Source organism: Gasterosteus aculeatus, chromosome Y (assembly GCF_964276395.1).
Source record: "Gasterosteus aculeatus chromosome Y, fGasAcu3.hap1.1, whole genome shotgun sequence".
In the NCBI taxonomy this organism is placed as follows: Eukaryota; Metazoa; Chordata; class Actinopteri; order Perciformes; family Gasterosteidae; genus Gasterosteus; species Gasterosteus aculeatus.
In genome coordinates this window covers 4,637,207-4,781,385 of record NC_135709.1, presented here as the reverse complement: position 1 = coordinate 4,781,385, position 144,179 = coordinate 4,637,207, and the positions used below count along the sequence as shown (strand labels likewise).

Here is a 144,179-nt window from a genome sequence, read left to right as displayed (position 1 = left end):
TTACGGCAAACGCGTGGCCGTGAAGATACTCATTAACATGTCATTTGCATGAGTAGGAGGATGTCTCCACTGAGAAAGGATCCTTCCAACGACCACCAGAAGGACCTACCACGACCACCGGAACCTGCCGTCCGGACAAAGGAACCTTCTATCGACCACTTTTCGCACCCAGCGTGTTACGCACCAGCTCCCTAGAAGGGAGGGGACCGTTGACACGCCGCTGCTCAAGACCCAAGTGTATCACTACAAGGGGCATGTGGGGGTCGTGGTGCAAGGAGGACGCAAGAGTTTTACCGTGTATAGATTACTTTATTTATTCTAATCACACGGATTGCAGGGAGAAGGGCTGGGCAGAACCAAAGCAATGAAACAAACAAAAAATACACAGGCTAGTTCCTATATATATAGTGCCGTAGCTTTGGCACGCTAACCAAAAATACAGGTGGTGGTCTGCCCAGGTCTAGCTAGTGTTCCTAGACAGAGACTCACTGCGGGTGATGTATGCCCATGGGCCTCTAGTCTAGCCACAACTGCTCCCTTCCCCCTGGGACAAAAAAAGGAAAAGAAGAACACGGTAGTTAGAAAAATAAACGGATGTACTAATAATGAAAACAGCTATCAACAACTAAAACACAGACAGAACAGTTAATCCACCCCAAATGCAAAACAAAGGTCTGACCATCCAGTATCACCCATGTGGCCCCCCCCAGGGGCCTGAAGACTGTGGCCTTTTGAGCTCCAACCAGGTGCAGCCACTAACGATCCTGAGGTCCTCAGCCAATCAGGGGGGGGGCGGGGGCTGGTAACTCCTGTCAATTTGAGAGAAGGGAGATGCACACACACACACAAGCAACCTTAACAAACAAAAATGCACATACACACATACAAGGCCCTGCTGTGGAACACAGGGCCGTAACACGCCCCCCCCCCACAACAGCTACAAACACCAGTTTGTACATGTACAGTACACTTTTCATTTCTGCTTTACCCTTACTGGTAAGCCCGGGATAGAGTGTCAGCAACCACGTTTGCAGACCCCTTTACGTGTGATATGGCCAAGTTGTACCCCTGCACAATCAGAGCCGACGCCATGAGGCGGCGGTTCTGGTTGTACATTTGCCTGAGAAAGGTAAGAGGGTTATGGTCAGTGAAGACCATAACAGGGACGTTACTTGAGCCAACGTAGACTTCAAAGAACTGGAGTGCTAAAAGTAAGGCAAGTGTCTCTTGCTCAATTGTCGAATACCGTTTTTGACACTGACTGAATTTTTTGGAAAAGAAGCTAATTGGACGATCCACACCATCGTCACCCTCCTGTAGTAGGACTGCACCTGCCCCCACGATACAGGCATCAATTTCTAGTTTAAACGGTTTGTCGAAGTCGGGGGCAGCTAATACCGGAGCATTGCATAGCAATGCTTTCGCTGACTCAAACGCGGAGGTACACTCTGGTGACCACTTGAATGTTACCTTCGGGCTCAGCAAGGATGTTAGGGAGGATACTACGGTCGAGAAGTTCCTGCAGAATGTTCTGTAGTATCCCACCATTCCCAGAAAACGTCGCAGCTGCCGGCGAGTGTTCGGAGTGGGAAAGTTAGCTATTGCCTCAACTTTGCTGGCAATGGGTCGCACTTGTCCACGTCCCACCTGCTTCCCAAGGTAAGTTACTGTAGCTTTTCCGAATTCGCACTTGGCTAGATTGAGCGTCAATGAAGCGCCCTCTAGCCGCTGGAATACTGACCGCAGCGTGGCAAGGTGTTCAGCCCAGGTGCGTGAATGGATCACCAAGTCGTCAAGGTAAGCTGTGCAATTCGGTATGTCTTTAAACACGATGTTAACTAGGCGTTGGAACGTGGCGGGTGCATTACACATCCCAAATGGCATGACTGTGTATTGCACAAAGTTGTCTGGTGTCACAAAAGCCGATATATTAGACGCTCTTTCGGTTAAAGGCACCTGCCAGTAACCTTTATGCAAGTCCAGTTTACTCACGTATGCTGCGGAGCCAATACGATCGATGCAATCCTCCAAACGGGGTAATGGAAACGAATCCGGCACAGTCACAGAGTTGATTTTTCGGTAGTCTGTGCACAAGCGGGACGTACCGTCTGGCTTGGGGACTAGTATGCACGGAGAACTCCATGGGCTGTAGCTGGGTTTTGCCATTCCATTCTGTAACAAGTAATCCACCTCACTCTTCATTATTTCTCGCTTACGTGCGTTTACCCGATACGGGTGCTGGCGAATAGGTCGAGTGTTTCCAACGTCTACGTCGTGCTCCAAAACAGAGGTGCGGCTTGGTACTTCGCCGAATACTTTGAGAAAGGAATGTATTAGTGCGGTGAGTTCTTCAGTTTGTCTCTGGTCTAAATGTCCCATTAGGGACGGTAGCTTTTGTAGCATTTCCGGGTTGTTGAGTCGTTTACACTGTTGTAATGTATTGCGTGTTACTAATCCATCCTCGTCGTTTTCCTTCCAGTCCACCTCAGGTATGGGCACCACTAGTGCCACGCTGGTGAATGTGGGCAGAACCAGTCCTTGGGGAGAAATGTCAGGAGTGTCACATTTACGGTAAGACTTCAGCATGTTGATATGACACAGATGGGAGGAGCGTCTGCGGTCCGGGGTTTTAATTATATAGTTAGTGTCACTTATTTTTTTTCCGACAATATAAGGCCCAGTAAACCTGGCGGAGAGAGACGAACCAGGTACGGGTAGGAGAACCAGTACCTGCTCCCCTGGCACAAAAGAACGGTCCTTTGTCTTTCTGTCATACTGCACCTTCATGCGTTCCTGAGAGGTAGAGAGGGACTCTCGGGCCAATGAGCACGCCATATGCAGCCTCTCCCGCATCTCATTAACATAGTCCAGCACATTTCGAGGGGTGCTACTGGACACTTCAGTTAACATGTGCTCCTTCAGAACTTTCATCGGACCTCGTGGTGTATGACCGAACACCAAATCAGCAGGACTGAATCCTAATGATTCCTGGATAGTTTCTCTGACAGCGAACAGAACAAAGGGGTCTCCCTCGTCCCAACTAGTATTTGTCTCCACACAGTATTTCTTTAGCATCGTCTTCAAGGTCTGGTGCCAGCGCTCTAGAGCCCCCTGGCTCTCTGGATGGTACGCGCTGGAGACCTGATGTGTGATAGACAGATTCTTCATTGTAGCGGCGAACAATTTGGACATGAAGTTAGTACCTTGGTCAGTTTGGATCACTTTCGGGAGTCCAAAGGTGGAGAAGAACTTCACCAGGGCTTTGATGATGGTTTTTGTCGTTATTGTTCGGAGGGGGACGGCTTCTGGGTACCGTGTAGCACTGCACATGATAGTGAGAAGGTACTGGTTACCTGCTCGTGTTTTTGGTAGTGGGCCCACACAGTCCACTATCACTCGGTCGAATGGCTCTCCAATCACAGGAATTGGATGAAGTGGCACAGGAGGAACAGGTTGGTTCACCTTCCCTATTAGTTGGCACACATGACAGGTTCTGCAGTATTTGACAACATCAGATTTTAAACCTGGCCAGAAAAAGTACCTGAGAATTCGGTTGTATGTTTTTGTTATCCCTAGATGTCCTGCCCATCCAGGGTCATGAGCCAATGACAGTATCTGCGGTCGTAGCGGCGCAGGAACAACTACCTGCTGAACAACATCCCAGTCCTCACCGGTTTTGTGTGGTGTCCAACTGCGCATTAGAACTCCCTCCTCCACTGAATAGGCAGCACCCTGCAGGCCCGTTTCTCCAGGGGCCTCTATTGCATCAAAACACTTCCTCAGACTGGTATCCGCTTTCTGCCACTCAATTAGCTTTTCCGCTGCTAAGGATGGGAGAACGTCGTGTAGCTGAAGGGCGCAGACGTCTTCCCTCATTTTAGGCAGTGTGGCCGGTACCTCAGGCTTTGGTTCCTCACCCCTAACCTGCTCAAAGACAGAATCCGACAAATCCACCAACTCCCCTTCCTTCCTGGACTGTGCTCTTGTTAGGACACAAGCCGGGAAAACATGTGGAAACTGTTGAACAATAAACACATCTGCATCTTTTGTTTCAGGTGTTTCTATTACCTCTAAGACCGGAGATACCCTACCCCCAGCGATGTCGTTACCCAACAACAGAGTTACCCCCTCCACCGGTAACTTGGGCACGACGCCAACCCGGAAACGTCCTGAAATGAGCTCTGACTTTAAATGCAACCAGTGTAACGGTACACAAATGGGGTTAGTTTCAATCCCACACATGAGAACGTTAGATCCACAGTAATTAAGGTCAGACCAGGGCAACGCGTCTTTACAGATTACGGATTGCGCTGCACCGGTGTCTCGTAAGATTCTGACTAAAGTGTGGTCCTCTGGTTCTCCAGTGATTGAAACACTCCCAACTGACACAAATGGAGCATACCTAGGATCCGGCTCAGCTCCAACCATCTCGTCCGCAGCAACAGCGTCTAGGCGAGGAGTAGATTGGATAAGACCGACACTTTTCTTGTTGCGGGGTGGTGACTGAGAGGTCTTTGCTTTCAGAACTGCACAATCTGAAATCAAATGGCCCACTTCATGACAGTAAAAACACTCTCTTTTTTCTGTAAGTCTTCTGGCGGGGTCAGGCGAAGACCGGCGTGCCCGAGACGCCGATGGGACGACAGTATGAGACCCACTAAACACAGTTTTGTGGGTCAGAGCATATTCGTCTGCCATAACAGCGGCCTGGGTCAACGTCTCTACCTTCCGCTCATTCAAGTACACCACTAGGTGCTCAGATAAATGGTTCTTGAATTCTTCTAATAAAACGAGCTCTTTCAGATCCAACAAAGTTGTTACCTTGCTCGCTGCACACCAGCGCTCAAATAGAGACTCCTTGTCCCTACCAAACTCCACGAATGTACGACTCCCCACTTTCTTATGAGACCTGAAGCGTTGCCTGTAGGCCTCAGGTACTAGCTCGTAGGCTCTAAGCACTGTTGCTTTAACCACATCATACTGCAAACTGTCTTCCAGGGAAAGCGCTGCCACCACTTCCTGGCCCTTTCCAGACAGCTTGCACTGCAGGAGAAGAGGCCACACCTCCTTTGGCCACTGCAGAGCGACGGCTACACGCTCAAATGCTACGAAGTAGCGGTCTACTTCGGTCTCCCTAAACGGTGGAACCATAGGAACGTTTTGGCTCACCTTAAATGGAGGCGGCTCACGTGGACCCGAGGGTGAGACGCCTACACCTGCCTCGAGCTCCATCTGCCTAATTTTAATTCTGACCTCCTTATCTGCTTCTATTTTTCGGAGTTCCAACTCAAAATCATATCTTTTTCTCTCCTCTCTGTCTTTCAGTTCTGCCTGAAGATGGGCCATTTGTTTACGCAGCCTGTCTACCTCCCCTACCTCAGATCCACCTGCCACTGGGGAAAACGGAAGAAACTTTGGCAGCGTCCAAGGAGCTGGAGCCTCTTTACGCTCCACACTGTCCACCGGCGATGCGGGAGAGGAGACGCCGGCGGCCCCTTCCTCTGCACACTCTACGAGATCCTCCTCGTCCAGGGACATGACGCCTGCCTGTTCTAGGTCCAATAAATAATGCTTAATTTGTTCAACGATCTCAGCCTTTAAAGCCTGTTCACTGATCCATAGCTTGTAGTGTTCAGCTATCTTTTTTAACTCTGCCTTGCGCATTCTCGTTAAGAGACCTAACGTAGGGTTCTCCAAGAAAGTTGCTAGGGTGAGGGTAGCCATCTGTACTCAAATTTTTATTTTTTTCACCTCAGCAACACGACACAACCTGACTAACCAGTACCCAGTCTAGCTACACGACTCCGCTTACACCACGCCGTACATGCCCCAATCACTGACCACAAGAAGATCCTCTCAGCAGCAGCGGGCCAACAGAGCATCCCGGACGAGCCCCCATTTGTTACGCACCAGCTCCCTAGAAGGGAGGGGACCGTTGACACGTCGCTGCCCAAGACCCAAGTGTATCACTACAAGGGGCATGTGGGGGTCGTGGTGCAAGGAGGACGCAAGAGTTTTACCGTGTATAGATTACTTTATTTATTCTAATCACACGGATTGCAGGGAGAAGGGCTGGGCAGAACCAAAGCAATGAAACAAACAAAAAATACACAGGCTAGTTCCTATATATATAATGCCGTAGCTTTGGCACGCTAACCAAAAATACAGGTGGTGGTCTGCCCAGGTCTAGCTAGTGTTCCTAGACAGAGACTCACTGCGGGTGATGTATGCCCATGGGCCTCTAGTCTAGCCACAACGGCTCCCTTCCCCCTGTAAGAATACGTGTTCAAGATTTGGAGCCTGGTTGGGGTTATCAAAAATTCAGCCGAATGACTTCTCTCGTTCTGGAAAATTTATTTGTCAGATCACAGGTCAAGTATCAGCGCTGCGTTTGCAAAGGCAGGAGCAGTTCAGGCAGCACACAGGCCGGAAGAACAACTAACTAACATCAGCAAGAACATCATGTTTTATAACCCTTGAAAGACAGAGAAGGAAATATTTCTATTGGCCCTAAACTGGCGTAGAGGAGGACCTTCCACCTCCCGCATCTAAGATCCGGTCACATCCAATGTCCAGACTCCTGACTTAACGTAAACATCGTAAACAGAGTGTGTATGTTGAATAGTGTTGGTGTGTCTCTAACCCCCCTTTGGCTGGTAAATCTTCTAGTTGACCCGCAGACCTTACATTCCTCAGCCAGGACAGAAACTGACTCCCCATCCTGTCGGACTCGTGTCTGCCTGCTTGGCAGATCCTGCTTACCCCCTTACTTAACTCTTAAATCAAGACAAGACAGCAAACCCCCAACTAAGCCCATGAAAATAACTTTTGATTATCAATTCCCCCTTTTTACATAATTCATTATGTAAACCAAAAAAAATCAAAAGAAACCACCAATCTAAACGCTAAATATCTATATCAGTGAATACGGGTGAATGCAGCAGTCATGGAAATCCCTAAACAGTACAAAAAATCTAAACCGAGTATAGTAGACACAGAATACATCCTAGCCTAGAAATATCACACCATCTACGTGTATGCATCCACTATATATGATGTGTGCAACAGTTAGCAGATCACGCGGACAGGAATGTTGAACCTAAAAGGATTTCTTCTTCGGGTCCCTCGAAGTCGGTTCTTACCATACCTATCTCCTCTCCAATCTCCTCCGGCCCTAACAATTGGATCCTCTCATGTAACAAAGCCATCTGGTATGGCAGGGGTATTTTAGCATCTATTGCAGAGGTGATGCATCGGAGACATAGTTGTCTGATAAAGGGGATGCAGCAGCATCCACAAAGGGCAAAAACCACTATTGCGATTACTAAGGTCAGAAAAACTGACAGGAAGAAGCCCTTCCATCGTCCAAAGTATTTACCAAACCAATTACCGACGGTGCCGTCTATACCAGAGTGTTCAGCCAATTCAACAGACATGGCTCTTAGTCCGTGTAATGCTCTAGTAAAGGATCCATCTGGGGCGGTGTTATTGGGGATAAAAGTGCAGCACGCTTGGCCAAACATCGCACACACCCCTCCTTTTTCAGCTAATAACATATCCAAAGCCATTCGGTTCTGGTAAGTCATCAATGAGGTGGCCGATAGTTGGCTGTGCACCCCTTCCAGAGCATCTCTTGTCATATTGGTTAGCCGCTGGATATTGAAATGTACATAATTTAGTCGATCCACATTTTTGTTTACAGTTATAAAAAGGGAACAATGATTCCCATCCGGCCGCTATCTGATCCGTTAACTTGTATTGATCAGGTACCCCTCTCGGCACACTATCACACAGAGCGTGGTTACTTCTGCAACTTTGTATGGACCTTCCCAGCGGGGATCAGTCCAACTGAGTCTGGCTACTTTACGTAGTACCCAGTCATCCACCTCCACTGGTGCACACTCTCCTTCTTCTTCAAAAAGGATCTCTGTCACCTGTTGAGAGATACTCATCACAGTATTATTACACATTCTCATATAGTCAGATATTTCCACATGTTGGTACTGCAATGGGCTGACAGTGGTAGGCAAAGTGGTTGTTAACGGACAAGGCATCTTTCTTCCCGTTATTACCTCATGGGGGCTTATCCCTAACTTAGAGTTAGGACATGATCTTATCCCATACAGTACTATTGGCAGGGCTGCCACCCACGTCCGCTTCGTTTTAGCACAGACTTTAGCCAAACCTTCCTTTATGGTTCTGTTAGCTCTCTCAACTAGCCCTTGAGACTGAGGGTGATAAACTGCCCCAAATTTATGCTTGATCCCAAACGTTTTCTCTATTTCTTGTAGTTCAGCGTTCGAGAAGTGTGAACCATTATCCGATCGTATGACTTCTGGAATACCAAATCTGGGTATTAGTTCTCTGGTCAGCCATTTTACTACGTCTGCTGCTCTTTCTGATTTTGTGGGGATCACCTCCACCCACCTAGAAAAAGGATCAACGCATACCAACAAATACCTCTTGCCCTCAACTTGGAAACTTCCAAGTCCAGCCTTCAGTGTTAATGTCCACTTTTATTGCTCTCCAGCCCAAAAGCAAAGCAGAGGGTGGGAGACATGTCTGTAACTTGCAGATACAACTCAGCTCATGCTCAGTTTGATCCAATCTATTCATTCATTACTGATAGATCACCAACCTCTCATGGTTAGCGTGTCCAAATGTAAGGGTGTACTACTTGTTGAACATTACAGGATGACCGTCTGTAACAAGTTTCCATATTTCGTGTACTGGTGCTATAAATGTTCCTTTGATCAGACATTTGCTTCCATCATCAAGATACTGTATCAAGTGTATCGTGCACTATACACTCAATAGCAGCACTCAATAATTTACCGCCCATCTCTGAATTCAGGAGAAAACTCGAAAAACTAAAAACAGTAATCCAAAAAATGGACAATATATACAACAACTCTCCTAATCCCTTATCACCTTCATTCCTCATTTAAATCTTACACAACCTTATCTCTTAATTTTCAATGACTGATTGTCTTGCCGTGGAAAGTGTGAACGCGTTTGACTGTAAGAACGCAACTATTCCATGCGATGTGTGCACAACAGTCTGGTGTTCCATTGTTATATGGGCCGTTTCAATCAACGCTCTTCCAATAGCAGCTACGTTTCTGACACACGAGGGATGCCCTATTTCCACGTTATCCAGCTTGCCACTATAATACATCAAAACCTTACGATCTATGTTACCCTCCCCCTTCGAAACAGAACGGAATTCACAAATCCGTTCTTTTCATCAACATCCAGATGGAAGGGTCTCGAGTAGTCAGGGGGGCGCAACGTGGCTGCGCTGGCCATAGCCTGCTTGGTGGCAATAAATGCAGTCTCCGCCTCCCGGGTCCACACCAAAGGCTTTGAGTAGTTTTCATAGCCTGCACCCAATATTAGCGCCCTCAAGGGAGCCACCTGCACCGAGAAATCAGGTATAATATTCTAGCTCCATGTTACAAGTCCTAAGAATTTCATCATTTCTCTAACCGTCATGGGCCGAGGATGTTGCAAAATGGACGACTTCTGTGTGTCAGTCATAGCTTGCCCTGATGGTGACACAATTCTCCCCAGAAAATTCACCTACTGTCTCCCAATCTGCAATTTCGATTTAGACACTTTGAAGCCGTTTTCCTGTAACCACTGCAGAACCGTTCTGGTAGACATAATCGTTTCTGAACTAGTCCCTGCTAGCAGGATGTCATCCACATATTGTAGTAAAACAACTCCTTCTGGTAGTTCCAACTCGGCCAAAATGGTCTCCAGAACATGGTTAAAAATCGATGGTGAGTCCACATAACCCTGTGGTAACCGCGTATATGTATATTGGCGCCCCTCATACGTAAACGCAAACATTTGTCTCGAGCGCACAGCTAGAGGGACACAGAAAAAAGCATTCGCCAGGTCAATGCAGGTGAACCATCTTTTATCAGGGCCTATTGCATTTAACATTGTATAAGGATTTGGGGTGTCATAGTGAGTTGGTACTACAACTTTGTTGACGAGCCTCAAATCATGCACCATTCTATAATCAGGCTTTCCGGGTTTAGGGACCGGGTTAATCGGGGTATTCCAGGGGGACCCCGTCCTCTCCAATACACCTGCCTGCAGCAACACTTCAATTGTTTTTTCTATCCCTGCGATTTGTTCCTCCCTTAAGGGGTACTGAGGACGGTAAATTGGGACCGTTCCGGTTTTTAATTCAATTACCACTGGGGCCATTGGAATCAATCCCACATCAGCTCCCCCTTTTGTCCAAAATGTATCAGGAAAATTATCTAGCATGAGCTGTGTGTTCTCATGGTCAGTATTTTCCCTACCATGTGTGCGGCTTAGCAGGTGTTTCTCTGGTATAAGTTTTACTTCTGAGGTATGTGCAATACGGTACATGTCATTAGCCTGAGAGTAATGTAAGTTAACATTTTGAGTGGGCACCCAGTCCGTGGCATCAACCCCCGCTTTAACCATCGGCCCCATGTTCTTAGCTTCTCCTCCGCTTTGGATGAGCAAGGTGATGTGAGGAGCAGAGGTCTCTTGAGAACTTGTAACTCAGAGGTTAGTTCCACCGCAGCTGCCACACCTTGTTTCCCCACATAGATCTCTCGGACCTTAACAGCAGGATGTCCATGGACCTCGCTTTCAAACTCAAGTCCACTCCACAGGGTGTCATAGTTCTCATCAGGAGACAGCGAATAGTTCATCGTGCAATGAGGAGGATCCGCAGGTGGTTCAGTCGGGTGTAATACCTTGAACCATGGGCCCCAACGGCGGACAGTCTCATGCAGAACAGTTCCATCATAGTCCTCCACTCTCCCCCACCAGACCTCTGCATTCAGCGTCTGTTGAACTTCAGCTTGCAGCAACTGGTGGCCATAAGAGTGGGGTGTGGCACATCGTTGCTGTGTCCCATCCGGGAATGTTACAGTGATACATCCCTTCGTCATTTGCATAATGATATTTTGGGAACACAAAATGTCTCTTCCGTTGATTGTCAGAGTCACCATGGGTTCTGGGAACAGGTTACCGTCAGCCGTCGGATCTGGGCACCCCTATGGCATTTGCTGATGACCTGGGGCCTGATGCCGCAGGCTATTACCCTGTTGTAGTGTATGTGGTGCTTGTGGTGGATAGATATCATAAGGGTATTGAGCTGGGTTGGACTGAGGCCTCTGACCCTGAGGTGGATGGGGGCATGCGTCGGACCAATGTCCAAGCTGCCCACAGCTGAAACAAGTATTCTGTCGTTGTCTAAACTGCCCTCCATTGTTTGGAACTCGGCCACGATTTCCCCCTCCCCACTGTCTTTTCGGTTGCCTGAAGCCACCGTACAGTGGGGCCCCCATCATGTGTTGTGGTTGCGGGGCATAAGGTTGGGGATAGTAAGCCTGTGGAGGAGTGTACGCGGCCTGTTGTGGCTGCTGGCAGGCTGGCGCACATGGGAAGGGAGGGGGGTCTGGATAAGTGTCATATTGAGGTGGCCCTTCCCCCCTGAGATGGCGCTGTTTGGGTCATCTGTTTGGCTTCACTCTTGCCCTGGTTCACCTTCTCTCTGCTTTCCTTCAGCTGTGTTTTTGCCAATTGTAACAGAATATTGTTTAATTCACCCTTTTCCTTATCATATTTTTCTCTGCTCCGGTCCACATAGTGTTTAATCTGTGAGGACCAAGCATCAAAATTCATGTCAGACAACCCCACTATTCCTCTTAGTTGGGTCTTCATTGTCTCCGAGACAGATGACTCTATGGCGCCGCGAAAAAGAAGCTTGGTTCTGTGATCATCCATGACATCTTCCCCTAACTTGTTGTCCCATAATTCTCCGACTCTCCTTAAATAACTATTTCCACCCTCACTGTCGTGTGGGGGAACATAAGTGAGTTCTGTGGTAGCCACCTTCACAGGATATTGGAGTCTGAGCTTTGGCCAGAGCACTGACACCCAATTTGCCAGAGGCTCCCCGTCAGGGAGGTCAGAGGTCCTGGCTTCCCCCTCTAACTTCTGGAGGTCAGCTAGTGAGGCACAAACCACAAAAATTCTTCTAAGATCCCCCAAACCGGGAACACTACCCGCACACTGAGCAAGGAACCCACGAATCCACACTGCACCACCCTTCTCTATTTTAGGTAATGCGAGCTTCATCATGCTTAGGTCTGACAATGCGAGTGGCGCATATGTTGTTTTTTCACTTCCGTCTCTACAAATAGCCGTTAACAGTGGTAGTTGATGAGAGGCCTGAGCATCCCGTCTGATTTTTGACTTCAAATCATTACATTGATGCACATATGCTCTGGCTGCATTCCCCTGATAATATCTGTTCCTATTACCTCTTAACCCCTGTCTCATGGCGCTCCATCGGAGTAGATGACTGTGGTTTTTGTGACTCGAGCGCTGCTCCATGCTCCTGAAATTCCTCGTCCCAATCATCTGCAGGGCCAGGCTCATCTTCCTCTGACTCAACCTGCCTCCCCCGCTCATCCTATCCACGCCGGGTGATTGATTGCCGCTCTGCCTGGGCTATGACTAACAAAGTTTCTTCTCCTGCAACTCTTCCTCCCCCTACATTAAATGAGGTCATAGGTCTGTGCTCGGGTTGCCGCTTCTTTACGACTGTCGAGTGACCCTGTGTTGTGTTTGGATTACTCCAATCGACAGGCTCCAACTGGGGCCTGTCCTCCAAATATTGTAGCGTCTCTGAGAGAAAAGCAGAAACCTTCTCCACCCCATCATTCTCTTCATGTGGATATGGAGTTACCTGTAACAACCCTTTTTGAACTACCAAAACCTGAGATTCTCCTGGATTAGTAGCTTTCCCTTGCCTCAGTGGCATCTGATGTGGTTCATTTAACAACCGATTAGCCTCCGCATATGGGCCTGTCGAGTAGGGAGGAGGCGCACTAGATTTACAACCGGTCTCATGCACTTTCTCTTCTCCTGCTTTGGTTTGCGGCAACTGCATTGCCGTCTTACTCACGAATACCGCATTTATTTCTCCCAGAAATGTTCTACAGTCCACTAAGAACTCATCTGCCTTTTCTGCACTTTTCTTCTCTTTTCCACAAAATCTCCCCTTAACGGCAAGGAGCGCATGCGCTTGGTCTTTTCCTCTTATCGCCATCCTAAGATGGTCCTGCAGCTGCTCGCCTGTTGGTTGAGAATCTGTCTCCCTTCCAAACATTCCTCTTTCCTGCATCTGTGCAACCCACTTCACATATTTTTGTTACACATTTCCTATCTTTTTCTAGGGTTTTATCCATATGTCTCTTATAAGTCTTAAATAGGGCGAAACCCAGAGTGCCTTCTTTACACCTCTCCCATATCGTTATGGTTTCCTCCATTTTCATCACAGGTTATTTATTTATTCACACGTGGTTTTTGAACACAAGAGAAAGGACTCAATGCCCAATACTGTGAACCCAATCAAGAACCTTCTACTGTATTAGAGGAATACAGCGCTCGATTGTTGAGGCTTATAACACCAGTTCACTCGTATTGTTTTATTTCTCTCGTATTTATACCACCATCATTTAACTATGATTTTCCCTTTTACCCTTTAATACATATCCCCACAGATGTGTAATCCGGTCAAACACTTTTCACTGTCGGATTCTCAGTCCTTTTTCAAGTCCTGATACGCCCAGCTTCCAGGTTCGGTAAAACACCAGGAGTTACACCAACCACCCACACATTTCCCAGTATGAAAAACAACAAATCTTTCCCTGTGTCCTTATTTCTTCATCTAATATTCTAACCTGCCAGTCCAAGAATCACACGAGTAGGACTGCAGGACCAGAGGTATCTACGTACCACACGGATTGCAACTTGGATTTCTACAGACTAAGATTAACATAAATCCCTGCTCTATTCTAAACTGCCAGCCCACTGCATGCAAACGTGGGACCCCAGTCACCAGAGGTATCTACGTACCACACGGATTGTAACTTGGATTTCTACAGACTAAGAGTCGACCTCAGGGAACTCAAGTGAGCCCCGTCATTCCTTTTTAAACTCCTCATATATTTACCTAAGTCCCTAAACCTAAACCTAAACCTAAACCTAAACCCCTACACTGTCTAAACTGCCAGTCCACTGCATGCAAACGTGGGACTGCAGTTACCAGAGGTATCTACGTACCACACGGATTGTAACTTGGATTTCTACAGACTAAGAGTCGACCTCAGGGAACTCAAGTGAGCCCCGTCATTCCTTTTTAAACTCTTCATGTATTTACCTAAGTCCCTAAACCTAAATCCCTACACTATTCTAAACTGCCAGTCCACTGCATGCAAACGTGGGACTGCAGTTACCAGAGGTATCTACGTACCACACGGATTGCAACTTGGATTTCTACCGACTAAGATTATATATATTTTTACCTAAATCCCTAAACCTATGGACACTTATTCACTTTCCCTAACGTTGAATTCAGTGTGAGTATGTGCTTATACTTTACATGTGATCAACAGGAAATTTTCAAATTTAGTTTTAAATTTAATGGTCTTATAACGACCTTATTCAGTCAATGGACAGAGACGAATTCTGCAGTTGACAACAAATCTTTTTAGAAGTATCCAATCACAGACATTTTATTCATTTAGAACAAAAGGTTGTCTGCTCACCTGATTCTGTTTGCGCGCCTGTTGTCAATGCTGAACCACGCCGCCGGTCCTTTCGGCTCGGTCCGGAAAACGGACGTCCCCGTCTTTCTTTGTCCAGGTCAGCAAATCACGTCGGGGTCACCAAATTGTAAGAATACGTGTTCAAGATTTGGAGCCTGGTTGGGGTTATCAAAAATTCAGCCGAATGACTTCTCTCGTTCTGGAAAATTTATTTGTCAGATCACAGGTCAAGTATCAGCGCTGCGTTTGCAAAGGCAGGAGCAGTTCAGGCAGCACACAGGCCGGAAGAACAACTAACTAACATCAGCAAGAACATCATGTTTTATAACCCTTGAAAGACAGAGAAGGAAATATTTCTATTGGCCCTAAACTGGCGTAGAGGAGGACCTTCCACCTCCCGCATCTAAGATCCGGTCACATCCAATGTCCAGACTCCTGACTTAACGTAAACATCGTAAACAGAGTGTGTATGTTGAATAGTGTTGGTGTGTCTCTAACCCCCCTTTGGCTGGTAAATCTTCTAGTTGACCCGCAGACCTTACATTCCTCAGCCAGGACAGAAACTGACTCCCCATCCTGTCGGACTCGTGTCTGCCTGCTTGGCAGATCCTGCTTACCCCCTTACTTAACTCTTAAATCAAGACAAGACAGCAAACCCCCAACTAAGCCCATGAAAATAACTTTTGATTATCACCCCTGGGACAAAAAAAGGAAAAGAAGAACACGGTAGTTAGAAAAATAAACGGATGTACTAATAATGAAAACAGCTATCAACAACTAAAACACAGACAGAACAGTTAATCCACCCCAAATGCAAAACAAAGGTCTGACCATCCAGTATCACCCATGTGGCCCCCCCAGGGGCCTGAAGACTGTGGCCTTTTGAGCTCCAACCAGGTGCAGCCACTAACGATCCTGAGGTCCTCAGCCAATCAGGGGGGGGGGCGGGGGCTGGTAACTCCTGTCAATTTGAGAGAAGGGAGATGCACACACACACACAAGCAACCTTAACAAACAAAAATGCACATACACACATACAAGGCCCTGCTGCGGAACACAGGGCCGTAACACAGCGTCATTCGAAGCCGGAGATATTTGGGAATCGCGACCTTAAATTGCTTGCACAAAACTCTTGATCAGCACTCTGCATTTGTGTATTGTTGTCGTTCATTTAAACCGCTTTGCGCAGAAAGACAGAGAGAGAGTGCGTGTGTGTGAGTGAGAGATCTGCGGTCGTGGCCATTAGTCAATTTACTTATTTTTGTGCAGGTAATATGTTGTTAAATAGGTTTAAAATTAAAAAAACCTATACAAGTAGTTATGTCTCGTTGTATTAATTTGTCCTGTTATTGACGCGTCTAATTGACGCAACTGTCTTTTTTTAAAGCGAATATTTGAACATCGTTTTTGAGCAATTTTGACAGCCCTAGTGTGGAGCATGCGGTAGAGAACACAATCACACGGTGGAATGTGTACATTGACACTGTCATAAAAAGTCATGCAAATATAGCAAGGGAACAGGCATTTGCAGAGGTGGAAATAGGAAAAGCCAAAGACAGGAAAGCTTAGGGTGTGCTTGGATCTCCGCCCCCTAAACAAAGCTATCCAGAGACTTCCACTTCCCACTCTAGATGATGTCACACCAAGACTAGCCCGGAGCGCAGTACTTCAGTGTACCATACACTAGATCTGGATACTGGACGATAAAACTCAGCCAGGAATCATCCATGCTGATCACCTTCAACACCATCTACGGCAGATACCGGTTCAAGAGGCTCTCATTCGGTATTGTTTCTGCACAGGATGAGTTCCAGGGGAGAGTCGATGAGGGCTACAAGGGGCTTCAGGGTGTCGCAGCCATCGTGGATGACATTTTTGTATATGGCCGCACAAAAGATGAGCATGATGCTAACCTGCGCGCCATGCTGGAGAGAACCAGAGAGAGAGGAATAAAGCTCAACAAAGACAAAAGCATCATATGTGTCTCTGAGGTGAGCTATTTTGGACTTAAATTCACAGGAGAAGGCAGACAAGCCTTCTCCTTCAGAGACAATTGCCCCACTCAGACAACTGCTGAAAGAAAACAGTGAATTCATGTGGGACTCAAATCAAGACGTTGCATTCCAACAGATGAAAGACCTGATAACACAAGAGCCTGGCCATTTTGCTTCAGGGAGAGAAACCACTCGCATACGCATCAAAGACACTAAATGAGACAGAGGAAAATTACGCTCAGATTGAAAAGGAGCTCTACGCAGTGCTCTTTGGATGCAGACGTTTTCATCAATATCTGTACGGACAACAGGGGATCGTCGAGTCAGCCCACAAATCGCTGGAGTCAATCATGCTGAAACTCAGGGCAGCCGCACCGCCGCGCTCACAATGCATGATACTGCAACTACAAAGGTACGACATCACCATTAGACACAAGCCTGGAAAGCAAATCCCTGTCACAGACACTCTGTCCAGAAAGCCAAGAGAGTGTCAAACAACTCTGTGAGTGAAGGCATGAGTGAAGGATTTACAAATCCACACAGTGATAAGCAGTGCACCAGTGAGTGATTGGAAAATGGCAGAAATCAAAGCCGCCGCAGGCAGCACAAGATGAGAAACTGTCAATGTTGAGACAAGTTAGCAGCAGGATGGCCTGAGTCAAAAATAAGGTGTCCGCTTTCCGTTTCTGAGTATTGGAACCATTGGGACGAGATATTAGAGACAAACGGAATCCTTCTCAAAGGTGAGAAGATTATTGTGCCACACTCACTCAGAGCTGAAATGTTGTCACGCATACACACAGGACACTTGGGGATGGAAAAGTATAAGCAGCGAGCAAGAGCAACGCTCTTGAGCTCCAACACAAAGGAACCAATGCTCTTGCATCCGGGATCAACCTTGGCAAACAGTAGCCACAGATTTGTTCACCTGGCACAGTACTGACTTTATAGTTTTCGTAGACTATTATAGCAGGTACTTTGAGGTAGAAAAAATCAGCAGCCTCACATCCGCAACTGTCATCAAAAAGCTTAAATCCATGTTCGCCAGATTTGGAATACCCCAGACAGTAATCAGTGACAACGGACCTTGTTACAGTTCACAAGAATTCAGAGGTTTTGTTCACGCTTGGGACTTTGAACATACCACAAGCAGCCCGCTGTACCCACAGAGTAACGGTTTGGCTGAAAAGAGAGTTCAGACCGTCAAAGCTCTCATGGACAAAGCACACGCACAGCGTATAAATCCGTACTCTACTGGTAAAATATGTTATAACATTGTTTTGTGCTAAAGCCGTGTCTCAAGTGTCCTGTATTTGACCCTGATGTGCAAAGAGCAGCATGATACAAAATGTTGCTTTGCAGCTGTGTCCTGAGAAGGGAGGACGGTCAACTCAAGCTCATAGGAGCTTCAAAACAAAGGACTCCTGTTCATGGCCTTGGTTCATATCTTATTCGGTACGAAAGTTCCGGATCCAAGTTTTACTTTCATGTCAATTAATTATGATTTGCACCGGCCACTGAGGAGGATCTTGTGTGTGTGTGTGTGCTACCCTCATCTTCACCTGGGTTCTTTTCTCAACCTGCTTTGCAGCTTCTCTTAACTGGCACGGAGAATGTCCTCCACATGTGTATAAAAACTCAGCGTCTTTAGTGCTCAGAGACGCCATTTCCACAGAGCACCGTGATACGTGCCTGTGTATTTGACCTCCTGCTTGAAGAGTCTGTTTCATCAGACAAATCATTCTCTTCTACCAAGCTTTTATTGAAATATTCCATAACAATTTGGCGTCACAAACAGGATACGCTGACCGTCCGTCAGGCTCCAGGGGACCGTCTGGGGAAAAAGGCCTTTTCCAGGATCACCAGCTTATGATCCTGCCTCATACCTCCTTAGACAAGAGAGAAAGGACCGGCGGCAACCAGAGGAGTCCTGATTGACGTCACGTGTATCCAGCGGAAAATAATTAAATTCTACAAACTCGGGTAAGAAGTTGAAATTCCAATTATAAAGTAACAGTAAGAGTTGAACATAACGGAAACGAATGACTGATCAAGTGGTTGTTATAGTCTGGGGAATACAATTATTTTTTTACATTTTGGGTGTTTTTTTCTTATAATAATTTTTTTAATATTTTTTTGAGTACATGATTCTGGGATATTTCTAATGCATCATTTTACAGCAGGGCCGAGATCCTCCTTGTGGCACTGGCACACAATGGCACTCAGTGGCACTCAGTGGCACTCAGTGGCACTCATTGGCTCTCATTGGCACAACTCGTGTCAAGTAAGGGGCGGGCGTCTCAACGCCAACCCGAGTGGGCGGAGCCAGGCTTTCCCGGAAACGGCCGTTGTTTGTGCGACAGGTTAGCTGCCGTAAAGATGTTTTTTTGTAGTTTTTATTTCATTGCATGTTTTTTGTATTTATTTTATTTTATTTGATACACTACATATTCCCCACCTCTATCTCAAGTCCGACGTATTCCGCTGGGGGGGTTGGGGAGGGGGGCGCAGACGGGGGTGTTCCACGGGGCGGCTCGGCGGTACAGTAGCACATCAGTGGCAAAAGTGGCAGTTCTGTGGCGTCACAACAGGAATAGTTGTTCTGAACTCGAACTACCAACTCAAGTTTCCATTTTAAATAAAACTTTTTTTCTTTACATGCAGCTCGGAGAGAAGAGCAAAAACAGCAGAAAGAAAGTTGACATTCCCCAAAGCACTTTCAGTGAGTTTGGAGAACAGTGAAGGTTAACAGAGCGTCAGATCTTCATGGATTAGAATAAAATGAATACGAAAATAATATTGATCCATTTGAAGATGTTTAAGTGAATTTACAAAAACACTTTTTTGTAATATCACATTAATAGTTCAAAACGCAGATGAAGATTTGAAGTCAGCAGTCCGTGCCTCTGTGGAGGGACAGGTGAAAAAACGAACTAAACTGAATCAATATTCATTTTTTTCTTTTTTGTTTGTATATACACTACATGTGATGTTTGCCTGCCTCCTTTAGTCTTTGTTTTTATATAGTAATCCAACCAATGTCTGTAATGGGTATACATCTGAATACTAACTATAGGATATATACACATTGTGACGCGTGGGTGTTCTAGGGGGGAATCCCGGACAGAGATGGACCACAGCAGAGTTGATAGATTCAGCTGGAGTTGAATTCACACAGAGACAGAGTCCTAGTATTGGCTCAAAAACCTACTTTGAAATAATAATAAAAAAGACACAAATAGGGGCTAATTCTAAATATATTGAAGAAATGAAATATAAATTGATTATCCCCCCAAAAAAGCAAATAATATTAAGAAGTGGATTTTGTACTACTTGTTTTATTTAAGAAGGCTGCTGCAGGCAAAATTATGAGACAGACAATTTGTGGTCTGTTTTTTTTTAAGTGTGAAGTTAATGAAATTAATGACGTAAATGTTTGTTTGTGAATTAATTTCTAAGTACGGTTGTATAAATAGAGGTGCTAGGAAGTCTGTGTTGAATGAAGAAATTATGGATTTCTACAACAACAATTAACAACAGATAAATTAAATGTTTTAATAAATTTAGAAATGTGTGATAATAAAATGATGTTTTTTTGGAATAAACTCTAACATCTAGAGGTATTATTGTGGCAGCTTGGATATCCTCTGACAAGTGGCAATAGGAAAAATAAGTGCAAGTCCTAGAATAACAAAACAACATGCTCAACAAACCCAATAAATTGAAAAACAAAACCCCACTCAAGTCAATAAAAAACAAGAAACAGCTCGGCAGCCTCTCGGATCGAGTGGCGCTTTGAGGACGCCTAACAGGTTGCCAATGAATTGCCAGAGTGGCCACTGATGTGCCACTGTGGCCACAAGTTGTGCCATTGAGTGCCACTGAATTACACACCGCCGATCCCCCCCCGTGGAACACCGCCGATCCCCCCCGTGGAACACCCCCATCTGCGCCCCCCTCCCCAACCCCCCCCCAGCGGAATACGTCGGACTTGAGATAGACGTGGGGAATATGTAGTGTATCAAATAAAATAAAATAAATACAAAAAACATGAAATAAAATAAAAAGAACTACAAAAAACATCTTTACGGCAGCTAACCTGTCGCACAAACAACGGCCGTTTCCGGGAAAGCCTGGCTCCGCCCACTCGGGGTGGCGTTGAGACGCCCGCCCCTTACTTGATACGAGTTGTGCCAATGAGAGCCAATGAGAGCCACTGAGAGCCACCGAGTGCCACTGCGTGCCAGTGCCACAAGGAGGATCTCGCTGTCTCTCTCATTTCATGCGAAGGTAGATAGGATCGTGTACGATAGAGATTTCACTCGGAACAAATTCTCTGAGATCGTAACGCAGATCGCTTGACTACCCGGGTAAAATAAGACCGTTGCTATTGACCAAACGTGAATTCCACCTGTGGAATAAGAGCGTGGAAATAGCCTACGTGAATTTTATGCTGAAGCAGGTAAAACGATATCACTGTTCTTGTTAACCAAACGTGAGTTCTACTGAATTACCTTTAGAACAAGATCGTGGCAAAATCGAAGCGTGAGTTTTGAGTGGGGTTTTTGCAAAGTTTTTCCTTGAGTAAAGAAACTAAGCGTTACGGTGACGACTGTATTGTAATAAGTAAACCGGTAGGGTCCACCAGTAAAAGATGGGTGGCCAGTCCGCAAAACACACGGAACGTCGGGTCCGATTGTGGCAATGATGCAGCAGAAATACGGGAAAACATGTACAGAGTGTCTCCCATACTGGACAAAAGAGTTTGGTTTTCCAGAAAACGGCTCGTTGAGTGCCGCTAAACTTAAAATGTTAAGAGGGGATTTGGAAGCAAGGTTAAAAAAATTGAAAAGTGGTAAAAAAAATCAAAGTTAAAGACTTGGAAATAATAGAGAAAAAGCAGACATGTCTGGCACAATGGGAAATGGAATGTGAATGCAAGGAGAGAAAACGAATGATGAAGAAAATGACGTGTTTAAAAACTGAAAAACCTGACATTGAAACACAGAATAATCCATGTGTGTCTTCTCCACTGTATCCATCCCTGACAGGGGCAGGCGGTCCTCTCATGAACACGTGTTATCAGATTCCTGCAGCACCTCCAGTCCAACAATCACCACCACCGTACAACCCCGATCCGGTTGGCAGACCTGTAACACGCAGTCAAACCCGGCTGGGAGACCAGGGAGGTGCAGACGTCAAATCATGCTCACCCCTCAACCCATTCAGACCTGACCCCACAGCTCAGTCCACCCCGGACTCTGCATGGTCAATCCACGACCCATCCCCCTGGAGGGGCACAGCCGGCAGAATTGTGGATTTTCTTAGTCCTAACACCACCATGGACAGTAAACTGGATGGGTCTTATATTCAAGCCCCCATGTTTCAGGTTCCAGGGCCACAGGATGGACTACCTGCCTCCCATCTGCCCACCATAAAAAATGGCGTGGCTTTTGGAAAAGAGTTCCTGACGTTATGCAAAGACATAACAGCCATCTGTGCTGCTGTGGTTGCGGCCTTCCCAGTCAACATGGCACTCATCAACAGCACGAAACAAGGTAAAGCCGAAGATGTAACATTTTACTATCAGCGTCTTGTGGCTGCCTTTCAGATTCACATCGGCCTCGAGGAGCCCACAGACATAACCAACATGACTGTGTGGGAAACTCATCTCAAGAACGCCTTCATGAACAGGCTTCTGCCAGACGTCAAAACTGCCACTGAACACTCTGTCGTGGGTCTGGAAGATGCCAGGCTCACAGAAGTGGTAAAACATGCACGACACAACTATAAAATGCATGTGGAAAATCAAATGTGTCAAGACAAACGCAGCAAGCAGACTGGGGAGAAAGCCCAGCTTGCAATGCTCCAAGCCGTAAAACAGTTGACACTGGGTGCAGAAGGAGGACGAGACCCCCACCCATCCGGAAATTGTTATGGGAGGGACCAACAGAGAGGACGAGCGTATGGAATAAATCATGGGAGAAGAGGGCGTTTTCAAGGAGGGGCCCCACAAGAAGTGCAACCCGATGAATGCTTCCTCTGTGGCAAAACAGGACATTGGTACAAAGACTGCCCCTACCGTCCAAACCAGGTACGTCAGCCACATGGACGACAGCGCCACGCCGGGAGTGACAGAGGGGGTCAACAATTTGGCACTTCAGACTGATTGTGCGATGGGGAGGGAGAGCGCATGTGTGAAGGAGGACCGACTGCTTCCTCTCCAAAACAGGGAAGTGAAACACACCACACACAAACACAATGCTGCAACGAAGACCTGCTTCCTCGCACGCACACCCACATACACACGCACACACAATGCTGCAACGAAGACCTGCTTCCTCGCACGCACACTGCAGAACAACATGCTGTTTTGCTCAGCATCATTTCTCACTTAGAGCAACAGCAACAGAATACATCCACACCACCACCACTCACGTATGCTATGTTTTCATCAGATGCATACAAAGATATGCCAACTACAAGAGTAATTGTGGACGGGAAAGAATTGACGTTTTTAGTAGACTCCGGAGCTACTCATTCAGTAATTCAAGAAAAACATTTTCCAAATCAAAAAATGAGTGGGCGGTATGTATATTCTCAAGGGGCTTCAGGTTTGACTGTGACTGAAAAATTTACTGCACCTATGACGAGTGTACACTCTGACGAGACTGACCTAAACCCTGACATAAAAGTAAAACATTCTTTTTTACACTCTTCACTCTGTCCCATAAATCTGATGGGCAGAGACTTGATGTGTACATATGGTATTTGTTTGACGTCATCTCCAGGCGGCCTTAAAGTGGTTCGGCGTAGAGCCGCACTCCAAATGGTGCAAAAGGCTCCCTCTAATCCTCTTTTTGTGTATCAGTGGTGGATCCCGATCGATGATGCTCGGAGGCTGAGCCAGGCTGGTGAAGCACGGGTTTCTCCTCATGCAGACGTATGAACCCTGAACACCTGCATTGCACAACATGTGTCTCAGAGGGTCCAGACGGCTCTTTTGAAGAGACATTTTTTGAGGCCCTCAATGATGCAATTGCCTGTTCTACTTTGTACTGGTCAACTTGTAAATCTGCTGTGTCTGTTTCTCTGTCTCCCACACAGAAAGAGCTGTTTCAAGTTCCCGGCTCCTATCCCCATGTCTCACTGTCTATCTCACTGTTTATGAGCACAACGACAAAGTTGAAACATTTTTAACTCCCCACATCGATTTCTCTCGCTCTTGCTTCTGTTCCACAGACACTCTGGGTGGCACACAAATATGACGTAGGCTTGATCAACAACTGCCAACCGCTCGTCATCACTCCACGTTCTGACTTCCGCCCCCACAAACACCAGTGACCCCTGCGACAAGAGGCCATTAAGCCATTGACGGTATCACACCTGTATTCAATTCGCTTGCTTAAGAGCTTAACGCTCTCTCCCGGCTCTGCACTTCTGCAGTTGTTTGATTGCAGCTCCAAATCAGGCACAGTGTCAGACAGACACGCTTAAGCTACTCAAACATTTAGCGAAGGAAGGCCACAAGGCCAGCCTTTCTTAATTACAATTTGTGTCTCAAAATGTGCGTTTCCTGGGTCATGACCTATCTGGAGAAGGAAAAACCCTCTCCCCAAAAAGAATCTCCGCGATCGTATCAATACCGAAACCAAACACCAAAAACTAGATGATGTCCTTTTTGGGCATGTGCTCATACTGTCGATCATTTATTCCAAACTACTCATAAATGGAACAACCGTTATCAAACTTAATCCATAGGAAAAAATCTTACAGCACACAACAAAATAATCTGGACTGAAGAGAGTCTTGCGGTCTTCACACAAATGAAATATGCTTTGCAAACTCCTCCGACTCTTGGACTGCCGAATCCGAATAAGCTATTTACTCAAACAGTAGATGAAAGACAGGGCTGCATGACTTCCGTGCTGCTACAACCCCATGGTGATAAACTCCGCAAAACTCGGCCCTGTCGCTGCAGGACTGCCACAATATTTGCGCGCTGTGGCCGCGGCACTCACAGCCTCACGTGACATAGTGGGTTACGCACCGCTCACTCTGCTCGTGGTTTCTTTAATTCTCCTCGAACAGAAATCATCTCACCTCTCTGTGGCTTGCTATTTGCGTTACCACACGTGTCTCCTGGACATGCCGAATGTCACTATAAAACGTTGTACTAACCTTAACCCTGCATCATTACTTCCTATTCCTGGGGATGGGGAGGCCCACAACTGTTTGGCTGAGCTCCAAGCTCAGTGCACTCCTCGCCCTGACCTAGTGGACACTCCACTAACTAACAGCGACATGGTAATGTATGTGGATGGATCCGCCTCCCGCGATCCTCAGCCTGGTGAAAATCGTGTTGGTTTTGCTGTTGTTTCTGAATCTGGTGTGCTGTGTTCAGGTCCTCTGCCATGTCACCTCTCAGCCCAGGCAGCCGAGCTCATCGCTCTGACCGAGGCCTGTAAACTGGCTACGGGTAAAACAGTCACAGTTCACACTGACAGTTCACCACCAACCCGCCCGTTTGAGCACATTATGATGGATTTTGTGGAGTTGTCTCGCAAGGTAAGAAACACTGTTAAGTGATGGCAGACATGTTTTCCAAGTGGGTTGAGGTTTTTCCATCAAGCAAACAAACCGCTGCAACAGTAGCTAAGGCCCTAATTTCTGAAATCATCCCTCGATGGGGCATTCCTTCTAAAATATCAAGCGACAATGGTTCTCATTTTGTCAACCAGGCCATTACAGAATTAGGCGCATACCTGGGTATTGATTTAAAAACACATACATCCAGCCTGTGGAGGGGCTGTGGAACGAGAAAATGGCCCACTAAAAACCAAATTGGCAAAATGCTGTGCAGACAAAGGTCTGCCCTGGACAAAAGCCCTGCCTCTAGTGTTGATGTACATGTGCATGAGAAAACGAACACGAAGCAACCTGAGTCCCTTCGAGATATTGTTTGGTTTTCCTCCTCATGTAGGAACCGAGGCACCGTTGGCACCACTCCCTTCAACCGCATTATGCGAACATGAAATGTTAAAATATTGTACACAACTCTCTTCTGCTCTGTCTAACATACGACAACAGGTTGCAGCCGCCCTCCCAAAACCAGCTGAAGGACCACTCCACAAGCTGAAACCTGGTGACTTTGTGGTGGTGAAAGACTTCAGAAGAAAAAACTGGAAAGCACGACGCTGGCAGGGACCATTCCAGATCCTCCTTGTCACCCAAACAGCTGTCAAGTAGCTGAGAGGGCAACTTGGGTCCACGCATCCCATTGCAAGAAGGTTCCAGATCTAGTACCAGCAGTGGGCTCAGGCGACCCTACCCCCACAACAAGTGTCAATCAACCGACACCACCGATCCAGTGACCACGGACGGGTTCACAACGGGCAGTTGACCGTCAGACACACAGTGCATTGTGATCTGTGTTGACTGTCTACAACGCGGATGCCTCACAAGAAAGAAGGTTGGCAGACTCCACATCCCAACGTGTACCTGCGGACCAACACAAGAAGAAGAACACGGTCAGGACCCCTCCACATAGACACAGTAGTCGTTTGTGCCACTACGGTTTTATCCATATTATTGCCTGCTCCAGTTTCATTATCTAAGTATCTTTTTGTGATTTTGTAATCAACTACCTAAAGAGTGGTTTACATTTGCTTGCTAAATACGAGACATGGTCTCACAAAAACATATTTTTTTTGCAATATTATGTGTGATTAAAGAATAATCAAAAGAGTGGAATGTAATGGTAAAATATGTTATAACATTGTTTTGTGCTAAAGCCGTGTCTCAAGTGTCCTGTATTTGACCCTGATGTGCAAAGAGCAGCATGATACAAAATGTTAGTTTGCAGCTGTGCTCTGAGAAGGGAGGGCGGTCGACTCGATCTCATAGAAGCTTCAAAACAAAGGACTTCTGTTCATGGCCTTGGTTCATATCTTATTCGGTACGAAAGTTCCAGATCCAAGTTTTACTTTCATGTCTTATGATTTGCACCGGCCACTGAGGAGGATCTTGTGTGTGTGTGTGCTACCCTCAGCTTCACCTGGGTTCTTATCTCAACCTGCTTTGCAGCTTCTCGTAACTGGCACGGAGAATGTTCTTCACATGTGTATAAAAACTCAGCGTCTTTGGTGCTCGGAGACGCCATTTCCACAGATTACTGTGATACGTGCCTGTGTATTTGACCTCCTGCTTGCAAGCAACTTTGATCATTCATCAAGACTCTGTTTCATCAGACAAATCATTCTCTTCTACCGAGCGTTTATTGAAATATTCCATAACAGTACCTCAGTTCACTGGAATACAGGAACACACCAGTTGATGGACTGAAGTGGCCAGCGCAGCTGCTAATGAGCAGGCGTCTGCACTCAATCCTACCAATCACAGGAAAACAACTGCAACCTGAACTTGTCAGTCGCAGCACAGTTCTCAGCAGAAAGCAACTGTGTCAACAGAGACAGAAACAATACTGCGACAGGAATGCTAGGACACTACCGGCACAACCAGAAAGAGCCATGGTCTGTTTCCAGCCATGTTATGCAAATGCGCCTAACTAGATTTTCCACCATTCCGACGTTTTTGGCCATGCTCCTAAACGCTATGTCTGATTGTCACAAAATTTTCTGTGGATCATTGTTGGCTCAATGTCCGCCTGACTTGATCTCGAGGACCTAGGATCTAAAAAATGCATTTTCCCGGAAGAAATTCCAAACTATGTGTGTAGGGATCATTTTTAAAAAACCACCATTCGGCATGGAAATTTAAGTTGTTTTAACTCAACCATACTTTATCTAATCTGCTCCATATTTCTCATATAGGATGAACTTCTCACCCTGTAGACATCCATATGATCATTTATAACCTTAGTCATAGCGCCACATGGGGGAAACAGGAAGGTTAATGTTTTTTTTTATGTTTACGCCCTGCTCCTCACAGGTTATGCTCCTCTAAGGTTAATCTGATCCTTCTCAAAATGTCTCAGCAGAGAGGTAAGACCTTGATAAGTCTTCACTGTGAATATTATAAGAATCCGATTATCGGTGGCGAGAGGGTGCATGGGCAAAGTTGAGCCTTCGCCAATAACAACTAAACCTTTGTAACTACTTCACATCATCGTATTCTTTCCAATTTACACATGTTTGATGACAGTCTGGACCTGAAGAGATGTAAAGTTGAATCAAGTCATAGCGCCACCTACTCGTAACTGGAAGTCACATTTTCTAGTCTCCAGTAAAAAACCGAAGGTGGTATTTCAAGAGGCTTTTATTTTGAAATAGTACATCATAATGTCCTGGTTATGCCTGGGTGACACCTTGGGGATGTGTACTATCCGTCTGAAGTGAAATGATCATGTAACTATTGATAGTTTCCTTTTCCAATGTAATTCCAAACTGACCAGTATTCTTGTAATTGAGATTTTTTCTCATGTATGGTATTTTGAGAGGCTTTAATTTTGAAATAGTACATCATAATGTCCTGCCTATCCCTTGGTGACAGCTTGGGGATGTATACTATTAGTCTGAAGTAAAATAATCATGTAACTATTGATAGTTTCCTTTTAATCCTAACCTGAACTTGAACAAAAGTAGTCTCTTGATGGAGAATTTAAAGGAAATTGGCTCATGTATTGAATTGTGAGAGGTCTTAATTTTAGTAGAATGGAATCTCTTGCTCATCCCTGCGTGACACCATAGGGATGAGTACAGGCTGAAGTGAAATTATCATGTAACTATTGATAGTTTCCTTTTAGTTCTAACCTAAAATTGACCATAAGTAGTCCACGCACGCGGTTAACGACAACTGACTCTTGGACGCTTTGTCCGACAGGGGTTCTTGGCTGCGTTTCTAGCCGTCCGGCCGGTTCCCCGACGTACAGAGTTGCGAGGATCCGTCCAACGCTGCTCGCAGCTTTAATTAGGGTCCTCGCAACGACTAGTCGTAGAGGAACCTATTGTATTTCAAGGAATTACTATGGCCTGAGCCAACTGCAAGTCGGGCGAAAGCCCGATTGTGTTTCAAAGAATTGTTCTCATTATTTTACGATTTAATCGCACTTTTGAGGCCTTTATCATATTCAAAAAATCTTGAAATTTTGCATGTGCATCAGAAGTGCAAACATTTTTGATAATTTCGAGGTCGCGCATTTGGGTTCGATAAAATGGTTATCTAGCGCCCCCTAGGGACGTTTCCTCTGGGAGATTTTTTTCTAGTTTTACCAATTGACTTGAAATTTTTCACACAGGTGCTCTTGGACATGCTCTACAAAAAAGTAAATCATGGTATGCAAATGCGCCTAACTAGATTTTCCGCCATTTTTAATTTTATGTAAAACATGTTTTTGGCCATTTCTCATAAATGCTATGTCCGATTCTCACGAAAATTACTGTGGATGATTATTGGATCAATTTACCGCTGCCCTATCAATATCCTGTTGATATCTTCTTGTTTTAAGAAGATATGAGCTAATAAACTTCGCAAGGGGTGTGTCTTAATCTTGCAAGAGTCATAACTTCCAAATAATTTGGCCTGCCCTCACTAAACTTGTAACACATGTGAACATTGAACCCCTGAACACACCCTGATTTTTTGAAAATATTTGAAGAATAGGGGGCGCTGCAATTAGTCAATGAAAATCTGCCTTTTGGGCCTATTTTTGGCCTATTTTCGTGATTTCCTAGAGCTGTAAAAGACCGAACTCCTCCCAGGAATTAAACCCGATTCTTTTCAAATTCCAAACTATATGTGTACGGAGCACTTTTGAAAATCCCCCATTCAGCATGAAAATTGAAGTTGTTTTAACTCCACCATACTTTATCTAATCTGCTCCATATTTCTCATATAGCATGAACATCCATATGATCATTTTTAACTTAGTCATGGCGCCACCTGGGGAAAACAGGAAGTTGAATGTTTTTTTTATTTTACACCCTGCTCCTCACAGGTTTTGCTCCTCAAAGGTCAATCTGATCCCTCTCAAAATGTCCTAGCAGAGAGGTAAGACCTTAATAATGCTTTAGTGTGAAAATGATAAGAATCCGATAATCGGTGGCGAGAAGGTGCATCGGCAAAACTGATCCTTCGTCAAGAACAACTAAACCGTTGTAACTCTGGGCCTGAAGAGATGAAAAGTAGAATCAAGTCATACCGCCACCTACTGGTAACCAGAAGTCACAGTTTCTAGTATCCAGTAAAAAACCAAGGTGGTATTTAGAGAGGCTTTTATTTTGAAATAGTACATCATAATTTCCTGGTTATTGCTGGGTAACACCTTGAGGATGTGTACTATCCGTCTGAAGTGAAATGACCGTGTAACTATTGATATTTTCCTTTTCCAATGTAATTCGAAACTGACCAGATGTATTCTTGTGAATGACATTTTGGCTCATGTATGGTATTTTGAGAGGCTTTCATTTTGAAATAGTACATCAGAATGTCCTGCTTATCCCTCGGTGACACCTTGGGGATGTATACTGTTAGTCTGAGGTGAAATGACCATGTAACTATTGATAGTGTCCTTTTAATTCCAACCTGAAATGGACCATAAGTAGTCTCGTGATTTGAAGGAAATTTGCCCATGAATGGTGTTTTGAGAGCCTTTCATTTTAGAATAGTACAGTAGAATGTCTTGCTTATCCCTGGGTGACACCTTGGAGATGTGTACTATCAGTCCGAAGTTAAATGATCATGTAACTATTGATAGTTTCCTTTTAATCCTAACCTGAATTTGAACAAAAGTAATCTCTTGATGGAGAATTTAAAGGAAATTGGCTCATGTATTGTATTTTGAGAGGCTATAATTTTGCAATAGTAGATCGGAATGTCTTGCTCACGCCTGCGTGACAATTTGGGGATGTGTCCTATCAGGCTGAAGTGAAATGATCATGTAATTATTGATAGTTTCTTTTAGTTTAGTTACTTTTAACCTGAAATTGACCAAAAGTAGTCATGTGATGGAAATCAGTTTGGAATTGTAAATCAGAATATCGGGTTTATCCCAAGGTGACACCTTGGGGATGTGTATTATCATTCTGAAGTGACAAAATCATTTGACTATTGATAGTTTCCTTTTAATTGTAATCTTATATTGACCAGAAGTAGTCTTGTGAATTAGACTTTGAAGGAAGTTGGCTCATGTATGGTATTTTAAGAGTCTTTCATTTTAGAATAGTACATTAGAATTTCTTGCTTATCGCTGGGTGACACCTTTGGGATGTGTTCTATCAGTCTGAAGCGGAAATACTGTGTAACTTTTGATTTTTTCTAATCTGAAATCGACCATATGTAGTCTTGTGATAGATATTTTGGCTCATGTATGGTAATTTGAGAGGCTATAATTTTGGAATAGTAGATCGGAATGTCTTGCTCACCCCTGCGTGACAATTTGGGGATGTGTACTATCAGGCTGAAGTGAAATTATCATGTAACCATTGATAGTTTCCTTTTAGTTCTAACCTGAAATTGACCTGAAGTAGTCTCGTGAATTAGACTTTGAAGGAAGTTGGCTCATGTATGGTATTTTGAGAGCCTTTCATTTTAGAATACTACATTAGAATGTCCTGCTTATCCCTCGGTGACACCTTGGGGATGTGTACTATCCGTCTGAAGTAAAAAGATTATGTAACTATTGATGGTTTCCTTTTCCAATCTAATCCGAAATTGACCAGATGTTGTCTTGTCATGTAGAATTTGTAGGAAATTGGCTCATGTATGGTATTTTGAGAGGCTTTCTTTTTGAAATGGTAAATGTCCTGGTCATCATCTAGTAACAACTTGGGCATGTTCACTTTTAGTATAAAGTGAAATCATCACGTAACTATTTATAGAATCCTTTTAAATCAAATGGGAAATTCACCTGAAGTAGTCTCGTGAATTAGATTTGATTAGATCAACATCTTCGTACAACACTTTAACATGATGAAACGAGGCTCTGGGCCAGATTCTTTCAAAGGAGTATATATTTACTCTAGTTTCACTTCTTACTGTTGTGTGCATGCCAAAAACAATTGTGGGGAAGGTGTTTGGGTTCATTTGCTCACTGAGTGGAGTGCTGGTGATTGCCTTGCCTGTCCCTGTCATAGTCTCCAACTTCAGCCGTATCTACCACCAAAGCCAGCGGGCAGAGAAACAGCGAGCCCAGCGGGTACAGACTCTCTTACTCCTTTTTTTCTCTCTCTTCCTTTCCCTCTCTTTATCGTTATGTTGCTTCTATCTGCCTAGACAAGGGAATGACAACGGCTAAACAAATGATCTCCAGACAATTTTGTCAGCAGCTTTTCAATATGTGGGTTTCTTCCCCTACTAACTGTTTGCTAAGGCAGAATTCCCTAATCGTATGATTAAGCACGACCTCTCGACTATACTATACTGTGGCTTTTAGGGTGGACAGAGTCAGTTAGTGTGAAAGACAAACTTTCAAAAGCTAAAGGGGGGCTTCTCATGCTCTGACATTGGGGCTGCTGTCATTCCAGTGCTTCAGTATGATCGCCCTCTCTCTCACATCACATCTCTCGGCTGCAGCATTGACGTGCTTCCTCAACTCTATCTCTCTCTCTCTCTCTGTCTCTCTCTCTATCCATACAGCAGGAGGGCCGGGCGGGTGCACTTGCCTTTTGGTGGAGTGCAGCCATTACCGTGTCACACTGACTCATGACCAAGCTCTGCATGTCTGTCCAACAGGGTTTTGAGGGAAAGGAGGAAACCAAAGGCTTACTGTTTGGAGGCTTGTCTGCTTGGCCTGCATCTCGTCTAAACTCTGTTTTTTATCTTCTGTGCGTTCTGCGTGTTCTTTCTAGAGCATTCAGGTGGTAGTACAAACTAACACAAACATACCTTCCATCCCAGAGGCGTTCAGAGCTCCATCACAGTGTATGTTGTTGTTGTGAACCAGAAACCTGTGGTGTGTTTGGGGCAATCTGTTTGATCTGTGTCTAGGTGTGCCACTGCTGTTGAACTGAAATGACCTCTAATTTGACGTTTACGGTCCTTGTCACCAAATCAGCTGGCAAAATTTCATCAGTGAAAAATCATGGGGTCAGCCAGTGTCTCTATGCATCCACATCTACAGCTCACTAGGATCTCAGTAGATTGGCTGCCGCGCTACAGATCAGCATTTCAACCCTCAGCGCTCTGCGTACTCTCCACTACATCCCCAAGACTCGGGCAATAAGTCGATACAGAATCGAGTCAATGCAGAATCTTGACTTTCTCATCAACACTGTTGTTTTTTGTACTGTGTGTGTTCGAAGGCCTCCAAGGAAGCAGGAAAAGCATGAGTGACACAGGGACGAATAAAAAAAGGAGCCAAATTATTTTTTATTCAGTTGAATTTTTTTGTTTTTCGATCTTTGGTTTTCACACATTGCAAGTTCTCCCAAGTTAGGATTTCTTTTTAACTAACCCAAATATCATAAATCAACCCAAATACAGGCTGGAAAAAAACTATATGTTTTACAGAAATTGTTATACATGTTATCCAAAAGAAAGACACACTAACAACTTAATACCATTATATACATACACTATATATTCTCTCGGCACAAAGAACCTATTATATTTATGGATTGTTGCTTTCATACTGTATTAGCAAAATAATAAAGAACTCTCCTTAGGCTTTGTATAAAGGATTCACAAGGTCAAGCCTCTCACCCTCTTTCATCCCGTTTCTTTCTACAGTCGCTCCTGCCTGAATGCCAAACTCGAGGAGACCTTGCTCTTGAAAAGTGACAAACCTTACATCACTCCCTGCATGGTCAGCCTATCTGCACCGGTAGTGACCTCATCGGACGGACACGGCTCCACCACCACCACCGCATACTCTCAAAGCAACATTGTCCGAGTATCTGCCTTGTCGACGTCACGCTTATTCGATCGGCTAACTGGTGCTGAGGAGAGGGACCACTGAGCATGAACCTGCCATACTCTAGAGCAGGGGTGTCAAACTCAATTGCACAGGGGGCCAAAATTCAAAACACACTTCAGGTCGCGGGCTGAACAGAATAAACATTTATTGAACACACTAAAACTAAATGTTTCTTTTAACATAAATATAAATACAAACAGCAACAGACAGGAATGTTATTCTGCAATAAATAAACTTAAACTTCAAATAACTTAAAATATCTTGCTCTCCATAAAAATATATCCAGTCAAAATTATACAAGTTAGAAATATGAACATGCTGCAAAAAAACGCCTGAAAAAATAAATAAAATTTGTGACAGCTTGTGCTTTAAGTAAACATTAATAACAAATCAAAACATTTGACTTTCTTTGCTTTTGTCATTTTATATAAAAAAACCTTTCAAATATCACAAATGATTTTACTCTCTATAAAAATATCTCCTGTCAAAATTATACAAGTTAGAAATATGAACATGCTGCAAAACAAAACAAAACCTGGAAATATAAATAATATTTGCTTTTCATCTCCCTCCATGAATCAGAGGCCATCCGCCGTCCTCATAGTCTGCCAATGACGGCTTGTAGAAGCGGTCATATTTACGCATTTCTTCCCACAAAAGTTCTTCAATCTGATCAGTTATCTCGTAAACATTCTTCGTTTTAATAATGGCGGTGTCGGGCTATGAAAGCGGAAATGTGAGACTCCGTAAAGGACGCAGTTAGAGGACTAATCACAGCCTTGTGCGCTGCGAGGGGCCTACGTAGCTTTTGACGCAAAAAAAAGTGTCGCGTTGCTCAATAAAGTGCGTGAGACAGACTGTGTACTAAAGACATGTTTATTCTTCGCGCTCATCGCGTAACATGAATCCCCCGCACCCCACATTCATTCCCTCATCCTATTGGTCCCCAGCCTACCAACAATAGGGCTTCCTATTGGTTCAACATGAACGACAATCAACTGCCATGCGTAACATTGAACAACACCACAGGAGGTGTGAAAAAAACACGCGTATCTCTGAAAACGCAGAAGCATAAAAACTAGGCTTTACGTGCGTGTCGCATTCTCCTACGCATCACCAGCGTTGTGTCTGTGATGAGGCGGGAAATAGCGTCCGCAGACATGTTTGGTCTGTGACTCGCTACCGAGCGACACACAGCGGGCAGCCACAACCACTGTCGCGGTCGACAGCAGCCCGCCGCGGCTCGTTTCGAGGAGCTTCCGAGATCATCAGTAAGTAATGAACAACGTCAACATGTAAACAATAAGGTATGCCCCCCTCCTCCCACATGATAGCATGGCTGCTGCTAGCTAGCGGCTCACGTAAGGGAGGGAAGGGGGCGTAGTCTAATGGCTGAAAATCATTATGGAGGCTAACGTAGCCTGAGCGTAGCCAACTAACTATCGACTGACGTTTTATTCTACCGTCGAGTTGACAGATAGCCCCCATGTTAAACACAGCTATGTTTACTGGGAAACGTGAGCAGTACCACGAGAACCGAACTGGAAAATGTCATGGTCTTGCTTTTCATGGCACTGGCGTTTTGTTAGCCTTGTGGCTAACTTTTAACTAGCCGTTTCTGTTAGCTAACGTTAGCAACGGAACCCACCGAGCGCATCTGGTTTACGTTAAAATGATGCAGGCGCATTTAGATGACAGTGCCAACTTTGAATCACCTGCGTGTTTTTGACATAGTTGTAACATCATCCTCAAACCAGAGGTGGCTGTACGCTGGTATTGGCATGCTTAATATAAGCAGCTGGCTAACGTTAGCGATATCTCACGTCATGTCTCTGGGTGTTATTACAGTTGCACACAACGACGTTACATAACTAGTCACCGGAACCCTTATGCTGGCAGATGTGATCCCGCATCAGGCTTCTAATAAAGCATCCAAATAATTGAGCAAACGTGCTCTCTTTGAACGTTTCGTTCCGAGAATCCGCTGAATTTGAACGTAATAAAGACCCTGAGGTTCTATTTAGCGTTCGTGTTTATCACGTGACGTCACACCGGCCACTCCACACGCTGGAGAGTGATACAGCATAAAGCCTAGTTTATGCTTCTGCGTTTTCAGAGAGACGCAAGGACACCCTGCGTGCCTTTTCACACCTTGCGTGCTTTCGTGCGTTGACCCATTTTTCTAGGCTTGCGTCAAAAGCGAAAAGCCTCTCGCCGATTGGTCTGCTAACTACATCCAGATTAGATTAAAGGGCTTTTTTCGGAAGAAATGCGTAAATATGACCACTTACACAAGCCGTCATTGGCGGACAAAAGCTCTTCAATCTGATAATAATTACTTTAAGATACAACATATTGGGTAGGGTATTGATGTGTGTTTGTGGCACCAAGAATAACTACAGTAAATTGACCTAAAATATCCAGTCAGATATATAATCTTCTGTACGTATTTGATTTAATGTTGTTTTCATTAGAAACATGTTTTTCAATTTATAATTGTACCCCTCTTTTCAGACTTTTCTATGTGACGTTTGAGCATGATGAAGCTGAGAGTGCGTAAACCTCCTCAGCAGACAAACTTTGTCCGTCGAATCCAGCCGTCCCAAGCCAAGCGGAAACACCGTGACCTGGAGTCGTCTCCGGTGAGAGGTCGAGGCAAAATGCAGAAGAATGAAACAAGCCTTTTCTCCACCATAAAAAAATTAATCCGTGGAAATGCTGTCAAGGTGGGCTTCCATCAGAATTCTGAGCTTCTCTTTTCACAATTTCATTTTCTCTGCTGTGACTTATACACTGAATGAGTACACACACTTACCATATGTACTTACTTTGAATCAGTGACTCCCACATAGTAGCTAGGAGTGTTTAGAGACACAAAGTCTCAACGCAGCCAATGTTGTTTTTTTGCAAAACTTTCTCCCATTAAAGAAATTACTTTTCTTTTTCTTGCGCCCTTTCAGAAAAGTACGTCATTACCTCCGAGAATCCGTAATACGTAATAAAGACTCCAACTAGAAAATGCATTTCTTGCTGAAAATGCGTTGGAATGCTGAAAGCTAAAAGCTGAAATTAATTTTTAAAAATTGCTGAAAATAGAGAAATGGGAAAAGCTGAAAGGAATTTCAATCCATTTGTTGAAAATAAAGAAATGAGAAAAGCTAAAAATGACTATAGAAAAATTGCTAAAGTGAAAAGTATATAAAAATATTTCTGAAAATACAGACATCAGAAAAGCTGAAATGAACTTCAATAGATTTGCTGAAAATACATAGTTGAGAAAAGCTTAAATAAATTACAAGAAATTGGTGAAAATACAGAAATGGCAGAAGCTGAAATGGATTTGAAAACAATACTGGAATAAAAAATACTAAGAAATATTTATAAATATTGCTGAAAATTCAGAAATGAGCTGAGATGAGTTTAAAAAAAAGAATTTGTAGTAACATTTTTGTAGTAATTGTAATTTTGGCTGTTTTAATACAAGCAGTAGTATAAATACTGGTAGTACATTTTGTTATAGTAGTAAGAGTAGTAATATCAGTTGTAGTGTCACTCCTACTGTTAGAAATAGTATTTTTAGTAGTAGTATTAATACCAGTTGAAATACTAGTATTAGTAATGGTAGTAGCAGTAGCAGTTGAAGTAGTGCTACTAGTTGTACTAGTGATATTAGTAGTAGTTGTAGTAGTATTTGAAAGAGCAATAAGTATTTTCACATAACAGATTCATTATGAGCTCCATGGTTAAGGTTCAGATAATCATTGAGGCTTTTGAGGTGTGTTGGGAGACAGAATTTTTGTCCTACAAACTATTAATCGATAGGCCTCATCTCAACAATACAGTAAAATTCCCTCCATGGGGGTTATATTTTGAAATGTTGGCATTGGGGAAGGTAGAAAGAGAGCACACTAGAGAGAGCAAAGGTGAAAGAGAGGTAGGAAGAGAGAGAAAGGGAGAGAAAGTGATGAAGGGAGAGGGGGAGGAATGGAAAGAGAGGAAGAGGAAGGGAGAGAGAGAGGGGAGAATGAGAGGGGGAAAGCATATCTGCATTCTGTGACTCCACTAATCAACTATTATGGATCAGCTGTGTGACACAAACTGACCAACTGACAGACTGCAGCGTGTGTGCTGGTCTCCACGGTAACGGAGCACCTGCTCAAAGGGCAGAGACAGGACAGCAAGTTACACAGAATCCACACCTCAAACAAGTGTCCTCTAGCGCAAAACTATAACAGCTATCTAAAAAATAAGACGTTTCTACGAGACCCAAGACTCTACCGAACGCAGGGATGTTTTTTTTATGTCTAATAAATATGGCTCCTATCGCAGTTGACAAAACGTGGCACTTTTGGATTTTTTGAGAAAAATGACGGCAGATTTGTATTGGAGGCCTATGGGGCTTTTGGCAGAGGTTGTGTCACTCTAACACTCCTTAAGCCAAAACTAAAGAACTCTGGGATTCCATGAACACATTAATCCAATTAGCACAATCATGTCATCACTTTCACCTAAAATGAAGCCTCAAATTTGTATATTTGACTGTCAGGACAGAAGTTCCATATTTTTTTAACCACATTCTGACGCTGCTCTACACTCTAGCCCTTCAACTCACTCTCTAACAAATGCAATACACACTCATGTAAAACTCAGAAACGGACCAAAGAACTAGTGAAACATAATCTTCTGAAAAAAGTAGAATAGATATCAACAATCAGTTTTTTCATAAAATAGTTTAGACTTTTGTCAACATTCGAAAGTGTAAATGGTGTCTGTAGCTGAAAGATTGGCAAAGCTGAAAAATGTGAAAGTTTTAAGAAGTTTGAGAGGATTTGAAAACGAACCCCGTTAGAAAACCATGTTAAAATATTAATGATTATTGATTTATATAAATTCAATTATAAGAACTAGAAAGCTGAAAAGTCGTAGCACCCCTCTCATGAAAGAGCTGAATATTTTAATATTTGAACGGTTTTAATAGCTGAAAGTGTGAAGAAGTTGAATAAGTCGGAATAAATAATCGAAAAACAATACTTAGAATGCTTAATGCATTCTAACAATAAAGATTCAAAGAACAATACTTGGAATGCTCTGTTCTATTAGTGTGAAGGGTGCAGCAGCTCAAAGTAACATGTGCGATGAAATTAAATGCATGTCTGGTTGGCCTTAACATTCTATAAACAAAAGAAAACCATCTAATAATTTCTTTTTCCCCAAAGTTTTTATCTGGTGTAGTTCTGTGTCATTTTTAAATTACGTTCTTTCGTACAATTGTATTTTGTAATTGCTGTTATGACAAAATAATTTTACAACACGAGCAATTGCATTTCATAATAATAAATCACGTCTTTATTATTTTCCTCAGGTGGAGCAGGATATCCCTGCAAAGAGGAGTCGTGTTGATTGTAATCTTGAAAGCAATTTAATAACTTCATTGCCACAGACTGGAGGCCTTTCAAACAAAACCGTTCCCAGTGTTTGCTGGAAAAGTCCAGTTAAAGGTATCCAGAAAGAACTGTTGTAAAATAAATGTCTCAGAGAGTCAAACAAATTATATTCCTATTCCAAAAAAGAGATTGTAATCAAAGTTGCTGACTTTTTTTTTATAGACACAATGACCTGCAGCAGTAAACCCATAAAACCGAACGGTAAACTGGAAGTCCCCCATGAGGCAGCGAGCAGCCCACCATGCACCACGCTGCTCGGCACAATCTTCTCTCCAGTCTTCAACTTTTTCTCACCAGCAACTAAAACTGATAAAACAAAAGAAAACCATAAGTATTCATATTATTAAAAAGATAATAATCATTTTGGGATTTGTGAATTGACTGCGCCTGTCGTTGGTATTCAGCCACTCCTGGTTCAGAGTCCCCCGGGCAAGCGATGGAGGCGGAGGAAATCATCAAACAGCTGGACATCAAGCCGGCAGAAGAAATGCCAAGCAGCAGCCTCACGTCCACAGAGGGAACCGCTCCGTGCCACGCTGCCCTGATTTTACCACAGAGGCTTCAGATCAACTCCGATACAACCATAGAACAAGGAGAAATAGTCACTGAAACTGACATGCCACCATTAACGGGTACAACCATCATCGCCTTTAAACCTCTTTTTTTTTAAACCTTTTTTATGTGCTTATAGGAGAGAAATACTAACATATAAAATAAAAAAATATTAAAATTCTATTCATCTTCTGATGGCCGCACAGATGTTTAACATGACACTGCTCTTGTAAAACATATGTTACGTCAGGTTTTACTGTCTTTTGAAAATTTGTAAATTATAACCCTGAGTAAACTTATAATTTAATATGAAAGAAACTAAACTCAGAATTTAGAAACCCATTCAAGCAGAGCTCCACACTCTCCATGTACTGTACTCACTTTAGAGAATCACTTGTTTGTGTAAAGTATCTGACCTTCTCTCTGTCTTCATCAGCTCCTGGTTGTATGCCGGATGGTGTTTACCCACATGCGCTGCCTTCAGTCCCTCCAGAAACAACGTATGAAGAGGAGTGGGAAGTTTTTGATCCGTAAGTTAAAATTAATTTTGAGGGAGCTTATACCAACAATGGCTATTTTATTAAAACGAAGTATGAAGAGTATTTGTTGAATACAAAATAAAAAAATCTAAATTTAGACTGCACTTTTGAAACAAACCTTCTATATATGTATAGCCTCATTTCCACGGTGACTTTGCATGTGAACAGACATTTGCAACACTAGATGGCAATAAAAATAAGACTTTTGATAGAATTTTATTTGTTTTAATATTTCACTAGTTCAAACATCTAAATACTTCTTTGAATATTTTCAGAACCCCGTAGTATTTAAATTGGAACACACATTTTCCATTTATTAAGTGAAGGAAAGGCAAACCCATTAAAAGATCACTCACATTAATACTTTGCATCCAGCCAGGATCACAGACACCATATTTTGTTCCAAATGTCTTTCCTTTTGTTTTGGTAAAATTAGTTGTTGTGTTTGTTTTCTTTGCTTCAAGGTACTTCTTTATCAAGCACGTGCCTCCACTGACAGAGGAGCAGTTAACACGTAAACCAGCGTTACCTTTGAAAACGCGCAGCACACCAGAGTTTTCTCTCGTCTTGGATCTGGTAAGCAGTGAGACATTTCTTGTACTGTTTTGCATATTAAACGGAAGTGGACTTCAATGGACTTTTCCTACACACTTTTTTCTTTTTTGTTTCTTTTGTCAGGACGAAACTCTGGTCCACTGTAGTTTGAATGAGCTAGAAGACGCATCCCTGACATTCCCTGTGCTCTTTCAGGATGTAATCTACCAGGTACAAACCCTCACTTGGCATTTCTCATCAAAATGTCTGTTTTCTTGCTGCTGTGTTTTTTAAGGTACTTTTTTATTCTCAAGGTCTATGTTCGGTTGAGGCCCTTTTTCCGAGAATTTCTTGAGCGAATGTCTCAAATGTATGAGGTGAGATGCAGCTTATATTTTCATCTGTTTACTCAAACCTCCTCTAAAGTGACGTATTATTGAGTGTGGCCAGCGAAGCTGAGCCAAACTCCTTGTAATCTCCCATACTTATTATTACTTCTGTATTATTCTCCTTCTGTACCAAAGTTGGGCATGCATCTCCTCCCGCACTATTGGTCGGAATTGCCTCAAAATAGAGAAAAAAGAGAAATGACAAAGAAAAAGTCTCCATAGCGCCCTAGAAATTCGAAAAGTACCACACTTGGTCAGTTTTTCCCCCCGATGCCCGATTGACTTGAAATGTGGCACACATGTGCTCTTGGACATGCTCTACAAAAAAGTCAATCATGATATGCAAATGCTCCTAACTCGATTTTCCGCCATTTTGAATTTTGTGAAAAACACGTTTTTGGCCATTTCTCCTAAACGCTATGTCCGATTGTCACGAAATTTTCTGTGGATCATTATTGGGTTAATGCCCCCCTGTTCCCCATTCGTATCGAATCATGTTGATATCTCATTGTTTTGAGAAGTTATGGGCTAATGAACTTCGCAAGGGCTGTGGCTTAATCTTGCAAGAGTCATAACTTCCAGATGGTTTGGCCTGCCATCACCAAACATGTGAACATTGAACCCCTGAACACACCCAATTCTTGTCAGAATATTTGAAGAATAGGAGGCGCTGCAATTAATTGTTGATTAAAATGTAGTCTCGTGCTCCATTAGAATGAATGGAGTGCAATGTGTGTGGGTAAAAGCCCCGTTTACTCTGCAGTTGTAGGGCTGTGTTGTTAGACCAGTGCTTAGGCATTCCACCCTAACTGTGGGGGACCCGGGATCGATTCCAACATGTCACTATGTTCTCTTTTTTTTCCGTTTTTAATGCAAGTCTAGCTGACGTTACAGTGGCGACGACGGCTGGGGAGGAGGGGGAGGGGGGGGGGGGGGGTGCTAGCATGAAGCTAGCTATCATTGCAATAGTAATAGCACGATCTAACTGCTGACGAGTGGCTAAAACAGCCAGAGAGAATCGAGTGGGGGAACAATACAGTCAACGGTGGGGGGGCAAGGCACGGACATTACGTCGGGGGGCGGGGCGACGATACGGCCGACGGCGGGGGGGCGTGACGCCAACATGGCTGTAGCTAGCATTGCATGTAGCTAGTATTGCATGTAGCTAGTATTGCACTAGTAACAGGACCCAACTGCTGACACGTGGCTAAAACAGCCAGAGAAAAATGGGTCATGTGCTTAGTTTGCTAGCTAGCCTTTGTGGCTACCCTTCTTTTGCCTGCTTGGCCGTTTCATGCACAGGCACCTGCGGGCAGAATAGGCCACACTCTTAATTTTCTAGTTGATTTATTGCTGTTGTCTATTACAATTTCAGATTATTCTCTTCACGGCTTCAAAGAAAGTGTATGCCGACAAGTTGCTCAACATCCTGGATCCAAAAAAACAGTTGGTGAGGTCAGTTACCAAAACTCTAAAGCAGCTTTTAAAGTAAATTATATTAATTTGACATCATGTTCAACTACAGCAAAGCAGGGTGAACATTTTGATCCATGATTTAGCAGGATTAAATTTGTTCTCCACTCGGCCGGGGAAAGAACCCATAGATGAACATCAAGTTTGTCAGTGGGACAAAGAAGTTTCTCAGTTTATTCTGTGTCAATCCGCCACATACACTTGTGCTTCTTGATCCTGTTCTCTGGTCGCTGAACCTCAGTCTTCAGCCGTAAATAAATGTGCGCTCTTAAATTTATCTGTGCTGTATTTTTTTTTGCTTGTTGATAAAAATTGATCAAATGAAGATCATTAACACTCTTTTTTTTAAATTACTCAAATCCTGGTTATATTACTAGTTCCTTTTATTGTCCTTAATCTCAAGAACTCGTTGAAGAGATGTCTTACTGCACATAATCTCACTTTTGTTCTGTCTTTCTGCTCTTGTTAGACATCGGCTGTTTCGTGAGCACTGTGTGTGTGTTCAAGGAAATTACATTAAAGACCTCAACATTCTCGGACGAGATCTTTCCAAGACGATAATAATCGACAACTCGCCCCAAGCCTTTGCCTATCAGGTAAGCCTGTCTTGTAACAGTAAAGCATGGTTTATGCTTCTGCGTTTTCAGAGCGACGCAGACACAAGCCCACCTTGCGAGTCCCTTGCGGCGCTTTTCACACCTCCTTGCGTCCTTGCGTGTGTCGAGCCATTTTTCTAGGCTTGCGTCGAAAGCAACGCAAGCCTCCCGCAGCGAACCAGGCTGCAATTGGTCCGTTAACTACGTCCTTTACGGAGTCTCATATTTCCGCCCGATACCGCCATTATTAAAACCAAGAATGTTTACGAGAGAACGGATCAGATTTAAGAACTTTTGTCGGAAGAAATGCGTAAATATGACCGCTTCTACAAGCCGTCATTGGCGGGTTGTAGAAGCGGGTTGGATTCACGGAGGGAGATCTCCGCAAACGCCGGTTTGCCGGTCGAGAGGAACAAAGTTGTGGAGGAAAATACGGGACAAATGTGTCCGCGATGAAAAGCAGCAGTGGCGATGCACGGGGCAATAAAGTCTATGATAAATAAATAAATAAATAGACGTGACTCTCTAGGTCGTCTTCAACAAAAACACGTCACTCCGCCTGTTGTTTTGGCGGTGAACTGCTCTGCAACACACGCAGAACCATGAATTGAAACGAGTGCGTCGACGCAATGACGCAGACGCATGCGCCGGCCTTAAAGACAAATGATCTAATAATGATCCTGTGTGATGCAAGGTCATGGATTTTGTCTGTTTTGTAGCTTTCCAATGGAATTCCTATTGAGAGCTGGTTTGTGGATAGAAATGACAATGAGCTCCTGAAGCTTGTTCCTTTCCTCGAGAAGCTTGTGGAGCTGGTATGTATCTCGACTTCTGTCTATTTAGACCGAATGAAGTGCTGCGACGCTGCTGGTGAAGTGTATATTTGGGGGTCGATAATCTTTGGTGACACACTGCGTTTAAAATGGTAGCGTAGTAATGTACTGTGTGCGTGTGTAATATGGACTACACATTACTTTTACTCATGGCCAAAATCGTTGCCATCAACACTGAACCGAAAAGTCCACTTTCTTGTAGTTTTTTCTTTTCATCTGATGTCACTTATTCACAGAATGAAGATGTCAGGCCGCACATCCGAGAGCAGTTTCGTTTACACAACCTCCTTCCTCCGGACTGACCGTGCGTTCGTCTCTAAGCTCAAGATGTTATCAACATTGAAAGAGGAAAAAAAGATCCTACAACAACGTACGCAGAACAATTGAACAGAATTCAATTTGCAAACATTGCCATGGTTATTTTTGAAATTATGCAAAACATTGAAAGTACACACACTCTCATATAAACACACACATACACACTCAAACCAGATTCGGAAAAATACGATGTGCCCACTGCGGCAGACGTTTCACTTGTTTGTTTCTAGCACGACTCTGAAGGCTGGAAGGTATTTTGTCTTTTGAGAACCATTCTGGATTAGCAAAACTGAATGTTATGCCGTGGATCTAATTTACATGGTCAGCCTGACTGTGACACACTCAAACCTGTATACCGTATATTCCGGACTATAGAGCGCGCCTGAATATATGCTGCACCACCTAAATTTAGAACGGCATGTCAACGCCAGTGACGTGCGGTCACTGGAGGCAGTGCCTCCCCTTGTGTCATCATGAAATGTGAAAAAAGAATGATTAAAAAAAATATATATATTTTTTTCCACTGATCTGTGATAGAAGTGTAACTATTAGATTCCAATCACTCTGATGATTGTTATAGTCAAAATTGCTGAATTTGTATATCTTCAGCAAACGAGCTGTGCCTCCTCTCGGATTGCGCAATCCCTCATAAACCAGATTGAGCTGCTCATGTTTTTGCTCATTTTGAGCACGTGCAATTAATGTCTCTATATGTCACCAATGTAATGTTTGTACACAGTTTTATCACATGTCCTCACATCCCATTGTCTGGGTCCTGCATTTCACATATGTTAGTCTTGCTAATCTGACATAACGGCGCAGTTAAAAAGCAGTGAGGAGGCAGCTGGATTGGAGCCTCCTTCCTGCTTGTCACTGCTGTGGAGGCGGAGTCAGTACCTCTGCCTGCCTGAAGGGGGCGTGGTGAGCACGCAGGCTCGTTCCGCTGTTGTTTTTCTTCACGTAGTACAGACTGATAGCATAGTTAGCATGTGCTAGCTAAAACAGTCAAGTAGCGAACGTCAAGTGCACATTAACAGTCCTTGAAAACTGAAAACATGCAGTCTGAATCGGACCAAAGATGAATTTCAAACCGAGCAATAATGTCTATTGAGACAAAGAGACTGTTGAAACTAAAAAAAGATGAAGAGGACTTTCACACCAAAGTGATAGAGATGTTTTTGCAGAAGGTTAGGCCAATGGACAAGTAAAGGTAAGAGCATGCAGGCACTGCTGTACACGACAACAATAAAAGACCAGCCCTATTTTTAATAATATTTAAAAAATATAAAAGAACATTTAAACAGAACAGTTAAGCAATAAGGTACGCGGGGCTTTACCTTATCGTCAATAATGCACTGTTCAAGGGTGTTGGCCAACCATATTGCTTTAGGTTGTTTGTGACACTATTACTAAGTAAATAGCCTTTCAGTACAAAACAAATTGTAGCCACCAAACGTTGGGTTTCGCATTTCAGTGACCTACAGAAAATCCTCGTACTGCTGTTACTATGCAACAGACAAACAGCATAGTTAGTTGATGATTAGCAAGGAGATCGACATTTATTTGTGTGTCTCATTCATTCCTACACCTGAGTTGTCTTCTTTGGCTAAATCGGTTGCGAAAGCTTGCATTTCCCAAAACTTTGCTCCGATCGCCACCGATCTAAAAACTGAAATGACAACTAACTGTCGCGCAAAATCCAGCTGTTATTTTGATCACTGCACTGATATGAACGCTCAGGTCGATGTAAACAGGTAACATATTATGTCTCAATTCAGTACACCCTGTGACTCACTCCCAAACAATCAGAACGCTTGATTTCATCTGCCCCGTATTATAAAAGAATATACGATACAGATATGAAACATAACCAGTAGTCGAAGTGCAAGCAGCCAGTTGAATGGTGAATTTATATATTTGTGAATGTGACTCCCAGCCACGAACCTCACCGCACGTCACTGGTGCACGTAGCCAAAAAACATCCGTGCCGGAGTTCTTCACGTCTCCAACGTCTCACAATTCATTAGTGGTTTATGTGCAGCCGCTCTGTTTCCTTCTCCGACAGACAGATTGGTTGCCCATAACTTGCAACTGTCTGTCTCGCTCTCGCTCTCTCGTCCGGAATTTTACGGTAATATTAACCCAATATACTTGTACATTTCTGTACATAGTTGTTTGTTTTTTAAGGGTTTTATGTCAGTTTAATTTCCTTTCTGATTTTAGTATGTATTCTTTGATTCGGTTGCTTTTATAAAACCAACAAAGTGTTAGTGTATTTTGTTTGAAGTGGTTCATAAGCAGCTGCTTTTCTGTGGTATGCCTGCATTATTCCTGTGATGCTTTAATCCATTACATGCAGCTGTGTAATAGGGGCTGTTTTAAAGAAAATGGGTTAGGGTTGGTATGTTTCTGAAACAATATTTTAAAACAAGGTAATGTAAGCTAGACTTTGGTCTCAACTGAATACAAAGCCATAATGGCTGAATTTTAAATTTGGAGATTTGTATTTGATAGTACATTGGGAGAGGGGGTTTGGGTTCTGGCATCTTGCACTTTGACATCCAGCCCTTTGTAACTTTATGTAAAATCTTGTCACTTTTCTACACGGGTGTGAATCGCCTCAATTTGTTATGTGGGTGGAAGAGAATGAACTCGTAGCACCAGCAAATTGCCAACATTGTTTACTTTGAATTCTGTTTTCCAAGTCTTGTATGTGGGATTTTTATGATGTGGGAGTCAAAACTTTTAATGACTAATGAATGATCACTTCTGTTGTATTCGGTGTTACTCAATGGTTTCCTTGAAAATAAATGCATTTTTATACAACTCACACAGTGCTGAACCTTATTTATTTAAAGTGTAATGGAAGTCGCTTTGGATAAAAGCGTCTGCTAAATGACCTGTAATGTAATGTAATGTCATTGCCTGATTGTAGGTGTGCACTGAATGGCCCCTCCCAGAGGTCATGTCACTCCAAAAACAAAGGGGGGCTGTCTTCATCACACTTATCCCATAGGTGTTCAAAAGGAAATTATTTCAAAACAAAATCAGACTGTTCATAGTGTGGAAATAACACATGGGGCCAGTTACCTGTGTATTTCGAGTGAAACCCCCCCTCTTCCCTCATCTATTGTCTGCTGGAAGGGAGGGCGATGGGGGGGGTTGTGGCTCATTTATTTATTATTATTGACTTAATTTATTTTGAAAAAGATGGCAAGTTAATAAACCTTTTGAAACAGCTGTTTTTAACAGCAGAATCACAATGTATAAATATTCTCTTCGAAGTAAAGGTCCTGTGTACAATATATCAAAGCACCGTCAGAGGAATGTACTTAAAGTACCCATCATGGATTAGAACTGCTTCTGCAGTATTTCATTTATTAGGTCATCATACTAATATTAAAAAAGGAAGATGCATTTAAATGTATTAGCTGACTGTGTTGTTTACTGTGGGAAATGTGAGGCTACAGCAATGCATTGTGTGTTTTTTAAATGTCTTGTGAATAACAAATAACTAAAAGTCAGTAAAAAATAAAAGACATTCCCTTGCAAAATCGGTATAATAGATTGTCATTGAATGTGGTAAATCCTGTTCATGAGACTAATAGTGTGCTCAGGGCTTCCTTTGATTCATTACACTACATTACATTACATGTCATTTAACTGACGCTTTTATCCAATTGACAATTGACTTACAATAAGTGCATTCAACCATAGAGATACAAACTGAAGAGAACAAGAAACAATTATTTTCCTCAAATAAGCCAATTTCCAATTTGCTATAGATGAGTGGCGCTATAAGTACAATTTAAGTGCTACAATTTGTTTGTCTTTTAGTCGAGGTAGAGTCTGAAGAGGTGTGTCTTTAGTCTGAAGATGTGAAGGCTCTCTGTGGTCCTGGTGTCTTCAGAGAGCTCGTTCCACCATTTAGGAGCAAGACAGAAAAGAGTTGTGATCTAGTCGAGTGTTTTGCTCTCAGTGAGGGAGGGACGAGCAGTTTATCAGATGCAGAGCGGTGTGCGGGTTGGGATGTCGGGTTTGACCATGTCCTGGATGTAAGCTGGACCCGATCCATTCACAGCATGGTACGTCAGCACCAATGTTTTGAACTAGATGCGGGCGGCCACCGGTACCAGTGAAGAGAGCGGAGGAGTGGAGTAGTGTGGGAGAATTTCGGAAGGTTGAAGACCAGTCGAGCTGCTGCATTCTGGATGAGCTGCAAAGGTTGAATGGCGGTAGTGGGGAGACCTGCCAGGAGGGAGTTGCAGTAGTCCAGGCGTGAGATGACAAGAGCCTGAATCAGTACCTGGGCAGCCTTCTGATTGAGAAGAGGACGTATTCTCCTGATGTTGTAGAGAGTATCTACAGGATCGTGATGTTGGGAGTCAGGGAGAGTTGGCTGTCAATTGTGACGCCGAGGTTCCTAGCGGTTAAAGTGGGCGTTAACACGGAGTTGCCAAAGTTGACTGTCAAGTCCTGGGTCGGGGAGAGTCTTTTCCTGGAAAGAGAAGTAGTTCAGTCTTGTCAGGGTTGATTTTTAGATGGTGGGCGGACATCCACTGTGAGATGCCAGTCAGACAGGCAGAAATCCGCGCCGCCACCTGGGTGTCCGAGGGAGGGAAGGAGAGAATTAGTTGTGTGTCATCGGAGAATTTAGGAAGGTTAAAGACCAGTGGAGCTGCTGCATTCTGGATGAGCTGCAAAGTCGAATGACGGTAGCAGGGAGACCAGCAGGAGAGAGTTACAGTAATCCAGGAGGGAGATGACAAGAGCCTGAATCATTACCTGGGCAGCCTTCGAGTGATTAAAACGTTTCTGCTAAAAGTTAAGCCATAATTGTTGGAATGCATTAAGCATTCCAAGTATTGTTCTTCAAATCTTTATTGTTGGAATGCATTAAGCATTCCAAGTATTGTTCTTCGAATCTGCCAGGCATCTTTCTCTCCAACGTGCGCTCACTGTGCAAAAAACTGGACGAAATTCAGCTGCTGATGAGGAGAGACAGAGACTTCTCTACATCCTCCGTCTTGTGCTTCACGGAGACGTGGCTCTGCGGATCGATACCGGACTCTCCGGCAAGACAAAGGGTGGAGGAATCTGCTTCTATTTCAACAACAGCTGGTGCAACGACGTAACGGTGATCCTAAAACACTGTTCTCCTGATCTGGAAACTTTTTTCATCAACTGCAAACCCTTTTATTCTCCCCGTGAGTTCGCTTCATTCATCCTGGTCGGTGTTTACATGCCGCCGGCGGGCAACGTGCACGAGGCACAGCGGACACTTGCCGACCAGATATGGCGTGTGGAGCGGACCAACCCGGACTCTTTAGTTATTGTCCTCGGGGACTTTAACAAAGGAAATCTCACCCATGAACTTCCTAAATACAGACAGTTTATTAAATGCCCCACCAGAGAGGAGAACACGCTGGATCACTGTTACACCACAGTAAGCAGGGCTTATCACGCCGTCCCTCGTGCTGCACTGGGACACTCTGACCACGTCATGGTCCATCTGATTCCTGCATACAGGCAGAAACTAAAGCTCTGCAAACCTGTGGTGAGGGAATTCAAGAAGTGGACCAGTGAGGCGCTGGAGGATCTTCGGGCGTGCTTTGACTGCACAGACTGGGATGTTTTCAGGACTGCTACTGACAGTCTGGATGAGTTCACAGAGGCTGTAACTTCCTACATCGGCTTCTGTGAGGACAGCTGTGTACCATCATGCACCAGGGTGAGTTACAACAACGACAAACCCTGGTTCACAGCGGAACTCAGAACACTACGCCTGCAAAAGGATCAGGCATTTAGGAGTGGGGACAAAGACTTGTACACAGAGGCAAAATACAAGTTTAGCAAGGCGGTGAGAGATGCAAAACGACTGTACTCTGAGAAACTCAAACAACAGTTCTCAGCAAGTGACTCTGCTTCGGTTTGGAGAGGCCTCAAACACCTCACCAACTACAAGCCAAAAACCCCCCACTCCATGAATGACCTCCGCCTGGCAGACGAGCTGAATGAGTTCTACTGCAGATTTGAAAGACAATGCCTGATCCCATCCACCACAGGTCCACCAACCTGCTGCAGTCCCCCTCCCCTCCCTCCACCAGCCCATCAGGTGCTCACGCCTCTTCATCTATATCACCTTCCCCTCCCCCACCAGCAAGGACCCTCTCTATTCTGGAGTGAGACGTTAACCGGCTCTTTAGAAGACTAAAGCCCCGTAAGGCAGCCGGTCCCCTCACTCCCTGAAGCATTGTGCTGACCAGCTGTCTCCGGTGTTCACTGACATCTTCAACACCTCCCTGGAGACATGCCACATACCAGCCTGCTTCAAGGCCTCCACCATCATCCCTGTTCCCAAGAAGCCCAGGATCACAGGACTTAATGACTACAGGCCCGTCGCCCTGACCTCTGTTGTCATGAAGTCTTTTGAACGGCTAGTCCTGACCCACCTGAAGTCCCTCACCGACCCCCTCCTGGACCCCCTGCAGTTCGCCTACAGAGACAACAGGTCTGTGGACGATGCTGTCAACATGGCCCTCCACTACATCCTCCAGCATCTGGACTCCCCAGGAACCTACACCAGGATCCTGTTTGTGGACTTCAGCTCTGCTTTCAACACCATCATCCCGTCTCTGCTGCAGGACAAACTCTCCCAGCTGCACGTGCCCAACTCCACCTGCAAGTGGATCATAGACTTCCTGTCTGACAGGAAGCAGCACGTGAAGCTGGGGAAACATGTCTCAGCCTCTCGGACCATCAGCACCGGTTCCCCCCAAGGCTGCGTTCTTTCCCCTCTGCTCTTCTCCCAGTACACCAACAGCTGCACCTCCAGCCACCAGTCCGTCAAGCTCCTGAAGTTTGCGGATGACACCACCCTCATTGGACTAATCTCTGGTGGGGACGAGTCCACCTACAGGTGGGAGTCTGACCATCTGGTGTCGTCGTGCAGTCAGAACAACCTGGAGCTCAACGCTCTAAAGACAGTGGAGATGGTTGTGGATTTCCGGCAGAACAGAGCCCCACCCTTCCCCATCACCCTGTGTGACTCCCCCGTCACTATTGTGGATTCCTTCCGTTTCCTGGGCTCCATCATCACCCAGGACCTCAGCTCCATCACAAAGAAGGCTCAGCAGAGGTTGTTCTTCCGGAGGCAGCTGAAGAAATTCAACCTGCCAAAGACGATGATGGTCCACTTCTACACGGCCATCATCGAGTCCATCCTCTGCTCCTCCATCACCGTCTGGTACGCTGCAGCCACAGCCAAGGACAAGGGCAGGCTGCAGCGTGTTATCCGCTCTGCAGAGAGGGTGATCGGCTGCAATCTGCCGTCCCTGCAGGACTTGTTCGCTTCCAGGTCTCTGAAGCGTGCTAAAAAGATTGTGGCCGACCCCTCTCACCCCGGACAAAAACTGTTTGTGCCCCTTCCATCTGGCAGGAGGCTGAGGTCCATCAGGACTAAGACCTCCCGCCACACGAACAGTTTCTTCCCGTCGGCAGTCGGGCTCATCAACAGAGCCCGGTCCCCCACTGACTGACTATAACATTCCACCGGTCACTCCCCTTCACACTGCACATGCCACTTTAACTGCAATTCAACACTTTGTCGTCACTCGGCACTTTGTTACTTGTCTGTTGCTTGTTCGTTAGTGCACTTTATGCTTAATATTTTTCTTTTTAACTTTTTAATATTTAAAATTTTTAACTTTATTCCCTTGTTTTATACTAATCCATATCCTTATTCTACTAACCCATTGCATTAGCATTTCATTCTACTTTATTTTATTACTTGTGCACTGTTGTCTTGTCTGTCTACTGTCGCGCACTAACCGCCAAGACAAATTCCTTGTATGTTTGGCATATTTTGGCAAATAAATGATTCCTGATTCCTTTATTCCGCCTTCTTCTTCTATTTCTTCCGTCGCACCTTTCAACTCCTTCACACTTTTAGCTATTAAAACCGTTCCAATATTAAAATATTCAACTCCTTTCCGGCTTTCCAGCTATGACTTTTCAGCTTTCTACCTCTGGTGGTCATCAGCACCAATCCAGACCGCAAAGGCATTGTGAGGGATGTGAATGTGAAGGTCTTTCCAAGCTACAATGTTCTTGTGGTGAGAGCTGGAAGCGCAAAGAAACCAAACCCTGATAAACAAAACTTGGAGGTCCGAGCTACTGTTCTCCACAGGGATGTCCGGCGACTGGTAGTCCTGTTGCCTGTTGAAGAGCAGAGGCCACTGTAGAAGGTGGACAGAAGTTTCCCCATTGAGTTTGACTTTGAAGTGGCGACCTTCCCAGTATGTCACTGTAAAGATCGAGTGGGAGGTGTCAAGTCAAAGATGGATACTTTGGGTTTTAAGGAAAATGCATGAAAAAGAAAGAAAAAGGAAAACAGAAGAAGAGGGGAGGGAACAATTTCACTTCACCATCACTTGTGCACACCCCCAAGAGGAGGACAACAGGTGCCTAATCAAGCTCAGCAGGTAAAAAGAGTTGTTCGAAACACCACTGTAGATGGGAGTGTTGTGCAAAGCTGAATGACCTACGCAAAGTCTGGAGAGGCAGCCGGTAAGAGAAGGAACTTTCCAACCATGTTTAAAATTCTATCTTGATTGAGGTCTGCTGCAGGTCCGGCTTTTTTTGCTAAAAATAGTTTGTTGCATTTTAAAATGCTTAACTTTGACTACAATTTTGAAGTGTATTTTCTGCCTCTGTGATGTTTCTGGGGACTTATGTGTGTTCTATGTTTCTGTATGTGTTTTAAAGTTATTTTTACCTGATTGCCTGGCTGATTGCCTAATTAATTGCTGAATAATCATGAAGTGACCAAATGCTGCTCACCTGAAATAAAAACAAAAGAAGTGGAACGTAGCTACTGCCTGGGACTCTCAGTCATTCAATCGGTCAGCAATTTGAGTTAAGTCCAGTAACCTAAATCTCCACGTAGAACATTGAATCCTTCTTTCAAGCTGGGGAAAAGTGCAACAAAGTAGGAAAACTCCGGCGGCTTGACAGTTGCAGATTCCTCTGGTCAACGTGTGTTAACGTTATGTTATGTTGTTCAGCTTTATAATCTATAAACATGCAACATCCTGTCCCAAAACCCTCAAAATGTAAAAAAAAAACTTCCACTGGGAGAAACCTGAGGCGAAAACAGCAGAGAATTTTGTATGTAGAGTATGAACAACTTGAAGATGTACAGTACATTCAAATCCTGCGACGGAAATTATTCTAATATTGTGGATTATTGAGCCTGGGGTAAGGCAGGACCACTCCAGGGATAACCACCATCAGATGTAAGCACCATCCACAGAAACCTGTGAGGAGGGAAAGCACAAAGACTTGGGGGGGGGGGGGGGGGAAGGAAAAGTTGGTATTTTGACAGTATTGGTAAAGTGACTAGTAATGATAATAATAATTAAAGCTGCAAGCAACGATGAACGAGCCTTCGCCCCCCCTTGCATGTCGGGGGGGGCAGCAGTCAGGCAGTCAAAAAAATCAGTATGGGTGTGGGATTTGAACGGGTCTGTGCCTTCATAAACAGAAGGCCACACTTTTGCATTTTCCTTTTCCAATAGGTGGCGCTATCGGGTTGTAGCATAGTTACTAGGGGTGTAACGATTCATTTTAACAACGATTCAATTCGAATCGTGATTCATGGTTGCCGATTCGATTCATGGACGATCTGGGTTAATTTTAGAACGATTCGATTCGATTCAGTGACTTGAAATCAATTCAGTAACTTTACTGGACAGTGCAGGCAAAGTTTCTGAGATCCCTGTTGTTTCTTGTAAGGAAATCAGGTTTAAATTAATTATGGATATTATAAACAAGCAAACAACAATTGATGGAAAATCTATTAACCTTTTATTTGAATCAAGTGCCATTTTCCATGTAAACATTACACAATAATTACACAATGTTTGGATCAATTTACAGAACCCCGGATTTTCAACCACATTGTAGGGTCGCATGTCTTTACAGATAAACTTGGCAATTGTTACTGTGATGTTGAGTTTGGTGCTGGCGAGGCCTGAGGAGTCTGCAGAGCTGAGTTACCTGCTGCTGCTGCAGCGGTAACGCTGCTAGAGGTGCCTGACTGTCGGCGTTGTTTAATCCCACGCCGCCTTAGTAGATGGCCGGAAAGATTCGTCGTGTTTCCGTGGTTTTTTATTTGTCTTCTACATATTCTACAAACAGCGACCAACTTATTTAGAACACCTCAGTGTTTGCAAAAGCCAAAATGTTTCCACACGCTGGATCGATAAGTTGGTTTGTAAATGTCTCGCTCGCAGTCGTCTCCTCCACGCTGTGTTTTGTTGTTGTTCAGAGTTTTGCGCGGCTGCCGCTGCGTACTGATGACGTCACAGACAGGCAGACTGAATCGAGTAACGTTTAACGTGTCTAAAGTGCTAAAAAACAAATAAACAAACACATCCACACCGTTTTTGTACTTAAATCCAATTTGCAGTTTCCAAGTATCGATACAATCGATTATGTACCATTTCAATCGATTTGTAATCGATATATGTCGTCCGGAATGCCGATTTGCGGAGCACAGATTGATTCAGTTGGATCGCAGGAATATAGATCAATTAATCGATTCAGTGAATGAATTGTTACACCCCTAGTACTTACAGGAGAATCAGACGAATGATGGAAGGTGTGAACCTTATTCTATGAAGCTATACTCACAGCACTGTTTCCCCTCACCATTATACAGCCCGCTGAGCTCAGCACTAAAATAAAGGCAATTCATTTTGTCCAACATTTATATAGTATTCAGAACACTCAGCATTAAGCAGGACAGCATTAAAAGAGAATATCATTGCCATTATTATCAGGGCAATCAATAGATTAAAACAAAATCTCACATTTTCTAATTCATTAATCACGGTTAAAAATATGTTTTTCTTCTCAAGACTAAATCTTATAAATAAACGAGTATTGACTTCAGACAGCGTGTATTTTAGATGCTGTTGTTTTATTATATTGTAGCACCAAACGTTTCCAAACTACTGTCTTGTCAGTGACACAGCGATGGTCCTCTGCAGGGTAGATGTTGACAGAAGTAGCCTAGCTTAGCCTAGCAGCTACCAAATGGGCACTATCAGTGCTAATGTGGTCCGTCGCCAGAGAACAGAGCAGAAAGGTCCGACAGTCTTTAAACGGGTCTTCATGTTTTTGTGAAGCAGCGCGGCTTCAGCCTGCTAACAGTCAGCTAAACAGAGACAGCTGAGCTAAACTAACGAAGCCACATTCAAACTCGCCGAAACGTCCAATCATGTTGGTCACAGTGAGATATTTGACCGACTTGATTAATTATTTTCCAGCCTACTCTGCTCATATGGAGGAGAAATCGGCACAGCTGGATCATAGCTGTAGCCTCCCAATGACTCCACCTGGATCAAAGCAGTTGCTGGGGCTGCTTTATGATTACATTACATGTCATTTAGCTGACGCTTTTATCCAAAGCGACCTACAATAAGCGCATTTTAAGCCGATTTACAACTTGCTATAGCTAAGAGCCATTATAAGTATGATTAAGTGGTACAATTCATTAAGTGTTTTTAGTCAAGGTATAGATTGAAGAGGTGTGTCTTTAGTGTGCAGCAGAAGATGTTAAGATTCTCTGGGATCGTAAAGTTCAAATATTCTGAAAAAATCAGGGTATGCTCAGGGACTCAATGTAAACATATCCTTTTGGTGAGGACAAGCCAAATACTTTTGAAGTTATAGGTCTTTCAGTTTTAGGCACACCCCCTACAACATTCATTGGTCCATAACTTCGAAACCCAATGAGACATCAACAAGCTTCTAATAAGTTCTGATGCCAGTGAGCCAATAATGATTTACTGAAATGTTTGTGAAAATCGGAGCCAGCATCTAGGAGGAGTTAGCATATCAAGCCACACCCCCTCACAAAATTCAAAATGGCAGAAAATCTAGTTAGGTGCATTTGCATACCATGATTTACTTTTTTGTGGAGCATGTCCAAGAGCACATGTGTGCAAAATTTCAAGTCAATTGGTGAAACTGGAAAAAAATCTCCCAGAGGAAATGTCCCTAGGGGGCGTGACCCCTAAAATATCAAAATTCTTCACACTTCTGATGCGCATGCAACATTTCAAGAGTTTTTGAATAGGATAAAGGCCTCAAAAGTGCAATTGAATCGGTAAAATAATAAGAATAATTCTTCAAAACACAAAAGGGCTTTCGCCCGACTTTCAGTCGGCTCAGGCCCTAATAATTACTTGAAATACAATAGGTTCCTCTACAACTAGTCGTAGTGAGGACCCTAATAGTTCTTATTTACAAATATATTTGGTAAAACCCTGATTCAATCCAACAAGATTTAAACCAACCTTTCAACTATTTAAACATCCCTTGAATATCTTAAAATACTTTAAATTAAAAACCTGCTCATTTCTTTCCTTGATCCAAAAACACTTTTCACTACAAAGGTAACGGCTCCAGTTACTCTTCAATGAAGTTATACTTATACCAGTAGCACTATTTCACTCAAAGTACACACAAGTACTTTGTCGGTATGATTCTGAGGCAGTTTCCGCCATTTAAATACTTTATCTCTACACCGTCCCATAACAAGCAGGTTGTTACACTGGAATAAGGCGACAGTAAAGTAACCGTTTAAAAGTCTCACCAAACCGAAACAAATACTTAAAATACTGTGAGAGAATGAAACTGGTCCCCAAGTACACAACTGTAGTACAACTGTGTAACGAGTACAGATACTAAAAGTCAAAGGTCGTCGGGTACATTATGTAGAGGGTGGGTCTGCTCGTTGCTGCACATCTCTGTGGAGGATCCAGATGTCCTTGTGTGATTGGCTGCTTTCATTGATGTCGTTGTTGCTGCTACTCGTTCGTTCTGCTGTTGGTGGTGTTCTTGCTGTGGTTGTAAGGCATCTGGCTGCGGCTGCTGGAGACGGAGGCTCTGTGTCTGCTGCCCCCTGCTGCTTGGGACGGGGAGATGCGACTTCTAGTGACAGCGGCGGTCGGACGTCTGAGGGACGCATAGACACATTCTGATTTTGTCCTTTTTTACAGACGAGATTCAACATCTTTAAAGAAAAACACACGAGAAACACACGAGTCAATGATTTAAATCTACCAACTTGATGACTCGTTCCAGGAATAGTGTGTTTAACGCATTGTTATTATTGTGCAGCTGGAATTTTGTTCATCAAAGTGTGTAGTACAACAAAGATAAGGTCGTTGTTAATCTGTCAAACGTTGTGTAGCGTTGTGTATTTCATAGCGTTGTGTATTTCATAAAATCATGTGGGAAACACTGACCTGGTTACAATTAGTTGGTTATCTTTTATTATAATACGGGTAGATGAAATCCAGTGTTCAGATTGGTTGAGAGTGAGTTACGAGGGGTACATTATTGGGCAATAATGTACAGTTCACATTAACCAAAGCGTTCCATATCACTGCTCACTCAAAGAGGCAGGTTAGATTTTGCCGTTAGTTGACATTTTAGCTTTTAGCTTGTTGGTGATCGCCAAAAACCCCCCCAGAAATGCAGAAGATGAGGAGGATGTGGGAGATGCGGGCAGCGCGGCGTGGGGGTCGGGGGTCACATCGGGGTCGGCCTTCGTTGGGTGGCACAGGAGGAGACGCAGCGTGTCCACATGTCCGGAGCGCACAGCGGCGTGGAGAGTCATGCAGACGTCCTGCGGTGAGGTTGATTTATAACTAGAAAATGCATTTCCTGCTGAAAATGCGTTGGAATGCAAAAAGTTGAAAGCTGAAAAGAGTAGCTGAAACTTTTTAAAAATAGCTGAAAATACAGAAAGTTGAAGGGAATTTGAATACATTTGTTGGGAGAAATGGGAGAAGCTGAAAGGAATTTCAAATTGACTTGCTGAAAAAGCAGAAATGAAAACATCTTAAATGAATTTGAAAAATGTAAAAGAAATACAGAAATGAATATTGAAACATTGCTGTTAATACAGGCATAAGAATAGCTGAAATTATTTTAAAGAACTGCTGAAAATACAGAAATGGGAGAAGCTGAATTTCAATAGATTTTCTAAAAAATACAGAAGTTGCAGGAGCTTAAATGAATTAAAAAAAACAGAAATAACGAAAGCTGAGATGAATAAAAGGAGGTTTTAAATTGTTTGTAGTAATATTAGTAGCATTAGTTATAGTTTTAATTGTGGTATTAGTAGTAGAAGTAGGTTTAGTATCAATAGCAGTAGATAACAGCTGTAATACTAATACTATTAGCCATAGTAGTATTTGTAATGACATTAGTAGTAGTTGTAGTATTAATAGTAGTAGAAATACTAGTATTATGGTCGTAGTATACTACTACTACTAGCATACTACTACGCTAACCCTAAGTATCAGTTGTAGAACTACTAGAAGTACTAGTAATATTCTTTTAGTTCTACAACTGATACTTAGAGTTAGCGTAGTAGTATTTGAAAGAGCAATACGTATTTCAATGAAACCGCTTCATTCTGAGCTTCATGGTGAAGGTACAGATAATCATTGAGGCTTTTATTTCGAAATGATGGAATTTGGTGAGGGGGGGTTGGGAGACTGAATGATTGTTATTCAAACTAAGAAGTTATTAATTGATAGGCCTTATCACAAATATTACAGTAAGAATTCCCTCCATGGGGCTTTTATTTTGAAATTATTGGATGGGGGGGTTGATAGAGGGAGGGAGGGAGGGAGGGTGAGGAAGAGATAGAGAGAGAGAGGGGGAGAAATAGACAGACAGACTGACTGACTGAGTGATTAACAGTGAGTAGAGGTCAGGGTGGAGGGGGGAGGGGGGGCGAGTGTCTTTATCATATTGGTCTGTTGACAGAAAGCATAGCTGCGTCATGTGACTCCACTAATCAGGTAATAGGAGCAGCTGTGAGTCACAGACAGAGATACTGCAGCATGTGAGTCCGAGTAACCACGGCAACGACGCACCTGTGCTCATTAACGAGCTGCTGAACAGGGCAGAGACAGGACAGCGAGTTACACAGAATCCACACCTCAAACAAGTGTCCACCAGCGCAAAACTATAACAGCTATCTAAAAAATAAGAAGTTTGTGAGAGATCCAAGACTCTACTGAACGCAACCATGTGGTTTTTATGTCTATCCGGTAATAAATACGGCTCCTGTGGCAGTTTACAAAACGGGTAGCTTCTGGTTTTCTTAAGAAATATGTCGGCAGATTTGTATTGGAGCCTATGGAGCGTGAGACTGTCATGCCTGGAAAGCTAGAAAGGAGCTGAACATTTTAATATTTGAACGGTTTTAATAGCTGAAAGTGTGAAGGAGTTGAAAGGTGCCATGGGAGAAATAGAATAAGTTGACTTAAAGATTCGAAGAACAATACTTGAGGACAATCAGAGGATCTTTTTAGTCTTAGACTGCAACTTCTTAACGAGAACTCTGCTACTCCCGGGATTAATATTGTGTGTGTGTGTGTTGTCAGGCTGAAATTCAGGAAGACTCCCGTGGGCTCACCTGCTGTGGCCATGGGCGGCGGCGAGGTGTAAAGATGTGAATCTGTTTCCGGGCGATTCCCACGACAGCAGCAGCTTCACGCACTCTGACAGACACACAAAAAAACACGTTCTACACAGTCAACCGTTCTGTTGGCATTACGATACTTTCATCGTCTTTAAAATATGAAAAATGTGCTGCTGCCTTTCACAAGGAAAGAAAGAAACGTTTTGTTGGAGCAGCAGTGATAATAACACAAGTATAGCCTCACAGACATTGTTTATGTATCTGTGGGACTATTAGAAGAACAGTGCAGAATGAATCACACATAGATCACACACACATTCTCACATTAAAACCATTTCCATTTCCAACCATTTGTTTATCAGGCGGAAAAAAGACTAATCTTGATTCATTGAAACCGTTATGGGAGAAAGACTGAGTGTGTGTGTCCTCTGTGTGTAGATTCACCCACAATCCCTCAGCACAGTTGCCCTTCAGCTGCATTAGTCATGTTTTCAGATCAACGCTCCTTCACTGAAAGTGGTACTACAACAGCCCAGCAGGGAAGCAGATCCTGACAGATGCGTTGTGTGTGTAAATGGGTCTACGTGCATTCATTATTCTGTGTTTGTGTGACTGCATGCACGGCTACACCACCGGTGTGCATGTTTCAACCTTGGACCACAGTCTATCTCACTTGCTCAACGCCACACGAAGGGTGTTGATTTGTCTCTGTCCTCTTCCCCGCTATGCAACATGCTACACTCCTTGCTAAGGGACAATATGTAGCCCACTTCACCTGAGCTGGTGCAGAGTTCACGACAGGTTACTTATGAATACTGTGTACATCTGCTGGCATAATAAAAATGTATTTGCACCCTTAAACGCGTCTGGGTGTATTCCAGTAGACGGGACATCAGCGGTTGTGGACTATTCCACTGTGGTCGGTTTGTGCACAACTACAAGTGGACCACTAACAGCCGCCTCGAGGAGCGGCTTCCGTTACACAACATTTGCATGGGACAGTAATGATTGTTTCAGGTGGTAAAAACCCTTATGGTTACCTGGAAAACGGTTTGAATGGCTTGTAAATAAACCGCTTGGTTGCGAAAGGCATGAAATACAATGATTTTTTTTTCTTTGACGTATGACCATTGTATCAGCAGGAAAATGCACTTTGACCGCAGGAACTGATATTTAAAGATGCACAATAAAATTCAACATTTTTTATTCTCATGCACTCCAGGTCAAACCAACAAAACAGACTGAACATCAACATCTCATTTTCTTAGCCAGCGGAAGCAGAACAACGTTTTTAGTAGAGCTGAAAGGACAGTGGCTGTTTGTGGTGACAAAGCAGGTGGCAAGGAGCGTTTCTTCTAAAAAGCTGAAATGTCACAGGTTTGAGAGCTGAATCATTCGAATCGTGGTCCCTCTAAGAGACCTTCTTATGCAAGACATCCGTCCCTGAATTCAGTAAGGACAACAACTAAATGTCTGGACAAGAAACATATCCTTTGTGGAGACATATGAATTCCTTGGTTCTTCAATGTAAACCTTTACATCTATGTTTGTGTATTATTGTACCATTCCACACCTGAGAAAATGACCCACATTAGAGCCTTATTCAAACATCATGCTTTGATAAATGCCGACAGCGGTCAAGCATTATAGCAGTTTATTCAGACTGTGGAGCCTTGAGGCAGTTTGACTGAGTCAGTGAGGTTATTATAGTTTTGAATTTTTCACTAGTTTTTATTTTTATTTATTTTTGACTTTTTGGTTTCAATTTCAGTTTAGTTTTAATTAGTTTTTAAAGCGGGTTTGCTAGTTTAGTTTAGTTTTTATTTTTTGAAAATGCTTTTATTAGTTTCAGTATTAGTTTTAGTCTTCACCGCAGAATGTAACAGACCAAGGGGAGGGGGAGGGGCACAGTCAGGGAAAGCTTCATTTTTGATTATAACAGAATGCTCAAAATGAATTGTAGATACAAGCTATAATAAGTAATAAAAACTCAACAAAACATACCATTTTAAAAAATGTATTTAGGACAGATGAACAGCCATCCCCAAAAGACAATATGAAATATGTGTCAGTCAGTGTGTTTGTGTCATTAACCAGAAAAATTCCACTGGACAAAACAGTATCAACAACAGAACATAAAATGTAGATATGGGTACAAATATGTAAACAGTCTACACACGACGCAATAGCCAATAGACTAAAGACACACGTGAACAGCATGTACTAAACCCATTAATGAGCCACACATGACATTGCTTGGGAGCCGGGAGTCTCAGAGAGCTCAATCTGAAAAAAATCTAAAAAACCCAATAAAAACTCTAGAGCAGCGATTCCCAAAGGGTGGGCCGCGAAGGTACTGCAGGTGGGCCGCGAGAGGTCATTTAGAATAAATACGTTTTTTAATTTTCAATTTTTAAAAGTTTGAAATTAATATAAAAATATTTATGATGGGGCACATTAGGTATGTGAAACATTAGTTGATGAAGCACAAACAATTTAAACGGACAGATTAATAAAACAATAAGGCTCTCGCTCGAAACGGCTGCTCTTGTCCGCCTGTCGTTGTTCAATAAATGCGGCGCCCTCTTGTAGTATTAAAGTAAATATACTGCATTTTCCGCACTCCAAGGCGAACTTAAAAGGCTTTAATTTTCTCAAAAAACGACAGTGCCTTATAATCCGGAGCGCCTTATATATATGGATCAATTGGTTAATCGGTTGATCCATACTGGTTGTACACGGCGCTCAAGGCGCTCTGCCAAACATGCCAAAGCTCGGTCTACGACGGCGAGATGCTGAGCGGCGCTCAAGCGCGTGAGATATGGAGCTGCTTTCAGGGCGCGTCGGAGAAACAAAGCTGTCGTTCTCGCCAAGCATTTAATGAGATTAAAGAGCGAGAGAGAGAGAGGTGCCCTTTTCTCTACAGTAGCTGAACCATCTTAACGGGAAAATAAGTTATTCTAAAAGCAGCCGAAGATTTAAGGCGTGGATGGCGAGGGGGCGGCGGGAGCGGAGGCACCTCGCGACATCGATCGGACCCTGAAAGCACCGTCTCCACGTTACTGTCAAGTCGAAAACTCCTTCGAGCGCGAGCAGAGATTCTCCTCGCGAGCAACGAAGTTCACGTTTCGCAAGCGAGCAAATACCTCGCGGAGACCAACTTTTGCTCGCGGATGTTTGATTTTGGTTAAATTCTTAAGGTAATTTAATCATTATGTTTTGATCAGAGTTGTGATTAAAGGTTTGGGTGGGCCGCGAAAGATTTTCAGATTTCAAATTGCGCCGCGGCATTCTTGAGTTTGGGAACCGCTGCTCTATAGCATTGACAAAGACGAAAACTAAAGACATTTTCTCTATAATTCTATTGTATTTTAGTTAGTTTTGTAAAGACTCAATACAGTTTCAGTTAGTTATCGATTTTTAATAAAGGCTCATTTTTATTTTTATTTCAGTTAACAAAAAAAAACATCACACCTCGTTTTCGTTTTTTCGTTAGTTTTCATTAACGATAATAATCTTGGTGAGGACGACACAAATCAATAACTGCAATGACCACCTTTAGACCACCGAGACGTTCCCTCACACGTCTGATTTGCTGTGCAGATGATGTTTTCATACAGACTTTACGTCTATTTGTTGAAATCGTGTGGAAATGTGGGATTGACGCGCGACAAACAGGCGCAAAATAAGTGCTTGTCTGTAAGTGTCAATGATGTCGTTTTCAAAAAGTATGATTCACTGAAACCGGATGAGGTCCTTCAGCGTGCAGATAATGACTAATAATGACACTTGCAGGCAGACTGTGTGTGTGTGTGTGTGCACGCATAACTATTAATGTATTAACAGATTGACTTCATCGTCATTATCACAAAGGTGTCTGCCACGCTCACAGAACAACAGAATCCTTGTGAAACCTTTGTTTCAATACCGATCAATATGATCCGCCGGCCGATGCTCGACGACCACGCTCTTTAGAGTCGGGCTCCCAAACGCTGACAGGGATTTCACTCCCCCCGGGTTCACCAGTGATTTGGAAATGTACACATTGGTCCTTTGGACAGACATGATAAATGTTAAATATTAAACCAAAAACTAAAAACTGTGAGTAGTTTTTAGTTCTCCGATCAGATGGCGAAGGATTACGAGTCGCACTTGTGTGGAAAACGTTGCAACACGTTAGGAACACGAGTCAGAGGAATAGAAGTCGGGTACCTGCGTGCCGATTCTGAGCAGCAGCCAACAAGGCGGAGATTTGGTCGTGGTAGAGGTGGGGATCTTGGTCAAGGTGAGTGGGGTTGTTGGTGGTGGTGGTTGGGTCTGGTTGGTTAAGCAGCATTAACAATAAAGTGACATTTCCCTGGGAAGCAGCTTGGGGCAGCAGGGAGCGCCCGCCGTCCAGGGCAGCAGGCCCTCCGCCGCTTAGAGAGGAGACTACGGAGGGACACCAGCCTGCAGGGAGGGGGGGAGCAGCATAGGTTAAACAAGGAGGAGGAGGCGTCTAGAAGGGCTGAGCGTGGGAGAGCCAAGGCGTAAGTATTGCTCAAACACAAAAATATTGAATATCTAAATATTGATCTTGTTTTCTGGTGGTGATCAAGTTTAAATAAAGAACAAGTCACACTTCATCCATTTACGTTTCCTGAACATATACGTTTTATGTACATAAATACAGCATATGCTGAGATTGGGGGGTATGTTTATGAATAATAGCCCACTATTTTGTACATATTTTTGCGTAAATATCTCTGACTATGTTTTAATATGCACCAAAGTGAATCCCTTTCATATAAAGCCAAGCCCTAGCGTAGCACTTAAGCTACTGAGGCTAATGGCCAACGTGACCAATGAGACACAAGCTGTGCGTCACGTAACCTTCAGCTTGATTCTGACCAAACTAAACTTATAATTAATGAAGTACTCTGGGAAGAGTAATAAACCACGCGGTTGGTTTCTGAAGTAGCCTGAAGCTGATGTTGTCTAAATCCCGCGTGGTGTTACTCTGAACACAATGGAAGGATCACAGGGGAATTGTGGATAACAGAGGTAGACGGGTGCTCATTCAGAGACAGAAACTCCGTCGTCCGTCAACCACATCTCGCCCTTCAGATCCACTGCCGAACTTAAAAAATAAACAATTTTTACTTTCTTATCAAACTTATTTAAAGTCCAGATTCCCTCCATGACGAATATTCTGTTTTCATTCGAGTGGAAAAGCAACTTTTCTTCACACTGAATAAATGCGTATTCTTTTCCATTGGACAAAAGTTCAATCTACTGTCTGTGAAACACGGGTTGAATATGTGCCGTCTATAAACACTTTGGGATCTCCACGACAGTTATTAAAACACAAATCCGGAGTGAGACAGAGTTATGGACATTTATTCTTAAATAGGCTTTATAAGGATGTCCAAGATCAGTCGCCCACTATTTTCACTACATCGGTCGTCGTGGCGCAGGGGTTAGAGAAGGTGTGCTGGGAAGCACAAGGTTGTTGGTTCGATTCCAGGCTGCCCCATGTTCCATGTCAAAGTGTCCCTGAGCAAGACACCTAACCCCTAATTGCTCCCCGGGCAAAAATGTGAAAAAGCTATGGGTTTAAAGTGTAATGTAAGTCACTTTGGATAAAAGCGTCTGCTAAATGACCTGTAATGTAATGTAATGTAAAAGATGGTGATGATGAAATGAAAATCATGCTGTATTGAAGAAGAATTGAAACTAGAGATTGAGACCATAAACCTTAACCAATACGAATATCAGAAGTAATTGTACATTCACATATATGAGTCGGATAATTAAGACCTTAGAAGAAATAAAATTACTGTAAATTGTAAAAGTAATTTACTGCTACACAGTTAATTGAGTTAGAAAGAGGATAAAACATCCACAAAACATAAGCAAGATGTTCTCCCTCTAATGAAATGTCTGTGATTAAATCAACATGTGACAAAAGATTAACGGCCAGATGACGGTCAGCACTCTATTTATATAGTGGAGTAGGAATAGAAATACAAACGGCGTACTGAATTCTAATTGAGCACCACAGGGGCAAAGCAGAAAAAAGACCCAGTCGCTGTTTCCAGTAAACCAGCTGAAAGCTAGCAATGCTCCTATTATCCACGGATTTAAATATATGCTATACGGTTGAGTACGTCATCGTCGGTCTTTACTTTTCTGCAAAGCACCAAATAAAAAGATCTAATTAAAATAACTAGATCAGGTACAGACCTGCAAGTGTACTTTGTCACATTTCACAGGTACATTTCAGTCCAGTTCATTGCGCTTTGGTTCTTGTATTTTTACTGTAGGTTCATGTTCATGTAATCATGTTTACAACTAGTCTGTCGCTTCGAGATAATTTAAATTAGAATTGTTATCTGAAAACTCAATGATCAAAGTTGTAATAAACTGGAATTATTCTTCACCCAACTATATGTTCAAATTTAGCCAAGCACCAACAGCACGTCACACAATAAATAAACATTTGTCATCTAAATGACAAACAGCTGTGGCTGGAAAGGGAGGTGAGGTGAACGAATTAATGGAAGCTGAAGGACGTGCAGGAGGTGGAGGAGTGCTAGATGCATGCTACTAGAGGATGGAGGAGGGGGAGAGAGCAGTCTCTAGTATCCGCTTCAGAGAGGAAAAGACGAAACCAATCTGACCACTGGACGTAAACGTTTGCTGTGTCCCGCTGAGGGACGGCTCACCTCTAGACCTGTGACAACATGGCAGATGAAAAGTGCCCCCACTTTAAGGGGATTTAAGGGGCGGAGGAGGAAGGAAAGGAGGGAGAAGTTGACAGAGAATGCAGCAAGAAGTCTGAAACGAACTGTGTGCTATTCTGCCTTGTATTCCTGTGGTTGGATCGCCTGCTACCTTACCGCTACGCTATCGTAATGCTAGGCTAATGCTACACTATGCTAGCGCTGGGGATAGACAGTCAAAGAAGAGAGGAAGCGGGTAGATCTGGATGGAGATGGAGGGTGGAGAAGCCTCTTTACCTGATGCTGTTGCCAGGGGGCTGCCCGCTGAGGCTCTGGGGCTACGGGAGGATGGAGCGCTAATGGATGAGGAGGTGGAGGGGGGGTTTATGGAGGAGGGGCTACTGACAATGGTGGCGGGGCGGATGACGGGGGGAGACTCTGCACATGCCGCCTCCAACTGGCGCTGAGGGCCCTGGCCTGAGCGGGAATGGGGGCAGGCACCCACCTGAGAGGCCGTCAGGGCTGGGACCAGGTCCATGGCGGGTTTGGGCGGCAGCTGGGGCGTGGCCGGTCTGAGCCCGCCCCCCACGGAGCGCCCGCTGTTCCCCAATCCCTTCATGGGCGGATGGGAAGGTGATGGGGTCTGGGAGAGCCCCGGCTTTTTGGGAGGGATGGGGGGTGGGTTTCCTCGGCCGATCCTGGCCACCGTGGGCGACTTGATGCTGATGGGATGGCTGAGGCGGCCGGGGAAAGGCCCGCCCTCCGAGGTGGAGTGGGGCAGGCCCAGACGCAGCACTCCACCACCTCCCGCCGGTGGGCAGGTGAAGCGCGAGAGGACCTGCGTGACGGTGTGGCGCGCTTGCTGCTTGGCGGCGAAGTTCTCCCTGTTGGTGGGCGTTGGGGAGAGGTCACGGGCCGGGGGGGTCTGGGACGCCGTGCCGTTTTGGTCCTGTTCCTGGAACTTGTAGCGGGCCGCCTGGACACGGGGGCTGACCCCGGTGGGCAGGCCGTGCGTGGCTTGGCCCTCGGTGCCGCTCTCCGTCTGCACTAGTCCCCCCGAGTTGCTGTGGACGATCCCCCGGCCGCCAGTCTTCGGCAGACTCAGGCCTACATAGTTGGTGGCCGTCGGTTTGACGGGAACGGCGAGGCGGTTCTTCTTGGGACCCTCCACCTCGGCAGGGGGCAGGTCCGTTTGGCTGGACGCTGTTCGAGAACTAATGGGCTCCATGGCAATAGAAAGAGACGTCACAATTTGGGGTTTGGGTGCCGGGCTGGTGGGAGGGGCGGAAGGTTCAGCTGCGGCGGCTGGCTGGGCAGCAGTGAGGGCCCCGTCCTTCCCGTCGGGCCGTTCAGTCATGAGCTGCTCCACCTGCTGCCGCAGACTCTGTCTCTCGGCCTTGTCATGGCCCAGCCTGGCGCGCAGCTGCTCCCGCTCCGTGTCGAACTCCGACAGCTGCTTCTCCATCTTGGCCTCCATCTGCTGGCCGCGCTTTCGCTCGACGCCCAGCTCCTCCTGCAGGCGGCCAGAGGAGCGACCCTCCTCGTTCAGGCGGGCCTGGAGCTCGTCGAAGCGCTGCGACTCCTCCACTACACGCGTGGCGAGCTGCTTGCACTCGCGCACCAGCATCATGACGATGTGCTTGTTCTCCTCGCGCTCGTCCTTCAGCTGCGCCGACAGCTTGCGGTGCTCTTGCTCCAGACTCTGGAGCAGCAGCTTCTCCATCTCCAGCTGCCAGGAGGGGAAGAAGAAAAAGGAGAAGTCAAGGGGAGCAATATTTTACTGAAACGGGACAGCTTTTAATCCACTATTCAATTAAACCAAAGTGGTCATTGTGATGTTTTACACATAATTCTGTCATAGCCCATTTGTAAGATGACAAACACTAAACAGTTGTACATGGCGGTGACCTAAGAACATCTCCATCATTGCCAGCAGCCCGTCCACCGGGTTGGAGCAGAATAGAGGCGATGAATCAGGCCGTTACAGCCGAAGGTGGACGGCTTGATTTCATGATTTAATGATCAGATTCTTTACAAGAGGGAACGCTAAATTGGGAAGTAGTAAGAATGAATAATAGGCCGCATTGCAATTTGGTTACATTTTGATTATTGGTGCAGGACAACCACTGCATGAAAAGTGGGATTTTCGTCAGTATGCGGCACTAGATTGTCGTGGAATTTCAGGTTCACGTCCCAATTGACGTGGGCCTCCCTTGGCAGTTGTCCCCCCATGACCCCCCTCCTCCTAATTCTAGGGGAGGCTTTGACATGTAAATGAAAATGCTGTGAGCTATACAAATGCAAATCAGGGTTGCAGAGGGAGTTTTAGCGCAGGTGACATTTTTTTAAAAGGTAAGAAAATCTCTGGTACAAATAGATCAGGCTCAGTAGCCTAATTATAGACTCTTACATTTTAGCTTGAATTGATTTAATTAATTAAAATATGCTAGATTACTGTGTACGCCATTAGCAATTGCAAATGTTATGCAAAAAAGATACACAGAATAACTTCATATTTGGGGTTAAAAAATGAGTTTTAATCAAGGTAAAATGAGCATTCCATGCAAACAACATTTGAATCAGCATGAGGGGTCTGCAGAGATCACAGTCTCCTAGAGCTCAACTACAGTGCATAGTGGCAGGACTACAGTGACCTTTTCTTTGGTCTTAAATGCACAGAGGATGTATTAACCACATATCTTCTAGCAATGCGCTCAACTGGCAGAAATGATGCTGTATGACGTGTCTGTTCCCTGCAAGCCGCAAACTTCTATTGGCTTTCCATAAAAATGTCTGTCCGGGTGGAGATGAAGCCAGGAAACTTGTGCAAGAACATGTTTAAATGCCGTACCCTTTGACACAACATTAACAACTATAAACTGCTTTATAATGGCTAGTCGTAGTTCTGCTAGAGGGTCAAGGACGGGTTCCTCAAAACTGTTAGTGTTTCCACACCACTTAGCATGAACACATGCTGACCTTTATGCTCTGCATCTATCGATTGAGTAAGTTACATTCATATATGTTACCCGTTTAATGTCATGGCAAAACAGTCAACCTCAGTGACACAAGGGTACATCTGATGATACATTGTCAACGTTGCATGTCTGTCAGACTCTAGAGTGTCTGGTGGAATGGAGAAAGAGGCACCACTGTACAGTTTTCTAGTGAAAGTCGTTCTGCTGACACCAAAACACTGCTTTACATAAAGCATATCAGCTGTTTCAAAGTCCCAACCATTTGTCTTCCTAAAATACAGGTCCTTCCGTATAACAATAACCTTGTATGTGATTGGAGGACCCTTAAACTCCTCGTCCAATCACGTGTGAGGTCATAGGCATGACTGATACAGCAGTACTTGCAAGACGAGCATACAAACAGACACGTGTGTGTTACTATATTCAGAAGAACTGTATCTCCAGTTCCTTTGTTTGGTTTTTGCTGCTTCGTGAATAATGGCTGGACGACGTCTCGCGTTCAACTCGCCTTCAACTCCTCTCCGCGGTCACCAACTTTCGGCCAGTCCGCAGACAGACGAGAAGAAGCTGCTGAAAGCTCTCAGTGGATCGTCTCGTCACTCCAACAACAAACTGCCGATATCAATGAGCGGTTCGCTCCACTGGAGCGTACGGGACTCTCCAGGTTTCTGTCCATAGAGTTGAGAATGGCGGCTCTGGAGGAACTGACTCAAAGAAGAGGAGACGGGCGCACAATCCCAAGATAGCGGTAAGAATGCGTTCCATGACTGCAAGCTAAGCTAAAAGTAGCGTAGTCTCAAACGAAAGCTAAGAGTAGCCTAGTAGCCTTACAAGTGAGCAGAAACAGCTTTATTAAAGTGTATTTTCTTTGCCGTGTCGTTTACAGGAAGCGCTGCGCCGTCTTCACAACTCCGAGACGAATTACAGGCGCTACGAACCGGAGCAAGGGTAAGATTTAAAGAATATGCTTTCATTCTGCGGTATAAGGAAATATATACGTATAGATACCATAGGATGGATACCGATCATAACTGTACATTTTGTTTTCACAGACTAATCTCGCCTCATAATGAGGCGGTGACCTCGTATTTGCTCCGGGAAAAAGTCCAGATTTCGATTTAGATAAAGACATCATTGTGTGTAAGTGACACTGTTTACTGTTTCTCCTTCCTTGTTAAATGTTACTGTGACTTGCGTTTGATTTTTTCTATATTCATACCACACTCATTTAATTGTTTTCCAGCCGCCGAATTCAGTCGAGCGAGAAGAAAGAGGGTCAGAGTTTATTTGCTGACTTTTTTTCAGGTGCATTGATAGATGTGTTGTGTCCGTACGCATCGCATCGCACAGTACTGATTCATTGTTGTTTTTACAGCTGCTGGAATCGAGACAAAGTGTGCTGGCTGATGACGAGGTGGAACTCTGGAAATCCGCCACCGTAGAGCTCACGTCGGACGGAGGGGACGGCGTCGTTGGCGGGGTCTCGGGGTGGATTGTACGGTCGCCACACACACGAGGCGCCTGCACAACAGACCTGCCTCGGAAAACACGCTGCCAGTGACGGTCTACAACCCCGAGGAGGCAAACGGACAGTTTACTGAGCTGTAGTTTTTTAAACCGCCTTTACCCAAGTGTGGGCAGATCCTCACTTTGTATGTAGTTGTTGTTTGTGTGTTGTTAATAAAGCTCTTTCTTTGCATAAACATGTTCCTGGCAAATGTTAATTTCCTCTATAAATTCATTGATGTCCTGGTTGGTATCCTAATAATAGTGTAGTAGCCTACATAGGATAACAATGAAATGAATATACAGCATAATATGAATATATAAATATATAAATGAAATGATCCGGGTGACCAATAGCGACAGATCTGCCAACCAATCACGAGTGATTTTACTTGTTTGAAAGTTGTGGTTTCATCCAATCATGAGCAAGGAAACTCGAGCCTGGTCTGCCCAGGTGTGGTTTTGCTGCCAATCACGAGTGATTTTACTTTTGAAAGTTGTGGTTTCATCCAATAAGGAGTAAGGATATTCAAGCCCACTCGGCTCGGCCACCCACGGTTTTCGCTGCATTCATATTCTAATTCGGGCCATTCGCACCTCCGCCAGCTCTCCACATACGTCATGGTTCGTTTCCGACAATTTGTGGCACAGACAAACGCGACATGCGCGGGTTGCAAATTGTCGGAAACTGTCGGAAATTAGGGAGATTTCCGGGCGTTTACGGGGACGAAAATCTCACTTTTCATGCAGTGAACCAGCTTATAGAAACGGGAGATGAAATAAAGTGTCACTCCCACCACCTGCCTTTCCCCAGGGGTTGTAACCCATATTTTAGAACCCTAGAGATCAATCTAAATAAGAAATATCGTTCACGTAATTTAAAAAGTGTTTCTCTTGTTCCATTGCTCACATTCTGCAATTCAAGGGTTTATTGTTCACACTTTTAAGCGTCATTTAGCTGACGCTTTTATCCAAAGTGCATTCAATCATAGAGATACAAACTCAGAAGAGCAAGAAACAAGAAAGTGCAATTTACTAAAATAAGCCAATTTACAATGTGCTATATATAAGTGACTATACAAGTACAATTTAAGTGCTACAGTTTGTTAGTCTTTTAGTGGAGGTAGAGTCTGAAGAGGTGTATCTTTAGTCTGAAGATACATTCACAGCATGGTACGTGAGCACCAATGTTTTGAACTGGATGCGGGCAACCACTGGTAGCCAGTGAAGAGAGCGGAGGAGTGGAGTAGTGTGGGAGAATTTCGGAAGTCGAGCTGCTGCATACCGGATGAGCTGCAGAGGTTGAATGGCGGTAGCAGGGAGACCTGCCAGGAGGGAGTTGCAGTAGTCCAGGCGTGAGATGACAAGAGTCTGAATCAGTACCTGCGCTGCCTTTTAAGTGAGAAGGGGACGTATTCTCCTGATGTTGTAGAGCGTTTATCTACAGGATTGTGTTGTCGCAGTAGTATTGGGAGTCAGGGAGAGTTGGCTGTCGAGTGTCACACCGAGGTTCCTAGCGGTCAAAGTGGGCGTTAACACGGAGTTGAAAAAAGCCAAAGTTGACCGTTAGGTCCTGGGTCGGAGAGTCTTTTCCCAGAAAGAGAAGTTCAGTCTTGTCGGGGTTGATCTTCAGATGGTGGGCGGACATCCGCTGAGAGATGTCAGTCAGACAGGCAGAGATCTGCGCCGCCACCTGGGTGACCGAGTGAGGGAAGGAGAGAATTAGTAGGTGACATCGCCGTAGCTGTGGTAGGAGAAGCCATGCGAGCGAATGACAGCGCCAAGAGAGTTGGTGTAGAGCGAGAAGAGGAAGGGACCCAGAACGGAACCCTGAGGAACTCCAGTAGTAAGAGGACATGGTTCCGACACAGATCCTCTCCAGGTTACCTGGTAGGTGCGGCCGTTGAGGTAGGACGAGAGAAGTTCCTGAACGGAGGAGATAAGGATCTGGTGTTTGACTGTGTCAAATGCAGCATAAAGGTCCAGAAGAATGAGGAGAGAGGAGAAAGAGTTTTGGATAAAAGGGGAAGAAGAGAGACCGGTCTGTAGTTGTTTTCTTCAGAAGGGTTGAGAGTAGGCTATCGTGTGAGATTGTGTCGAAGTTGGTCCTAATGCCAGAAAAAGGGTGATGGCAAGTAGTAAATTGGCTTATTTGATGAAATGTTTCTTGATCTTCTTGGTTTGTATCCTTATGGTTGAAATGCACTTATTGAAAGTCGCCAAGTTGCCAAGCCGCCCCGTCCATTATGCCCATGAACCAGAGAGTTACGACCTCATGGATAATTCAGCAGCCCCCTTGGAGGGCTGGGGGGGGTAAAAATGTCACGGATGGTCCGGGTGAAGCTCAGTCCACCTAGCAACCAGCACGCAGAGCACGTGTCTTCATGCTGTAATGGTTCCAGCAGAGGGACGTGGGGGGTTCTTTACAGGTCAGGCACAACTGTGCAATCAGAGGGGATTTACCTCAGGAGGTGAGAGGGTAAGCCATCATATCGATTGCTACTCACACGTGAGCCTCATTGGCTGACACAGGTCCTTTCTGTCTCCTCTGGCACTCTGAAGGGGGATAGATATTCTGTTGTCCTTCCAACTCTTCTATTGTGGTTATTTGCATTAAAATACAGCGTTCAAATGAGTGGGAAATAAAGAGTGAAGTAAAGAATCAGCACTGTTGATAAGGTGCATTTCTACCCAAAGTGTCACTTTAAAAGCACTCGTGCTGTGGCATCGGAGGAGGAAACCGAGCTGTTACGTGACATTATTCACCATCACTGCGAAGCAGCGGAAAAGCTTCCGAAAGAAATGTCCTCATTTGTTAGTTGTCAGTGTGAGCTGCGAGCGATCTTGGAGGACAAAAGGAGATCCGTGACTCAGTGCCACTGAGGAAAAAGAGATATTAGCTATTATATATTATAAGAGTTGACATACGGCTCTGGATTCGAGACACAACACATTTTGTTTTCCTACTCCATCGAGTTGTTTAAATGCAGACGCATCGATTCTCTCAGGTGAAGCAATTTGATGCGTTGACGACTCGGTGTGTGGTCTCTGTTGTTATCACAGAGTTCAGGGACAGGACGCACACAGCATTGTCTTTATTACTCATGTCCATCCAATAGACACCACAAAGCAAAATGCAATAAAAACACAAGCACTTCAATCAAAATGTGTTACTGGATTCTTAACGGGGTTACATGCGTCCTGTCTCACATTCTGCTGTAAGCTGCCCACGTTTGTGTCGCTTTGAATCACAGAACACCTTTCTAGTTTTTGTGATGTTTTTAATTTAAAGAAAAACCTTGGACAGGAAACATTTTCCTTGGGGGACAATGATGTTAAGATAAAGAGCGAGATATAAAATAGAAATTACTCACTACATACACACACACACACACACACACACACACACAGACACACTGTTGTTCCCATCCTCAGGTTTTAATTATACGCTGAAAACATCAATGCACACGTTTCTTCCTCCATTTGAGTCGCATATAAAAAAACACAATCGGGGAGAAAGAAGAAGAAATCTCTACTACAACACTAATCAATCATCCTTTCAGCTCTTAACCCGATAACAAGGAATATGAAGCTGGTTCTCAACACCAGACTGTTACTTTCCTCCTCCATCCTTCTCATCCTCCATCCTACTCCATCCTCCTCTATCCTCCTCCATCCTCCCCCTTTATCCTTGATTCCCCTCCTCCACCCTACTCTATCCTCCTACATCTTCCGCCTCCATCATCCTCCTCCATCCTCCTCACTTACCCTCTTCTGGCGGCTCTCGGCCGCGGCCAACTGGGCCGACATGCGCTTTTGCATCTTCCTGCAGTGGCCCATGACGGCCTCCAGGACGGAGATGGGGCTGGAGCCGAGGGGACGGCGCTCATTGTCTCCTCCGGGGGGCCCGCACTCAAAGTCCCTCTGGAGGGCCATGAAGGGGTCGGTGAGGCTGTGGTGACCGTACCGGTCCTGCGGGAACACCTCCTTCCTTTGAGCCTACACACGCAACGAGGAGGGGAGAAAACATCACTCAACTTGTTCCAAAAAAAAATTACTGGAATGCTGCAAATAGTTCAAATGTGGAATCGAGGACAGCCAGACACAAATTTGATTTATTTATATCAGCGGTTCCCAAACTCAAGAATGCCGCGGCCCAATTTGAAATCTGAAAATCTTTTGCAGCCCACCCAAACCTTTAATCACAACTCTGATCAAAACATAAACTAGGGATGATTATATGACCTTGACCTTATAAAAATATATTAACCGACAATGTATGTTTTGTATACCATTTTCTCCGGAGCTCATATATATTTACTACATATTTATTTACAAGAGGGTGCCCCATTTGACATATTTTTATATCAATTTCAAACTTTTCAAACTTGGAAATTAAAAAACTTTTAATTTATTTATTTATTGTAAATGACCTCTTGCGGCCCACCTGCAGTACCTTTGCGGCCCACACTTTGGGAATCGCTGATTTATATCTTATTTCTCTCACCTAGGAGCCCAGAGTCAAATTAACAAGTAGAATATTATGAACATGAAGATTGAATTTCTCTTTTTTATCCCTCGAGTGCACTAAACTCACCTTAAATGAGGTCTTAGATATTTTTTTTCTGTATTTGAATATGCATTTTTATTGTATTAGCAGAAATGGAAGTTCATTTTACAACCTTTTGTATTTAATCACATGAATTTGATATTGTTGTGACCTCCCCTTATATACTCTTATTGTTTTTTTTACAAAGCTGTGTTTATGTATTTTTAAATGTATAGCATAGTATTATGTTGTACTGTGCTAATATTAGGCTACTTATTCCTGACAACAATGAGATTCCACCGTTACAATGAGTTAGAAACTGAGAGCTTCATTAATCTGTTCTGACTATGACTAGAATTACATTTCACTCAAATAGAAATTTATAAGAAACTGGGACGTACTATACACACGAGTGACATGTGAGTAAAAGTTGCCATGTGGTGACAGACAGCAGATGTGACACTACCAAAATAAAAGCATGACAAAGATAAATCCAATGTGCAAGTTGTTTAAACTATTTATTGTATACAACTGCTTTTACCTTTTTGTAAGGACATATTCTATAAAAGTTGTTTATTTAAGCCAAGGCATTAATAGCAATCACGCAAATAAATTACATATTGTATTACATATTTTAATATCAATTAAATAAAAGTATAATAACAAGAATAAATAAAAAATATTATGCAGCGTATTCAAAGAAATCAAAGAAATCAAAACTACACAAAAAAGGATATTGTTGATTGTAGTAAATTTGCCCAAAGATAATCATGACAGAAAATATTTTCGTCTAACTGGCTCTTAATCCTAGCGACTACAGACGGAAGAAGAAAGTAGAGCAGCTGCACAGAGACCAACCCTGTGACCCAGAGAGGACAAGCAAACCCTGCTGACTAAGGATGTGCATCTCCATCACTGAGGACGATGCGATACACATCTCGATACACTACCAACGATCCGATACATTAAAGCAGCTACTAATGCGATTAGATCCGATTCAGCCCTATTGCGATGCAGTGCGATTCGACACGATGCGATTCAACGAGATGTGATGCAAAATAATATAATTCTATGCAATTTAATATGGTACATAATGATTTATTTATTTGTCAGACAAAAATAATAAACAAGGTCTCTGACAAAAGATAACATGTATGTGTATATGTGTGTGTGTGTGTGTGTGTGTGTGTGTGTGTGTGTGTGTGTGTGTGTGTGTATGTGTGTAAGTGTTCTCTTAATGTAACATTTTTTTGTGAATAGCTTTCTACTTTAATGTGGTACCTCGGCTCCAGTATATTGAGGAGGTATTGTAAGCCCTCGTTTTCAACAACACTGTAAGGCTGTATATCTTTACAGATAAGTAAGGCAATGGCTTCGGTTATTTCCTTTGATCTAGTTGAGTTGGTAGCCAGCAGGGCATGAAAAAAAGTGGCAATACTTTTCTCAGTGTGCTTGACAGGTGTATTGGTAGAGCTCGCCACTGTAGCCATACCTGAATCTGATGAGGAGGCAGACGTCTCACCATGTCGCCTCTTCAGGTCCGTCCCTAAATTAGTTGTGCTGACGGTGTACTTTATGGCAGCACGACATATTTTACAGATGGCATGGGATTTATTAAATTTCCCATCTTTCTTTGGAAATCCAAAGTGTTGCCAAACCTTGGATTTATTGTTTTCGGGATGTCTAACACTCCATCCGCCATGGTAACGCTCTCCCACACTCTCTCCTCCAACTCGCGCGAGACTTCACGATAATCGGCCACTGACAGCAGTGGAGATGAGTGCGCTTAGAAACAGTTAGAGGGGAGGCATCTATCTAAATATAAAATTATTTGTCACAAATCGTTGGACACATTTCTAAATATTAAATGGTGTTCGCCTACACACGATTCTATATAAATACATCGGATTATACCGATGCAAAAATGTTGCACCGTGATTCATACCACAAGGTATCCGGTGCATACTTTTTTGATCCGGGCCATCGCATTGTGAGCTTTTATGGCGATGCATCGATGCGAACCGGTGAATGTTCCCATCCCTACTGCAGACGCGCAATGTGAACAACAAGAGGGGGCTGATGTTACCAATATGTAAAAATACCTATATGATGAAAAGGTAAATGAATGACAACTTTCAGCTTTAGAAGACTATATTTCTAAAATTAATCAAAACGATTGACATTACGGGCAGCAGACAGTCGGCGAGGGAGGAATATTTAACTAACGGGCGAGAGACGTTGGAGTGAAAATGTGGTGGCGGGAGAGCAAAAAACAAAAGGCAAAAAGAGATTTAAGAGGCAGACAGAGGAGATAAAGAGGGACAACGCAGCGAGATGTTCGTCAAAGAAGGAGATGGAGTTCAGAGTCTAACACACACACACACACACACACATGTACACCAAGATTGACAGTGAATCCCAAGGAGATAATATAAACACAGGGGAGAGGAGGAAGAGATAAAAACTTAAATAAACTGAAAGATATCCCCATGAAACTAGTTGATTATGAACATCATGAAAAAGAAAAAAATCTAGAATTGAATGTTTAAATTTGCACATGAGGTTAGAGCCTTTGCTTGTTTCTATTTCCAAATAAGAGTGCTCCATCGATCCCATTGACCCACTAGTTGTCATTAGAGGAGGGCTACAGCATACTGGGGAGTTTGACCAGAGGACATTCATTTCACTTCATCTGGTGTCTTTACGTTTTTCGTATTATTGCTGCGATACTTATGAAAATATTAACAAAGTTAAACAAGCCAATATGCTATTTCCTGGTTTATTTATTTAGGCAGACTACTTTCTTATTAAATTAACTTTAATCTATTAGAAAGGTTGCGTTACTTGAACCTTCAGGTAAATTAAAGTAAAAACACAGATGAACCTCGGCACATTTCAAGCAGTGTTAATTTTGGCAGCTATTTTTGATTTAGTCTTCGTCTTAGTCTTTAGACAAAAATGGATATTGGTTTTAGTCACATTTAGTCATTTTAATCGTTCTTAGTTTTAGTCTAGTTTTCGTCGACGAAAACTCAGAACATTTTAGTCTAGTTTTAGTCGACAAAAACTAGACTAAAATGTAATTAGTTTTAGTCTAGTTTTAGTCACATTTAATAGCCATATTAAAGTCCTTTTCTTCCCTTCTCAGGCCCAGAGACCTGATAATCAAAAGTTATTTTCATGGGCTTAGTTGGGGGTTCGCTGTCTTGTCTTGATTTAAGAGTTAGGTAAGGAGCAGGCAGACACGAGTCTGACAAGATGGGGAGTCAGTTTATGTCCTGGCTGAGGAATGCAAGGTCTGCGGGTCAACTAGCAGATTTACCAGCCAAAGGGGGGTTAGAGACACACCAACACTATTCAACATACACACTCTGTTCGCTGATGTTTACGTTAAGTCAGGAGTCTGGACATTGGATGTGACCGGATTTTTAGATGCGGGAGGTGGAAGGTCCTCCTCTACGCCAGTTTAGGGCCAATAGAAATCTTTCCTTCTCTGTCTTTCAAGGGTTATAAAACATGATGTTCTTGCTGATGGTAGTTAGTTGTTCTTCTGGCCTGTGTGCTGCCTGAACTGCTCCTGCCTTTGCAAACGCAGCGCTGATACTTGACCTGTGATCTGACAAATACATTTCCCAGAACGAGAGAAGTCGTTCGGCTGAATTTTTGATAACCCCGACCAGGCTCCAAATCTTGAACACGTATTCTTACAATTTGGTGACCCCGACGTGATTTGCCGACCTGGACAAAGAAAGACGGGGACGTCCGTTTTCCGGACCGAGCTGAAAGTACCGGCGGCGTGGTTCAGCATTGACAACAAGGGCCCAAAACAGAATCAGGTGAGCAGACAACCTTTTGTTCTAAATGAATAAAATGTCTTGGATTGGATACTTCTAAAAAGATTTGTTGTCAACTGCAGAATTCGTCTCTGTCCATTGACTGAATAAGGTCGTTATAAGACCACTAAATTTAAAACTAAATTTGAAAATTTCCTGTTGATCACATGTAAAGTATAAGCACATACTCACACTGAATTCAACGTTAGGGAAAGTGAATAAGTGTCCATAGGTTTAGGGATTTAGGTAAAAATATATATACTCTTAGTCTGTAGAAATCCAAGTTACAATCCGTGTGGTACGTAGATACCTCTGGTAACTGCAGTCCCACATTTGCATGCAGTGGACTGGCAGTTTAGAATAGTGTAGGGGTTTAGGTTTAGGGACTTAGGTAAATATATGAAGAGTTTAAAAAGGAACGACGGGGCTCACTTGAGTTCCCTGAGGTCGACTCTTAGTCTGTAGAAATCCAAGTTACAATCCGTGTGGTACGTAGATACCTCTGGTGACTGGGGTCCCACGTATGCATGTCGTGGACTGGCAGTTTAGAATAGAGCAGGGATTTAGGTAAATTTATGTTAATCTTAGTCTGTAGAAATCCTAGTTGCAATCCGTGTGGTACGTAGATACCTCTGGTCCTGCAGTCCTACTCGTGTGATTCGTGGACTGGCAGGTTAGAATATTAGATGAAGAAATAAGGACACAGGGAAAGATTTGTTGTTTTTCATACTGGGAAATGTGTGGGTGGTTGGTGTAACTCCTGGTGTTTTACCGAACCTGGAAGCTGGGCGTATCAGGACTTGAAAAAGGACTAAGAATCCGACAGTGAAAAGTGTTTGACCGGATTACACATCTGTGGGGATATGTATTAAAGGGTAAAAGGGAAAATCATAGTTAAATGATGGTGGTATAAACACAAGAGAAATAAAACAATACGAGTGAACTGGTGTTATAAGCCTCAACAATCGAGCGCTATATTCCTCTAATACAGTAGAAGGTTCTTGCCATAGAGTCATCTGTCTCGGAGACAATGAAGACCCAACTAAGAGGAATAGAGGGGTTGTCTGACATGAATTTTGATGCTTGGTCCTCACAGATTAAACACTATGTGGACCGGAGCAAAGAAAAATATGATAAGGAAAAGGGTGAATTAAACAATATTCAGTTACAATTGGCAAAAACACAGCTGAAGGAAAGCAGAGAGAAGGTGAACCAGGGCAAGAGTGAAGCCAAACAGATGACCCAAACAACAGCGCCATCTCAGGGGGAAGGGCCACCTCAATATGGCCCTTATCCAGACCCCCCTCCCTTCCCATGTGCGCCAGCCTGCCAGCAGCCACAACAGGCCGCGTACCTTATGCCCCGCAACCACAACACATGATGGGGGCCCCACTGTACGGTGGCTTCAGGCAACCGAAAAGACAGTGGGGAGGGAGAAATCGTGGCAGAGTTCCAAACAATGGAGGGCAGTTTAGACAACGACAGAATACTTGTTTCAGCTGTGGACAGCTTGGACATTGGTCCGACGCATGCCCCCATCCACCTCAGGGTCAGAGGCCTCAGTCCAACCCAGCTCAATACCCTTATGATATCTATCCACCACAAGCACCACATACACTACAACAGGGTAATAGCCTGCGGCATCAGGCCCCAGGTCATCAGCAAATGCCATAGGGGTGCCCAGATCCGACGGCTGACGGTAACCTGTTTTCAGAACCCATGGTGACTCTGACAATGAACGGAAGAGATTACAGATGTATGCTGGACTCAGGTGCTAGGTATTCCACAATAAACACGCCACTGCCACCATCAAGGAATACTGTGCCAGTTATCGGATTTTCGGGTCAATCAGAGGAGTGGCCACTTTCTATTCGAGTCCCATGTAAATGGAAATCGCTCTGTTTTGACCAATCCTTTTTGGTTTCCACTGCCTGCCCGATTAACCTGGTGGGAAGAGACATTTTGTGTTCCCAAAATATCCTTATGCAAATGACGAAGGGATGTATCACTGTAACATTCCCGGATGGGACACAGCAACGATGTGCCACACCCCACTCTTATGGCCACCAGTTGCTGCAAGCTGAAGTTCAACAGACGCTGAATGACGAAGCAGAGGTCTGGTGGGGGAGAGTGGAGGACTATGATCGAACTGTTCTGCATGAGACTGTCCGCCGTTGGGGCCCATGGTTCAAGGTATTACACCCGACTGAACCACCTGCGGATCCTCCTCATTGCACGATGAACTATTCACTGTCTCCTGATGAGAACTATGACACCCTGTGGAGTGGACTTGAGTTTGAAAGCGAGGTCCATGGACATCCTGCTGTTAAGGTCCGAGAGATCTATGTGGGGAAACAAAGTGTGGCAGCTGCGTTGGAGCTAACCTCTGAACTACAAGTTCTATATGCGCTACAAGAGACCTCTGCTCCTCACATCACCTTGCTCATCCAAAGCGGAGGAGAAGCTAAGAACATGGGGCCGATGGTTAAAGCGGGGGTTGATGCCACGGACTGGGTGCCCACTCAAAATGTTAACTTACATTACTCTCAGGCTAATGACATGTACCGTATTGCACATACCTCAGAAGTAAAACTTATACCAGAGAAACACCTGCTAAGCCGCACACATGGTAGGGAAAATACTGACCATGAGAACACACAGCTCATGCTAGATGATTTTCCTGATACATTTTGGACAAAAGGGGGAGCTGATGTGGGATTGATTCCAATGGCCCCAGTGGTAATTGAATTAAAAACCGGAACGGTCCCAATTTACCATCCTCAGTACCCCTTAAGGGAGGAACAAAAAGCAGGGATAGAAAAAACAATTGAAGTGTTGCTGCAGGCAGGTGTATTGGAGAGGACGGGGTCCCCCGGGAATACCCCGATTAACCTGGTCCCTAAACCCGGAAAGCCTGACTATAGAATGGTGCATGATTTGAGGCTCGTCAACAAAGTTGTAGTACCAACTCACTATGACACCCCAAATCCTTATACAATGTTAAATGCAATAGGCCCTGATAAAAGATGGTTCACCTGCATTGACCTGGCGAATGCTTTTTTCTGTGTCCTTCTAGCTGTGAGCCCGAGACAAATGTTTGCGTTTACGTATAAGGGGCGCCAATATACATATACGCGGTTACCACAGGGTTATGTGGACTCACCATCAATTTTTAACCATGTTCTGAAGACCATTTTGGCCGAGTTAGAACTACCAGAAGGAGTTGTTTTACTACAATATGTGGACGACATCCTGCGATCAGGGACTAGCTCAGAAACGATTATGTCCGCTACCAGAACGGTTCTGCAGTGGTTACAGAAAAACGGCTTCAAAGTGTCTAAATCGAAATTGCAGATTGGGAGACAGAAGGTGACTTTCCTGGGGAGAATTGTGTCACCATCAGGGCAAGCTATGCCTGAAACACAAAAGTTGTCCATTTTGCAACATCCTCGGCCCACGACGGTTAGAGAAATTATGAAATTCTTAGGACTTGTAACATGGAGCAAGAATTTTATACCTGATTTCTCGGTGCAGGTGGCCCCCTTGAGGGCGTTGATATTGGGTGCAGGCTATAAAGACTACTCAAAGCCTTTGGTGTGGACCCGGGAGGCAGAGGCTGCATTTATTGCCACCAAGCAGGCCATGGCCAGCGCAGCCACGTTGCAGAGTGTGTGCAGAGTTAACAGACCAGGAAATGAAACTTCATGCGACGCTAGAAAAGGAGCCGCTAACTGACCCTGATGACACTTACTACTGCGACGGCCATAGTCACCAGACGCCAGACAGAGAACTTGTTGCTTCGTATGCTGTGGTACACAGGTCAAGGGGAAGCTGGGAAACAATCACAACAGGCATAGTTCCTCAGCCTGCCTCAGCACAAACCGCAGAGCCCAGATATCGGTTAAGATCGAGGAATATAGAGTAAACGAGACTCAGAACATCGGTGTCAGTAAACTAAGGAGCCGCTACTCCGTTTTTCGTTGCTAAAAGAGGGAGTCGTTTTCAGGCTCCCCATAAGGAAATAATCCCTTGAGGTGGAAGAAAGCATCTCTTTAATAATCATTGCCGTAAAAGTAATCTACATCTCAATAAAAGTATCTTGCATTCTAAAAGTTAATCAAGCTCTGAAATCATGAGAACTCCTCTAGGATGTACTGGGGCTAACATAGGATTAGTACTCCTTTTCATTACTCTGATAGTGTTTCTGCCTTTTCTCTGGTGGGAATTACAGCTGAAGAACTTAGAACAGAATGTTAACAATCTGACCACGTCTCAGGTAGAAGCAGCAGACCAAAATAGCAGGAGACTCCAGCGGAGGGTTAGAGCAGTGGGTACACACCGCAAGGTGGACGGTGTCGTGACATTAGAATTAAATAAAACCTACAGAACCCAAGTGTTCCGAGTAGATCTGTGCTCACTGATTGGATGTGGACCAAATGAACAGAAGTGGAGGGGATATGATGTGTACATGTGTCTGTTCCCCTGGGGGAGGCTCATAAAACATTGGTGTACATCCTGGGACATGGTAGGATGGAACACAGGCCCATATGGTTACACATCGCCTTCTTTCAAGAGACAGTGGGGTAGTAGAACTCCGGGGGTGGATTTACAAAAAGCCATTACACTGATTCGAGATCAATCGGGGGCTCGGGATAAGGGGCACAATCCTTTAATGATTTCTGTGACCGGATTAGCAGAGTCACCATTTGCTCCAAGAGCAGTGGGCACCTATTACGGTATGAGTCATGAGAAGAGTGATCCTACTCAGTGGTACATGGTTATAGGAGTAGATGTAGCCGATAAAGATCCAATGGCTTTGATTAAATTTAAATACGTGTCACCTGACATTGAGGGGAATCCCACTACTGCTGAGGCTGAAGAAGTCACCGAGAACCCCAAGGGCCAAAATATAGCAAAAGATCTAGCTGTGATCCACGACAAACTTTCCGCAGAGACGGGGTTCTCCCAGACAAATTACTGGGTGGATTGGATCACAACTGCGTCGCAGCAAATGGACTCCGCTGACTGTGTGGCCTGTGCAGGTGCAAGAGCCAGCCTATGGACAGTGCCCTCGGTCCTTAGCCAGGCCGGTAAAATTGACTGCCTGATAGAATTATATACTACAGAGAATCCAAGTGAAGGTTGCAAGTCGTGGGTAACTATTTTTCCAGGATCACAACCACAAGCAATCCCTCCCATGTTCACTCCCATAAGTGGCGATTATACCTGTTTCACTAAGCATCTTAAAGGGGGACTGAACGTAGGTTCCTTAACCGATTCATGGTGCAATGTGACAATTGATGTAACCACCTGGACAAATATGACCGAATTGACCCAGGCCCGCTCTGATATCTACTGGTACTGCGGCGGTAGGAGATTACTTAATGTACTGTCAGCTGAGTGGCAGGGGAAATGCACCTCAGTTTCCCTCATCGTTCCGCTTAAAATAGTTCCAATAACCGCTGAAACATTGAGTAACGAGGCAAAAAGGCGTAATTCATTCAGTCGCAGTAAAAGAGAATTTAGCCTAACAGGAGGATCCCCTGTTTATTTCGATGCTATTGGGGTGCCGAGAGGGGTACCTGATCAATACAAGTTAACGGATCAGATAGCGGCCGGATGGGAATCATTGTTCCCTTTTATAACTGTAAACAAAAATGTGGATCGACTAAATATCCAGCGGCTCACCAATATGACGAGAGATGCTCTTAAAGGGGTGCACAGCCAACTATCGGCCACCTCATTGATGACTTACCAGAACCGGATGGCTTTGGATATGTTATTAGCTGAAAAAGGAGGAGTGTGTGCGATGTTTGGCCAAGCGTGCTGCACTTTTATCCCCAATAACACCGCCCCAGATGGATCCTTTACTAGAGCATTACACGGACTAAGAGCCATGTCTATTGAATTAGCTGAACACTCTGGTATAGACGGCACCGTCGGTAATTGGTTTGGTAAATACTTTGGTAAATACTTTGGACAATGGAAGGGCTTCTTCCTGTCAGTTTTTCTGACCTTAGTAATCGCAATAGTGGTTTTTGCCCTTTGTGGATGCTGCTGCATCCCCTGTATCAGACAACTATGTCTCCGATGCATCACCTCTGCAATAGATGCTAAAATACCCCTGCCATACCAGATGGCTTTGTTACATGAAAGGATCCAATTGTTAGGGCCAGAGGAGATTGGAGAGGAGATAGGTATGGTAAGAACCGACTTCGAGGGACCTGAAGAAGAAATCCTTTTAGGTTCAACATTCCTGTCCGCGTAATCTGCTAACTGTTGCACACATCATATATAGTGGATGCATACACGTAGATGGTGTGATATTTTTAGGCTAGGATGTATTCTGTGTCTATTATACTCGGTTTAGATGTGGTGTTGATTTTTTGTACTGTTTAGGGATTTCCATGACTGCTGCATTCACCCGTATTCACTGATATAGATTTTTAGCGTTTAGATTAGTGGTTTCTTTTGATTTTTTTGGGTTTACATAATGAATTATGTAAAAAGGGGGAATTGATAATCAAAAGTTCTTTTCAAGGGCTTAGTTGGGGGTTCGCTGTCTTGTCTTGATTTAAGAGTTAGGTAAGGAGCAGGCAGACACGAGTCTGACAAGATGGGGAGTCAGTTTATGTCCTGGCTGAGGAATGCAAGGTCTGCGGGTCAACTAGCAGATTTACCAGCCAAAGGGGGGTTAGAGACACACCAACACTATTCAACATACACACTCTGTTCGCTGATGTTTACGTTAATTCAGGAGTCTGGACATTGGATGTGACCGGATCTTTAGATGCGGGAGGTGGAAGGTCCTCCTCTACGCCAGTTTAGGGCCAATAGAAATCTTTCCTTCTCTGTCTTTCAAGGGTTATAAAACATGATGATCTTGCTGATGTTAGTTAGTTGTGCTTCCGGCCTGTGTGCTGCCTGAACTGCTCCTGCCTTTGCAGACGCAGCGCTGATACTTGACCTGTGATCTGACAAATACATTTCCCAGAACGAGAGAAGTCGTTCGGCGGAATTTTTGATAACCCCGACCAGGCTCCAAATCTTGAACACGTATTCTTACAGACCCCCTGTGTTGTGTCTACAACTGCATAATAGTCTAGCTTGCAGTACTTGGTTGTCCATTAGATGTCCCTCCTAGGACAGGTCTATAGGGGTTGGCAAACTTTTTCTTGTTAACAAAAGTTAGAATATATTTAGTCATAGTTTTTATTTTTTATAGTTTTTGTCACGTCTTAGTCTCGTCTAAGTCTCGTCTTAGTCATGGAAAAAAGGTTCGTTAACAAAAAAATGTTGTCATAGTTTTCGTCGACGAAATTAACACTGATTTCAAGTATACCTAAAGGTCAGCCACCACAGCTAATCAGGTTCAAATAAGATGTTTATCCACTGGCTTCTGCACTGGGGGATTGTATTTACAACAGTAATACTATAGTATTTACAAGTGCAGAGGTGGAGTCTGAACTCAGTATTATTAGCATCAACCTTTACATGCATGCTGCACTGGGATGGGGGGGGGTTATCTCAGCAGAGAAACATACATGGATCACTGCAAGAGGAAATGGGGAGATGTGTAGGACAGATGAGAGAGGTGGAGGAAAGGCAAACGCTTTGATGGAATGACGGAAGCGTACAATGAGATTGGATAGCAAGGTAAGATGGCCGGCGGCCCCGTTTACGTGGGACCAGCAAAAGGCCCCCAGCAGGAAGAAGCTGAGGGCCCTCCAAAAAAGATGCCCAATGCACTGAAGTGGCTTAATTTAAATCCATTCATGACGGTCTGAATGTTGAATCATTGGCCGTCTGCCAATCTCCAGCTCCGCGACCAAAAACTATGAGAAAGAGTAGGGTCAAACAGACGGAGCCGTTCGTGTCCGGGCAAATACACAAGCAAACATCAAGAGTGCTGGAGGGGCGCTTGTTTTTGAGTATGATGCTCGAGACCAATGTAGAGGGGTTTGAGAAGAGCCGTAAGCAAAGTGAGTAAAACAACAGGGCGCACGATGAAAGACTTTCCTCTTTAGGGAGCAACAGGACGACTCCTCTGGTCCCGTAGACATCTATGAAAAAATGGCTCATCTTCTCTCCTGATTTATGAGTCACTAAACTCAGGAGAGAGTCACTCACTCTCTCCTGAGTTTATTTTCTCACCTCTAGTTTAAGTCTTCTTCAATACAACATGAAGCTCATTTAGTAAATTATAGTCTATTTAGGATCAAACAAACCTTGATGCAGGGTGTGCCTTGGGACGGGGCTTACTGTGATTGACAGGTTGCTGGTGCTACCAGAGACGTTTACGACATCACTACGACACTCCTACACATTCCAAACATGGTAACTTCCGTTCACCGGTTGCAAAAAGTAAAGATGGCAACTGCCGTAATCCAAAATGGCGCCGGCAAAATGGGCAAACTGGAGTCTTGGTAACAGACTTCCACGGACCAAAAAAGCTTGACCAGAACGGATACTATGCATGTTAGCAGTCCAATGTTTTTCCTACATCAATATATTTATTTATATAATTTCATAATAATATACTTTAGAAAGTTATGAACCCGTTGTCATTGGCTTCATCCACTTGCAATTGTGCTTTCATATAAAACTGTCTGAGCGGACTGCACCTGTACTATAATAGATATATATGCAAGAACAATAATAAATTAAAGCTGCAAGCAGCAATAAATGGGCCTGGCCCTCCCCTTGCATGTCGAGGGGGCAGCGGTCAACCAGACACGCGGTCAAAAAGACAAACAAAGACAAGAAAATCAGTGCCTGGTGTGGGATTCGAAGTCTGGCTTCGTAGACAGAATACCTCACCACTTGGCTACTTGTCTTGCTGTACAAAAACCTGCAAAGGATAAATAAATATGTAGGCTCACCTCCATTCAGTCGAGACAAAGAACGTGAGCTAATCTCAACTGCTCCACCAAGAAGTATTAACTTGTGAAGTCTGGCAGAACACATGGATGTGTCTCTGCAGAACACCTGTATTTAGACATGTCCACTGATGTCGGTCACAGCAAACTTGAATTTCAGATTAGATTTAAAAGGAAACAAGAAAATTGTTAAACAGTAATTCCACTTCCACAGAGAGTACATATCCCCAATGGTCCTGATGGCATCTTCTCTCTGTAAACTCCAACTCTCACTGGAGCGTTTTGCAGTCGAGTGTGAAGCGGTTGGGATGAGGATTAGCACCTCTAAATCTGAGGCCATGGTTCTCAGCAGGAAACCGATGGATTGCCTACTCCAGGTAGTGAATGTGTCCTTACCCCAAGTATCACGAGTGAGGGGAAGATGGAGTGTGAGTTTGGCCGGAGAATCGGAGCAGCGGGGACTAGGTGGAGAGATTATATCTCTGTACTGGCCTGGGAACGCCTTGGGATCCCCCAGTTAGAGCTGGTAGATGTGGCCCGGGAAAGGGAAGTTTGGGGTCCTCTGCTGGAGCTGTCGCCCCCGCGACCCGACCCACGATAAGTGGTTAAAGATGGATGGATGGATGGATGGATGGGTTAGTAGTATAAGGCTAAGGGTCAGTTTAGAAATAAAGGAATAAAAGTAAAATGTTTAAACATTTTTAAAAAGTAAAAAAGTGGCTAAGCGAACAGAAAGTGAGAAGTGAAAATTGAAAAAAAAAGTGTAAGTCACGTGTGCAGTGTGAAAGAAAGAAAGTGACCGGTGGAATGTCCGATTCAGTCAGTGGGGGACTGGGCTCTGTTGATGAGCCCGACGAGAAGAAACTGTTCGTGTGATGGGAGGTCTTAGTCCTGATGGACCTCAGCCTCCTGCCAGATGGAAGGGATACAAACAGTTTTTGCCTGGGGTGAGAGGGGTTGGCTACAATCTTTTTGGCTCGCTTCAGGGTCCTGGAGGGACGGCAGATTGCAGCCGATCACCTTCTCTGCAGAGCGGATGACACGCTGCAGCCTGCCCTTGTCCTTGGCTGTGGCTGCAGCGTACCAGACGGTGATGGAGCAGAGGATGGACTCGATGACGGCCGCGTAAAAGTGCACCATCATCGTCTTTGGCAGGTTGAATTTCTTCAGCTGCCCCAGGAAGAATAAGCTGAGCCTTCTTGGTGATAGAGCTGATGTTCAGCTCCCACTTGAGGTCCTGAGTGATGATGGAGGCCAGGAAACGGACGGAATCCACAGTGGTGTCCTGACGGTGGAGTCACTTAAGAGCCAATTCCAATTCTACCCCTTACCTCTTCACTTTCCCCTTCTTGTGAAGGGGAAGGGTTGTCCCAATTCTCTTTTGGTTGGAGGGGTAGGGGTAGGGGGAAGGACCAGGTAGCCCTTCAAATGAAGATTTTTCAGGACCACACTCCAAATGAAGGTTTACGAGCTACAGATGCAAAATGGCTGCCCAAACAAAAAAAGGAGAAGTATTATAGGCATTAATGAGTATTTTAATGACAAGCAATGATTTTCTTTATGTTACATTCAATCTTGTAGTCATTCTTACGGCCATTTCTTTAAAAAAAAAGTTTGTAAAAAAATCACTAAAGTTCACCAACAACAGTCCCACGGTTGCCTAATCTTTTGTCTGATATGAACGCATTGTTTTCTTATTGTTATATGTGAACACGATATCCTATAAACAAACAGTGCTTACAGTTTCAGGCTTTTTGCAACATGATCAGATCTTGTATGGTCAAACAGGGACACCTGAGGAAACCCAGAGGATCATTCGATTTCGCGCTGACAACGAGCAACGTTTCCTTAAGTCCAAATACATTTCAAAACAACTTTGGGAGTGTGTAATCTTTTAAACATTACTGTGCTTCCGCCTGACTTCTGTTTGATATGGGCATGTAATTTCCACTGTTTAAACACACCATACTTCTTTTTGCTTTTCCTTGCGTTTATACATAACATTCCTGTACATACTTCCCATCTGTTACCTATGTTTGTATATTGAATTTTTTTTAAAGCATATTATTCTATTTTTATTCTATTTATTATCTATGCCTTGTCACTCATTCTGTTTGTGCTGTGGAAGCTTCTGTCACCAAAACAAATTCCTTCTGTGTATACCTGGCAATAAAGCTCTATATAATTCTAATTCATTACTGTATTGTTTAATGTTACAGGACCCTAGTAAAAGAAATGGGGCTGGAAGGAAAGCTGAACGGCCAACAAGCAGCCAAGAAGTGGGAGAACTTATAAGGTAAGCAATGAGGTGTTATGAAAACCTTAACAATCTGAATACTAGTCATTTATTTAACAAAACGTTTTATGTTTATACTTATTAACTTAAATTAACACAGGCATATTTTAGCAGGCGAAACTGTCATTTCTTGTAACATTTGTCACTTTAATTTAGAAAATACATTCTGACATTAAAACAACAATACATCCATTACCACAACATATTGAATTGTGAAAAGCATATCCTAAATTACTAATGTAAATTGATTATATAATTATGAGCAATGTGCTTCTGTCTTCCTCCAGGACTTAAAAATACTCAAAACTGGTTCAGGAACAGATGCTGGAGAGGCAACAGCTGCTAGGTGGTAGTACTTTGAGGATATGCATGAGGTGCTGGGTTCCAGGCCTTCTGTGCACCCTCCTGTGATTGTTTCATCAATTAATGATGAGGATCCAGTAACAATCATTATGGTAAGGTTTCAATTGTTGTTGTTGTTATGAATTTATCATTGTTCTTTAGATGTCAGAATGTAGATGTTAATAATCTACTCCACATGATTTATTATCCATTTCTGCATTATAATTACTCATGTAATGTCTTGTTCTCCTAGGAGATTGTTGAGCCCAGTACATCTAGCAACATAGCACCCTCCTCATCGTTGCCAAATACAGCAGCCACAGTCTCTCCCTGTGCAGCATCCCCCATGGCCCTACCAAGCCCCATAACTCCTTCACCCAGGAAAAGAAAGCGGCAAACTAATCCTATTTTGGATTTTTTAATTCAGGAGTCTCATGAAGAGAAGAAACGCCACAACGAGAGTGAGGCCAAGACTGAGAGGTTCTTGTGTCTCTTTGAAAAATTGATAGACAAAATGTAGTTGTTTTTCATATGGTGTTAAATTTTGCACAATTGGTTATTGTATATAAGTTGCTTTACACAACTGTAGATCATTCTGTTGAATGTTTATGTTCGCGTTCCGTGTGCACGCTGCGGGAGACCGTACTCGAAAGGTGTGCGTGCGTGGTGATGTCGGGGTACACGCATTCTCCCCGCCGAGTAGTATGGTGTAGCCGGTAGAAACACAACTCTACGTAAGTTATAAGTTTGTGCAATAAACCAACGGCTTGGATTCAAAGTACGGACTCCTCACTCATTTCGACATGCTGTCAGAAGAGGGATAAATCTATCGCCTGTGAGTTCTACGTAATTTTTTTGTCTCCGGCGGAGCGGACAATTAAGCTAACGTCTCAGCTAAAGGAATAATGGCCGATGGATTTCGCAGACCAGACCCCCTCGTTTTTGACGGGAACATCGCCGAGAATTGGCGGACTTTTGAACAGGAATATGATATCTTCATAGCAGCGGCGCACTCGGACAAGACTGATAGGACGAAGGCATATATCCTCCTCAATCTCGCAGGAGCGGAGTCCATCGAACGGGAGCATTCATTCGTTTACGCAGCAGAGGTGAGAGCACCTGGTGAAGATGGAGCCGTCATTGTTCCGGCTGAATCCAGAGAAAATCCAGAGTGCTTGAAACGGAAATTTCGGGAAGTGTGCAACCCTCAACAAAACAAAACAATGAAGAGATACAAGTTCCACTCACAAAATCAGACGCAAGGTGAGACTATTGAATCCTACATCAGTGACGTGAGGATCAAAGCTAAAAGTTGTCACTTTGGAGACCTGACAGATGAACCGATTTGTGACAGAATAGTGTGTGGAATCAGAAATGACTGTATGAGAAAGGCTTTGCAGCGTGACAGTGAATTAACCCTGAACAAAGCTATTACAATCTGCCGCATATATGAAATGACTGAGGAGAGTAATAAGGCTCTAGCCCAGCCCCAAACAGCCACCACTGTTGACGTAATCCACGCAAACTCCAGTGGTTGGCACAACAGGTCGAGACTTAGACCTCAAGCAGGCCAATGTGATGCAAAATCCATTACAAATTGCAATAACTGTGGAGGCAGCCACGCCGCACAGAGACAAATGTCCTGCTTTCGGGCAGCAGTGCCATATCTGCAGGAAATTCAACCACTTCAAAAAATGCTGCAGGTCCATGTCATACGGACAAGGCTATGAAAAGAAGGGCTACGTAAAGAGAAGGGACAGCGAAAGATCGGTGCACCAGCTAGAGCTACAAGAGCCTGATGACAGTGCTAGTGACACTTTCTATATGGATGGTGTCAAAGTGGACACCATCAATCCTCAAAAAGAAGGACAAGATGAAGGATTTGTTATGCTGCATGTACATGACCGGCCAGTCGAGATGAAGGTTGATACTGGTGCAAAGTGCAATGTAATGTCAAAAGACACTTTCCGACAGCTGGCTAATGGCAAGCGACCACAGTAAAGACATGAATCTAGTGGCCTATGGAGGCAGCAAAATAGAGACTGTAGGCACGGCTAGACTGCTTGTTGTCTAGATGGACAGCAACACACACTGCCTTTTTTCATAGTGGACAGAGACGTAGTGCCTCTATTGGGATTTTGTGCATGTGTACACTTCGGAATTGTCACAATGAGCCCGCACGTTCATCAGGTCAGCACAGAGAGCAATGCTGAATTCACTGAACAGATCTACTTACAATACAAAGACGTGTTCAGTGACGAGCTTGGAAAACTCCCCGTCACATAGTCCATGACACTGGATCCAGCGGTGCAACCGGTAGTTCGTCCTGCACACCGCATCCCGGTGGCAATGCAAGCGTGGGTCAAAGCGGAGCTCAACAGCATGCGGAACAAAGGTGTAACCACAGTAGCTGAACCTACAGACTGGGTTTCGTCCATGGTTGCAGCACACAAAAAGGACAAACAGGAAATCAGGCTGTGCATCAATCCAAGGGACCTCAACACAGCCCTGAAGAGACCTCACTATCCAATGCGCACCCAGATGTCAGGTGCTACAGTGTTCTCTGTTCTAGATGCGAAGAGCTCATTCTGGCAAATACAGCTCGATCACAAGTCATCAATGCTGACCACATTCAGTAGAACGCCGTTCGGACGCTACAGATTCCTCCGCATGCCATTCGGCATAAGCTCAGCAAGCGAGGTGTTCCAGCGCTCAATGGAACAGCTGTTTTCCGGGTATCCGTGTGCGATCATAGTTGATGACATCATCATAGGAGGTTGTGATGCCGCAGAACACTATGCCAACCTAAAAAAAGTGCTTGACCGGGCACGAGAGATAAACCTCAAGCCAAACCCTCTCAAGTGCAAGGTCCGTTTGGACCAGGTCTGCTATGTGGGTCACATATTCACAAAGGAGGGCCTCAAGGCCGACCCCGCCAAAAAAGTGGCGATCACAAACATGCCAGTCCCTCAGGATGACCCAGCCATGCAGCAATTCCTTGGCATGGTGAATTATCTTGGGAAGTTTATCCCAAACCTCATGGGAAACCATTTGCCTACGCGTCTTGCACGCTCACAGACACAGAAACACGATACGCTCAAATTGAAAAGGAACTGTTGGCAGTGGTGTTTGCATGCATCAAATTCAAGGATTACGTGTGGGAAGCCAACGGTGGTTGAAACTGACCACCAACCCCTTGTCACAATCCTGAAGAAGCCCATCCACACTGCTCCTGCTCGACTGCAAAGGATGTTGCTACAGTTACAGGCCTATGACATCACACTGGTCTACAAGAAGGGTAAGCACATGTACCTAGCTGATACCCTATTACGAGCTCCGAACAAAACCATCTCACAAGGTCCAGCTGCAGACGACACATTTGAGGTGATGTCTGTTAGCTACATCTCAACCAACAGACTGGAGGATCTGCGGACCCACACGGCACGGGACCAAGTGCTACAGACTCTCAGCACAATCATCCACCGTGGATGGCCTGGCAAAGAACGCAGCGCCCCCCCCCCTTCCATTCGTCTATTCTTCCCTCACAGAGACGAGTTGGAAGTGGAGGAGGGGACAATTATCAAGGGCCACAGAACTGTGATTCCATGTTCTCTGCAGCGAGAATACATTCACATCATACACCGAGGTCACCCAGGTTTGGAGTCAACCAAGCGCAGAGCCAGGGGTACAGTCTTTTGGCCGACGATGAACAGTGACATTACAGAGGAGCTGCTGTCGTGTTCAGTCTGCAACAGCACCAGACCACACCAGTAAAAGGAACCTCTACAACCTCATCCAGTTCCAGTCTTGCCATGGTCCACGGTGGCTGCTGATATGTTTGAGTGGCACGGACAACAATATCAGGTGCTGGTAGACTCGTACTCGGGATGGTATGAAATCGACCTCCTCCGAGACGCAACTTCAGCAGCTGTGATCACAAAGCTGAAAAGACACTTTTCGGTTCATGGCGCGCCGCACACCCTCATCACAGACAATGCAAGGCAGTACACGAGCCAGCGTTTTAAGGATTTCGCCGAACACTGGGACTTCAGTCATGTTACCAGCAGCCCGGAGTATCCGCAGTCGAACGGATTGGCAGAAAGGGCGGTACGCAGTGCTAAACAACTGATGGAGAAATCTCACAGAGATGGGACCGACGTCTTCCTCAATCTGCTGAACATCAGAAATATTCCCCGTGACCAAGCCTTAGGCTCACCTGCAGAACGTCTGATGTCACGACAGACGCACTCAGCTCTTCCTGTCAGTACCAGACTGTTAGAGCCAGCCCCGAAAATCACGAAGTAGGTCACTGCCCATCTCCAACTTCCCTCTGAAAAGCACAAAGCAAGCAGGCTAAGAAACCAAACTAAGTGATACAGCACACGCGATGTACTGTTGTTTTCGGCACATTGAAGACACTGGACACTACCCGATATGATAGTCCATGAGCCAGCCAGTAAACATAGATTAAAGTGGGATTTTCGTCAGTACGCACTGTAGATTGTCGTGGAATTTCAGGTTTACGGCTGTTCACGGCAATTTGCGGGCAACGCCGAAAACTGCCGTAAATTGTCAGAAATTGACGTGGGCCTCCCTTGGCAGTTGTCCCCCCATGACTCCTCTCCTCCTAATTCTAGGGGAGGCTTTGACATGTAAATTAAAATGCTGTGAGCTATACAAATGCAAATCAGGGTTGCAGAGGGAGTTTTAGCCCAGGTGACATTTTTTTAAAAGGTAAGAAAATCTCCTTTACAAATAGATCAGCCTCAGTAGCCTAATTATAGACTCTTACATTTTAGCTTGAATTGATTTATTTAAGTCATTACTGTGTATGCCATTAGCCATGGCAAATGTTATGTAAAAAAGATACACAAAATAACTTCTTTAAAAAATGAGTTTTAATTAAGGTAAAATGAGCATTCCATGCAAACAACATTTGAATCAGAATGAGGGGTCTGCAGAGATCACAGTCTCCTAGAGCTCAACTACAGTGCATAGTGGCAGGACTACAGTGACCTTTTCTTTGGTCTTACTTAAATGCACAGAGGATGTATTAACCACACATCTTCTAGCAATACGCTCAACTGGCAGAAATGATGCTGGGTATGACGTGTCTGTTCCTTGCAAGCCCCAAACTTCTATTGGCCATTTTTTGGCCATAAAAATGTCTGTCCGGGTGGGGATGAAGCCAGGAAACTTGTGCAAGAACATGTTTAAATGCAGTACCCTTTGACACAACATTAACAACTATAAACTGGTTTATAATGGCTGGTCGTAGTTCTGCTAGAGCAGGGGTCCCCAAACTTTTTCCAGTGAGGGCCACATAACTTTTCCCTTCTCTGATGGGGGGCCAGGGTCAGTTTCTAACAGAAAAAGTGTGACATTCGCAGGGGTCCCTAAATGTAATCATTTATTGTTTTCCAGAAAACATGCTGACACTCCAGCGCACCACACATATCCAAATATTAATAACCCTTTCTGAGATCAAATAACCCTCTCTGGGTTCTTCACAGAAAGAAAGTTATGCTGTGCCATGCACAATCCTAGATAAAAGGTAAACTTGTCACAGCAGAATCTCAAATGTCTCTCAAAGTTCTTGTGTTCTTTGTAGGTTCCATAGGCTAGCCCAGTAGACACCACTGTAGGCTCCCTCTCATCAACTTCCCTCTGAAAAGCACAAAGCAAGCAGGCTAAGAAACCAAACTAAGTGATACAGCACAATGCATTTCAATACCAGTATGGTTGTGGAGATGGATTTTTATCCCAATAGATTTTATTAGGATTACATTTGTTGAAACACAGAATGACTGATATAAGTCAGAAAAGTGAGCTTACCTATGTACTGTGTGTTCATCAGTGTGAACTGTGGGCCTGCATCTGGCTGGAGAGAAGTTGAATGTCCGGTTCCATTCTAGTCACAGCCAGTCTCAGACACTGATGCAAATGTTCATCTGTCAATCTTGATCTCGGAGTTTTCAGGAGTTTCATGCGTGAAAAGGTTTGCTCGCAGATATACGTGCTACCAAAAAGTGTGGACATCTTCATTGCGTGTTGTTTTATGTTAGGGTAGGTGTCATTTGGGAGGGCGGCATAGAAGTCAATGAGACTGTTGGGCTTGAATGCGTCTTTCAGAACATCACAGTTCTGTAACTCGGCCAGCTCAAACTGATACGAAGGCTGGGCTTCATCGATGTCGGCAACATGATTACTTTTTTGTTCAGTTGAAAGAAAAGGCTGTTTGTCTCGTCTGTCAAGAGACGGTGGCGGTATTCAAAGAATACAACCTGCGCCAACATTATGAATCCCGTCACAAAGACTCCTCGCACATCTCAAAGTTTGCATTAACTCCACGAATAAAAATAAGAAGCTCCGCGGTGTCCTGCACGTCCGTGCTCTCATCCAGTGCTAATGAAAAAAACTGAAAATCTTTAGTCTTCTGCTGCAGCTGGGCATACACATCACCCCCAATTTCTTCAACACGTCGGGTAATTGTACTTGCCGACAGACTCACGGCATTAAAGACATCTTTCTTCTCGGGACAGACCTCCTCCACGACAACATTCAAACATTTCTTGACAAACTCTCCTTCAGTGAAAGATTTACCGCAGCTTGCTATCAGCTGAGCAACACGGAAGCTGGCCCGAACTGATGCTTGGTTCAGCTGAGTTTGCCGTACAAATGTAGTCTGCTGAGCGAACAGTCCAGTTTTTAGCTTAGACATTTTTTCTGCTCGCATTTGGCCGTGCAGGCTAGCATACTTGTCTTTGTGACGGGATTCATAATGTCGGCGCAGGTTGTATTCTTTGAATACCGCTACCGTCTCTTGACAGACGAGACAAACAGCCTTTTCTTTCAACTGAACAAAAAAGTAATCATGTGTCCATTGCGGGTTAAATACCCTGCATTCTGAATCAATTTTTCTCTTACCATACCGTTTTGCCATTATTGTGGAAGTTGCATTCCACAGAGAAAGTTGAGAACAAGCGTGTGTCTCGTTTATTTTTCACAACGGATGAAAAAACAAGATGGCGCAGCCCTGTAATCTCCTTATCAACGGGCTCTACGTCATCAACAACAACAGAACATTTAAAGGGACCGCGATCCGTCGAGCAGTCGTAATTACTTGTATGACACAACCATTTTACCATAACCATTAGCCTTTTTTCCGTCTCTGTATTGTTCAGGGGGCCGGGTCAAATGTGGAGCCGGGCCGTATGCGGCCCGCGGGCCGTAGTTTGCGGACCCCTGTGCTAGAGGGTCAAGGACGGGTTCCTCAAAACTGTTAGTGTTTCCACACCACTTAGCATAAACATATGCTGACCTTTATGCTCTGCATCTATCGATTGAGTAAGTTACATTCATATATGTTACCCGTTTACATGTAATGGCAAAACATTCAACCTCAGTGACACAAGGGTACATCTGATGATACATTGTCAACATTGCATGTATGTCAGACTCATCCAGGATTGTCTGGTGGAATGGAGAAAGAGGCACCACTGTACAGTTTTCTAGGGAAAGTCGTTCTGCTGACGCCAAAACACTGCTTTACATAAAGCATATCAGCTGTTTCATTGCACGACAGTCAGAAGTCCCAACCGTTTGTCTTCCTAAAATACTGGTCCTTCCGTATAACAATAACCTCGTATGTGATTGGAGGACCCTTAGACTCCTCGTCCAATCACGTGTGAGGTCATAGGCATGACTCATACAGCAGTACTTGCAAGACGAGCATACAAACAGACTATATTCAGAAGAACTGTATCTCCAGTTCCTTTGTTTGGTTTTTGCAGGTTCGTAAATAATGGCTGGACGACGTCTCGCGTTCAACTCGCCTTCAACTCCTCTCCGCGGTCACCAACTTTCGGCCAGTCCGCAGACAGACAAGAAGAAACTGCTGAATGCTCTCAGTGGATCGTCTCGTCAATTCCAACAACAAACTGCCGATATCAATGAGCGGTTCGCTCAACTGGAGAGTTCGGTACTCTCCAGGTTGCTGTCCATAGAGGAGAGGTTGGTGGCTCTGGAGTCGCACAACTGCGTGGGAGGAACTGACTCAAAGAAGAGGAGACGGGCGCACAATCCCAATATAGCGGTAAGAATATGTTCGATAACTGCAAGCTAAGCTAAAAGTAGCGTAGCCCTTAAACGAAAGCTAAGAGTAGCCTAGTAGCCTTACAAGTGAGCAGAAACAGCTTTATTAAAGTGTATTTTCTTTGCCGTGTCGTTTACAGGAAGCGGTGCGCCGTCTCCACAACTCCGAGACGAATTACAGGCGCTACGAACCGGAGCAAGGGTAAGATTTAAAGAATATGCTTTCATTCTGCAGTATAAGGAAATATAAACGTATAGATACTATAGGATGGATACCAATCATAACTGTGCATTTTGTTTTCACAGACTAATCTTGCCTCATAATGAGGCGGTGACCTCGTATTTGCTCCAGGAAATATCTGCAAGTCCAGATTTCGATTTAGATAAAGACGTCATTGTGTGTAAGTGACACTGTTTACTGTTTCTCCTTCCTTGTTAAATGTTACTGTGACTTGCGTTTGATTTTTTTTTAATTCATACCACACTCATTTAAATGTTTTCCAGCCGCCTGTAAGACGTATTTTGAGACGGTACGCAGGAGCTTCAGGTTTTCCCAGCCGGAACACTCATTGCGGGCGGAAGCTTCGAAGAATTCAGCGCGGAGTCGAGCGAGAAGAAAAAGGGTAAGAGTTTATTTGCTGACTTTCTTCAGGTGCATTGATGATGTGTTACATTACATTACATTTAGCAGACGCTTTTATCCAAAGCGACTTACATTACACTTTAAACCCATGGCTTTTTCACATTTTTGCCCAGGGAGAAATTAGGGGTTAGGTGTCTTGCTCAGGGACACTTCGACATGGAACATGGGGCAGCCTGGAATAGAACCAACAACCTTGTGCTTCCCAGCACACCTTCTCTAACCCCTGCGCCACGACGACCCCTTGTGTCCATACGCATCGCATCGCACAGTACTGATTCATTGTTGTTTTTACAGCTGCTTGAATCGAGACAAAGTGCGCTGGCTGATGACGAGGTGGAACTCTGGAAATCCGCCACCGTAGAGCTCACGTCGGACGGAGGGGACGGCGTTGTTGGCGGGGTCTCGGGGTGGATTGTACGGTCGCCACGCACATTAGGCGCCTGCACAACAGACCTGCCTCGGAAAACACGCCGCCAGTGACGGTCTACAACCCCGAGGAGGCAAACGGACAGTTTACTGAGCTGTAGTTTTTAAACCGCCGTTACCCAAGTGTGGGCAGATCCTCACTTTGTATGTAGTTGTTGTTTGTGTGTTGTTAATAAAGCTCTTTCTTTGCATAAACATGTGGCAAATGTTCATTTTCTCTATAAATTCATTGATGTCCTGGTTGGTATCCTAATAATAGTGTAGTAGCCTACATAGGATAACAATGAAATGAATATACAGCATAATATGAATATATAAATATATATAAATAAAATGAGGCGGGTGACCAATAGCGACAGATCTGCCAACCAATCACGAGTGATTGCAAGTTGTGGTTTCATCCAATCATGAACAAGGAAACTCAAGCCTGGTTTGCCCAGGTGTGGTTTTGCGGCCAATCACGAGTGATTTTATTTGTTAGAAAGTTGTGGTTTCATCCAATAAGGAGTAAAGATATTCAAGCCCGCTCAGCTCGGCCACCCGCGGTTTCGCTGCATTCATATGATAATTAGGGCCATTCGCACCTCCGCCAGCTCTCCAGAGAGAGGGGGAGAAAGAAAACGGAGGAGGAAGAAAGAGGGGAAAAATAGAAAATAGGAGAACGAAAGAGAGGAGGAGGAAGGTAGAGAGAGGGGGAGAAAGAAAGTGGAGGAGGAAGAAAGAGGGGAGGAATAGAAAAGAGGAGGAGAATGAAAGAGAGGAGGAGGAAGTGAGAAAGATAGGGGAAGGCGGGGGGAGGAATGGAAGGAGAAGAGAACAAAGAAAGATGAGGAAGAATGAGGGGAGGAGGAAGGAAGAAAAAGAGGGGGAGAAAGACAGAGGCTGAGGAAGGGAGAGGGGGGGAAAGAGAGGGAGGGAGGAAGGGAGAGAGGGGAGAAAGAAAGAGGGGAAAGGAGGAGGAGGAAGAGTGGAATAGTGAGGAAGGGAGAGGGGGAAGAATGGAAAGAGTGGAGGAACAGAAAAGAGAGAAGGAGGAAGGGAGAGAGAGGGGGAGAATGAGAGGGGGAAAGCATATCTGCGTTCTGTGACTCCACTAATCAACTATTATGGATCAGCTGTGTGACACAAACTGACCAACTGACAGACTGCAGCGTGTGTGCTGGTCTCCACGGTAACGGAGCACCGGCTCAAAGGACAGAGACAGGACAGCAAGTTACACAGAATCCACACCTGAAAAAAGTGTCCTCTAGCGCAAAACTATAACAGCTATCTAAAAAATAAGAATAAGATGCTCGCGCTCAAAGGTGTTTTCTACGCGCTCGCTGTTTATCTTTTTGACAGTAAGGGGGCGGAGCCAGTCACCATGGTATCTACATCTGATTGGTTACAAACCCCGTCTTTGGATTGGCTGGAGTGATGCATTCACACAACTATAGAAGCCCATTTCCGCACTAAAGAGAGAGGATAGAAAGTTAAAATTATGAGATAAAACGTTGTCAGAAAAACAAACGCCCCCCTTCGGTAATCGTAGTGGACCGTAGAGGACAACCAGCTACAACCATCATTTACCATCATTACCGGCACATTGAGAGCAATGCGTCCAGCTCGCAGACCGGTCCGTCAGTCTGAATCTGAATATCTTGCCAACTTTACCGAACTATGGAGGAGCCTGCGCATATCTTACCTCATTATTTCAATTTTCCAAAAAGTCAATCCGTATCCAAAGTTGGCAAGATATTATTTTTATTATTTTACAAATACGGACCGGTCTGAGACTAAGAGCAGCTTTTTCTTAATTTAAAAGAAAAAGTTTAGAATCGATAATCAGTTTAGAATCGAATCGTGAGGTGCCAAGAGATTCCCACCCCTATCAATTACATTACAGGTCATTTAGCAGACGCTTTTATCCAAAGCGACTTACATTACACTTTAAACCCATGGCTTTTTCACATTTTTGCCCGGGGAGCAATTAGGGGTTAGGTGTCTTGCTCAGGGACACTTCGACATGGAACATGGGGCAAACTGGAATCGAACCAACAACCTTGTGCTTCCCAGCACACCTTCTCTAACCCCTCTAACCCCTGCGCCACGACGACCCCAAATATTAATAATATTTGTCTCAATCCAGGGTTCATACACATTTTGACCAGTGGATTTCCATGACTTTTCCATGACTTCAAACAAAATTTCCATGACCAAATAAGTGTGAAATCTCAGTGTATACATGAAAAAGTGAGAAAATGTAGTATTTAAACTAACAATGAGAATACCAAAGCATACAGTGTATATATAATTCGGTCTCAAGATGTTATAATTATCCACTATGGATGAGTATCTTTTGGGGGTTTCCTGATACCAGTGCTAAAATGATACTTATAAAACATACCGGTGCCTAAACGGTGCCTAAAACTTGTTTTCCATTATATTACTTCAAATTATGGGCAATACATGAACTGTTAACAGTTTAAAGTAGACAACAGTCTCTGTAAGAGCCGGAAGTGTATGTATTACTTCATTGGAATTTGGGGAATATTAATCATTTAATTTATGGTCATTGTGCAGGAACTAAAGATATGTAACTTGTATTGAACGCATTTATATTGGATTGACGCTCCTTGTGTGTCTCCATGTATTTACGTCGTAATTGCAGTAGGTGCAACACAGAAGAGCTGCATTAGGCACAAGAGCATATCGTTTATCTGCCGTGTGACAGAATGTAGTAATTGTATATTATGTTGACGCATTGCAGCATAAAATAAACACAAAACGAAAAGAATCAAATGATCTCCTGTCATTCGAGGAGGAAAATGAAGTCACGTGTCTGCAGCTTAATACGGCTCAATGACAAAGAACACCGAAGCAACGCCGCCATACTCTCTGTTTACAACTTGGAACTGCTGCTAGCAGACGGGCAGCGCACGTAGCGAAGAGAGAGACGTGCTGCTCGGCATGGTGGCTTCGCTAGAAGTCGCCCTCTGATGGGTTTCTGTAGTAGCTTCGCTAGCAGCGGCGCTGCTTCCTTTAGCACGGCTCGTTAATGCCGCTCTCCCGTGTTTAAAATATATAATGTTCCGCCTCCACATTACTTACATTCTGCTCGTCCCGGGTCTTTGTTTGTCGTAACTCATGAGATGCACTTTTCCATATGTAGCCAACCACGGTTAAATCTACACTTTCCTGACACTGGATGATTCCTGAGCTACCGAACTTTTCAGTTAAGGCGCGTTTACACAGCCGCGGTGCGAATTATTTGTCCTGCCTCTCTTTAAAACCATATGAATGATTTCAAACGTAATCTTAAATGAACCACACGACCATAGAAATATAACAAATGTCCATGACTTTTCCAAAACTTTTAGGATTTTATTTATTTCCATGACTTTTCCAGGCCTGGAAATGACCATTTTGAAATTCCATGACTTTTCCAGGTTTTCCATGACCGTACGAACACTGTCAATCACTGAATGAAGAATCGCAACCTTGAATTGCTTGCACAAAACACTTGATCAGCACTCAGCATTTGTTTATTGTTGTCATTCATTTAAACCGCCATGCGCAGAACGACGCACGACGGTGGGAGAAAGAGAGAGAGAAAGATCTGCGGTCTTGGCTATTAATTAATTTACTTACTAATTACTTTATCATCACCGTTAATTAATTTGAAGGTAATATGTTGTTAAATATTAATATATTACTTAAATAAATTACCTATACAAGTAGTTATGTCTCGTATAAATTTGTCCTGTTATTGATGTGTCTAATGCGCAACCAGATATTCAAATATATTATATATGTTTAATAGTCAAACGTAATTTTTAAGCAATTTTGACAGCCCTAGTGGGTAGTTGGTTGGTTAGGTAGGTAGATGGTTGGTTGATTGGGTAATGGGTAGATGGTTGGTTGGTAGATTGGGTAATAGGTAGGTGGCTGGTTAGTTTGGTTGGGTGTGTGGGTTAGGTTAATGGTTGGTGGGTTAGGAAGGAAGATACATAGGTAGATTGCTGGTAGGTGGGTGAATGGATAGCTAGATGGATAGTTGTTTAGGCAGGTGTGTGGGTGGGTAGCTAGATAAATAGGATCAGATGCGCAGAGGAATATACAACTCAAACAAACATGACGTGTAGACAAGTAAAATTGTATGTACTCAAAAAAAAGAGAGCAGCGTTTTCGAGCGTGACAATTGAGAGCTGATTCAGCCTGGAGGTGGGAGGATTGGAATGGACAGGATGCACTAGACCAGTGTTTTTCAACCTTTTTTGCGTCAAGGCACACATAAGACACAGAAAAAATCTCACGGCACACCAACAACCGGAAATGATATGAAAATCAATCCCAAACATAGTTTCAGCATGAGCATAATATACTCTAAGAAATCAGGGAAACGCGTGTTCTATTTGTTGTGTTTTATTAAACTTAACATCATCCTAATGCCAAGATGGCACAGGCTTTATGCCCAGGTATCTCTTAAGCCTAGTTTATGCTTCTGCGTTTTCTCTTGCGTCGCTTTTCACACCTCCTTGCGTCCTTCGAGCCATTTTTTTAGGCTTGCGTCGAAAGCAACGCAAGCCTCCCGCAGCGCACCAGGCTGCGATTGGTCCGCTAACTACGTCCTTTACGGAGTCTCACATTTCCGCTTTTATAGACCGATACCGGCATTATTAAAACGAAGAATGTTTACGAGAGAACGGATCAGATTGAAGAACTTTTGTCGGAAGAAATGCGTAAATATGACAACCCGCCAATGACGGCTTGTAGAAGCGGGTTGGATTCACGGAGGGAGATCGCCGCAAATGTCGGTTTGCCCATCGAGAGGTGCACAAAGTTGTGGAGGAAAATACGGGACAAATGTGTCCGCGATAAAAAACAGCAGTGGCGATGCACGGGGCAATAAAGTCTATGATAAATAAATAAACAAATAAATAAATAGACGTGACTCTCTAGGTCGTCTTCAACAAAACACGTCACTCCACCTGTTGTTCTGGCGGTGAATTGCTCTGCAACACACGCAGAACCATGAATTGAAACGAGTGTAGCATGCGCCGGCCTTAAATCTCACTTTTTTAAATTGTCGCCTCAGCAAATCTGCCTATTAATTATGCTGCGTACCACCACCCACAGGCAGAGGGGAGTATTGAGCCTTCATACCACCAACAGCGCGACGACACACACACACAAACACACAAGTTGGCTCTTTTTTTTCACCAATGAAGTGACAGTATGTAAAAAATGATTTTTTTTCACGGCACACCTGACAGCCTCTCGCGGCACAAGGCACACTGGTTGAAAAACACTGCACTAGACAACCACGACGCGCTGACCCAACCCCATGTGACTGAAACGAGATCCCGCAGAGGGTAAGGTCAATATGTATCAACGGCTCCAACCTCCCAGCGAGCCTCGGCTCAGGCGTAACCGGCAGCACCAAGAGACTGACGTATTGATTAGAAAACCCCGGGACAGGAAAAATGGTACTGCTTGAAGCCCGGGGTCAACGTAGCGCAGGGGTAGAGAGGATGTGCGGGAAAACGCAAGGTTGGTGGTTCAAGCCCCGGCTGCTCCATGTCCCATGTCGAAGTGTCCCTGAGCAAGACACCTAAACCCTAATTGCTCCCCAGGCAAAAATGTAAAAAGCCATGGGTTAAAAATGCAATGTAAGTTTGTTGGGAAACAATAAAAGCGTCAGCTAAATGACCTGTAATGTAATGATTAGGAGCGATGGTGCTCTGATCCACTTCCTGAACACTTCTCCAGTGGCTCCTTTACTCGGGAAGATTTTCAGCGTGCACATGCAGTAAATATTAATACACCACGCATATAGTACTGAAAATATGCTGCCCCATTAAAAAAAGGTTGTTTAGAAATATAAAAAATATGTTTTAGACTATATTTAATCTTTCAACGATTCAATTCAATTTCAATTCATTTCATTTTGTGTAGCCCAAAATTGCAAATTACAAATTTGCCTCACATAATGAAAATCCAACTAAATTAAGACTTGTTAATAAACAGTGGTAAAAATCATGATGCCAGATCCATAAACTCCATAAAAGTTGTCTTGATGTCACCTATTGGCTTGTGGACTGTTGAAGCCCCGAGTTGGGTCATTTGGCCGCTTCCATCTTGGTTCTTTGCAACCAGTGAACAGGAAGTGACCATATATGGAAGGAGAGAGGTAGAGACCAGTCAATCACATGGTACCCCCGCCCTAAAGGATACCCTTCTTAATCGTTTCTTGGTGAATGATTTAGAACTTTCAGATAATATAATGGTGATTAGGAGAAAACTGAATATTTAAATATAAAAATGTTCCTTGCGTTGTAAAGACTAAATGCTTTAACGATTCAAAAAATAGGAAAAAAAAAGAATGAAACCGTCATTGATAGTAATGTAATAATGTAGTTGCAGCCCAGCATGTGTTACATATGGATTCAAACACAGTCAGATATGGTCTTTCAACCTTCCCCCCTGCCCCTCTCATGGGACTGCTCCCGTCTCCTGGTCTGTTTGCTAGGCAGCCGAGCAATCCGAGCCGAATGCTGATTGGCTCTTCTGTGTGTGTGTGTGTGTGTGTGTGTATGTGTATGTGTGTGTGTGTGTGTGTGTGTGTGTGTGTGTGTGTGTGTGGAGAGAGGGTTAACTGGAGAAGTGTAGTGCTGATTTTGGAGAGCGTCGGAGAGACAACGCACTTTCAGGCTATGTCTGAATATAGAATTATTTTTACAGATATGATGATATGATCCCCAATAGATGTTGTTGACTGAATTGGACGGCTTCATCTGTACGATGTCTCTGAGCATAGAATAATGTGAATAATGAATAATGCTAGAACCAAACCAGCTTTTAGTATCTCTTAAGCTTTCATGAGCTCACAGTCTTTGTTCTCCAGCTGCACTCCAACGGCCGAATCTCAAATGTGGTTTCAGGTTACACTTTTGATCCCCCTCCCGAGACTCACTTTAGTGGTATGAAAACAAATTACTGTAGCTCAATGATTTTACCTCGTTCCGAAAGTACTTCTCAACCACTGGGCCACAATCTTCATGGAGGAGCATCAAAGGGAGCTCAGGGCTCATCAGTAAAGTCTTATCAGCGACAGAACAAACAGGCTCTTTGTGTTTTGCGACAGAGACAAACGCTTATTGAAACCTGGATAGGTATCTCTTCACTGGGACCATGTGTGTGTGGGTCTATGGGGGTTGGAGGGGGAGGGTTCTTATTGACAACAGAAACACATGGGCAAAGAGACGGTGCAACACGAAAATAACCAACCACTAAGAAGGAGAGACGAAGTGGCGTTACGAAGTGGCGTTACGAAGTGGCGTTACGAAGTGGCGTTACGAAGTGGCGTTACGAAGTGGCGTTACGAAAAAGTGGCGTTACGAAGTGGCGTTACGAAGTGGCATTACGGAGGGCGGCTGAACCCGGAAAGAGATCAAATTACTGCTCAACGTCAGCCAGGTCGAAGAATTTAAAGCCACACAACAGCCCCAATATCAGGGAACTCAATGTCTGCATGTCTGCAATGAGTCACACATGAACAGCTTAATGGAAACAACCTAAGCCGCCCGACTTAAAAAGTAGAGCGTGGACAAACTGAGGCGCCGATCCTGACCTAAATATAGAAATCCAGAGAAGGAGAGAGCTAAAACGGGTTTGTTAAGAAATAACTCGGGGTTAGCGACTTCTGATAAGAGGTCAGAACGTGCCACCGGGCCGCACAAAGTCATCGTCATCGGCAGCATTGCGCCATTGTACAGCTGGTGATGCCGTTCTATGCTATGCTACTAGACATGTTACTAGAAGAAAGGGGAGTCTGTAAAATGTTTGGATCAACGTGCTGTATTTTCATCCACCAACAACCCTGCCCCAGATGGGTCAGTGACCAGGGCGCTAAAGGGGCTAACTTCACTCTCTGAGGAACACCGATTTAACCTCATCCCAACCTTTATTGTTCTGCCTGGATAGTATATCCATTAAAGTAAAAACATTTATATATACAGGCGAAGATCTGACGTTGGGAGGATTTCCGCTGCCTCGCCAGTAGTTCATAGTTGAGGATGTTAACAGCACACAGCACCACTGCATATATATACATATATATGTATATATATGATAGATATGGCGCTCATGTCGTCTTATTGGTATCCACTGCCAAAGACGTTTCTAGTTTTTTGTAGTTGGCCTTGGACCAAGTGATTTAATGAGGATAGTGGATACAGATCGACAGTTCTACTGGGATGCCTGCAGCTTAAAACTAATCAGAAAGTAGAAATCTTGTCTACGGATGTAGAAACAAGTCTGTTCTTTCCCAGATTCCTTCCTTTTTATATTCTGAAGATCAGCAGAAACAACAACGCCAACCATCAACAAAATTATTTAAAAAAATACTAGTAGAAGTTTGGTTTTATTTCAAGCGCAATTTTCCACTATGTATTCCCCATGGAACCAAGGGGGCCAGAACCACCTCGGCCCTCTCGTTTGTCCAGGTAGTGGTGGACACCAGGAACTCATCACAGCAACCTTCTCCTGGCACGAAGGCGCTATAAAGAAAGACTTCATCGGCGTGGTGATCACAAAGCAAAGCGCCTTTCACAGTGATCACTGCGGCGTACACGTTTCTTCTCAGTGGCCACGAGCCTCACAGCATTCAATTAGCGGCGGCTAAACTAACCGATCCCGGCGTTCAGCGGTTGAGCTAGAACAGGTAGTGGATGCTGCTCAGACTCACCTTCAGGGCCACGATGAACAGGTCGCGGGCCTCCAGCTCTCCCTCCATGATACTGAGCAGGGTGAGCAGCTCCGGCTTGCTCAGGTTATCCATGTTGAACTCACATTTCTGTAACAAAATGAAGGAAAACTAACTCATCAGAATCTCTACAGTATATTATTATTCATATTAGGGCTGGTATTGGACCCTCAATACTTCTTAAACGTCCATCAACTTTTTTGCATGTATCAGCATGTGAACGCGCTCAGATGCTTGATGTTAACGTTAGCATTAGCCTACTTCGCTATGAGCTATTTACTTGTCTTTATCAATGCTGGTTTTTTTTAATATATTTTGCTTCAAGTTATAAAACCAACTACTTCTTCCTCCACTAATGTTTGGCATAACACCAGTTAATGCTAACATGAAAACAGAGAACAACTCAGATTGCAGAAAAATGTCTATTTCTAGAATCCTAATATTCTGAACAGTTGGTTAGTCTTCAGCTTAAAAAGGATCCTGTCAGAAAAATTCTTACTCTTCAATCGGCATAAGATCATCAAAACAGGTTATGTAATGTTCGCAAACAGGAGACAGAGTTGACACACATACAAGTAATGCGCCAAGCCTGCTCAAAGGTTTTCATCTTTGGAGCAGGAATATATACTGCAGGTATGACATAGAAACATAGGGATGGTTACGCACATACAGAGGATTGTTTACCCTCATGAGACAGAATGTCCCTCTCGAGGCCAGCGCCCCTAATCTCGGCTGACAAGATGTCTGCCAGCTGAGGGTAGCAAAACCCTTGAGTAGTACAGCCTTATTGATATCATGACACACATTATTTGCAGTTTTTCCAACATTTCCCACCTGGTTATACAAAGTATAACTCATTAAAAGAAAAAAGGAAAAACTATGGCCTTATTTAAAACCTTATTAAATGATTAAACGCAAAGAAAACAACGATTTGTTTAACAGATTGATCAAAAGTTCAAAGGATCAAACCGTGATTCTAAAATTATTGTTATTATTAATTAATCAATGGGTTAACATATTTATTTCATTATTATTTTTAAATCATCAAAGTCAAACAAAGTAAAAAATATATATATATATAAATATTATTTGTATTAGCACGGCAGCCATTAGCATGGCAGCCCTTCCCCCCTTTGACAAGTCGCTCATGTGAGAAAAGGGTGACAAAATGCAAATCAAACATACAAATAATAACCCCAAAAGAAGGAAAAAGGAGAGGAGAAAATGTTTTCGCTGTCCTTCAGACTTAGGTACTTTGCGCACCGTAGAGGGCCTCCCCCCCAGCCTGAGGTTACTAACACCTGTGGCAGGAGGCATGGGGGGATGTTGTTGTTTTATTTCCTTCGAAAGAATCCAAGTCATTAAACATTGTTCTTCATTTTGTCCATTAGGGCAACTCAATATGTTTCAGTAAATCAACTTCATTAGAATAATAGTCTGGTTTTGCAAACATGGCACACACTGTCTTTATTAGCTGCAGTCACTACTGTGATCATCATACTGTCACATCTAATGATTTTCGACATATGAATCATCATTGCCTCCCAGTCCAGTGGTCTCATTTTGTTCAAACGGGGCCCCGATATCCTCCTCATTGCCAAGTGGGAAAAGATTAGGATTTCCCGCAATGTCACAGCTCTCAACATCCTCATCAACTGTTTGAGAGATCAGTTGGTACACTAGAATTTGTTTACTCAATGCAGCATTTATCCACTTCTGCAGCAACCCTCTCACACAGGGACTAAGACAACAGAAGAGAGCGATCGCCAGAAAGATGGAAGTAAACATTGAGATTGCCAAATCGTTCCACTTGCCAAACCAATTTTCCAGCATTTACTGAACGGGTTCTGGATTGCAGCATTTTCTGCTAATTCCTCAGAGAGTGAAGTTAGCCCCTTTAGCGCCCTGGTCACTAACCCGTCTGGGGCAGTGTTGTTGGGGATGAAAGTACAGCACGTTGCTCCAAACATTTTACAGACTTCCCCCTTTCTGCTAGTAACATGTCTAGTGCCATTCAATTTTGCAAGCCATTAAACTAGTTTTGTCTAGCTGCCTGTGCAACCCATCTGTAGCGTCTCTGGTGTGGTTGATGAATCGTTATAATAGATGTAGTTTATCCAGTCGACATTTTTGTTTATCGTCACCGAGCAAAAGAACACTGACTCAAACCCTGCAAATATTGGAATTCTGGCCTTGTATTCGTCTGGTACCTCCCAGAGGGACCCCGATGGTATCAATATAGATGGATGGGTTAAAGCTACCGGCCGGTGAGGTTAGGGATCTCTTTGACCTGTGGTGGTCTGTCTTCTGGACAGTGCTCAGGGACTCGGTCCCCCTCGGTAACCTATAGAACGGTGCCACTCCACTGCTTAGGAACTGTGGCTAGAAGCCTCTTACCCCCACAGAACCACCAGGTGTCAGCCCTGGCCGTTGTCTGGTTTGTGAACCAAGTTGCCCTGTAGCCATTAACCGTGCCAGTGATGTTGTAAGTTGTATTACACCACCCCAGGGTCCCCACTGGTACTCCATTATCACAATATCTGGTGAAACCGGCGTAATTAGCTGCATAGGGTGAGAAGTATGGCGGTCTCAAGTCAGACATGATTGGTGGCAACAGATAATGTAAAGTAGCACATTTCTTTTCCTTTGGCCTATCGAGGCAGGAAAAGAGTTTTATGACACACCTCAAACCGGCTGGATCAGCGAACAAAGAGAGACGGAATGGAACCGTCCCCAGTCCTGGCCTAGATGGAACACAAGCCACACAGTTGGTTAAATTAATTTGGTCCGCTGAGTACATCATCCACTCTAGCCATACATTCCCATCGGTGTAACCAGTCTCTTAGTTAGTCCACGTCCCGCCCGTAGTTGTCTGCAGCTAATGTGTCGGTGCCGGTGTCCTTACGTGCACCGGGTTCAACTCCCGCGCACCCCTCCTCAAAACATTTACTTGTAGCCATTTGTTTTACCATACTCCACCGGCGGGCCTTAGGATTTGTGGGAGAAGTCCAAAAATATGGGTCAGTAGAGGCAAACACAGTGCCCAAGTTTTTGCATGGAAAACCGGTACAAATGTACTTCTGATCATTTCTTATCTTTTGACACTTTTCCCAGCTATGTTGTTGGTTGTCACATAAATCTCCTAAGAAGGTTGTATCTTGACCCTCACATTGAAAAACCCTGAGGGGAGGGGCCTCTGCCCCTCGTTTGTTCCTCATCAAGTATATAGAGCCCACCACAATCACAGTGATAAAAGCTTGGTTCATGTCAGGCTCTCTGTGGCCTTCTTGGCCTGATAACCCAGCTTTGGTGCAGGAAAAACATAATTTTGTTAAACAAAATTAACAAATGGTTTAAGCTTGGTAAACCACTGGTTCCATCATCTAATTGTTCAAAAGTTAGAATCCTCTAATGCTACTTAGTTTGTGACTTAAGCATACTGGAGCTACATTGTATCCAATTCATTTCCGTCTTAGTCATTATTTTATTTTACTTAATTGTACCATATAATTGTTCCATCAGTCCTGCTGACTGCGGATAATAAGAGCAATGATATTTCACATTCTTCCCAAAAGTAGGAATCAGGATACGTTGTAACTTTGTTGACACAGTGTGTACTGTTCAAAACAAAACATTCCCTTCGGTATCTCAACCCTCAGCCTAATTTCTTCTGTTAAGGCTTTTTGCCTTTGTTAAAACATCCCTTGCTTTTTTGGAAAACATTTAAAGTAATTTGGAAAACATTTCTATGATTGTCATACAATATTCCTTTTCTTTACATTGATTTAGTTCAATGAAGTCCATACTAATGTTTTCTCGTAATTTAAAACTTGGATTTGTGTTTTTCACAATCAATGCATGTCAAATTTTTAAAAAAATGTGTACAGCTAAACGCTGCACAGCCTTTCCATCCCTCCTGTTGAGCATGTGTTAATTTGACACATAGATCAAAATGGCCTAATCTCTATATAAGGTCTTTACCTTCTTCCGCATTATCTCAGTGGTGTTTTTGCCAAAATGTTTTCCCTTAGGAAAGTTGATCAGGTGGTTTGTGGTTTCCTGTTGAAACTTTCACTACCAATTGTGTGGTGTGTATTTTGGTTTTAGTATTTTACTTTATTTAGTTGTTGTAATACCAATTACCTATGCTTTTTTATAGATCTGTTGTTTGATGTCATAAAATGTCCTCTACAATCCGCTTGTTTGTGTAAAGGTTTCATTTTAAATCTTTACATCCCAGCAATTATGAGCCTATTCTTCTAAATTAAATGCCAATCTCAATGGACAATCCTTACGCCCTTGTATTTAAGTAAAGTGCATAGACACACGCTCTACAACATCAAGAGAATACGTTCTCTTCTCACTCAGAAGGCAGCGCAGGTACTGATTCAGCCTCTTGTCATCTCACACCTGGACTACTGCAACTCCCTCCTGGCTGGTCTCCCTGCTGCCACCATTCAACCTCTGCAGCTCATTCAGAATGCAGCACCTCGACTGGTCTTTAACCTTCCGAAATTCTCCCACACTACTCCACTCCTCTGCTCTCTTCACTGGCTACCGGTGGCCGCCCGCATCCAGTTCAAAGCATTGGTGCTCACGTACCATGCTGTGAATGGATCGGGTCCAGTCTACATTATATTTATTATATATTATATTATTATTGAACTTATTGTAAGTCACTACTATAGTCAATAATTGTACTTATTGTAAGTCGTTTTGGATAAAAGTGTCAGCTAAATGACATGTAATGTAATAAAAATTAACAAGTTGACAGTTGACGTAAAAAGATCAAAAAAGTGACAGAAGATTGGCGTTTCACGATGTTAAATTCCACAACAAATCAATAGAATGTTCAAGACACATTTTCTCCCAACATGCTGACTTCTGGGTTCAGGATTTCCCGCTCGCAACCCTGAACATCACAGCAGCATCTGGTTGGTCCACATTCCAAAGCACAGCGTCAAATTGTTGTGCTGCGGGACCTTAAAAACGTATTGTTGTCATTCAGAGTAAAATCTCAATGAAATTCATTCAAAACGGCCCAGCATTTAGCGGTGGAGCTCAGTAACGGGGACGGGGGGAGAGGGTGGTGTCTCAGCTGGCCCCCACAGCAGCAGTCTTCTGAGAGGGACACAACCATGCTTCTCAATGTCTGGAGGCCTTCCAGGATGCTATTTGCTCAATAATACAGTAATAGTAAAATCGAGGAAAGAGAGGAAGCCGAGACTGTCTCGCAAAGTGTGGGGTAAAAAGATTATTCAAATGTATCTTTAAGAGCAGCACTAAAGGCTCCTCCCACAGAAGATGGCTTTGAACAGCCCAGCGCCTTCTACGTCTCATTTTATACCCTCCAGCTGGAAAGCGTTTCAGTTTAGTCGGACCGCACCACGCCAATCTTCAGATCGATTCCTGAGCCCCTTCAATTTCCCGGCAACGCTCTCCACTCAAGAGAATTGGACGGTAAGGGGTAGTGTTGACGTATTCTTTACATTTGTATACATTTCCTATTTGCCCTTTTGTATATATATCCGCACTCGTCCCCATCTGTTTGCAACTTGCTGCGGATCACTTTTCCTCAGAATAAATAAAGATGTATCTTATCTCTCGTCACATACATGCAGCGGGCTGGGTAAAATGACAGATTAGATCAGCTGTAGATAATTAACACTCATTCTGTAAAGGCCTGAATGAAAGGTCTTCTCTCTCTGCAGCTGGTCTCTTTATTCACAAAAAACAAAGATTGTTTGTAAGTGGCAAGACGCATCACTCTGCAGCGCCGAGAAGGGACGATATGTTCATTTCTCACATCCCCTCATCATCAGATTCTATAGACAAGGACGGGTGCTCTGATAAAGGCAAAAACTGCTTCTCCTTCTCCGCCAACTACAGGTGATTAGCCAGCTTTGAGTTACAGGTAGCTTATTTTAGCCTTTAGCAACATACAACCAGTGAATTTAAAAACATCTTCATCATCTGACTGCTTCTGTTTCCTGGACCAAGGCGTTGCAGCATTCTTAGAGCACAGACACTCTACTAAATAACTAATTCAAGTTATTTAAGATGTAGATGCGGTGGTCGTATTGAGGTCACCCATCGATTTGTGGAATATTAAAAACTAGAGTTCTGCGATTCGGAAAACGCTTTTCCGACTGGGGAACGGAAGCTACCATATCGGAAATGCAGAGCAGGGACGTAGAGATGCTGCATCTGTCAATAAAAGTAAGCCCCGCCTTAAAGTATACTTTGATTGGTCAATAGACATTCATGGTCTGCTGTGTTGAAGAAGACTTGAAACTAGAGCTTGAGACCATAAACTAAATTTTACAGAGGGAATAAATCAATAGAGAAGTAGAGTCATTTTCTCATATTCTATACACATACATGGTGTGTCCCACCAACATATATTAAAGTGAATAGGTAGGAGGTGACCTCTGACCCCTCTCTGACCACATGGGGTCGGCCCTTCACAGTCCTCAGCAAACGAGAAACTTCCTGCACAGAGGGGGCCGTGGGGGGGGGGCGGTGAGCAAAGAGCAAAGTGCTTTATTTAACCACCGCAGGCATGATGGGAGTCGAAGGGTGGGGGGGACCATGGAGGCGAAAGCTTCCATGTGTTGCTGAAGGGAGAGCGATGGGGCAAGCCAAGAAGGCTGCCCAGCTCCTGTGTCGCCAGAGCACCTGTTTGTCTCGGGGGAAGTTCAGAGGGTGTGGGGGGGGGGGGGGGGGAGGGGGGCGGGGTCAGGTGACACGGTACTCCCAGCTATGACAGCAGAGTCACTGGAATTAAGACAAATTTAGAAAGGTCTCTGGTGAGCAGATATCCCCGCCCTCCAATGCAACACCAAAGCTCACTGCTCCACTCCCCTCCCCCATACCTAAACACCCACTCACCACACGTTTCCAGCAGCCAACATGCAAACAAGTTGGATGTGAAACTCAAACTGCAAAAAGCACCACGGCCCATTTGGCATTAAGTTGCAGGGGTGGATGACAACAGATTGCATTGCTGAAAGGAGGTCAGGGGGGAAGACAATTGATTGACCTGCACAAAGGGATGTGAACAGCACACAACCTGTGGGAAATCACAACTGTGTGGGTGTGTAATATGGAAGTAATTCTGTGTCATCAGAAAGAAAAAGGTGATTGAATTTCTAGCACTGAATTATGCATTGAAATCATGCATCTGAATGTTTTCCAACGTTAAAATATTCAACTGTAAATAATTCAACCGCAAAAAATTCAATGCAAAAATTCAACCTCAAAAAATTCAACCGCAACATCCGGGAACCCAAGGAAGAGTAATTGATGCTAGATTCAAGATCGGGAGCGTGCGTAGCGCAAAAGGAGCGAGCGCCCCAATACAACTTTGGCTTGTCGACTATGATGACCGGATTTCAGCCATTGAGTGTTTTAACTTGCCATCAGTGTGGTTTGCCGCTGCAGCGTAGTGGTGTGGGGGGGGGGGGGGGGGGGGGGGGGCAGGGGCTTTAGCGGAGCGTGTGCAGAAGCTTAACCCCGACAGTACGTGCAGGTTATGCTGTTTACATGCACGACCTTTGCATGTCCAACGGTGATGGGGCTTGATAAAGTGAAACTAGTATCACAACTTCTACTCAACTGTCTTTACTTTAAAGAACTTTTTTAAAATGCAGTGACAGATCACAATCTCTGCTTCACAACTGTAAGGTCGTATGGGACAATAAACCTTTTTGTCACACTATAATGTGTATATGTCCGATATGTTCATGTTTTTGGTGGGGGTTTTATGATACTATTTAATATATGACATCATATTGAGAGCTTGAAAAAACAACGTCATCTCGTTTAACTTCCGCTTAGTTCATGTCCTATACAGTCAGTTAATGTACAAACGTCAGGTGTCTATTACTGAATCTTACAGACACAAACCACACCGCATAACCTGCATGTACTGTCCGGGTTATGCGTCTGCACCCGCTCCGCTAAAGCCGCTGCCCCTCCCTACGCTGCAGCGGCTCATCAGGAATCAGGAAACATTTATCGCCAAAATATGTCATACATACAAGGAATTTGTCTTAGCGGTTGGTGCGTAACAGTAGACAGTGTAACAATAAACAACAAGAAAACAATCAAATGAAATAAAATGAAATGCTAATGCTATGGGTTAGTATAAAATAAGAGAATAAAGTTAAAGTTTAAAAATATTTTAAAAATAATATTAAAAAATTAAGTGCACAAAGTGACGAGTGATGACAAAGTGACAGTTAAAGTGACCTGTGCAGTATGAAGGAGAGTGACCGGTGGGATGTCAGAGTCAGTCAGTGGGGGACCGGGCTCAGTGGCGGGAGGTCTTATTCCTGATGGACCTCAGCCTCCTGCCAGATGGAAGGGGCACAAACAGTTTTTGTCCGGGGTGAGAGGGGTCGGGATCTTTTTAGCTCGCTTCAGGGTCCTAGAAGCGAACAAGTCCTGCAGGGACGGCAGATTGCAGCCGATCACCCTCTCTGCAGAGCGGACGACACGCTGCAGCCTGCCCTTGTCCTTGGCTGTGGCTGCAGCGTACCGGACGGTGATGGAGGAGCAGAGTATGGACTCGATGATGGCCGTGTAGAAGTGAACCATCATCGTCTTTGGCAGGTTGAATTTCTTCAGCTGCCTCAGGAAGAACAACCTCTGCTGAGCCTTCTTGGTGATGGAGCTGATGTTCAGCTCCCACTTGAGGTCCTGGGTGATGATGGAGCCCAGGAAACGGAAGGAATCCACTAGTGACGGGGGAGTCACACAGGGTGATGGGGGAGGGTGGGGCTCTGTTTCTTCGGAAATCCACAAACATCTTCACTGTCTTTAGAGCGTTGAGCTCCAGGTTTTTCTGGCTGCACCACGACACCAGATGGTCAGACTCCCACCTGTAGGCGGACTCATCCCCACCGGAGATCAGTCCAATGAGGGTGGTGTCATCCGCAAACTTCAGGAGCTTTACGGACTGGTGACTGGAGGTGCAGCTGTTGGTGTACAGGGAGAAGAGCAGACGAGGCTGAGACATGTTTCCCCAGCTTCACGTGCTGCTTCTTGTCAGACAGGAAGTCTGTGATCCACTTGCAGGTGGAGTCGGGCACGTGTAGCTGAGAGTTTGTCCTGCAGCAGATACGGGATGATGGTCCCGGTCCAGGAGGGGGTCGGTGAGGGTCTTCAGGTGGGTCAGGACTAGCCGTTCAAAAGACTTCATGACTACAGAGGTCAGGGTGACGGGTCTGTAGTTATTGAGTCCTGTGATCCTGGGCTTCTTGGGAACAGGGATGATGGTGGAGGCCTTGAAGCACGCTGGTACGTGGCATGTCTCCAGGAAGGTGTTGAAGATGTCAGTGAACACCGGAGACAGCTGGTCAGCACAATGCTCCAGGGTGTGAGGGGAGACGGAGTCCGGGCCGGCTGCCTTACAGGGGTTTTGTCTTTTGAAAAGCCGGTTAAAGTCAAGGTTAAGGTCATTGCTGGTGGGGGAGGGGAAGGTGATATAGTAGAGGCGTGAGCCCCTGATGGGCTGGGGGAGGGAGGGGAGGGGGACTGGGGCCGGTTGGTGGAGCTGTGGGGGATGGGTTCAGGACATTGTCTATAGAATCTGCAGTAGAACTCATTCAGCTCGTCTGCCAGGCGGAGGTCATTCATGGAGTGGGGGGTTTTGGCTTGTAGTTTGTGAGGTGTTTGAGGCCTCTCCAGACCGAAGCAGAGTCACTTGCTGAGAACTGTTGTTGGAGTTTCTCAGAGTACAGTCGTTTAGTATCTCTCACTGCCTTGCTATACTTGTATTTTGACTCTGTGTACAAGTCTTTGTCCTCACTCCTAAATGCCTGATCCTTCTGCAGACGTAGTGTTCTGAGTTCTGCTCTGAACCAGGGTTTGTCGTTGTTGTAACTCACCCTGGTGCATAATGGTACACAGCTGTCCTCATAGAAGCCAATCTAAGAAGATACAGCCTCTGTGAACTCATCCAGACTGTCGGTAGCAGTCCTGAAACCATCCCAGTCTGTGCAGTCAAAGCACGCCTGAAGATCCTCCAGCGCCTCACTGGTCCACTTCTTGAATTCCCTCACCACAGGTTTGCAGAGCTTTAGTTTCTGCCTGTATGCAGGAATCAAGTGGACCATGACGTGGTCAGAGTGTCCCAGTGCAGCGCGAGGGACGGCGTGATAAGCCCTGCTTACTGTGGTGTAACAGTGATCCAGCGTGTTCTCCTCTCTGGTGGGGCATTTAATAAACTGTCTGTACTTAGAAAGTTCATGGGTGAGATTTCCTTTGTTAAATTCCCCGAGGACAATGACTAAGGAATCCGGGTTGGTCCGCTCCACACGCCGTATCTGGTCGGCGAGTGTCCGCTGTGCCTCGTGCATGTTTGCCGCCGGAGGGATGTAAACACCGACCAGGATGAATGAAGTGAACTCACAGGGGGAATAAAATGGTTTGCAGTTGATGAAGAAAGTTTCCAGATCAGGAGAACAGTGTTGTAGGATTACCATTACGTCGTTGCACCAGCTGGTGCTGGAGTAGAAGCAGATTCCTCCACCCTTTGTCTTGCTGGAGAGCTCCGTGTCACGGTCCGCTCTGAGCAGCTGGAAGCGTGGAGTCCGGTATCAATCCGCAGAGTCACGTCTCCGTGAAGCACAAAACGGAGGATGTAGAAAAGTCTGTTACTCCTCACCGGCAGTTGAATTTCGTCCAGTTTGTTGCACAGTGAGCGCACGTTGGAGAGAAAGATGCCTGGCAGCGGTGTGTGAGAACCACGCTTGCGGAGTCAGCCCGTTTTCCTCTCCTACGGCGTCTCACCGCGTGACAAAAGGTGAGGTTTCAAAACTCCGCCAATCACTCCTAATAGCTTGTCGAAGCATCCCAGCATGAGCTGCCTATTACTGAATCTTACAGACACAAACCACACTGATGGCATAAAGTTAAAGTTAAAACACTCAATGGCTGAAATCTGGTCATCATAGTCAACAAGCCAAAGTTGTATTGGGGTGCTCACTCCTTTTGCGCTACGCACGCTCCCAATCTTGAATTTAGAATCGATTGCTCTTCCTTGGGTTCCCGGATGTTGCGGTTGAATTTTTGCATTGAATTTTTTGAGGTTGAATTTTTGCATTGAATTATTTGCGGTTGAATTTTTTGCAGTTGAATATTTTAACGTTGAAAAACATTCAGATACATGATTTCAATGCATAAATATTCAGTGCTAGAAATTCAATCACCTTTTTCTTTCAAAATCCGATGACACAGATTTACTTCCATAGTGTAAAGACAAAACTAAGACAGACTTTCTGTCGCTCTCCTGTGGCGTGGCATAGATCTCCTTCAGGAGCTCCGACGAAGCCTCACCGCCCCACCCCGTCAGTTGCAGGATAAGGAGAGAGCAGCCTGAATTAGGCGAACAAAATAATTCACTTTAAACGGTCAAAAAGAACATCTTATTGCGCGTGTTTTTAAGGGAGTCGCGTCACGTCCCCTGCCCGTACCCCCTCCCCCGTGCGCACGGTTTTTTCTACTCCCATTAGATCCGCACCGCTTTTCTGCGCCACCGAACATCAACAATCGATTGAACAAAACAATCCTCGCTCAGCGTGTGTGTGTAGGCGGCGGTTGTTTCTTTCTTATTGTGGCTGCATATCTCACCCCTTTAAGGCGGCCCGAGTCTTACCGTGTCGACGCTCCCCAGCACGGCGGTGCCCAGAGTCTGGAGCGGAGGAGGCTGCTCTCGGGTGGCTCCCTCCGACGCCATCTTTGTACTGTGGCGGTGTCCGCGTGGAGCGGGGGCTCTCCGGTGCCCCGCAATTATCGCGCTGCTGCGCGTAAATCACATCGGGAGGGAAGGGGAGAGAGAGAGAGCAGGAGAGGGGGGGCAAAGAGAGAAAGATAATTTGAGGGAGCCGTGATTAAAGGTGGGTCTCCCCCTGAGGGGGAAGTGGAGAAATGCGGAGCCCCCCCCCGCCCCCACTGCGCTCCCGTCCGGAGAAGAAGCGCGTACGACGGGACTGACAGCAGCATTTGTCGTGGACAAAACAAATATCTGGACAAAGTGCTTTAAGGAAAAACATGTATTTTAAGTACAAGTGGGACAGAATTTAAATCAATCAAAGTCATTTAAATTGTAGAATATAAGGTCTGGCTTAATGCTGAATTGGTTCATCCTAGTTAAGCCATGTAAGGTCAATGCAAATCATGTCGTTACACTTAACTAATCAAATTAGTCAGATTATATGATATTGTTTTCATGTTGACAGAATGCATTCGTCAACATCAGCAAAAGAAGCGTGAGGATCGGTGCAGCGGACTAAGAGACACCCAGTGAGCTGGACCTGTCAGACCGAAACCACCAAACGGCCCCGGACAGGAGCAGTGTTAATTTTGGCAGCTATTTTTGATTTAGTCTTAGTCTTTAGACGAAAATGCATATTAGTTAAAGTCACGTTTAGTCATTTTAATCCTTCTTAGTTTTATTCTAGTTTTCAGCGACGAAAACATTTTAGTCTAGTTTTAGTCACATTTAATAGCCATATTGAACTCTTTTCTTTTCTTCCCTTCTCAAGCCCAGGGACCCCCTGTGTTGTGTCTACAGCTGCATAATAGTCTAGTTTGCAGTACTTGGTTGTCCATTAGATGTCCTTCCTAGGACAGGTCTATAGCAGGGGTCAGCAAACCTTTTGACTCACGGGCCATAATGGGTTGTAAAATTTGACGGAGGAGCCGGGCCAAGAACAAATGGTTGAAGTGTTTGTGTGAGCTAATATAAATGACATGTGAAAAATCATTACATGAAAGGATTTGGATTTGAACAAATAGCAAAGCATTTATTTGCAAGGCAATTTCACAAATTGGCAAAGGTGTAACAACTTCATGAGGACCAGGGATCTAAACGCAACACTTTGTTGTCTGGACCCCCACTTTTCATTCTAGAGTCTTTTCTTTCTCTTCGTTTATTTTTTGGTTTTATGACCAGTTCTTCTCTCTTGTGTCCTGCTGGTTTTCCTCCACCTGCACTGCGCACTTCTATCAAAAGGATCCACCTGTCACGTGTGTGCGCGCCTCTATGTTGCTTGGTAACGAGCGTACGGTGGCCGAGACGGTTTAACAGTCTTCTCACGATGTGGCGCGTGAACTATAGTTGAAATGCGTGAGGCTTCAGAACCTGCAATGAGTGTATTACGTTAGATGTGTTTGGAGAAGCCTGTAACGGAGCGTCTCATCCAGCCGAGGAAACGCTGCCTGCCGTCACCAGAGAACAGAGCAGAAAGGTCCGCATGGATCTCTGCTGGTCGACAGTCTGCCGAACAGCCCCGAGCTGTTAAAAGGGTCTTCATCTCCACACACACAATTTTGCACACAGGTGCTCATGTATTTGGCTCACTGCCATCAGAAGTTATTAAAAGCTTGTTGATATCTCATTGGGTTTCGAAGTTATGGACTAATGAAGGTTGTGGGGGGAGTGGCCTAAACATGAAAGACCTATAACTTCAAAAGTATTTGGCTTGTCGTTGTAATATTTGTAGGTGAAGGAAGGGAACACGGAGACAGGGAGAAGATACGTCTGCTTGCCGTTTACTTATAACTCGAATGCCGGTATACAGATAGTGAAGTGGCTCATACAGATACCGTAATTACCTTAATACTATGGCCAACATTACCGTAGTATATGTGAACTACTACACTCCTCCCTCCTAGATTATAACATATATAGCCAGACTACATACTTCATTGCATTAGTCATTCCTTAAACTACATATGCCGGGTTCAATTAACAGTAACATACCCTAAACTTCATAACATAACAGTAAGCAGTCTGAACATAATTACTGACTAAATAAGTCATTATCTCTACATGAACATTTAGAGATTCAGTCTTTCTGGTGCTGTTCGCAGTCTTTCAGGATAGCGGCGCTCCGGTTGAGCTTCCGGAGATGCACCAGCAGCTGCATCTTCTTGCTCCGTGCTTTCTGCTTGGTCCTCAGAGCTTGCTGTGCAGTCCAGGAAATCGCTGTCATCCATTCTGCTTGGACGTGTTGAAGCTTTAGATGCCCGAAGGTGATCCACATGTACCTTGACTTGGTGTTGACCTATTTGCACTACATAGGTCAGAGGTCCTTTCCGTTGCAGAATTTCCCCTGGAATCCACAGATTCTTAGGACGTCTGAAATCTCGAACTAACACCCTCTCTCCCAGATTAAACATCCGGAGAGGCTTTGCCCGCTTGTCATGAGCCTTTTTCTGTTGTAGCTGATGCTTGACCACCACTTCGGAGATGTCCGGCTTCAGTAATGACAGGCGAGTGTGTGGTTGTCTTTTCAGGAATAATTCAGCCGGGGTGCGTTCAGTGACTGTGTGAGGAGTGTTTCGATATGTGAACAGGAACCGAGCAAGCCGTAGATGGGGTGACACAGACTGTGCTTCCAGTCGCGTCCAGGCTTTCTTGAAAGTCTGTACCGCTCGTTCCGCTGCTCCGTTAGACGCAGGATGGTAAGGTGGTGTGAGAACATGGTGTACTCCGTTATTCTTGAGAAACTGCTCAAACTCCGTCGATGTAAAGGGAGGGCCATTGTCTGACACAAGCACCTTTGGCAGACCATATGACGCAAAGAGGTTCCTGAGAAGATTTGCAGTCTTCTCTGCTGTTGTTAGTTGTGTAGGCAGGACTTCTAGCCATTTGGAATAGACATCTACTACCACCAGGTAGTGCTGCTTGTTGATTTCAGCAAAGTCCACATGTATTCTTTCCCACGGTGTTGTAGCCCATGACCAAGGATGAAGAGGTGCTGCAGCAGGTCTGTTCAGTGTAGTCTCACACGCTGCACACTGACTCACGTGATTCTCTATCTCTTGGTCTAGTGCAGGCCACCACAGGAAACTTCTGGCTAATGCCTTCATCCGTGTCATTCCTGGATGTCCCTCATGCACATCTGACAGAAGACGCTGCCTGAACTTCGGCGGTATAATTACCCTTGACCCCCAAATAATACATGCCTGGTCTGTAGACAACTGGTCCTTCCTCAAGTAAAATGGCTTGAGCTCTGGATTGGGCACAAACCTTGGCCATCCTGACAATGTCAGATCCAGGACCTTAGAGAGGATTGGGTCAAGTCTAGTCTCTTCTGCTATGTCTCTGGCGGACACGGGCAACTGCTCAACATGGGACACACAGAAGGCTTCATTCTCACCTGTGCTTTCATCAACGTCATGCTTGCATGGAAGACGTGACAACGCATCTGCATTGGCGTGGTCACTGGAACGTCTATACTGGATGTCATAGTCATATGCCAGTAGGATTAAGGCCCAGCGTTGCATGCGGAGTGCAGCAAGAGTTGGAACTGCTGATTTGGGGCCTAATATGGTCAAAAGTGGCCTGTGGTCGGTCAAAAGCACAAACTTCCTTCCATACAGGTACTTATGGAATTTCTTGACACCGAATATTATGCTCAATGCTTCTTTTTCAATTTGAGCATAATTTCTCTCACTTGATGAAAGAGTCCTTGATGCAAAAGCAATTGGTTGCTCTTCACCAGAGGGTAGCACGTGCGAAATTACTGCACCAACACCATATGGACTGGCGTCACATGCTAGCCTAAGAGGCTTCTCTGGGTCATAGTGTGCAAGACACTTACTGTTCAGGAGACGCTGTTTGCAGGCTTTGAATGCGTCTTCACATTTCTCTGACCATGTCCATGGTGTGTCTATGTGTAGCAGCTGGTGAAGTGGATGCAGTAATGTAGATACATTTGCCAAGAACTTTCCATAATAATTAAGCAATCCCAGGAATGATCTTAGCTCTGTCACATTCTGTGGAGCTGGTGCGTTTACTATGGCTTCTACCTTGCTTGCTGTTGGGTGAAGTCCTTGTACATCAATTCTGTATCCGAGGTACTCCACTGAATCTTGCAAGAATGCACACTTTGATTTCTTGATCCTTATTCCATGCTTTTCCAGCCTTTTCATTACTTCATCTAATATTGCTAAATGTCTTTCTTTTGTAGGCGCTGAGACAAGAATGTCATCCATAAAGCACACTACATTCTCCATTCCATGAAGGATTTGGTCCATTGTGTGTTGGAACACTGCCGGAGCTGTGGAGACACCGTAGGCCAGACGGTGGTATCTGAAGAGGCCCTTGTGTGTGTGTATCGTCAGATACTGCTCTGATTCTGGATCAAGCTGCAATTGTTGATAAGCGAAGGACAGGTCAAGTTTACTGAAAACTATTCCGCCAGCCAAAGTAGCAAATAAGTCCTCAGCGTTTGGTAGAGGATATTCCTCTGGGAGTATGCATCTATTCACAGTCACTTTGTAGTCACCGCACAATCTCACAGTCTTGTCTTTCTTTGGTACTACGACGATAGGTGCAGCCCAATCACTCCTTTCCACTTGTGTAATGATTTCGTTCTTCTGTAAGCGCTCAAGTTCTTTTTCCACTGCTTCCCTCAACGCATAAGGTACTGGTCGTGACTTGTGGAAGATGGGTTTGGCATTGCTCTGCACTCTAATCTTTGCTCTGAAGTCTTTAATCTTCCCATATCCATCCTTGAACAAGTCTTTGTGCTTTTCAAGCATGTCTTGCAGTGTGAGATCTTGCCCCAGTTCAGCTTTATCTTCTGCAGCCAATTTCTTCCCAGCAATGGCGGTTTACTGCCTTTAACCACCACAAGTGGCAACTTCCACTCTTGTTCCCCATACTTCACCGGCACCAGGACCTTCCCCAGCACAGGTATGATATCTCCTGTGTATGAAGACCGGTGAATGGCAGCTGGTTTTAGTGGGCAATTCTTCAGTTGCTCCTGATAAAGGGACTCTGGAATCAAAGATACTGAAGCACCCGTATCCACTTGCATTTTCACTGGTTTCCCAGATAACTCCATGCTGACAAAAATGCCGTCTTTCTTTCCTTGTGCAGTGTATACTGTAAACAATTCCAGCTCATCGTCATCACCATCTTCTGAGTCATCCGTTTCCCTGGTTGCTATGACCATTTGCGCTTTGTCCCTCTGTCTTATTTTCTTGCAGACTCTTTTCAAATGTCCAACCTTCCCGCATCCATGGCATGTTTCAGTGCGGTAGTGGCATTCAGTTGGTTGATGGTTATCTTTGCCACATCGATAGCACTGCCATTTCTCTGAAACCCGTTGTTTTCCTCTAGAACCATCCTGCCGGTCGTAACGCGAACTTTGACCTTTCATGTGATGTCGTCTTTCACTTGAAGTATTGAAGACTTTGTTAACTGCACCTTTTGGTTTCTCAGCATGTTCTCTCAATTCTTCTGTGTCCTAGTAGGCCAATTCTAGAGCAAGTGTAATTTCACAGGCCTTTTGGAAAGTGAGTTCTTTTTCAGAGAGTAGCCTTTTGTGATACTGCTCCCCTAAGAGGCCACATACAAACTTATCCCTGAGTGCATCATTGAGAAATTGTCCAATGTCACAAGTGCTCGCTAGTTTCTTCAGTGCAAGGATATATTCAGAGACTGATTCATCTTGCTTTTGCTGTCGTTTGTAGAATCTGAAGCGTTCCGCTATCAAGATAGGCTTCGGCTTGAAATGTAGTGCCATGGCTTTCGTGAGGCTATCGTAAGTCTCCTCACTGACTTTTTTTGGTGCAACCAAATTTTTTAGTAATCCATATTCAGTCGGACCCAAAACACTCACCTCAGCATTCTTCCCTGCATCAATGTCATTTGCAGACAGCTATCTTTCAAACCTTTCCAAATATGAATCAAAATCTTCTTTCTTACTGTCAAATTCCGGAACCTTTCCGATATATACCATTTCTGCAGTTGTAGTCTTATTTGAATGTCTCTGCAACTTTATAATTCCCCCTCTTTCAAGAAATCCTTCAGTTGACTTCCCTTTCAGTTAATCTCCGTTTTTCTTTGTCAATTTAAACCACTTCCTTTTTGTCTTGAACCCCATTTTCCCTTTTTGTTACAGTCCCTCACCACAGGAGGGCGCTCTTGCACTTTGAAATGTTGTGCCTTGCTTAGCATCGATTCCAGCAGCTAGCATTTACGGTTTCTTCCGAACCAGAAAACATGGGAAATCTTGCATTTAGGAGAAGTTATACTCATCAAACACCTTTAGTTCTCATCACTGATGTGGATTCACTTTGTTACCTCGTCGCCACTGTAATATTTGTAGGTGAAGGAAGGGCACACGGAGACAGGGAGAAGATACGTCTGCTTGCCGTTTACTTATAACTCGAATGCCGGTATACAGATAGTGAAGTGGCTCATACAGATACCGTAATTACCTTAATACTATGGCCAACATTACCGTAGTATATGTGAACTACTACAGTCGTCACCAAATTTCTAGCACATGTTCACATTGAGTCCCTGAGCATACCCTGATTTTTTCAGAAGAACTTTAGAGGGGGCTGCAGTCGTTCTCTGAATTTTTGCTTGTTTTTTGCGATTTCCATCGCATTTTGGATTTAAAAACTACGGTGGCCATGAAGTGCAAAACACAACGGAAAATAGCCAATAGGGAAACACAACAACAAATGGGAAACCACAACAGCCAATAGGAAAACACAACGACAAATGGGAAACCACCACGGCAAATAGGAAAACGCAAAGATAGATAAGAAACAACAACGAAATTAACTCCTTACGGAAAGTGTAGGACCTTATAGCAGAGGATGGACCCTTCTGATCTGTCTGTCAACAGGAAATGAGGACTCGCTCGCTTGCTAGACCTTCATTTGGCGTAAAAATATGGCAATAAAAACAATGTTTTGCCATAATTGTGGTCAAAAGTTGTCGTTGAACCAGCCGATTTTTTTCAGTGGTTGTGGACAGATACTTGGAAAAAGTCTGGAGTCTTTGGCTCAACCCACCGATGGACCAACTTCAGGTAAGTTAACGTAACCTTATTTGAAGGTAATGGTGGGTTTCCCCTGCCTGTTGTAAATGTCATGCCTGACCACGCTAGCTATACATTCCAAATTCCATTGAATTAACGTTAGATGACAAGAAACATTAGTTTAAAAAATACATATCTTTGCTGTTAGCACGGACATATCACGTTAATTATGTATATTTGCGTATTATAATCCTTGAACTATCGTGTTGGCACCACAACATCCCTGCCTAAAACTGAAGTAACTGCCCCCCTCCCCCTTTGCCATTCAGATATTTAGTCAATTATTTATGATCAAGGTGATAATGAGATATGATCAGATATCTGTCAAGGAAACCGTGTCCTCAGCCATGTGTTTTATTTTGTTTGTTTCTATGAACCTGCAATGTATGCTTTGCCTTTTTATAAGAATGCATGTTGTGCTTCCCTGTAGTATCACAGAATGCTCCATCCAACTCAACCCCAAGATTTAAAACCTTTCTGGAATACTGGATGAAAAAAGGAGAGGAAAGGCAAAAGTTTTCCTTTGGCAAAATGTGGGATAAGAAAAAGGAAAAAAGGAAAGTGCAGGTAAGCAAATGTGATTTGATATAGCTCAGAGTGAAAGCAAATAATTATTTCAGTGTTGACTTGCTGTCGACATCCCATCATCATTTGGACCCTATACCTAAACCCCCTGGTAGGGTCAATTTAATGGCAAATAATATAGTTTTGCTTCAAGTCATGTTCGGACATTAAATATGTAAATGTTAAAAATAGGTTTCTGTATTGTGGTCAATTCACTCAAACAACATTCCCTGAGTTTATCTGTTGGACATATTTGACCTTTCAACTGATTCCTGATTATGAATATGAATTGATTTGTTCTGTGGAAATGAATAGAAAAAGATTATTACCTGTTAGTTGACAAAGATCAATTAATTTTGATTAATTTTATTACAAAAGGGCCTTCCAAAACTGCTGTTTACTAGGAATTGAAGGAAGGATTAAGGTTGCTCTCCTTTGAGTCACATTTTGAAAGAAAGATCCATTTGGGGTCTATGTGTAACATTTTCCAACAGAGAAACAACAACATTTTTAAGCACTGTTCTTTAACCCAGATGAAGACCCCCCTTACCAGTTTGTGTTTTTTCTATTGCAGATTAATCTTGGCTTGATGACTGCTCAGAAGGGTGTTTTAAAGCCCTCACGTGGGAAAACCATTCCCTTATCAACCGTCTCTGACGTCACCGCTCAAAGTCTTCTTCATCAGAGTGTGAAGAAAATAAGGGACTTCAACCCAGACCTGGATGAAGGAGCCTTTATCCTTCTGTATGCAGATGCATCTAAAGTCATCAATACCCCTGGGACACAAAGACCTTTTATTCTAGAACAATATCAAGCAGAATTAGGCAAACCATGTGCAAGGACCACAATTTTTATCTGCCCAAAGAAGGACTTTGAAGAAGGTAAGTTGTCATGTTTTTCCATATCCATTTATTTCTGTGGCTAGATGTTTCACCTCTGATACATAGGTAAATAAGTTTAAAAATAGTTCCCCATGGTGTTGTCTGCATTCATGTTCAAATTACTGCAAGGAGTTGCAAGTTGGAGTTGTAGATGCATAAAAAAAACAACTGTTTCTGGTGCAATGTCTCAAACCAGCTTTCCATTCATCACTTTCTTCTGGACTTTCTTTTTAAATGTTTGTCTTTGACTGACACCAATCAAGCTAACTTTAATTGTTTCGTTTTTGCAGTTGGGAAAGTGTCCGACATTTCTGACACAGAGATTGTGATAAAAAGACCCCTCCCAACATTTGACCTGGCTGACACGTTGGTGAGTGCTATGTAAAGCATATTGTTTTGTTTAATGCTTTACTACAGCCATGTGAACCTGTGCATGAAAGCACTCCAATACAGACTCATACAGAGGATATCCGTCCAAGTACCTCCGGATGTCCTGGAATGGCGAGAACATATTACAGGTTTTGTTTTGGGCTTTTGTTTTAAATATTCTAGAATATTAAATATTAAAGGGGTCATTGACTGGGTTTTAAGGGTATTTCACACTGTTCTTTAAGGTCTCTGAAAAGGGTATGTTCAGTAACATTGGTTGGGCTGAAAATGGCCCAGGTCCATTTTGAATATCCTTTTAAAAAACTTCCTGACTAGCTCCTTTGTAAATTCCCGTGGAAGTACACAAAGCAGCGCACAGCTAAACTAGTGTTTGAGATCCTGGGCCAGAACACCAGAGGGCTGGTCTGTATGTAACTTCAGGTAGGGGGTTGACAAAGGCGATGCTACACTTGTGACGTCACAAATTCAGCCTTTTCGAAACCGATCGTTTTACAGCTGCAGTTTCAAGTTGTGAGATTTAGATAGGAAAGAGGTATCAATGGATGGATTAATGACAATGTATCAATGAGGTTCACTGTATGTCCATTTTACCCACCGAGCTGTCGTTTTTCAACTATGACAAGGTAAAATCGGTTTTGCAATCAATGACCCCTTTAACACTCTTGATTACTGATAAGAAGATGCACGGTATGTTTCATTATATTGTATTTTGTGTACATATTTTCTTTTTGCAGCAACTACACAGACCTGTATGCGCTTATTGTCATTGATGACAATAAGCGCATACAGGTCTGTGTAGTTTAAATCATTTTGTTCATTTTATTTAAATCATTTTTTACATACCGTCACTTCATTGGTGAAAAAAAAAGAGCCAACTTGTGTGTTTGTGTCGTCGCGCTGTTGGTGGTATGAAGGCTCAATACTCCCCTCTGCCTGTGGGTGGCGGTACGCAGCCTAATTAATAGGCAGATTTGCTGAGGCGACAATTTAAAAAAGTGAGATTTAAGGCCGGCGCATGCTACACTCGTTTCAATTCATGGTTCTGCGTGTGTTGCAGAGCAATTCACCGCCAGAACAACAGGCGGAGTGACGTGTTTTGTTGAAGACGACCTAGAGAGTCACGTCTATTTATTTATTTGTTTATTTATTTATCATAGACTTTATTGCCCCGTGCATTGCCACTGCTGCTTTTCATCGCGGACACATTTGTCCCGTATTTTCCTCCACAACTTTGTTCCTCTCGATGGGCAAACCGGCGTTTGCGGAGATCTCCCTCCGTGAATCCAACCCGCTTCTACAAGCCGTCGTATTTACGCATTTCTTCCGACAAAAGTTGTTAAATCTGCTCCGTTCTCTCGTAAACATTCTTCGTTTTAATAATGGCGGTATCGGGCTATAAAAGCGGAAATGTGAGACTCCGTAAAGGACGTAGTTAGCGGACCAATCGCAGCCTGGTGCGCTGCGGGAGGCTTGCGTTGCAGCCTAGAAAAATGGTTCGAAACACGCAAGGACGCAAGGAGGTGTGAAAAGCGACACAAGGGACACGCAAGGGGGTCTGCGTCGCTCTGAAAACGCAGAAGCATGAATCCGGCTTAAGAGATACCTGGGCATAAAGCCTGTGCCATCTTGGCATTAGGATGATGTTAAGTTTAAAACACAACAAATAGAACACGCGTTTCCCTGATTTCTTAGAGTATATTATGCTCATGCTGAAACTATGTTTGGGATTGATTTTCATATCATTTCCGGTTGGTGTGCCGTGAGATTTTTTCTTTGTCTTAAGTGTGCCTTGACGACGGCGAGATGCTGAGCGGGCGCTCAAGCGCGTGAGATATGGAGCTTGTTTTAGGGCGCGTCGGAGAAACAAAGGTGTCGTTCTTGCCGAGCACTTCATGAGATTAAAGAGCGAGGGACGGTGAAAATAAGTTATTCTAAAAGGAGGCCTTGGCAGGCGGCGCGGCTGGAGGGCAGCCGAAGATTTAAGGCGTGGATGGCGAGGGGGGAGCAGACGCACCTCGCAGCATCGATCGGACCCTGAATCGATCGTCTCCACCTCCCCCCCCACCCTGACGTTTGACTGCAGTATCTTATGCGCCTTATAATCCGGTGCACCTTATAGTGCGGAAAATACGGTACTGTACTGAGAAAAACTGTTGTTGAAAAACTAGACATGTCTTGTTGTAAGGAACTGAATGTATTAAATGTAGCCTATTGTTTTATTAACTGCCTACTCTCCTAAGGAGTCAAAAAGTGTTCTGAGTACAATTTATGAATATTGAATGAAAGGAAGGCTTGATCCCATTTGTGTTCATCTAATAAGCTATACAATTCTGCTTGGAGCATCTTTTTTTACACACAATGTAACATTTCTACTTTTTGTTCTAGGCATACAAGTGCACCTGAAATAATTGAAAATTTGGGGCTTCCCATGGACCACAGCAAAGTCAGCAGATTCACCGTGTCCAGATCTAATCTAAAGGTTTTCAGCGTTGCACGTACTCCGAGGAGAATGACATGTTTGTGGAGTTTACCGATGATGCTGGCTCCCATGAAGAAGGTGTAGATACTGGCGGACCGAGGCGGGAATTCCTCACGCTTCTGATGAATGATCTTTGACGGACCTCCAGAAAGCCGTTACCTGGTGTACAACTGTACAGGTGTCTATTTTTCATGGAATTTCTTTTTGTCAATATATTTTGAAGTATTTTTTTTGTTGTACATTAAGTCACACTTTCTGCCAAATTTAAGCACTTTAAAATAAGGGTTGAGGCTGTACACGACCCCTTTAGTCTTGTTAAACTTTCTGGCCATACATAGAATCTTAAAAAAAAATTCAGAATGGAAAAATAATGGGGTCATGTCACCTGGATCACCACCTGCCTAAATCTAACAGAAAGTCGCTATTAACAGATGGAGATGGCCATTAACTGTCATTTTTTGTACTCTGCATGACAGCTGTCAGGGAAAATGAAAATGTCCTGGCAGGAAAGATCATTGCTGTGTCGATAGTACACGGAGGACTAGCACCACATTTCCTGTCAAAGGACGTTGTTAACCACATAGTAGGGAATCCCAGTTTTGGTGCCACTGTGGAAGATATTACAGATGAGGAGATAGGGAGAGTTCTGCATCAGGTATGACGTGACCTTGATTCAAGCAGTGTGTTTACTAAGATAGCACATTAGATACATTTTAGAGTAAGGTCATAGGGAAATGAACAAACCGGAAGTTTCATATCCACTTCTATCAGAAAGACATTACATTTAAGTAAAAAATACTTTGATCCCTGTTTTGTTTTTTTCTGTTTATTTGACTGACCATTGCAAATATTCTTACCCTATCAGGTTAGGGTTTCCGAAGTCTTACAAAGTATTTTTAACAGGTCCAGGAAGCAGAATCTGTGGAATCTCCATGCAAAATGTTCTTTTGCAAAACAGCGCATGTTCCAGACTGCTGGATACTTCCTCCATGTGAAGACCTCTGAGGACCAGCAAACTCTTGTGGAGGAATACCTCAGATGGTATATTCTACACAGAAACCAGAGTGTTATTCAAAGGTAATAGTCCTAAAAGACTCATCCTCTGCCTCCATTCATCAAAAATATTTCAATCACATACTTTCCAGTCCCATGACTTATCACTTGAATACTTTAAAAGTGGCTACAAATAAGATTGTCTGACATTCACAAATGGTAAAGTATGTTTAGTGAAAAGCTTGTTTGTCGGTTGAGTGTTTTGAGTTTTCAGTCCCAGGAAGACTGGTAACTTTTAACTCTGGTATAGTTACCAGGGTAACTAAAACCATATGGTAATTGTTCCTTTCCGCACTCCAGCAGCATCCGTGTGTGTTGGCCCCACTCTTGTGCCACTCTCAGACAAACCTTACAGCTGCCGACATGAAAAGCCTGTTCACACCACTGCTCAGTCCAACAGGAAGTAATAGTCGGCAGAAAGAAGACAAAGCCCTTGGCTTTTGGGCAGATAGCTTTTTTATATGGTGTTTGTAAAAAGTGAACCTTTTTTTTCACACTGTGTTAACTTAATTTACTTGTTGGACGATAAAGACACTCAGACACTCTGAAAAGGAGACTGCTGTGTCCCTGGAGGATGTGCTGATGTTTGCTACAGGGCTCGCATCAACACCAAAAAAACAGCCATCGAGTTCTCAAGAAATTCACCATTTCCCATGTCAAACACTTGTGCAAATAGACTGAAGCTCCCTCTCCTTGAAACCTACAGTGTCTTTAAGACAAACATGGAGTTTGACTTACAGAACCCTCCAGGCTTTGGGTGCATTTAATTCTGTGCCATGTCTGGATTTTTGTCATGTCTTTGAACATGCAGTTCATAAAGCATACAAAGAGTGCATGCTCAGTTCAGTTCCAAGTTTTTGAATGATTGTTATTGCCGTTCTTTACTTAAGTGAACCTGATCATCAATAAACAGCTAAGCCACATTTGAGAATGTTTTCCTTTAACACCTGGCCTTTAAGAATGGGCTGCAGTGGACCATATTTATAGGCCAGCTATCTCTTTCAAGGTGACATATAGTTCTGAGGCTGACTCCCAATCATGTGGCTGCTGTAATCCATTTTGCTCAACAGTCTGTTGAAGATAATCCTGCATGTCTGGATCCCTGCATGGATAAAGAGTTTGCTTTGACTCTGGAAATGTATCCAGTTCCCTGTCTTCAATGGCCAATCCACAGTCCCTTGAACCACACCTGCATAGTGACACAATAATTCATCATAAAGGGAAAACATGACTAGACCCAAATGTAATTCCAGTGTGGTGCAAGTTATTATTTCATACACATATTTGTGTAAGAATGGATGACGTCAAATTATTGTCAGTCGATATGGAATTACCTGTGAGGCAAGAGATTGAGTTCGTCTGGAATTCCCCCAGGACATGATGCAAGTCTGGAGGGCCTAATCCTGTGCTTATTCCAGAGGTCCGTGCACTCATCCAGGTCTGTTTGCAGAACATCAATGAAGCAGAATCTCAGTATGTCCTGATGTTCATGGCTGCCATTAAAGTGTCCAGAGTCTCTCAGGTCTCCAAACAGGTCCATACAAAATTGAGCCCTAGCAATACAATTCAGTTAGGCTACTTATTTTACACAAGTGGAAAATATTATGTTACACAAGAGGAAACTATTATAACTATTGAGCAACTACAAGTAGGCTACTACAAAAATAGTTAACTGCTGCCAATATCCAATGGTCACTTTACGCCTTAAAGCAGTGGTCCCCGACCATTTTTACCTCACGGACCGGTCATGTCAGACAATATTTCGCAGACCGGTCGAGAAGGTCCGACGGGGGGGGTGGTGTAGTAGTCGTTGCGGGCGGAATGACCGACGGGGGGTGTAGTAGTCGCGCGCTCTGTGTTCGCTGGTCGGCAAAACTGCCGTGCACGGTTAAAGGACAAGAAAAACACCTGGTGACGCGTGGGGAATATGTCAGATTCGAGCACACATAATTAGGAGAAAATCTGGTCAATTTTCAAAATAAAACAATTTTCAGAAAATATCTATATATAAACTTTCTGTGGTGCGGCCTGGTACCAAACGGCCCACGATAGCGCCAATTTAGCTAAATGCTAAAGTTTTATACTTTGATCCGATCAACCTCAAATCCTAGCATATAAACCTTAAGGCTTTGATGATAGTTCACAGTGAATATTGGGAGTTTTTGAAAAACCGTGTTGCCGTGACGACACTGTCTCAAAAACTCTTGAAAACTTCTGTCAGTGTCCTATGTGATGACATTAAAGAGCTGATGTGGAGTTTTGACTCAAAAATGCTCAATCCCCTCCATAGCTCCCCCTGGCAGTTTTCAATGAAGTAGCCCCAGCGCCCTGTTTGACCTACATGAAAGACAATTTTTGGACATATGTATAATAGGGAGACATAAAAAAAGTCTCTTGGGACCAGTGCTTTAGTGGTAAAATTAGAGGTGGGCTGAATTTTGTGATCATACAGACCTCGACGCGATGCAACGCTATTTCTCCTCTCACTGTGTCTTCAGTCTCAGATTCTTCTTCCTCTGTATCTCCCTCTACTTCAGATTCTAACTTCTGGTGAGTGTGGATTCTCCACTCTCCATCTCTCCTGCCCCTGTTTCTTCTCTTACTCCTCTCTTACTACCTGTTTCTTCATCTCCTCCCTCTTTTTCATTTCTTTCTCTGTCTCCCCTTTCTCTTTTTCTTCATTCTCTGTTGGTCTTCTTTCATTTCCTCCCCTTTCCTCTTCTCCACTCTTTGGTTCTCCACTGTCATGATTTCGTTCTCTCATCAGCCGTTCTCCTCTCTCTATTCAACCTGGTGTTTCTCCTCTCCCTGTGCTCTCTGCATCATTGCCTGTCGCCTATCGCTGCCTGAAAAAATATGTTGAATTTAAGAGTTAACCAGTTAAGCAGCCTGTCAATTACACTGACAACATAGGTTAAAGAAACACTCATGTACTATGTCATCATAAATAGCCTATACAGCATGTTTTTTTTCACATTGAGAACTGACTTGTTTTCAAATAATCTATGTTTGCAGTGTATTTCGCTTACAGGCTACTCTACACCTTTCATGACTTCAAATGATTGATTAAGCATATAGGCCTATTCAGTGAAGCAACAGCTTTGCTCCCCGCTCACGTTTTCTATGCGAGAGCAGGACATGATGTCATCATGGAAGTAAAAAACTAATATATTTGACTTTGACCGCGAAATTTGAAGATTCTATAGCTAAACTAAAACATTTCACTTAGCATTTCTCTTACCTATGTCTAACTGGCTTGCACATAATCTGTTGACAATTTTTCAATGAATTAGCCTAATCTGCAGCAATATGTGTGAGGATAATTCCTCATTTTATTAGTCCTATTTAGATGGGATCGGGAAGGCTGGCTTGTTACCTGCATCTTTGAAAGCACGTTATTAGTAGCGTTTGTCCCTGTCTTAATGCGATGTTGTGCGAACCAAAACAACGTTTAAAACCGTGAATTGATCTTTAGTCTTACTTAGTACTTGAGGCCTTTTGCGGGCATCTGTGGGAGTGGGAGCACTCGATGGTCTCTACAAATATTACCTGATATCCATTGCTAATTATCGGCGGTAATCCATTCTGTAGTATCTTGGATACTTCCGGTTCAAATGTCTGTCATGTTGTGATGAGGTCATCAAAGTGCGCGTTTATGCGCAGAAGTAAATATGCACTAATAAAGATGGACGCATACAGCGCCGACTAAAAGAAACTCACTGGTACGTGTCGTACTTAGAAAATTAAATGTCAGTGCACGCACACAAATATTAAACATTCCGAACAGGTAGACAGGCAGGCTGATCCACAACGTGTATGTGTTTACACACCTCCTGGATCCTGATTGGCGTCGCTGCTGCAGCCGCAAGGCACTGATTGGATGGTCACAGACCATAATACAGCGCAGATGAAAAGGATTCAGATTACAGCGTTTATATGTTCAACAATAGGAAACGTAGTCTTAGCTGTTTTAAAATTACATTACATTACAATTAAGTTTATTTCGGATTATTCCAACGGAAGAATACAAGGCGCAGGGAACTTTGAGGTGCGTAAACGCTATTTATAGGTGCGTAAACGCTATTTCCAAAATTCTAGAGGTGCGTAAACGGCGTTTACGTGCGTTTACCCTCCACTACAGCCCTGCCCACCACCCCACACTGACACCTGGTGGCTCCACGAGGCACCGAGACACCACAACATGGCTCTGGTGCCCCGGGGAGCCATGTTGTCAGGCTGGCACTCCCTAAATGTAGGAAACGTAGTCTTAGCTGTTTTAAAATTACACCAAGTTTATTTCGGATTATTCCAACGGAAGAATACAAGGCGCAGGGAACTTTGAGGTGCGTAAACGCCACTTAGAGGTGCGTAAACGGCGTTTACGTGCGTTTACCCTCCACTACAGCCCTGCTTGGGACCATGCTCTAAAAGGAACAGGAAGGCAGTTATAATTATTTTGTTTGAATATTCCCTCTACTTTTCGCATATAATAGAAGCTATACTTTTGAAGACAAAACAGTCTTAAGGCCTTGGTGATTTAAAGTTCTTAAAACCTTTTCGTGTTACGCTGTTGCTGTGGAAACCTGATATTCAAGGTCAAAGCAGAAGTCCTTTTGAGGGACAAAGTATGCTCCAATCTTTACTAAACTTGGAAAACACATTTACAGTTAAAGATGTAGTTACTTCATATGATTTCAATGCTTCCTAAATGCATTTTGGCTTGATACTGCCCCCTACACGTACACATAAACTATCTCCTGGCAGGTCTCCCTCCTAAAACTCTACGACCTCTGCAGCTCATGCAGCATGCAGCAGCTCGACTGGTCTTTAACCTGCCTAAATTCCCCCAAACTACTCCGCTCTCTTCACTGGCTACCAGTGGTTGCCCGCATCCAAACATTGGATTTCACGTAACATGCAGTGAAAGGATCGATTCAAGTCTACATCCAGGAAATAGTCAAACACTACATCCTAACCTGCAAACTCCGCTCTGCATCTGCCAAATGGCTTGTTCCTCCCCCGCTGAGAGCAAAGCACTCAACAAGATCACGACCCTTTGCTATCCGGGCTCCTAAATGATGGAATGATCTCTCTGATGACATCAGGATCGCAGAGAGTCTTTACATCTTCTGCCACACACTAAAGACACAACTCTTCAGTCTATATCATGACTAAAAACACTTAATGAATTGTACCACTTAATCGTACTTATAATGGCTCTTAGCTATAGCAAGTTGTAAATTGGCTTGAAATGCACTTATTGTAAGTCACTTTGGATAAAAGCGTCAGCTAAATGACTTGTAATGTAATCATAAAGCAGCCCCAGTAACTGCTTTGATCCAGGTGGAGTCATTAGGAGACTACAGCAATGATCCAGCCGTGCGGATTTCTCCTCCATATCAGCAAAGTAGGTGTGTCATGTGTCATATCCTCTTTCTTCCTGCCTTCTTTCTCTGCATCTACATCTTTGGGTTGCTTGAAAGCTGATTTGGAAGCTGAACGCTGAACGCTTAATGCATTCCAACAACTAGAAAATTCCGCAGTAATTTTACGAGTGTGGCCTATACTGTAGTGTTCTGTCCCGTCCTTTGCTTCTATCTTTCACACTCCTCTGACATCTACTCCGCCCAAGCATGCTGCAGGTTAACACAGAGGATCTTTTAAACACCAAATGTATGACTTGAAAGAAAGAACAAAGGATTAGTAGGCACAAGAGACGCATGGCCCTCTTTGAATACACTCAGATCGAGTTCCTGGAAAAAAATGTGCTGCTTTTGGAGAAATGGATTAAAGTCTGATGAATTCAAGTGGAGATGACAAATGAACTGAGGTTTTTAGGCTTGTAGGAAAGTTTATCGATGTCTGTAAAACTTGATCCATAGGACTGAGATTATTGACCCATGTGATGGTGTCCACAATGTCATCTATCAGCAGTTATCCACAAAATATATATTGCCTACATATTCTAAATTTATCAAATATAAGTATTTATCTTAGATATCATGAGGTACATTATTATTATTGCAGTGAAGTGTTTATTACACTTTAATCTAATCTAAAGATCTGAAATGGTTCATAAACCAGCTCACTGATATGCAATAATTATAAACAACACAAAGACGCACACTAGAAAAAAACAGTAGACTACAGAAGAAAATATCTTCTACAATGTATGATGCAAGTGTGGAAATTGGAGGCCTTCTGATGTCTCTCCACGGCCTCCGTTGTCTTCCTCCGAGAGGAACTGTGCACTTTAAAATAGGGACCCTCGCCCAACTGTCCATCTACAAAGTCTCTATGTGGCAAAGAGGGTGTTTATGGAAATGTGTGGTGAATGGCACAGTTGTTGTAGACATTGGTGACAATGCAATTGAAAAAATGAAAAAAAAAACAGATACTGTGTTCCCTTTTCACAATTTCCTGTTCAATAAACTGAAATTGTAAGCTGTGGGTTACACATTGTCTTTTCTTTTTTACACGCTGCATCAGCAGTAGCTGTCTGAGGGAAAACAAATGGGTAGACTGTCAGGCCTGTGAGGCGGGGGACTTAAAATCTAATAAAAATAAGATACATTTATTAAAAAAAAGGTACCAGCAACGCCACCTAGTTGCGGAGTCTAGGTCTCCATAAAAACAGGTTCTTTTTCACCAGTGGAACAAAAGCATGGATCACAAGACTTAAAAGCGTGGTTTAAAAGGAGGATTTTATTATTAACTAAAAACCCATAAATAACTACAATTGTATTAAAAGTCCAGCTGGAAAAAAGTGCTAAAAGAGATTAAGAATTTGACCAGCCACTGCTGTTGATCCGTCCTGCCCTTTCTTCTAGTTTCCGGTTCCTTTCCTTTCCTGAGTGAGGTGTCCAGTCTGTCTCGTTCCTCTCCTCGTTTGCACCCTGCCTGCTCGTCCGCTGTCTTGCCGTCCTCTCGCTTGATTTCACTGTGGCTTCTCCTTCCTGTGGCTTCTCCTTTCTGCCGTGCTTAGTGTCCTTTATAGCTGCTGTGTTAATTGGAGAGGGGAGGTCCTTCCATTGTGTAATGCGGTTGGCCAGGGCTCTCTGTAATTGATTAGTCCCTCCAGGTGCATGTAGTTTACTGAAAAGTGGGTTAATACGTAAAAATGTAATAAAACAAACCATGCTAAAATGTAATAAAACAAACCATGCTAAAATGTAAAAACAAGTTATGTTAAAATGTAAAACCAAACCATGCTAAAATATAATAAACCAATAATTTACTGAAACCACAATGTCCCCCTGGTGACACGGGGCCGTTTTTCATCTGGAATTGTACTGTGAAAGCAACACAGCATGCCAAAGTTGTTTTTAGGGAGTGCCAGCCTGACAACATGGCTCCCCGGGGCACCAGAGCGATGTTGTGGTGTCTCGGTGCCTCGTGGAGCCACCAGGTGTCAGTGTGGGGTGGTGGGCAGGGCTGTAGTGGAGAGTAAATGCACGTAAACGCTGTTTACGCACCTCTAGAATTTTGGAGATAGCGTTTACGCACCTATAAATAGCGTTTACGCACCTCAAAGTTCCCTGTGCCTTGTATTCTTCCCTTGGAATAATCCGAAATAAAATTGGTGTAATTTTAAAACAGCTAAGACTACGTTTCCTATTGTTGAACATATAAACGCCGCAGTCTGAATCATTTTCATCTGCGCTGTATTACGGTCTGTGAGCATCCAATCAGTGCCTTGCGGCTGCAGCAGCGACGCCAATCAGGATCCAGGAGGTGTGTAAACACACGTTGTGGATCAGCCCAGTGGTCCCCAACCTTTTTTACCTCACGGACCGGTTTCATGTCAGACAATATTTCGGTCGAGAATGTCCGATCGGGGGGGGGCTGTAGTAATCGTTGCGGGCGGAATGACCAATGTGGGGGGGGAGGGAGGCTTAGTAGTCGCGCGCTCTGTGTTCGCTGGTCGTGCACGGTAAAAGGACAAGAAAAACGCCTGGTGACGCGTAGATTAGAAAACAAGTCACTTCTCAATGTGAAAAAAAACATGCTGTATAGGCTATTTATGATGACATAGGTAGTACAGGAGTGTTCCTTTAACTTATGTTGTCAGTGTAATTGACAGGCTGCTTAACTGGTTAACTCTTAAATTCAACATATTTTTTCAGGCAGTGAGAGGACAGGCAATGATGCAGAGAGCACAGGGAGAGGAGAAACACCAGGTCCAATAGAGAGAGGAGAAGCACCGAGGAGCCATGAACCCCAGAACACGTGTTCTGGGGTTCATGGCTCCTCTGTGCAAGGCAGGACCTGACGTGGAGGACAAGGAGGCCCTCTGGGCACTACTGTAAAAAGGAGACTCCGTATGTAGATAGTTCTTAATCTGCAACTGTGTTGTTGTGTTGACACGCTTTTCTTTACTGTTTTCTTAAATTTAATGAACTACAAACTACTAACACATGTATTCATTGTCATTGATTGTATATGACTTTTACTGATAACATAATGCAATATAGCCAGGACAGCCTTACAGAGTCGCGACGCTTTGTGTTGCGTTGCTTCGCATCGTGTCGAGGTCTGTATGATCACAAAATTCAGAGTTTACCCACCTCTAATTTTACCACTACAGTATTGGTGGTGGGAGCTCTGTGAGTCCTGCTCGGGTGGGAGTTAAGGCTGGCGCATGCTTCTATGTCTTTACACGCAGCTGTGTCGATGCACTCATTTCAATTCATGGTTCTAAAAGGCTTGCGTGTGTTGCAGAGCAATTCACCGGCAGAACAACAGGTGGAGTAACGTTTTTTGAAGCACGTCTTTGTGTGTGGAAGTCTTTGGTTTGTTTATTTATTTATCATAGACTTTATTGCCCCGTTTTCCTCCACAACTTTGTTCCCCTCGACCGTCAAACCAACGTTTGCGGAGATCTCCCTCCATGAATCAGATGCCATCCGTGCGTCCTTATAGTCCGCCAATGACGGCTTGTAGAAGCGGTCATATTTACGCATTTCTTCCAACAAAAACTTTTCAATCTGATCCGTTCTCTCGTAAACATTCTTTGTTTTAATAATGGCGGTATTGTGCTATGAAAACGGAAATGTGAGACTCACACAAGGAGGTGTGAAAAGACATGCAAGGGACACCCAAGGGGCTCTTGCGTCTGCGTTTCCTTGCGTCTCTCTGAAAACGCAGAAGCATAAACTAGGCTTTACGGTGGAGTTTGAGCGGTGCTGTGTACTACAGGTGTATGCTCTGGTTCGGGTACTTTAACAGCAAATCACAGACGCCAATTTCACTCTCTGTCCATCTTATTGACAGCCGTGCTGGTCTCCATGGCTTGTAGCTCAAGCCTCAGCGGCCTGTGTAGCTTCACTTGATAAACAAGGTCTTTCTGTGTGTTAAGTTGCACTATAGGAATATAAAAATGTCTTTCTTTTCCCTGAATGTTTGAGGTCCATAAATCCTGCATTACTCCTGAATGTGTCTCAGCGAAACTGCGGTTTTAACAGGGCGTTTTTCTACACTGCTGTTTGTTACGCATTCAACATTACAGTTCATAGCCTTTTACGCCAGAAGGCTATTTAGCAGCAATACTTAAATCTCAGTGCACACACACACACACACACACACACACACACACACACACACACACACAGACGCGTAAATGGATTTGCACTGTCTTGCAATGAGTGCGTTCTTGCACGCAGATCTTATTTCAACCAGAGTCAGATAAAGAATGTGTCCCACTTTGAGAGACTCCTTTCATCATCTACTCAAGAGTTTACACACACTGGAGATCATGCTCAGTTCCCCCCAAGACAAGACTTTGAAATGTAGAAATGTGCACCTGCCACTGTTCTTATGGTCACTCAAATCCTCTTTATGTGTCATGACTTCAGCTTCCGCCATTGAACTGGTCCTTCATGCTTTCTAGCAAGTGGAAGAGAGAAGGTGGAGGAAAATGCAGTCTGAGTTGAGCTTGAGAGAATGACGGAGGGATTTAAAGCACGAGGTGGAGACAGTGAGGGGTCGTCGGTGTAAGAAGCATAGAGCCAGAGGAAAGGATGGGATGGTGTTGATGTATATGTAGGTCACTGAATCAATGGGAATCAGGTTTTTGCAGGGGAAACAAGGGGGTATTTATAGATACTAGTGGACAGATGCATTAGTGACAGGCACAATCATTCTGGGAGTACAGGAGGAAGACAATCTGGGAACAGATTGAGGTAAAATTAGTCTGTAGAGAATATCCCTAACAAAAGGGGAAAACAAAATATAAATGGAAATCACTGCAGAATGCTTTGAGCAAATGACCTTCCCCGCTCTATTGACAAAACGCAGGCAAACTCTTATTTGCGGTGTTGCTCACAGCATTTGCATCTATAGTGCAACTCATATCCTTTTGAAATGAACTGTAATCTGTGATATCAGAGAGCCCCGTGATTGAATTGAATAACAGTTCTCCATTTTGCAGCCGTGTAAAGAGAACCTTCATATTTATCACTCAGGCGCACTGAGAACGACGGTGCTTAGAGGTAGGGAAAAAAACATTACGGAGCGCATCGTTAAGATTTGTGGTCAAAGGTTATTGGTTGATGAGAAAGCACTGTAATGATTTCCATTTTAATATCAAAGATTAATTACACATTCTGTATAAAGTATTTCTACCAAATGGCTGGCCTGGTGTAGTAGTTTTGGTGACTGAAAATAGATCTTGTTTTATTTTTCAAGCTTCCATTTCTGCTTCTACCAGCTTCGTAAGAAAGTGACACGAAATATCGTCACAAATGAGAAATTTGCTCAGAGAAAAAAAAGGACAGTAATTGAAAAAAATGTTTTAAATTGCTGAAAACGGGTCAGGGGTGAAAAAGGTGAGAAGGATTTTACCCCTCTAGGGCAAGGGTTTTCAACTGGTTTTGTCCCAGGCACCACCATTCTGAATAGAAAGTAATTTGCGGCCCACTGATGTGCCTCCACGCGCGTGCGTGTTTGTGACCGTCGCCACGCCCCCTCCCCCCGCACACATATTCCGCCTGTAGCGCTTGTCAGTGTAATTTCTTCGATATTTTTCACAATATTCAAGAGTAATCTGGAAATGTGTTGAAAAAATTAAATGGGGAACTGATCAACATAGGTCATGTTGCGGGCCCCTGCAATGCCTTCGCGGACCACCAGGGGGCCATGAAAAGATTTGCATAATACTTAGTAAGGAGGCCATAATAATTTTTGACTCATGGCTGAAGTTAAGTTTCTCCAGCTCTCCCCAGGTTAGCAAAGAAAGCATCTCAAAATGCATCAGATTGATGCTTTAAAATATGGAATATTAAGGG

The 144,179-nt window shown here is 44.0% G+C and overlaps 5 protein-coding genes and 2 long non-coding RNA genes across 13 annotated transcripts; 6 read left to right on the top strand and 1 right to left on the bottom strand.

Moving 5' to 3' along the window:
* Nucleotides 1–3,518: 3,518 nt before the first annotated feature.
* Nucleotides 3,519–5,582, top strand: LOC144390730 (uncharacterized). The gene is made up of 3 exons (XR_013454574.1): nucleotides 3,519–4,221; nucleotides 4,365–5,201; nucleotides 5,326–5,582. It is a non-coding gene; the product is annotated as an uncharacterized LOC144390730 (long non-coding RNA).
* A 15,258-nt stretch (nucleotides 5,583–20,840) lies between these two features.
* LOC120812910 (uncharacterized) lies at nucleotides 20,841–33,876 on the top strand. The gene is made up of 4 exons (XM_078097382.1): nucleotides 20,841–20,896; nucleotides 21,658–25,174; nucleotides 25,697–26,136; nucleotides 33,293–33,876. The coding sequence occupies exon 2, from the start codon at nucleotides 21,675–21,677 to the stop codon at nucleotides 22,773–22,775; it is 1,101 nt and encodes a 366-aa protein (XP_077953508.1). The 5' UTR covers nucleotides 20,841–20,896; nucleotides 21,658–21,674; the 3' UTR covers nucleotides 22,776–25,174; nucleotides 25,697–26,136; nucleotides 33,293–33,876.
* Nucleotides 33,877–34,438: 562 nt separating this feature from the next.
* Nucleotides 34,439–46,987, top strand: LOC120812459 (CTD small phosphatase-like protein 2-A). The gene is made up of 13 exons (XM_040168429.2): nucleotides 34,439–34,750; nucleotides 35,994–36,205; nucleotides 38,842–38,977; nucleotides 39,086–39,229; nucleotides 39,325–39,555; nucleotides 39,912–40,005; nucleotides 40,479–40,590; nucleotides 40,693–40,779; nucleotides 40,863–40,925; nucleotides 42,313–42,392; nucleotides 42,880–43,006; nucleotides 43,726–43,821; nucleotides 44,076–46,987. The coding sequence occupies exons 2-13, from the start codon at nucleotides 36,017–36,019 to the stop codon at nucleotides 44,139–44,141; spliced, it is 1,425 nt and encodes a 474-aa protein (XP_040024363.1). The 5' UTR covers nucleotides 34,439–34,750; nucleotides 35,994–36,016; the 3' UTR covers nucleotides 44,142–46,987.
* An 8,137-nt stretch (nucleotides 46,988–55,124) lies between these two features.
* Nucleotides 55,125–120,656, bottom strand: LOC120812615 (cortactin-binding protein 2-like). Of its 7 annotated transcripts, none has more exons than XM_078097377.1 (8): nucleotides 120,330–120,547; nucleotides 119,155–119,250; nucleotides 108,650–108,757; nucleotides 74,628–74,858; nucleotides 66,673–68,104; nucleotides 63,884–64,120; nucleotides 59,666–59,750; nucleotides 55,125–57,859 (listed from the first exon to the last, which is right to left on the bottom strand). In XM_078097377.1, the coding sequence occupies exons 1-8, from the start codon at nucleotides 120,408–120,410 to the stop codon at nucleotides 57,847–57,849; spliced, it is 2,283 nt and encodes a 760-aa protein (XP_077953503.1). In that variant the 5' UTR covers nucleotides 120,411–120,547; the 3' UTR covers nucleotides 55,125–57,846. The 7 variants fall into 7 exon arrangements, 5 of the variants coding, with proteins under 5 accessions (XP_077953503.1, XP_077953505.1, XP_077953506.1 ...); XM_078097380.1 differs by lacking the exon at nucleotides 119,155–119,250 and adding an exon at nucleotides 94,975–95,088 and having other exon boundaries at nucleotides 57,476–57,900; nucleotides 120,330–120,347; XM_078097381.1 differs by lacking the exon at nucleotides 119,155–119,250 and adding an exon at nucleotides 94,975–95,088 and having other exon boundaries at nucleotides 57,476–57,897; nucleotides 120,330–120,347.
* LOC120812618 (uncharacterized) lies at nucleotides 69,703–71,056 on the top strand. The gene is made up of 5 exons (XR_005710675.2): nucleotides 69,703–70,101; nucleotides 70,240–70,301; nucleotides 70,406–70,493; nucleotides 70,597–70,628; nucleotides 70,729–71,056. It is a non-coding gene; the product is annotated as an uncharacterized LOC120812618 (long non-coding RNA).
* On the top strand, nucleotides 98,451–100,116 carry LOC144390899 (uncharacterized). The gene is made up of 5 exons (XM_078097383.1): nucleotides 98,451–98,853; nucleotides 98,993–99,054; nucleotides 99,159–99,253; nucleotides 99,357–99,475; nucleotides 99,790–100,116. Exons 1-5 carry the CDS (start codon nucleotides 98,563–98,565, stop codon nucleotides 99,973–99,975), a joined length of 753 nt encoding a protein of 250 aa, XP_077953509.1. The 5' UTR covers nucleotides 98,451–98,562; the 3' UTR covers nucleotides 99,976–100,116.
* Nucleotides 114,024–130,166, top strand: LOC144391353 (uncharacterized). The gene is made up of 6 exons (XM_078097971.1): nucleotides 114,024–114,127; nucleotides 127,451–127,518; nucleotides 128,666–128,972; nucleotides 129,263–129,342; nucleotides 129,390–129,490; nucleotides 130,097–130,166. Exons 2-6 carry the CDS (start codon nucleotides 127,504–127,506, stop codon nucleotides 130,164–130,166), a joined length of 573 nt encoding a protein of 190 aa, XP_077954097.1. The 5' UTR covers nucleotides 114,024–114,127; nucleotides 127,451–127,503.
* Nucleotides 130,167–144,179: the final 14,013 nt, after the last annotated feature.

Excerpts from the sequence above, each read along its gene's own strand:
- LOC120812459 (XM_040168429.2), top strand. The coding sequence starts at position 36,017 with ATGATGAAGCTGAGAGTGCGTAAACCTCCTCAGCAGACAAACTTTGTC. Across the intron at positions 39,230-39,324 it reads TTTCTCACCAGCAACTAAAA|CAGCCACTCCTGGTTCAGAG; the intron begins CTGATAAAACAA and ends GTCGTTGGTATT. Across the intron at positions 42,393-42,879 it reads CCAAAAAAACAGTTGGTGAG|ACATCGGCTGTTTCGTGAGC; the intron begins GTCAGTTACCAA and ends TGCTCTTGTTAG.
- LOC120812910 (XM_078097382.1), top strand. The coding sequence starts at position 21,675 with ATGAACACGTGTTATCAGATTCCTGCAGCACCTCCAGTCCAACAATCA.
- LOC120812615 (XM_078097377.1), bottom strand. The coding sequence starts at position 120,410 with ATGGCGTCGGAGGGAGCCACCCGAGAGCAGCCTCCTCCGCTCCAGACT. Across the intron at positions 74,859-108,649 it reads TGTTCATCGTGGCCCTGAAG|GCTCAAAGGAAGGAGGTGTT; the intron begins GTGAGTCTGAGC and ends TTGCGTGTGTAG. Across the intron at positions 68,105-74,627 it reads CCGAGAGCCGCCAGAAGAGG|CTGGAGATGGAGAAGCTGCT; the intron begins GTAAGTGAGGAG and ends CCCTCCTGGCAG.
- LOC144390899 (XM_078097383.1), top strand. The coding sequence starts at position 98,563 with ATGGCTGGACGACGTCTCGCGTTCAACTCGCCTTCAACTCCTCTCCGC. Across the intron at positions 99,055-99,158 it reads CGCTACGAACCGGAGCAAGG|ACTAATCTTGCCTCATAATG; the intron begins GTAAGATTTAAA and ends TTGTTTTCACAG. Across the intron at positions 99,476-99,789 it reads GTCGAGCGAGAAGAAAAAGG|CTGCTTGAATCGAGACAAAG; the intron begins GTAAGAGTTTAT and ends TTGTTTTTACAG.
- LOC144391353 (XM_078097971.1), top strand. Across the intron at positions 128,973-129,262 it reads AAAGAAGGACTTTGAAGAAG|TTGGGAAAGTGTCCGACATT; the intron begins GTAAGTTGTCAT and ends TCGTTTTTGCAG. Across the intron at positions 129,491-130,096 it reads ATGGCGAGAACATATTACAG|CAACTACACAGACCTGTATG; the intron begins GTTTTGTTTTGG and ends TTCTTTTTGCAG.